At 39.0% G+C, this 144,179-nt stretch overlaps 3 protein-coding genes and 1 long non-coding RNA gene across 7 annotated transcripts; 3 read left to right on the top strand and 1 right to left on the bottom strand.

Moving 5' to 3' along the window:
• SPCS3 (signal peptidase complex subunit 3) lies at window positions 40,073–52,109 on the bottom strand. Its single transcript, XM_003133320.4, has 5 exons — window positions 51,797–52,109; window positions 50,274–50,347; window positions 47,949–48,025; window positions 44,507–44,622; window positions 40,073–43,539 (listed from the first exon to the last, which is right to left on the bottom strand). The coding sequence occupies exons 1-5, from the start codon at window positions 51,937–51,939 to the stop codon at window positions 43,407–43,409; spliced, it is 543 nt and encodes a 180-aa protein (XP_003133368.1). The 5' UTR covers window positions 51,940–52,109; the 3' UTR covers window positions 40,073–43,406.
• On the top strand, window positions 75,945–132,531 carry ASB5 (ankyrin repeat and SOCS box containing 5). Of its 3 annotated transcripts, XM_013984005.2 has the most exons (8): window positions 75,945–75,961; window positions 83,666–83,950; window positions 120,964–121,043; window positions 123,975–124,082; window positions 125,308–125,458; window positions 125,621–125,755; window positions 128,602–128,793; window positions 130,053–132,531. In XM_013984005.2, the coding sequence occupies exons 2-8, from the start codon at window positions 83,755–83,757 to the stop codon at window positions 130,178–130,180; spliced, it is 990 nt and encodes a 329-aa protein (XP_013839459.1). In that variant the 5' UTR covers window positions 75,945–75,961; window positions 83,666–83,754; the 3' UTR covers window positions 130,181–132,531. The 3 variants fall into 3 exon arrangements, with proteins under 3 accessions (XP_013839459.1, XP_003133372.3, XP_013839460.1); XM_003133324.6 differs by lacking the exon at window positions 75,945–75,961 and having other exon boundaries at window positions 83,634–83,950; XM_013984006.2 differs by lacking the exons at window positions 75,945–75,961; window positions 83,666–83,950 and adding an exon at window positions 116,022–116,204.
• On the top strand, window positions 133,571–134,634 carry LOC110257112. Its single transcript, XR_002339354.1, has 2 exons — window positions 133,571–134,253; window positions 134,340–134,634. It is a non-coding gene; the product is annotated as an uncharacterized LOC110257112 (long non-coding RNA).
• SPATA4 (spermatogenesis associated 4) lies at window positions 136,930–143,892 on the top strand. Of its 2 annotated transcripts, none has more exons than XM_005671667.2 (6): window positions 136,930–137,188; window positions 138,041–138,170; window positions 138,553–138,671; window positions 139,055–139,275; window positions 140,984–141,100; window positions 143,686–143,892. In XM_005671667.2, the coding sequence occupies exons 1-6, from the start codon at window positions 136,971–136,973 to the stop codon at window positions 143,802–143,804; spliced, it is 924 nt and encodes a 307-aa protein (XP_005671724.1). In that variant the 5' UTR covers window positions 136,930–136,970; the 3' UTR covers window positions 143,805–143,892. The 2 variants fall into 2 exon arrangements, with proteins under 2 accessions (XP_005671724.1, NP_001171394.1); NM_001177923.1 differs by having other exon boundaries at window positions 136,971–137,188; window positions 140,984–141,097; window positions 143,674–143,804.

Here is a 144,179-nt window from a genome sequence, read left to right as displayed (position 1 = left end):
GCTCCATTATCCTATCACATCTATACTTTTAAGAGGAGGAAAATCACAGATGTATATCTATACATTGGCCTTTTCAGTTTACATGAACAGTATTCAAAATTCAGAAGAATACTGGTAAATCCTAATAGATTTAGCATTTGGTGTCTAGGAAACCAGATACATTTGGTAATTACTCCTATATATGCTAATGTCTGAGCAAGCATTAGAAGGTGTTTATTTTTTTAGTTAAGTAATTAGAAATCTACATTAGGGCATTTTGGACATGGGAAATTAAGAATCATTTTCTTTGCAAGTGGTTGTAAAAAGGCAAAGAGTTGTTTGCTGTTGATTAAAGAATCCATAATGAAAAAGTAGTTTTCCCCTTCTTCCAAAAAGTTTCATTTTTCTCAAAAAGCTACTGCAGTCAGCAAAAGCAAAAAATGCCAGTTTGTTAGACTTTGAGAGATGAATCTAATATAGTTACAGTCAACAGCTTTAAAATTCATGTGCAATTCCATAAAAATGATAATGATTTCATTAACTTTGACATAAATGTCCAACTTGATAAGCACAAGTTCAAAAGATCTGTACAAATGTATACAAAAGATATATGTCTATAAAATAATCTCCCCCACTTATCTGCAGTTTTGCTCTCCAAAGTTTCAGTTACCTGAAATCAACTTTGGTCCAAAAACATTAAATGGAAAATTCCAGAAGTTGCATAAAATTGCAAAATTGCATAAATTTCAAATTGCGTGTCTGTTCTGAGTTGCTTGATAAAATCTCCCTCCATCCAGCTCTGACCTTCCTGGGATCCGCAGCTATCAACATCCTCTGCTCATCACATCCAACCATCCACTTCATCATGGCTGATGATCCAGCATCACTGGGAGCAGGTAATTCTCCTGACACATCATCAAAGGTCAATATTAGCTTCATACTGCATCACAAGGCCTACGGCATTCCCCCTCTTCCTCTCCCATCATCTCAATAAAAAACAATAGGATATTTGAGAGAGACAGAGATGACATTGACATAAGTTTTATCACAGTATGTGTTATCATTTGTCCTATTGTATTATTAGTTATTGTCGTTAATCTCCTACTTTGCATAATTTATCATAAATATGTGTGTATAGGAAGGAAGGACTACTGTACCCGTGAAAGTATACGAAAGATACATCTCTACAAAAGATCAGAAAAATCCATGCTTTCTGCTATCAAATATGTTCAAAACTTTTAAAATGGACTAAACATTACCACAATGTCATTTTAAGATGTCCTGTTCGTGCATAACTATTTATAGAGAAAATATAAAATGAATATTATGTATTCTCTTCATTATTAATCACTATATAACAAACCACCACAAAATCAATAGCTTAAAGCATCAATTGGTTTATTGGCTTAGAATTATATGGGTCATTAATTTGCCTAGCTCAACTGGCAGGTGTTTTTTTTTTTTTCTTTCAGTTGTATTGAGATACAATTGACATCAGGCACGTTTGTTTGCAAAACTTCTGCACTTCAGGTGAAAACAGTAGAACTCTGTGTCATTAACAACAAAAACAAACAAACCAGAACTTAAGGCCCTCTTGTTATAACATACACAAAAATAACCTCCGTATGAGTCCTAGACCTAAATGTAAGTGTTCTAAAAAAGAAAAAAAAATTCAATTACAATAAAAAAGAAAAGAAAAAGGCAAACCACATACTGGAGAAAATATCTAAAAAAAAATGATAAAGGACTTAGAATATATAAAGAGCCCTATAATTTCAATAACAAGAAAATAAATTTAAAAATGAGAAAAAGATTTGAACAGGCCCTTGAAAAAAAGAAAAAGAGATTGGATTTGTGGTTATCAGAAATGGAGGGTGGAAGGAGAGGGAATTGGATGAAGTAGTCAAAAGGCACTGCAAAATTCAAGTTATAAGATAAATGCTAGGGCTGTAATGTACAACATGATAAATATAATTAACATTGCATGTAATTAAATGTAATTAATTAAATGTAATTATATTATATATAAAAGTTGTTAAAAGAGCAAATGCAAAGGGATCCCATCAGAATTTTTCCTACTTCTTTAACTTTGTATCTATATGACATGATGACTATTCCCTAAACTTATTGTGCAAATCATTTCATGATATATATGTCAAATCGTTATGCTGTACACCCTAAATGTATACAGTGCTGTATGTTAGTTATATCTCAATAAAACCGAAAGTAAAAAGCTATAACATTTCAAGAATGAAACGTAGGAGACAATCTCCATGTTTCTGAGTTAAGCAAAGGATTTTTAGGCACAATACCAAAAGCACAATCACAAAAAGACATATCACACACACACAAAATGCCAAAAGTACAAACACAAAACAATTTATTGTTTTAAAACAATACATTGGAGTTCATTAAAAAAATTTAAAAGACACTTAAAATAGTGTCAAAAGACTATTAAGAAAAACGAGTCTCAGATTAGGAGAAAATATTTGCAAATTATATATCTGGGAAAGAACTAATATTAAAAGACAATAATAATAAAACAGAGAACAATTAAATCTAGGTAAAAGATTTGAATGGACAGCTCATTAAACAACATGTACAGGTGGCCAAGCACATGAAAAAAAAATAAATACTCATTATCATTAGTCTTGAGGGAAATGCCAGTTAAAGCAACAATAAGATACCACTGCTTGCCCTCTAGAATGGGGGTGGGTGAGGGGGAGGACAATAGCAAGCCTTGGCAGGGCTGTGGAGAATTTGGAGCCCTTACATGTTGCTGGTGGGAGGGGAAAAGAGCAGCCACTTTGGAAAAGAGTTTGGCAGTTGCTTAAAATGTTAAACCCATGCCACCTGACTTGGAATTCCACTTCCATCTTTTCAGGAAAATGTCAGGAAAATTCACCAATATATGAATATTGATTGGAGCATTATTCATAATAGGAAAATATGCCCCAAGGTGCAATCACATGGTGAATGGATGAACAAAACATGGAATATCCATACAATGGAAAACCATTTGAAAAGAACGAGCTACTGGTACATAGTGCAAAGTAACCTCAAACAAACAAACAAAAAAACATACCGGCTGCACAGAAACAAGGAAGACTACATATTGCATGATTCCATTTAATGAAAATCTAGAAAAGACAAATTTATACAGATAGAGGAGTGGTGCAGCAGAAGCAAATCCAACTAGGAACCATGAGGTTGCGGGTTTGATTCCTGGCCTTGCTCGGTGGGTTAAGGATCTGGCGTTACGATGAGCTGAGGCTGCGGTGTAGGTCACAGACGTGGCTTGGATCCTATGTTGCTGTGACTGTGGCATAGGCTGGAAGCTGTAGCTCCAATTAGACCCCTAGCCTTGGAAACTCCATATGCCACAGGTACAGCCCTAAAAAGCAAAAAAAAAAAAAAAAAAAAAAAAAAAAAAAAAAAATTATACCGACAGAAAGCCAATCAGTACTTGCTGGGGCTGGATGTAGGGGTGAGGATTTAAGACAAGATTTTTAAGGAGTGTGTTTAATGGGTACTAGGAAATTATGTGATGATGAAAGTGTAACTATTATGGGGATGGTTGCACAGGTCTATAATTCAGGTACCTTATAGTAAATAAATTATATGTCAATAAAGCCATTTAAGAATGGTTAAGCATTTAGTGTACAAATATCTTCAGCACACACACACACACACACACACTTAGGAGCATGCCTATATGTATATACTCAGTTATTGTTTTTCCCAGCTGACCTTTTAAATCTCTTCTCATTCTTGTTATTCTATATATTTATCTTATGTAGCAGATTCTTTCCTAATAATTTTTCTATAATCTCATTGCCTTTGAAGCAGGACCCTTCTCCTTGATAATACCTAAAACTTTCTTTATGATGTTCTTTTCAAACAAATTTCTTTTCAGCAATACCTTTGACATTAAACTTCAGGCAAATAAAAATGCTCTCTATGGCATTAATCTTATAAAATTAAATGTACTATTTTATATCGCATAGCTGGGTCATGGATATACGTGACATTTTTCAATTAAAATGAAGATCTACTCCTCAAGTGCATGTTAGAAGTCGTAAATGGAAATATACTTTAAAAGTACAAGCTCAAATAATGGTTAAATACCATCTGAAGAACATGTTATACACTGGCCAGCTTGGACTTAATAATTTTTAAATTACTCGCCTTTATTATTTCAAGTTGATCTTGGCAAAATTTTTTGTTAAAAGATGGTCATTTTTGGAGTTCCCATTGGCTTCAGCAGGCTAAGAACCTGACTAGTATCCATGAGGAAGTGAGTTCAATCCCTGGCCTCACTCAGGGGGTTAAGGATCTGGCATTGCCACAAACTGCAGCATAGGTTATAGATGCGGCTCAGATCCAGTGCTCCTTTGGCTATGGTGTAGGCCAGCAGCTGCAGCCCCAATTCAACCCCTAGCCTGGGAACTTCCATATGCCATAGGTGTGGCCATCAAAAGGCAAAAAAAAAAAAAAAAAAATGACTTTCATTTGTGATTATAATATAGTACTCATCATGCAGAAAGAGCTTGCCACAAGCTCACTATTTATAAAAAGTTGTTTTTATTAATATAGTATGATCTCATAGAGTGACCAATCTGCTTTTAGCAAATGGAAAAATATGAAACACAAAGTTCTAGTTTTTAGAGTAAAAAATCAACAATAAAGAAATTTTTAAGATATCTTTTAATTAATTGTTATTCCGTTGAGAAAATAATGAATAGGAACTAGATGTATGGTTGTATATCTTTACAAGTTTGTCAATCAGACAGAAAGAATCATTGTTCTCTGTACTTTATACTCTTTTTTTCTTTCACACTACCTTAAAAACATTTCTAAATTAAACAATAACTAATTAGTTTCCCACTCTGTCTAGTTTTATTATCTGACATCCAAACCAAAAGCCATCAAAAACCAGTCATCAATTCTGGGTACACTGTTGTTTCCATTTTATCATGAAAACTAAAGAGACATTAACTGATGCTCGGAAAACTAACTCTCATCACAGAAACTCAGGGTCAAGGAAGCCTTTGAAGACAAGAGCCTCTTCCCTATACTTCCTGAAAGTTACTTGAACAAGTTTCCACACTTGCCAAAAAGTCAGATTTATCTCAGGAAATAAGCTTGAAATGTTCCACGAGTAAAGTTTATTAAAGTAGAAGACATCAAACTGTTGGGACCCCCTGCTTCATGTTTTCCAATGTGTGTGACATGCATTGTTCCTTGATTACTGTCACTTCCACAAGTAGCAAAGGAATACAAAGTATGTGACGTGACTGTGCTTAGAGAGAAAAGCAGTTTACCATTAAGAAGGCTATACTTTCTCTGCCATCACTAAGAAGCTGAGTGCTCCCAAAATCTTTACAAAAAGTATCCATGTGGGACTTAACTTGTGTGTCCCCCTGGACTCTGAGCACTTGTTCGCGGATTCTTGGTTGGGAAGTCGCTCCCTTCAAGCTGTTGTGTTTCATGGCTCTATGTCCACCATATGCTGGGGGGGGCGTTTTCAGATAGTTTTATAATGTGTAATAAAGACATTCTAGTTGATATCCAAATTTCCTTATCAAATAAAGTAGGTAATCTATTTAATTTTGAGACATTCAAGTCTAAAAGTCGAATTTATAAAAATTTCTATCCCTTTTTCTTTTTATCTAAGAACGTAAACTTCATATTCTCAATATATTTCTTTCACTTGCTTAAATATTTTCTTGATTTTTAAAAAATCTTTTTGACTGCTGGTATTTTTTCTTTCAAACTAGAAGTAGGAAATTGTTTTTCACTGCTGGAAAGTATTAATAGCAAAATCATTCCTTTGAAATTCATTTGTCAGCTGCAGAGTTGAGATGTCATTAGACTAGAAGAAAACATGACATGCCAGGATTTCTCTGGTCTGCTTCCCATTACATTACCTTGAGCCTTAATTGTACCTGCCCAGACCTTGTTGCGGATGACAACTCGGGGAATAAGACTATCCTATTGGATAGCTGTATATCCTGTAAGGAAAAAATATCACCACATTTTTATACCACTCTGTGACACTTATGCTCACACATGGGCACCCTTTCGTTTTGTGATGCTGGAGTTTGTTTTCAACATCAGGGAACCACAAAGCAAGCCACCCTAACTGGTGGGAACCATGTAAGGATTGGGTGTGAAGAAAAGCCAACAGACTGTAAGGAAAGCAAACCCGACAAACAGATAAACACATAAGCAGAGGACTTTGCCAGGACTTTTGAAAAGTAGTCAAATGGACATATTTCACTTTGTCTGAAAACAAGTGACTCATGAACTCCTTTCATGAGAAATGTGCTTCTTGGTCTATCATCATATCTTAAAAATATTGAATCAATAAAACAGTGGCAGCAATGTAGCAAAGGACAATATCTTCAACAAAACCAAGTAACAAGATACCACCCAAAACTCCCGCAGTTGAGTTGGTAGGATCAGATGCAGTCCTGTGTAAGATGTTTATCATATATATTTATATAGTCATATGTTGGGGTCAGCCAATGTGCAGAGTAGAAAACAGAGAAGCTTTGATGATCCTTATGAGCCAGATTTCAGAAATTGCTCATGAATATTCATCTCTAAGAGGGGAGGACACATCTTAATAAAAATATCAGCAAGCAGATTCTGGGGACAAATTGGTAAAAAGAGCAGAAATGTACAGACTCCCTAATTGTGGAGAGTGCCAAGAGACCGCGGGGACAGGCTAAAGGGCTGCCAGGAGATCAGAGGACACTGTGTCAGCCTACATTCTCAATAGTTATAATTCACAAGAAAATCGCCCTTTCATGTGGACATACTGCTGGAAATAGAATCCCAGTTGAGCAGGCACATGGGTGATATACAAGAGAGGAGCAACATGCAGTGAGAATTCGGAGAGTATTTTTCAGAGGTAACTGCAAGGACAGACCCTACCTTTCATACATCACTCCTGACACTGAAGGTAACATACACCCTGCTCTACTCATAGCCATCACACAGGAGCCACAGAAAAGGGCTGTGGTTGATTGTTATTCTAAGAAATTATAGGACTAGAGCTGCTTGACAAGCATACCAACAAAGTACAACCAAATAAATAGGTAACAGTATTTTAAAATTAGCTCAAAGGAATTAAGAAAATGGCAGAAGTCGTGACTAAGAAGTATAAATCACAGAAAGAAAATTCTAAAATAGGTAACTAGACATCAGGAGGATGTACAGCAGAGAGAGATCTGGAAAGGAAAAAAATCAGAAATAAAAACTAACCTGGAAGAAACAATACCACAGAGAATATAAGAAAGAAAAAAAAAAGAAGAAGTTTAATGGGGGAAGGATTTCTTAAAAATCAAAATATATGAAAGGGTACAGAAAAAGGTTTGTTGGAAAAAGCAAATATGGAAAAGAATCCATGAAGCTGCTGTGTATGTATCAGGGGAAACTGTGGAATAAAACCAAAGCAATGGCATGAGCCAAGAAAGGGACACTGATGAGGTGTCCTACTTGGGGTGGTCAACACCAAGACAGATCGAAGTACATCAGGTGGACATTTAGAGAAATAAAAATCTCAATGGACCCTCAAATTAAAAAAGCATAAAACTTGCAAAATAAAGAAAAATCAGATAGCCTCAGACTATTTCATGTCCACACCTTATGCCAAATGACAATAAAGAAACATATTTAAATTCTCAAAGAAGAAAAAAGTGAGCCTGGGATTTTATATCTAACTGACCCTCAAATGTAAATGCCAGAGAGAACTGGTGGTAAACATGTAAGAACTCAGTGGTATTATTCTATATAGTCTCCCTAAGAAATCTGTGGAAAAGCTCCAAACAGGAAATAACTAACTATAAGAGATTCATAATAAAGAATGATATATAACCTGAATATATACAACTGTAGAACCTAGGCCATTTGGAGGGGGACAGGAGCAAAATGTTATAAAATTGTACGTGCTTTAACAGTGTACACAAGGTAAAACTTAACAGAAACAAAACTAGACAATTGCCTTATAAGAATTAGATGAAAATTTAAAAATCAAGTACAAATCAGATGTTGTAAGAGAAAAAAAGAATGAGGAATAAGAGGTCACTAGTTAACTTCAATACTGATTATTATAGGGATCTAGTAGAGCATCTGAAAGAAATGTGACTAAGGATATTATACAAATGTATAAGTATTAAGCTAACCATCAGGAAAAAAAAAAAACAGAAACCTTCATAAACTCCAATATAAAAAAAGGAAAAAGCTCAAGAAAACAAAACTTATGGCAAAAAAACTCTATGTATTTTAATAGCTAAGGTACATAAATATATAATAAACCTATAGAGCAGAACAAAGATCACACATGTAAGCAATGTGATTATGTATTCATATGGTCAAATCATCTGACCAGTCATAAATAAGAGCATAGTCTTCACTCAGCTACTAAATGGAAAAAAGTTTCAGGTTACCAATGTAGATCCCAACTCTATACTATTACAAAATAGACCCTTAAGCAGAGATTCAGAAAAGCTAAAAACAAAAGGACAAAGATATACATACTGGATGCAAATAAAAGATTAAAATCACTAAACAAGTGAGAAGCACATATTTTAAAATTAAAGGCCGTGATTCTAAATAATCAAATGTGGGAACAAATCAATAAAAAGAAATGTTCAAATCCAGGAAATAGTGAATCAAATCAGAAGAACAAAGGTGGGGATTGCCTGGATGATAGTGAAATACCACCCTGGGTGGTAAAGATGCAGCAGACCTAACAGAAAGCAGGGAAGGCTGACTACGAGGGATGCCAAACATGAAACTGATATAAAGTGATCATATTTTAGGGAAATGTATAATTCAAAGTATTTGAGGATATATATTTAGAATAGTTAGCAAATGAAAAAATTAGGCAATTAATTATAGGAGAAAAATATGTAAATAAAAATGTGATTATAGGGCACTAGATAGATCTGCTGTGAATATTTACAGAGTAGTAATAATGTGAAAATGGAATATTCACTAAATATAATCTGTTCCATAACTACAATGAGGATCTGGAAGTAGGCTAGAAAGTGTGTACATGGCAGTGAAGAGAGGAGGCATATGAAACTACATCATCTTCCACATAGAAAATCAACACATGCCTAAAATTGATTTTAAAAAGAAATAGCAGTAAGCATATTACTTAGAAACTGAATGAAGTATAATCCTACACGTACTTCTTTAAGGTCCCCTTATGACAGCACTATTCCTAACATAGAATATTGCATACAAGTGGGAAAGGCCCTGCCCACTTAGAATTAACTTTGCTCTAAGGGAAGATAGTAATAAACAAAATTAAATGAATAAGATGGTGTTTGGTATCATGTGTCAACTTGGTGAGGCTACAGTCCTCAATTGTTGAATCAAACACTAATCTAGGTATTGTGAAGGTATTTCATAGATGGATAAAAGCATATAATTGGTTGACTTTAATGAAGGGATTTTCATGGCTTGATTCAATTGACCTATTTTTCCAACCACTGAATCTGAACTGACTTTATGACATTTTTTGGCAATTGAGGTATTAACAAAGGCTAAAGCAGAATCTTGAGAATGTCCTTTCTTTTTTCCCCCAGCTTTATTGAAATATAATTGGCATATAACATTGTATAAATTTAAAGTGTACAATGTGTTGATTTAATAAATTTATATGTTGCAAAATGATTACCATCAGAACATTAGCGACACTTCCATCATGTCACATAATTGCCATTTTCTTTTGGGTGTTGAGAACATTTAGGATCTTCTCTCTTAGCAACTTTCAAGTGTATATAAATAAAGTGGTATTAACTATAACCACCATTATGTACATTAGATCCGCAGAACTTTTTCATCCTGCACAACTGTAATTTTGTTCCCTTTGATCAACATCTCCCCAATTCACCTGACAGCCATTCTATCTTTTGTTTCTATGAGTTGGGCCTTTTCAGATTCCACATATAAATCATGTCATAGAGTATTTGTCTGACATACTTCACTTAGCATAATGTCCCCAAGTTTTATCTGTATGGTCACACAGCAGGGCTTCCTTCTTTCTTGTGGCTAAGTAATATTCTGTTATACAATTCTATACATTCTACACTTGTATTGATACAAGACAAAGATCTGAACTTGGGAGTCAATTATAGGAGGCATATGGCACAAATTTAAAATCCCGGAGGGAATGTCTAGCAAAATGTAAATTATCCAAATAGATCAAAGAAAAAAATGCAAAACTGGAATACTAGCACTAATACTTGTGTACTTTGTTAATACTAATTACAAAGAAGAGATTGGAGAGTGATTAAAGACCTAGATTTGTAAAAGGGCTCAGGGACCAAATGGTTTAAGTACTCATTTATAACTAACCAAGTGTGCTGCAGAATACCATGAGAAAGCGTGTAAAAATTTGAAAACAATTTTCTCTAGAGAGTGGAATTAAAAGTAGGTAGGAGTGAAACAAGGAGCTGCTGCTTTTTTTTATGCTTTTGTATAATTATTTAAATTGCACATATGTATTATATTGATTAAGGTATAAAAATTATGAAGGAGGTGCAGAAGTATAACTAGTAAATGTAGACAAAAATTTTGAGGCCTTTGGTCATAAACAAATGGTACAGTGTTGCAGCTGGGATGTGAAATCAAAAAAGCATATTTATCTATATTGAGGAAATGACCAAGTAGAGAAAGCCAGCTGAAAGAGGCAGTGAGGAGAAAGAACTGAGAGAACATAGCTGCTAGCTATGAGGGGGGCTAAAATGCAGAAACCAAGTGGAAGGAAGGACATAAGGGGAAGATCTTTATTGGGGGGGATGGATGCCTTTCATTAAAGGGAAGACAAGAAATGGTCCTGTTCCATAGAGGTCTGTCAATTGGGTGGTAGGAAAGGTTAGGTGAGCAGCTGCTTTATGGTTTTTGTTTTCTAAGTTTTTTCTTTATAAAACTTTGTGCTTCCTAACACCTTTTGATTTTAAGGAAATATGAAAGGAGGGCACTAGTGAAAAGGAGCTAGAAAAGTTTTCAAGAGAAGGAAGAGGACATGACAAGTCATCTTTTATTTATTTATTTATTTATTTTGATTTACAATGTTGTATTAGTTTCAGGTGTACAGCAAAGTGTATCAGTCATACATACATCCAATTCGTCTTTGGTAGTGGGAGAGGGAATGTTATAGAGAAATAAGATAGCAAATAACGATTTGCTAGGATGTTGGGGGTGCTTTCAAACTTGGTGTTTATGAAGTTTTCACAAAATCACACACTGGGCACAGTGTCAGTCAGGGATGGCTCTGGGTGTGTGCCTGGCTCACAATCACCATGAGGAGCAGGAGGAGCTGACAGAGCAAAGTAAGCAGGATGATATTGGGCAAGTTCCTAGACTATTTTGGAGAGCTGTCCAGAAATTGCACCGGTTGGAATTGAGCTAGAGAGAATACGTCATTATTTTATGATGGAAACCCTTTTGTATTGCAGGAGCTGAAGCAGCCTGAGGGTCTTCATCTTCCTGGATGGTTAACAGTGGGAAGCTCCTTGCATTATTCCCATTTCATGGCCAAGAAAATGAGCCATTAAAAGGTGATGAGTCATGAGGCTAGGACTGGATACAGAGGGTCTACATACTAATATACAGAGGGTCTACCTACTAATATTTGGTTTGATTTGACTGTGACATATTGCCTCACTTTTAGTAGATAGTTATTTTTAAGTGGTTTGTGATGTACTTTTTTATTTTTTTATTTTTTGTTACTATTATTTTTAATAGTTATTTCCCCAATACAATTTTTTTTCTACTATTCAGCACAGTGACCCAGTTACACATACATGTACACACTCTATTTTCTCACATTATCATTCTTTATCATAAGTGACTAGATATAGTTCCCAGTGCTACACAGCAGGATCTCTTAGCTAATCCATTCCAAAGGCAATAGTTTGTATTTATTAACCCCAAGCTCCCCACCTACCCCACTCCCTCCCCCTCCTCCTTGGCAACCACAAGTCTATTCTCCAATTCCATGGTTTTCTTTTCTGTGGGAAGGTTCATTTGTGCCATATATTAGATTCCAGATATAAGTGATATCACATGGTATTTGTCTTTCTCTTTCTGACTTACTTCACTCAGTATGAGAGTCTCTAGTTCCATCCATGTTGCTGCAAATGGCATTATTTCGTTCTTTTTATGGCTGAGTAGTATTCCATTGTGTATATATACCACTTCTTCCTAATCCAATCATCTGTCAATGGACATTTGGGTTGTTTCCATGTCTTGGTTATTGTGAATAGAGCTGCAATGAACATGCAGGTGCATGTGTCTTTTTTAAGGAAAGTTTTGTCTGGATATATGCCCAAGAGTGGGATTGCGGGGTCATATGGTAGTTCTATGTATAGATTTCTAAGGTATCTCCATACTGATCTCCATAGTGATTGTATGAGCTTACATTCCCACCAACAGAGCAGGAGGGTTCTCTTTTCTCCACAGCCCCTCCAGCACTTGTTATTTGTGGACTTATTAATGATGGCCATTCTGACCGATGTGAGGTGGTATCTCATGGTAGTTTTGATTTGCATTTCTCTAATAATCAGTGATGTTGAGCATTTTTTCATGTGCTTTTTGCCATCCATACATCTTCCTTGGAAAAATGTCTATTCAGGTCTTTTGCCCATTTTTCCATTGGGTTGTTGGCTTTTTTGCTATTGAGTTGTATAAATTGCTTGTATATTCTAGAGATTAAGCCCTTGTCAGTTGTATCATTTGAAATTATTTTCTCTCATTCTGGTTTATGATTTAAATTTTGCTGTTCCTTCTGAACATAGATGTTGAATGTTTACAATCTTACCAGTGAAGAGCCTGTCACTGGTGACACAGCAATCTGACTCTCCAATATGGTGATCTGATTCTCCAACCTAAGTTAAATGGAATTTGAGAAATTCTTTTCTCCTATAAGAGATCACAGACTTACATTATTCAGCTGCACTGACTTAGAAGAGAAAGACCTTATGAGGAAAAGCATACTTTTTAAATTACTGTTTTTCCAAATATGAATGCTAAAAGACTTTCTTAGACAGTTCTCCATTGTTCTAACCTTCTATTGAATTTTGCCAATTTCTGTACTATGGACAACGTATTAAAGTGCTATTCTTGAAAATATTGCCCTATGCCAGGAGAATGAGAAGCTTATTTTTATCAGGGCTTAAATATTTAGCTCAAGACCCAAAACCCTTGAAGGACTGTTTCAGGGAGATATTAAACCTTGAAACCCAGAGTTTGCTTTAATACTATTTATCTGCTGAGAAGGAATTTTCAATAAACTCTAAAGATATTTAAATCAACAAATAATAACTATGGTTACTGTCACCCCGATCTGCTTCTGTCACTGCTACTCACTGACTTTCTTCAAAATCTTACTCTGCAGAAAAACAACAACAACAACAACAAAACAAAAACAGGATCCCATATAAAGGTCTTCTAAGATTCCCTCAGGAAGTGGCTATGAGTACAAAGTGTTTGTTAAATTTGGTTGTCAGTTTGTTTATCATTTATCCATGGAGCTTATTTTCACTCTCGTAGTTCTTCAGGCTCACATAAAAATGGCTGATGACTTTCATGTGGTTGCAGGGAAAATTTCTTCTGGAGGAAACAGAAGACAACCTCTAATATTATAACAGCATAACCCTCACCAGTAGGTGAAAAATGCCAGTAGGACTTCAAATTTTAAAGAATCAGTTCCTGAAATCCAACATGAAGGAACTGCTTAATTTTACATCTTTATTTTTGAGTTTAAATTTCACTATAAGTCAGTTAAAGTTTTTGGAAAGTGACCTTACCTAGCTTAAAGAATTATTTTTCAAAAAAAAGTTTAAAGTCTCATGGGGTCAGTCCTTTATAGCCTGTTTAGAGGCTTCAGCTTCACACAAAAATACATTTAACTACATCGTCTTTGGTGTGGCTAATAATCATAGCACTTTTAAATTGCTGGAAAATCCTTATAAACATTTACGTATTCTGGAAAAGATCTAGGGTTATTTCAATCCAAATAGATTTCTATCCAAATATTCAATTGAGTAAATTATTTGCTGCCAAGTATATAAACCCTCTGCATATTTAATTTGTTTTTTTAAATTAAAAAAATAGTATGTGTATACAAGTCTATTTTTAGCAAGCTCTTTTAATTGCTAAATCAATAGAAATAATGTCAAAATGAGGCAAAGCTTAGTTAAACATGTAAGTCTTTGTTTACTCTGAGATATTATGGTGTATTCCTCTGACAAACAATATTAGAAAAAAGGGACTTCAGGTCTGAAAGACATTAGTTCATGAAAACTAATTGGTTGCCAAATGTTAGGTTCAAAACTAACATTAGGAGTTCCTGTCATAGCTCAGTGGTAACAAACCTGACTAGTATCCATGAGGACGTGGTTTTGATCCCTGGCCTTGTTCAGTGGGTTAAGGATCCGGCATTGTGGTGAGCTGTGGTGTAGGTCAGACACAGGTCGGATCCCGTGTTGCTGTGGCTGTGGTGTAGGCCGGCAGCTATAGCTCCAATTCGACTCCTAGCTTGGGAATCTCCATATGCTTGCAGGTGTGCCCTAAAAAGACAAAAGACAAAAAAACACAAAAATCCTGACATTAAATAATATAAAATAATGTAAGGACCATTTAAGGAAAAACAAAGACGAAAACAAACTATAATCTGGCAAAAGATGCCTTAGGTACATTATTTTTTTTCTTTTTTGCCAACTCATCCAACAGTATTATGGCCGCAGTGGTGGCCCCTGTTAACTAAGACAAGCTGATACAGTTTATCATAAATGGGAAATTTAGCCAGATAAATGGTTTCCTTGATTTCTCTTAACATTTTCAAAGCCATTAAACAAACGCATCTGAACTTCAAGAGCTGATTCAGGGTTTCAAGAGCTGACGCACTTTCATGCTGCTTTATGAACATTTTGTTGTGTGGCCTTTCAGGCACTAGCATGGCATGGTAGACTCCCAAGTATTAGAGATGGCTCTTTGGGGCAATGCCTGGCAATTATTAATTTCTAAATCCTAAAACTGGCAAAGTCTTCAAGAATTAATTTGATACTCATTCTCTAAAAATGCCAGTTACACTCAACTCTGATCTTAGGCCATCGGAGAGCAAACATAGTGTGTGTTAGTATTATGTGTTTCCTTATTTCAGTCCATTGTTTAAGAAAGTTAAGAAACCATGTGTTCATAGACAAAACTGTGGATCACCCTAATGTTACAACTTAGGCACTGATATAAAGTTGAAAGTAACTGATTCATCACAAACACTGTCTTCATAAAAACCAAATGATATAGTTACCATCCCTATAATATTAGTAATTTCAGTGAACTAAGTCAGTTCCATTATTATTTGATAACTTTCTGCAAAAATACCATTTGTATAGAAACTGTATAGAAGAAAAATATTCTTAAGCAATTTTAGAGTATGACATTTAATTTGTGAAATATGAGACTGCTTCATTTCTAGAAACTATAGCAGAACCGCTTATTTTCTGGCAGTGTCAGCTGCATAGGGCAAGGTATGAGAAAAGGGCAGGAGCTCTCCTGCCTCATCCAGGAATACCACTCTCCCGAATCGTCAATATTTTGATCACCTTGAGAAACTAACTGCGGAGCTTTCAATTGAAATTACTACACTTGTCTTATTTTCCCCAAGATACAATCTATAATTCTGAGAAGCTAATGATGTTGAAAGAAAGAGAGAGGAAATTAACTGGAATAGGTAATAGAACATCTGTGTCTCTTCTGCGTATCTTGTAAAATTGAGACACTAGTAGCTGACACTTACATTTCAAGGTAATAAGCATTACATTTATTTTTATACCCTCATAAATGCAATGTCTATCTTCAATTTGCCTATCAACATAACGGGCTATATTCTTTTTGTAAAGATGGTATCATTACTAAACAGAAATATCAAATCTCTAAGAATTTTTACTGGGTTGACTGAAGAAAATTTTTATTTGAGGTCTTTTCTTCATCCTTCACCAATTCCTTAACCTTTGAAAACTTACAATGATTCTGTGCACCTGGGTTTAGCCACCAGATCCTATGAATAAAAGAAATTTATAAAGCATTTATAATTATTTGGGGTGAGAATTTGGAATAAACTGAAGAAAAATAAGCCAATACTATCTTAATTTTCTTCTCTGAAGTGTGGATAATTTAATTTTTATGAATTACGTACATTCCTTCAGAAGTTATTTTGAATACCTACTGTATGCCAAGTATTGCTCCAAGCCTTAAGGGTACAACAAGGAGCAAAACACAGCTTCTTCACTTGGAAGCTTACATTTTATTCAAGGAGACAGATAAACAAATGAATATTTGATTTTCCAGGAGCTAATAAGGGCTGTAGAGAAGACAAAGTAGGGAAAGAACTGATCTGGACAGAGAGGTCAGGCAGAGAAATAGCACATAAAAAGGCTCTGAGGTCTCCTAAGCTCAGGAGGTCCAAGGCACTGCCAGGAGACCCACAAAGCTGGAGTAAAAAGAGCAAAAAAGCAAGTGATGGGAAGTGAGGTCAGACAGGGTTCACTCTGGCTTACAATGGAAACCCTTGGGGTCTTTTCTGCAGGGTAGTGGCCATGATCTGAGTTACATCCTAAAAGGATCCTTCTGGTTATATGTGACGTGTACATCATAAAGGGGTCAGGTCAGGTGCAAGAATAACAAAAAACAATTGCAAAAGTCCAAGGGAGGATTTATGGTGGGTTGAGAAAGGGTCTCGGTAGTGGAAATTGTCCATGATGGTCAGATTGTTCAAGTCATAGGTCAAAGGAAGAGCTGTCAGAATTTACTGATGGTTTGGCTGTGAGGATGAAGGGAGTCAAGAATAACTGAGAATTTTGGCCCAAGAATCTGGACTGTGGATATGCCTTTCAAAAATCTGGGAGGGTGTGCAGGTGTGGGAGTGATGTGGAGTGTGCAAATCAAGAGTTAGATTTCAGACATGTGCAACTGGGGAAACTGTTAAATATCCAGAAGGATATGCTAAGCCGTCGGATGGATGAGATCCATGTTTGGCGGAAGTCCTCGGAAAATGAGTCTGGGAAGCAGAGGTAGCTGGAGAAAAACATGTGTGTTTACTCCTGTGGTGCCTGCACATGTTGCAAAGGTGAGAAGACCAAAAAAAACACTGAAAAGAAGCAATGAGGGGGCCAGGAGGAGGAGTGAGAGAAAATGGTGCCTGGAAGCTGGTGACAGAAATGTATTAAGGAGTCCTAAGTGGACTCCATCTTAAAGCAAAGGTGTCAGCTTTTCTCAGTGTTTATTGGGTATTTTTTTTATCATTTATTTATATATATTTTTTCTGCTGTACAGCATGATGACCCAGTTATACATACATGTATACATTCTTTTTCTCACACTAAGTGTTCCATCATAAGTGACTAGACAGAGTTCCCAGTGCTACACAGTAGGATCCCATTGCTAATCCATCCCAAAGGCTACATATGTTTTAATGAAGGACAATCAAATCTTAGTTTTGGCATATTTGTGGTTTTTATCTTATGTTATTCATATACATTTATGGCATCAGTTATTTATATTTGCCAGTGGGGAAAAAATGGGTACAAATATATTTCAGAGGAACAGATCACACTATAAACTTGAAAAAAAAAGGACTGTACTTTTCCCTTTTGGTCAGGGGTACTGTAAGTTATTTATTCATATGGAGTATTAGGTCATATGGGTAAACTTAATTTAAAGAGTACAGAAAACTAATGAGGCTCTGTTTCTGGTGGCTGCACAAAAACAATGAAATAAATTCTGCTAAAAGGATTTGATAAATTAATTAAGGCCAATTTGAGGATTATAAAATCTTAAGACAGCTGAATTTCACAAACAGCTTGAAATAAAATATAATCTAACCTTTAAAGCCTTAGCAATAATAGTTTTCATCATGGTTTTGATCAAAACATCACTTTTTCTTCTTCAATTAAACAATCAAAATTAAGAAGTGACTCCCTATAAGAAGTGCATTGCCTTTTATGTATGCTCAATGTAATCAGTGTTGGCTCTTTGGATTTTATATATGATACAGCATCAAAGGGGAAGATGTAGCTTATTTTTGTTCGATGGAAATAATGGGAAATTAACTCTCTGGAATCATGACTATCAATTCACCATCATAGAGGCATATAAACAACAGATGTTGTATCACACATGGGCCTCTTTCATGGTGACTAAGTGGGCATCAGACAAGTTAATTAACCTCTTTCTGTCTCATATGTAAAACCATAGCTAAATCATAAATTGTCGTATGCATTTAATGAGTTAATATGTTGTAATATGTCTTTAAGATCCTACCTGGCATTAAAACGTCCTCTATAAATGTTAGCTAAGGGAAAGGACACAGGCAACAGGAAAAACACATCAGGTCACAAACATGGGATTTTAGCTTCATTGTTAGGAACATTTGCTCTTCGGTAAAATGGTTGTAGATTCAAATGTTATTGCTTCTGCCTCTTAACTGGCTGTGGGACCTTGAACATGACACTTAATCTTTTTTTTTTTTTTTTTGACACTTAATCTTTCTAAACCTCATTGTCCTTATGGATCTTAAAACAGTAATTTTTCAATAAATAAGAGTAATAGTAGTGCTATCATCACATTATCACCAAAGTATCAGAAAGAAACCATCAGCATGATCGACTGCTTTGAAGACCACAGTCACTGGGTACTTCTAAGCTCTAAACTGGTTAAGTCCTCCTTAAGCTTTATTCAAGTCACATACCCCTAAGACTCTGTAAATGGTACCTGCATTCAAGACCCTGAAAATCAGTCTTGCTGGAAAAATAAAGGGATGTGATTACTAAAGGGATTACTGAGACATTACCTCATATAACAACTAGATTTGGGTCATAGCTATCACATTGAAGGAAGAAAGATAACTCGGAGGTCTCTCTGGCAGAAGAAAAGTTGTAAAAGGATAGTAGAGCCTAGAAGTCAGAATGGTTAGAATAGGGCTTTTGTTGTCTCTGAACATGACCTATAAAAATAGATTGCAAGAGTTTATTCACAACACTAGAGTAATTAGTCAGTAAAAGTAATTCAGTTATAACAGGGACTTGCTGTAAAGCACAGGGAACTCTACTCAATAGTCTGTGATAACCTATATGGGAAAAGAATCTGAAAAAAAAAAAAAAAAAAAAAAAAAAAAGGACTTCATAAAGAAGGTCAATCCTTGGAGTTCCCTTCGTGGCTCAGTGGTTAACGAATCCAACTAGGAATCATGAGGTTTCAGGTTGGATCCCTGGCCTTGCTCAGTGGGTTAAGGATCCGGCATTGCCATGAGCTGTGGTGTAGGTCACAGACACGTCTCGGATCCCGCGTTGCTGTGGCTCTGGCATAGGCCAGCGGCTACAGCTCCAATTAGACCCCTAGCCTGGGAACCTCCATATGCTGTGGGTTCAGCCCTAAAAAGACAAAAAAGAAATTCAATACAATTATTTAAGACAATTTTCTCAAAATTGCTAAACCAATTTTTCACCCTCACATTACCACATTCACACATATAAATGCACAGTGTACATATGTATTGAGGATTGAAGTTACCTATGTTTAATATTTGGAGTATGTAAATTCAGACTTTTAATCAGATCAATTTCAGTAAGAAATCTAACATGTAGACTTTTAAAATTTTTTTAAACATTCATTTTTATTATAGTTGATTTACAGTGTTGTGTCAATTTCTGTTGTACACCATAGTGACCCATTCATACGTGTGTGTGTGTATATATATGTATATATTCTTTTTCTCATACTATCTTCCATCATGTTCTATTCTATGATATACCAAGATTTCTGAAATACAGTATTCTAAAAATCAAAACATAGTCTTTAAAAACAGTAGCCCTACACTGACTCTGCCAAGGTGTTCGTATTACAGTACGTAACTTTAGGGAAATAGTTGGACCAGCCTTACACTGTTCTAATAATCCATTGAATCTACTCATAATTGTTAAATAAACAACTTAGCTTTACATTAGACATGGGAGGTGAGGGACGTAATAGATACTTGGAAAGAACTCGTAAATTATTTCACAGGATTACTACAAGAAAAAGTCTGAGCTAAGGTTAAAATAGAGTACACAAGAATCCTTTTAATTATAAAACTGTTCTAGTGCATGAAATGCTTAGTTGATTTAAAGCTTTTTATATTTGTACCTGTCCCACTAACTTGCACTTACAATATCCTCAAAAATAGTTGAGGAAGATAATATATTAAGAAATGCATTCTTGTGCCCTTAGAGCAGTCCACTGTAAGAATTTCATGGAATTTGCTTTTCATCTATTTCAATATGGGAAAGGATAAAAATACAAACAGCTATACACATGGGAGTTCATCTTTAGGATACCATCCAAATTAGTGGCGTTCAATAAAAAGAAGCTATGCATTAAGGAAATAATACTCAGACAACAAAAACATGGCACCTTTTTGTTACAGCTACTGGACCAAAGGGGATGGACCCTCCACATCAGCCAAGTCATTTGTTTTCCTGGGAGTGCAAGGTTGATTCCTGGAGTGCAGCCACTACACTCAGCATTTAGAACTAAATGTGTCCCTTACACATGAACTGCAGATCATTAAAGTAACTTTCATTATTAATAACGAAGTATCACATTAGTCAGTAAGTCACTGGATGTCATTTCCATGTTTAAACTTTGTTCATCTACCCCTGCCCCCATCTCTTACACAATAAAGACCCAGTTCCTCAGTCGGGTATATATGGACCCCCACAGTTAAGCCCACATTTCCTACTACCCCCTGCTGTTCTGTTCTCTCAAGTCCCAGTATCCTTTCAGTTCTCCTGCTCCTTCCTCTGACCCTTTGCGTTGAGCTTGCTCTGTCTGAACGTCCTTCTCCAAGACCAGCTCACCCAAGATTTCTGATGTAAAACTTTCCTGCCCCCCCTTTGTCTTGGTCAATAACAATTATAATATGATGTACTTAGCTCTTACCACATCTCAGAAAATTCACTTTTCCTTAGAGGAAAGAATAAGATCATGATTAAAGTTAGAGATTGTGATCAATGATTTGGGATGTCATCATTATTAGCTGCATTATTTACAGCTATATAACCTTGGGTACCTTAAAATCTTTCCATGCTTCAGTTCCCTCCTCACTAATGTGCAGCTAATAATAGTACCTACCTCTAAGATTGCTGTAATGCACATCTAAATGCTTAGTAACATGGTTAAGCATATGGCAACATGGTAAGGACTCTGTGCAGATGTGTGTAGGTGTGTGGGTGTGTGGGTGTGTGTAGGTGTGTGGTGTACGTGATCTCTCATCACAGTCCACTTCACAGAATAAGAAACTAAGTCTTATGATTAAGCAACTTAACTAGCTAGCAAGTAGCAAAGATATAAATTAAACAAAGGACTTTCTAAACCCAAAGCCTATCCACTTAACCACTGCATGATCCTGCCTCCAGGAACTTGTTAAATCTTGCCAGATACCAAAGGATCCTAGACATTTCTATATTAGCACTTTCCACAAGTCATCATCATCATTACCTGCTTAAATCCTAGGCACCTTGACCTTGGGATCCATGTTTTATTTTCTCTGTGTTGGCACTGTGATCACACTTAGATCACCCACACCCCAGCATGGTGTTGAACACAATAATACAGAGGTTCAGTAATTGTCCTTTACAAATGGCTAAATGGTCACTGAGGATAGGGGGGCAACATCCAAAAAGTTCTCTTCTTTGTATTCCAGTTTCAAAAACAGTAATTGACTAGAAAGCTGAGGGAGTTCCCCGGCCTGGGAGTTTCTGCATGCCATGGGCATGCAGGGTGGGGGTAGGGGGGTAGAATCTGAATCTGTCAGATAGAGGATTCATATTTGGGACAGAATACCTCATTCCCTATTTAACATCACAAGTGTAGCTACTTATTATATCTACTCCATTTATATCCCCAAATTCAAGGTAATTGTAAGCAGAATGCATACCTTATGGTTGTTACTGTATGTTACCAACTGTTCTCAATACAGAATTTCATACGATCTGTACAACAAAGATTGGAGTCACCTGTACTCTGTCCTGGACCCTGTGTCTCCCTGTCTATGACTTCAAGAGGATCGGTAGAGACACTACCCTCTCCTCCAACTGAGCCCATACTAACCCTTTAAGATGGTGCTCCAGATACACCAGCTCTGAAAGCCCCATCCCAGTGGTGCCAAGCCTGTTCTAAGGACTTTGGGAGGACCTCTTGCCCACAAGGGTCCATATGCCATTTGCATCCATACTCTTAGGCTGGGGGTGGTCAAGGGCCATCTGTTTGTTGGATGGAGCTTAATGCATCTGGCCTGGAGCATCCACTCCTGTGCAGGTGAGGCCTCTGGTGGTGAGGACGGAGATGTGATGGGAAGAGAAATACCTAGTCACTAGCCAGAGGCCAGCTCAAACCCTTGCCATTGATCTCTGTCCCAGAACTTGCAATGGTCCCAAATGTGTAAAGTCAAATTTGCATGTCCAAGTTATAATGATGATAAATTTGTTAAGACAGGAGAATGGAACATATTTGATTTAACATGCCATTAGCTTGATTTATAGTTTCTAGATATTTAGGCAAATGTTATGTGAGCCTACCTTTGTACTTTTGCACCAGACCCTGACAATGTCAGGGTCAGGCCTGCAAGCAGTAATATACCTATGGCTAAAACTAAAGTCATTTCTCTCTTCTTCTTCAAAGAATCAAGTTGCTTAGTAAGAGAAAGCAGTGACACGTTAATAGGAAAATATGAGTAGGTCTGTGTCTTTCTTGATGGTAGACTTAGCCACGTGAGAGGCAGCCTTGCTCATATGTCTTTGTAATCACTACAAAATGACTAACACAAGAAAGACAGTTTTTCAAAACTCTACTTTTTAGTATGACAGCTACCATATTTATTAGAAAAACAAATGTCTCCAGTGCTATGCTTCATCCTAACAAGATCCATATGCAGAAAGGAGAGATGGTTAGCCAAAGAAAGAAGGAAGGAAAGGAGGGAAGAAAGAAAGGAGAAAAGGAACAAAGGAAGGAAGGAAGAAAAGAATGAAAGAAAGAAAAGAAAGGAGGGAAGAAAGAAGGTGGGGGAAGGGAGGGAGGGAGAAAGGAAAGAAAGAAAAGAAATCTATTTGTCAAGGTTCAGGTTCCCAAGAAGAAAGCCTGCTTTCATCTTGTAGCACAAGGGAATTTTCACTTTCTGGTCCACAGAAATACTTGTTGGCTAGGTTGCACTTTCAGAAATTCCTGGGAGAGAACCCTGATAAACAGAGGGCACAGCTGCCTTTCCACACTACTAAGGAAAAGCCACTTGCCAGTGTAAACTCGGGCTGCATTGTTTTAAAGCAAGGGCAGGCTCTCTTATCAAAAGGAGCAAGTGAAAAGGAAGGTGAGAGCTCTCAAAAGCCCACCTCTGTTCAGCGAAGCAAATGCCACATCAGTTCAGTTCCTGGTATGAGGATGGACATTCTGATGTATAATAAATCTGAAGGGTACTTTTGCTCTTAAAAAAAAAAGACAAAAGATTTATGGATCCTGCTGTGTAGCCTCGGAAACTATGTCTAGTCACTTATGACGGAGCATGATAATATGAGAAAAAGAATGTATACATGTATGTATGACTGGGTCACCATGCTGTTACAGTAGGAAAAAAAATGTATTGGGGAAATAACAATAAAAAATAAAAATAAATAAATTTAAAAAAAAAAAAAGGAAAAGGAACTGTGAGACCTTGTAGGAAAGGAAACTGCCAGTGACTCCAATCTGCTCAGAAATCAATTTCACACAGCCATAATTCAAGGAAATGGGGCAGTGTGGGATGACGTGGCCGTTCATTTTGCTTTCTAAAATTTGAACTTTCTTCTTGGCCACTATAACATTTTTTAAAGCAGCTAGGTTTTTTTTTTTTCTTCTTCTCCTCACCCTCGACAAGCACTTTTGATAAACATGGGAATCTGTGAAACCCAGATTCACACTGTGACTCACTACTATTGTTTCCTTTAACTTTTCTCACCACCTCATCCTGCGTCATTTCCCTTTTCTCAAGAATAAAAAGCAGCAATGAGAAAAATCAGCGTTTTAAAACATACATGCATTTTAAAACACATGGTGAGAAATATCCAAAGATAAATTCACAAATTTTGCTTTGACTTTTCTACTAGCCTGTATTTTGAAATTCATAAACAGCTGATATTCAAGTATAGAATTACATTTACTCGCAGAGTGAAATAATTAGTACCTTTTTATTTCTTGTCCCCTGTTGTAGGACTTGGGGGAAGGGCTATAGATTATTTTTCTTATTTCTGCTTTAATGACTGTATAAGCTTGAGTCTTTTTTTACATCTGCTATGAGGATAATGATGGAATATTTTTAAAATCACAGTGGCAGTGATAGCACTGAGACATTAACAAGTATGTCCAGAACTTGAAGAAGTGGGTAGCCCCCATTTGATGTTTGACTCCCCAGTTGAGATAGCTATGACTTTAAGAATGATCAATAAACAATGATGCTTTGGAGTTCCCATCGTGTCTCAGTGGTTAACGAATCCGACTAGGAACAATGAGGTTGCGGGTTTGATCCCTAGCCTCGCTCAGTGGGTTAAGGATCAGCTGTTGCCGTGAACTGTGGTGTAGGTTACAGAAGCGGCTCAGATCCCATGTTGCTGTGGCTCTGGCGTAGGCTGGCAGCTACAGCTCCAATTAGACTCCTAGCCTGGAACCTCCATATGCTGTGGGTGTGGCCCTAGAAAAAAAGGCAAAAAGACTAAATAAATAAATAAGCAATGATGCTTAGGTAAACTTTTAAAAAATACCTTAATGGCACCTTGTAAGGGAAGCAAATGGCACCAACACCTTAATGGCACCTTGTAAGTGAAGCAAAGGTGTGTTGCTTTAAGTCATATGATGGAAAAGTGTGTCGTTCTAGTTGTAAGATCAGAAGCTCTCTAAAGGTGGGATGACACTGTGATGGGATGTAGAAACGCAGATTTTTGTGGGGGAGGAAGGCTGTGGAACACCTCTGAGCTCCTTTCCCAGGACCATGCTCAGCATCTCAGCATCTAGCCTCCGGAGCTTGACCTGTGCTGTGACCACCTGTCATTTTCCATTTATTTGGGGCATCATTAGCAAAGTGTGTCCTAAAGTAATTGCTTCTTAATTTCATGCCTTTTTGGCTTAGGAAAGTTTTCATAGGAACGCTCTACTTTCAGGTGGGGGCCCTATAATCCCCAAATGAGATGATGGGTGGCCTGAAATAGGATGATAGTAGAGAGTCCAACTTCTGGCCAAAAACCTATCATTGTTCTTTCAAGCCTCAATCAGAAGTGATTGACAGGAGTTCCCGTCGTGGCACAGTGGTTAACGAATCCAACTAGGAACCATGAGGTTGCGGGTTCGGTCCCTGCCCTTGCTCAGTGGGTTAACGATCCGGCATTGCTGTGAGCTGTGGTATAGGTTGCAGACACAGCTCGGATCCCACGTTGCTGTGGCTCTGGCATAGGCTGACGGCTACAGCTCCGATTCCACCCCTAGCCTGGGAACCTCCATATGCCGTGGGAGCGGCCCAAAGAAATGCCAAAAAGACAAAAAAAAAAAAAAAAAAGAAGTGATTGACAGGTGTCAGAGGGAAGTAAGAAACTAGTGAACCTAGAAGAAACCCCAGTCCTGACTGCCATTCTCATTTTAAGCTAACTTGGTAGCTTTTCAGCCACCAGAAATATAGACTATATTTGCAGGACATTTGAAGAAAGTGTATTAATATATAAAATTCATTTTCAATTCTTTAAACAACAATCATTGCTGTATTTAAATTGGTATGTAAATTTCACATTTACATACAATTCACTAAAAAAAAACCCATCTCATGTTGTGGACTAATTTGAACAAAACTTTCATATCACTAGTGTTTGCAATATAAATTCAAAAGTCCAGAGATGTCTGACTGCATTTCAAAAAAGTTGCTGAAAAATAATAAACAACAGGGACCTAAAGTTTCCTCTAACCAGGTTATTGATTGATAACCTGGCATCTTTTTAAAATAGGGATGTGGGACCACGGAAAGAAGAGGGTTTATTCACCATCACTGTTCCCATCTCTGGCACTGAATATTCAAGTTCATGCAAAAAAGCAGTATGTTTATTTCACTGGGCATTGATACTGTAATAACAGTGGGACTTCCATGGGAATATTGCTGGAGAGCAATTGCCAGAGAAACTCATCAATCAGTGTTTCCCAAACACCAGCAGCTCGCTCATCAGTACAGCCCCCGACTCCCAGACAGACAGAATCTCCCTCCCCTGCTTCACCCTGCAATTCACATCACGTCTGCACCATCAGGACAATTTCCATGATCTTTCTCTTGCTTCTTTCTTTGTTATCATCTGCTCACTTTCCCACATGGCCTAAAAGTCAGAGAACTGAGTACTCAGTCATTTCTAAAGTGGTCAAAGTGTGAATCAAGAAGAGACCAGGACTGTTCTTGTAAATTCCGATATGTGCATCAGCAATACGACATTTAGGATATTACTGGGGTCCACTAGAAAAATGTCTAGTATAAAAAAAAAAGTCTTGGAGTTCCCCTTGTGTTTCAGCAGGTTATGAGCCTGACTAATGTCCATGAGGACACAGGTTCAATCCCTGGCCTCCATCAGTGGATTAAGGATCCGGCCTTGCCATAAGCTGTGGTGTGGTATGGCTCAGATCCCATGCTGCTGTTGCTGTGGCTGTGGCTGTGGCTGGTGGCTGCAGCTCTGATTTGACCCCTAGCCCGGGACCTTCCGTAGGCCACCACAGGTGTGGCCCTAAAAAGCAAAAAAAAAAAAAAAAAAAAGTCTTTTAAAATCTCTTCTAGATAACAACTGCTACATCGTTAAACTCTTTGCATATCAGATTTTCAAAATTTAATCATAGCCTATTTTCCTACTCAAATTTTTAAACTGTACTACTTTTCAAAAAGCAAGTAAGTAGTTATTCAGTTTACAGCTTGATTTCCTCTTTCCTGAATTTAATAAAATTCAGTCTGGCATCTCTCTGTCACTGATTGTTTCTATATTTCCTAATGAATCGCTGTTATTTAATATACCTACCTTAAAACTGCCTTTTTGTATTAAAAGCTGCCTAAATTATCACAGAAGCCAAAGATTTCCAAAGAAGTAAAAATGAGAAGAAACGGGTAATTCACCTTGCCCTGGTTGCAGCTGGCCTGTAGAGCAAGATCTGCCTCAAGAGCAGAAGCAGTTTAAGCTGTCATCCCCCAGGAAGCCTTTGACTTCAGCGTCCCTTCATCAGAAGAGCCACCAGCTAGGGACGTAAAGGCCTACACTGAAGTACAGCATCCAATCCAACTGTTTCAACAAACTAATCGGAAGTACAGCGTCAAAAACAAGCTTGCAGAGAGAGGATCCATTTTTCCCTAATAAATTCAGAATCTGCTGACAAAGAAAGCCTGGCAATACCATTCCCTGTAATGAATGTACTCCAAGGATAAACAACTAATCCCTTTTAAAAGGAGAAAGTGATTTAAAACACAAAGATAGTCTGAGAAACATCTAAGGATACATAGACTCCTACAGGATATTTGTTTGAGAGACACGTCCTCACTTTTAGAAACGGAAGAAAATTTACCTCTTATAAGTTAAGCTTGTTTTACTCTGCTTTTATAAAATCTGCCTCAGCTAACAAGCCTGAAGCCAGCACTAGTGGCTGGATTAATGATTATTTGTTATTATAGCAGGAATGATTAAAAAGCACATTATTTCACACACATCTGCGCAAATACATACCATAAACCGCATGACATTTTTTATTCTAAACTATAGAGTGAAATTACAACCCTACATCAGTGTCAAGGAGGAATTTGTGCTTTCTCATTAAACTACAGATTATTTTACCACAAATGCAAACTTGTTACCTGCATGTCTTCCCTGTTTTCTCAAGTATTTCTCAGTTACACATTTTGGAAACAGAGTGTTTTGTTTTTAACTAAATGAGAAAATAAAAATTAATCATCTCTTGAGTACAGTGAGGCCTCAAGTCCCTGATAGGCTAATGGAGGATGGTTATTATTACAGTTCAACAAACCTGTCACTTTGACATCTTAACTAAAGGTGATTTCCCTGAATTCAGCGGGCCCTGAGCAGGTGAGGAGAAATGTGGACTAACTGAAGAGAATGAGCGCCACCTGCTGGATTATACGAGAAATGACAAGAAAGATTCAAATATGTAAATGCTCAGAATTAGCCATGCTAGAATCCACTGATGTCTGAGATCTGTAACAACAGAACAATGTTAGTATAATATAAATCCTGGGGAAGAAAGGTTAAAGGGGTGTAATGGGAGGGGTATAATGTGTGATTCTGCGCCTCTGTGTTACTGCAGGTCCAATCAAGGTAGCGTCACTCGCAGGGCAATTGTACAACATCTATGCACACTCGTTTCTGCTGCCTGTGATGTTCCACATCTTATTGTTGATTTCTGTAATCTGTGGCTTTCCATCACCTTGACTTGATCTCCTGAGTCTGTGCCAGCGATTAAATGAGCTTTGCAAATCTAGGACCAAACCGCTCCTTAGAATGCTCAAAACACAACTCAAAACCACCCCCCACCACTCCCCACCAAGTGGACAGAAACATAACATCAGACATTGCCATTCATCCCTTAAGTTGGGCTTTTTTTTTTTTTTTTTTCCATTTTAAAAGCTACCTCTTAAAGAGGTCATGGGATAACTCTTTATTGAGAACCTATCATGTTATTTCATTTAGGCTGCCTCGCACCTCCATGAAGTAGGTATATTTACCTCCTTTTATAGATAAGCTTAGTGTCAGAGAAAGGGAAAGATATGCAACTCATCCTTTGATTCTACCTGACTCCCAGGTCCATGCTTTTCACCGTAAAAGCTGATTCCAGGAACACGGTATTTTCCCATCTCCCAGTGCCACTTTTTAATTGCACGACTTTTATTGAAGACCATAGATGATGGTCCATACACACGGACCGAAGACTCTTAATCTTTACTCATAATTGGGTCCTGCTCTTGGACACTGTGTGTAAGCAAGCACTTTGTAAAGCTTGTATCAGAATCTTTCCTTTTTTTCTCAAGTACATTAAAATGTGGTCTGGAACCTCAGTTTCTTTATTTGTACAGTGATGGATAGGGACTAGGTAATTCCTAAGGTCTCTTCCGGCTGTGTCTTCACAGAAAAGAAACCTAAACCAAGTTGTTGGCTTCCTTATTATTTTGTAATCACACACTTGCAGAATCTTTACACATATATTGTACTCCTTATTCAGGCATTGAAAGAAGTGCTTTTTATTTTTTAGAATTTTGGTTTTGTTTACAATGTCTCATGGCAATTCAAGTGAAACCATTCAAGTACTCTCAAAGGCAGTCTAATTTTACTCACAAACACAACCACTCAAAACATTTTCTTGCCTGATTAAAAAAAATTGAAAATATGTAACCCCTACTCTTTTAGTAGTCCTCAAACGAAAACTTTTTCTCCTGAAAAGAAAAACAGCTGTGATCAAAACTCACAACACAGGTAAAAAAATGACCCAAAAAACTACTTTTTAGATAAAAATATCATTTCTATGAATTACAGTAAAAATAGCAAATAATCTCATACCAGCTCCTTAAGAAGTTAACAGGGTTTTCAAATTTCCTGAGGTTACAAGTGTGATTATTTTACTTCCAAAATGAGTAAAATCAGTTTGAACACTGTTTTAAATGTTGATGTAAAAGGGAAAAGTAACACGATATAAATATCTTCTAAAATTAGTCAAATTCCTGCGCTAAAAAATACAGCAGGTTGACTCTTGAACTTAATAGCACCATCTAGTGGAAAATAGCCAGAAGTGCTTTTTACTTTTGCTGTTCCTCCCAGCACCTGGTAACACCTAGCCTTCAAAGCATGGTTACCGCCTTCCTATAATAGGGATTTCTTTGCAACAAAAATGTTACATGCTTGAGAATAACTTAAACTTGTTTATGGAATAAAGCAAACAATTTACCTGAATATCGTAAAAACATAAATATCTAATTATGAGCTTATTCTTAACAACTAATCTCATCATAGAAGATGTTGATAAATGTTCCTATAAGGAGTTAAATTCTCTGTGTATGTGTGTGGGTGTGCATGGTTGCGTGCGTGCATGCATGTGTGTGTGTAAATCACTCATTCAATCATTTATTAGCAATCATCCTTAACTTTTTAAATTTTCTACCTCTGCCTCTGTGTGCTTATCCACAGCACTTTTTAAATTTTTTTTTAATTTTCTACCTCTTGCCTCTGTGTGCTTATCCACAGCACTCTTACATAACTCCCTGCTCTCCTTAATCTTCTGTGACTGAGATTACACTGAACCCCAATGTTAAACCAACTTCCTCTTTCTTGCTCTTGTCATGACTGTTGCTTCCTGAAATCCAGGCTACCTGGCTGATGCCACACTTACTTTGTACTGTTATCTATGTATTGATTACAAATAATGTTCCTGCTGAGAGATAGTCTCATAGACTAGCACTACATGAATCCATATGTTCCTTTTGTTCCCCCCTTATTTGCCAGCTCAGAGATCCTAGAAGCCTGTGCTGACCCTGAGACTCCAGCAGTCTAGGTCAGAGAACCTGATTACAAAACCTAAAGTCTCTGCTCTGGCACCTCCTTAGACCTTGTTGGATCATGAGTAAAAAAGAAAGACGCATTATTATTAAGCCACTGAAATTCTGAGGTTGTTTGTGGTTTCAGCATAACCCAGTCAATCTTGATGAAAACAAATGATGAGTTAACTGTAAAGTAGATAAGATAGCTCATATATCCATTTGACTGGATGAATAGAGAAACACCTTGATAGGCTGAGAGCAGGTACAGAAGGGCTCGCCCATTCTCTGCGAGGTGAAATCCCCACCTTTCCTGAGGCGCCCTATTGTCTGGTGGGTGCAGCCATTGCACAAAGGTTTCAGAGTCAAGGGATCTTTACCTCTCTGACCTCAGCTTCCTCCCTTGCTTGTCACGTATCTGTATGCACATTTCTGCTTGATAATTAAGACAGATAATTCTGTCAGAAGAGGAGCCTCATCTGAGCTAATGTGTCAATGCCAGAGGTGCTCCAAGGAGCCAGGCTGCTGTCTCCCAGTTCAGTGGCGTGCTCTTTGTCTCTCCTAGGGAACATGGCTCCCCTGGAAAGAGAGGCCTTTAGAGTAGAGCAGGCTAACAAGCCCCCAGAACAGAGACGACAAGGACAAAACTGCCGGTTGGTCAAAAGGTGGAAATGTGAAAGGTCACTTCAGTTCCCTCCGAGTCCTAGACCCCTGAGTAGGGCTCTAAGGGAGCAGCCTGGTTGTGAGTTCTGAGTATACACTGCATACTGCCAGAAGGTATCACCAACCGGCAGGGCGTTCTGTGTCAGGTGGCACTATAACTTTGTCTCCAAAAGCCACTCTGCCATTCAAAAACACCCACTGTCCTGGATAATGGGGTGAGACCAGTTATTCCATAAAAATCAGCCCCATTTCTTTTGCCCTAAAACAATTTCCTTGCTTAGAAATAGTGTCAGAAGGATAGGAAGACTGTGGATTAGGCATTTAGAAAGTTAGCAGCTGGCGTCAAAATGCAAATCTAGATTCAAAATAAGGGTCCAGCCAAGGGATGGCCACCTCTGCTCCATCCATATCAAAGCCCTTCTTCATACCGATTGGAACCCTAGGTGGCAGCACTGCTTCCCAGACCCTGGGGACAAGGTGCCAGAGTGGGCACGTCCCTTGGTCCACAAACGAGTGAAGAATGAGCAGTGGAAACAGCCACCTCTGGTTTGGCTGGTGTGGGATCTTTGTGGCTGAGCCCTCAGGAAGCTGATGTCCCCGCTACCATGGCCACTGTGTCCTGAACCCACTTGATGGAAACTGGAGCAGGTCGAGACAGAAGCTCATCCCCATACAAGCAGGCTATTCTCCACCTGGTTATCAGAGCTGCTTCCTCAGGGAGGCCCTTGGTGAGTACTTACGTGAATCACTAATGTCCTCACATCCTGGGCCGGTTCCTAGATGTCCTTTCCTATACTCTTCCCCAAGCTTGTCACCAGCTCACCAGTTTTATTGCGTGCAAGTGCTGACCCATCACCCAAACTGTGAGTAATTCCCCAAGAACTGGTGTCCATCCACACCTCTTGCACTCACTCTTTCCAGTGGATCATAAGATGTACTACTTAGATACCCAGTTCCTGAGATCTCCCTCACCACCTTCCAGAAGGCCACCTCTCGGTACTGTGGTCATATGGTGTGTCACTCCTGCCTAAGGCAGGATGTGACATAGAGGCATCTATAAACCACATTTGACTTTTCCCTTCTTCAGATACTTCTTGTGAGGTCACAGGTGTGGGTTGAGAGAGGGATGGATGGCAATGAGTTTACTAGTTGATTTGGGACTTGCCTGATCCCATATAATCCCTTCAATTAAATGTGGAGAGTTGTAATGATTTAAGGTTTAACAGATCAAACTTATTTTTGATGTGCCTCTCAAGTTTCATGATTACTGGCATTCAAGGCCCAATAGTGAGCCAAGAATTACTCTTGAAACAGTATCTCCTTTCTGAAGAGAGCAAGGCTTTGCTCCAAAACCTGAAGGGTATATACATTGATTCACCTCTTGGAGCCCACTCACCGCAGACTCCACATAGCGTCCCAGACAAACAGATTCTTGAAGCACCGCTAGATCCATCAGGACATTGGCAGAATTGCTTGCAGAGCACAATAGTTGAACTGAAGGATCTGCTTTTATTCTGGGCCACATTCAAGCTAAAGCCTTCGAATCACAGTTTATTCAGTATTTGTGTTGGAGCAGATGCTACAATATGGTACACATTGCCTCCTAAACCCAAGATGATGATATATGAAATGTTTAAACATGACAGATGTAATTTAATAAATAAGCAAGAACCAAGAGACATAAAAAGGGGTCACGGAAATTATAAAATAACAAAACAGAACTTTTACAATGATGGTGGAGGGTTGGACTTCCCATGTCGCTTACAACATAACTATTCAGTGTTGCTTCTACAGTGTTGGGGGGACCACAAAAGGCTGCCACTTTCCTTTTACTGTAAAAATGAAATTCTATCATGACCCAGATTTCTGGTTGCCTAGTCACTTCACAGTAGTGGTGGCCCCTGAAATTTGTGGGAAAGAGCTCCCACCCTCTGATAAACATGTATTCTATCAACCCGATAGCAGCAAAGCTCCAAATCAGTATTATATCTTATGGGATGGCGATAGAATTAGGCTCCTTGCTCATTAAATTGCAGCAGCAAACAAAATACTGGATGCCTGGAGACAAGACAGAAAAATCTACTTGAGTATAAAAGCAAACTTCTAGCATTCTCAGCTTATTAGGAGACTGAGAGAGAGAGAGAGAAACGTGATTACTAAATCATTAGCTCCATATAAGCATATAAGTTGCTATGGGCTGTGTTTTTGCCCCAGCCCATGTTGGGCATCATGTTGGCCTTGATACCCTAAGAAAACTCCAGCAGCAACACATCCCAGATGAAGTAAAAATAAATAAATAAATAAATAAATAAATAAATAAAAATAAAGTTGTTTATTTATTTTATGTATTCTTAGCTCTTGGGAACATATACAAAAGCTCCAAGGGAAAAAGGAAAAAGGACCAGAGAATTAAAACCTAAATGTGAAGAGTAACCAAAACCACAATTCAGGATTTTCTGGAAGGCAGAGTTTAGAATCAAGAGACTGAGCCCTGGGTTCACAGAATGGGGAGGAAGGGGGATCCCATGTTAAGCTACAGCCCTTGAAAACACCTAAGGTCAGTGGTCAGAACAATGACCTTGGCCCCCCAGGCAGAAGCAAATGCAAATCCCCACTGGAGGTAAATTTCACCAGTTTAGGTGCTCAGAATGTCTATGGTTGTGAGCTCACAACTTAAAAAATAAATAAGATAAAACCCCAAAACAACTAACCACCAAGACAAAAGGATAAACTACCGTGAGTGAGAATCAGCAGAAATTTTTTTCAAACGGTCTTCAGGAGTTCGAGTCGTGGCTCAGTGGTTAACAAATCTGACTAGCATCCATGAGGATGCAGGTTCAATCCCTGGCCTTGCTCAGTGGGTTAAGGATCCGGTGCTGCTGTGAGCTGTGGTGCAGCTCAGATCTCGCTTTGCTGTGGCTGTGGTGTAGGCCGGCAGCTACAACTCTGATTTGACCCCTAGCCTGCGAACCTCTAAATGCCATGGGTATGGCCCTAAAAAGAAAGAAAGAAAGAAAGAAAGAAAGAAAGAAAGAAAGAAAGAAAGAAAGAAAGAAAGAAAGAAAGGTAGGAAGGAAGGAAGGAAGGAAGGAAGGAAGGAAGGAAGGAAGGAAGAAAGAAAGAAAGGAAGAGTCTTCAGATATTAGAATTTTCAGATTCAAAATTTCAAAAAATGACAGCATGTGAAATGTTATAAAAATAAAAGATGGACTTTAATAAATGAGCAAGAACCAAGCGACTTAAAAAAAGGGTCATGGAAATTGTCAAAGAGCAAAGTAGAACTTTAAGAAATAAAAAATAGTAATAATTCTGTAAGTAGGTTAAATAGTGGATTAGACACATTTTAAAAGAGAATGAGTGGCCTGAAACACAGATCTGAAGAAAATATCCAGAATAAACCAAAGGAGAACAAAGAGAACCAAATATGGAAGAAAAGTTAAAGAACCTGTAAAGATGGAGTGAGGTGTAACATACATCTAATCAGAACACTACAACACAGAGAGGAGAAAGGATATATTTATTTTATGGCTGCACCCACAGCATATGAAAGTTCCTGGGCCAGGGATTGAATCTGAGCCACAGCTGTGGCAACGCTGGCTCCTTGAACCCACTAAGCTGAGCCAGGGATCAAACCTGCACATCTGCAAAAGACCTGAACTGCTGCATTCAGATCCTTAACCCACTGAGCAATGGTGGGAACTTCCCAATAGTTGAAGAGATAATTAGTGACAATTTCCCATTTCTATAAAAGACATAAATCCACAGACACAGAAAATACAATTTCTATCAAACAGGAAAGGAAAGAACTTAGCAGCAGCCAACAGAGAAAATGAAGAATAAGATAAAATGATTAGACTGATCAGTATTCTCAGAAGCTAGAAGATCAGGCAGATAGAGGAATAGGAGGATTTAGTCCATTCAGGCTGCTAAAACAACATATCACAGACTGAGAAGCTAATAAGTAACAAACATGTATTTCTCAGAGCTCTGGAGGCTGGAAGTCTGATCCAGGTGGCAGTATGGCCAGGTGAGGGCTGTATCCTAGGTCTAGACTTCTCCTGGGTCCTGACTGGCAGAAGCGAGGGAGCTCTCACTGGGGCCTCTTCCATAAGGACCTGACCCCTTTCATAGGACTCTACCCTCAGGACCTAATTGCCTCCTGGTCCCATCACCTTGGGCACTAGGATTTTGACATGAATTTCAAGGATTGGGAGTGGGGATCGGGACACAAACATCTAGCCTACAGCAAATGTCTTCAAAGAGTCGAGAGAAAATAAGTTAATCTGGAATTAATCACCTAGCAAAATTTTTCAACAACATGGTCAAAATGACATTTTTTTTAAATAAACAAAACCTAAGGGCATTACTACCATCATTTCATCGGCAAAGGAACCTCAAAGGATAGACTTCAGAAAGGTGAGCCAAGAGAGAGGTAACAGCAAGTCAGGCAAATAGTAAATATGTAAGTAAATCTAGACATCAATGTTTGCAGTGATGATGATGAGGGTGATGTCAAATTCATCTTATTAATTAAAAGAAAGCTAAAACAATGGCCCACAGCAACATGAAGTTCTCAAGCAGGTGAATATGGTCAAAGTGTGCTGCAAGAACTCTTCTAGATGCTGGGAGTACAGCTATGGGCAAAAACAAAAATTCCAGCTCCTGTGAAGCTTACTTACATTCTTTATAATTTACATTCTTAAGAATTCATTTGAAATCATTACCTTAAAAATCTGTTACACATGCATGGCAATATTTCAAGGTTTACACAATTAAAAAAAATCAATGAATTAAATATGAAATAAACACAAAAAGGCTCAACCAATTCAAAATAAAGAAACAAGCATAGAAACAAAAGGTTGTATAAAAAGGAGAGAAAAACCAATTAAAAGGTAGAGATCATCAGATTGGATTTTTTAATTTTTTCTTTTGTGATACATAATTTTTTCTTTTTATAGCCACACCCACAGCCTATGGAAGTACCTGGGCTACAGGTCAAATCAGAGCTACAGCTGCAGGCCTACACCATAACCACAGCAACATCAGATCTGAGCCACATCTGTGACTGTAGCTTGCAGCAACACCGGATCCTTAACCCACTGAGCGAGGCCAAGGATTGAACCTGAAACCTCATGGACACTATATTGTGTTCTTAACATGCTGAGCCACAATGGGAACTCCAAGATTGGATTCTTAAAATCCAGCTTTATACTGCTTAAAAGAGATATCCCTAAAACACAAGGACATAGTAGGGATGGAAGTAAAATGATTGAAAACTGTATCCTGTGGTGCCAAATAGCCACACTGTTTTCTATTTCCAGTTTGTAGTTCAGATTGCCCAGAAAACACCATTTTTTCCATACTGTTAGTGGGCTTTTTAATTTGATTTTCAATGACTTTAAAAAATTTACCTGTCTTGTTTCAGCAAGAGGGTATTTATTAGCAGTGTGCACACAGGTATGACAAGTTTGACTTCCACTAGTCCCATCCTTAATTTATCATTTTTTCCCTCACATTGATTTTCAAGGCTTGTCTATTTATGACACAGATATTGTTGTCTCTTACCTTATCACACTTACAGATTTTAGCAATTTTTAATGTGAGTTAAGAGAAAATGTGCATATTCCTGTGGGTCATTTTTCTTCATGTCTTTCAGTGTACACATCAGACAGCAACACTAGCTGCATGAAATGCTGGAAACCCTAGGTTTTTCGGAGCCGTCACCAGAGGGCACCAAAGCTCCGGTAATGAGCAAAAGAGGCACATTTGAGAAAAAGATATGACGGATCTGTTTCCCACAAGCTTTTCAGAACACATCTGGCCGGTTGCAGGGGGGGTGGTGTGTGTGGGGGGTAGGTGTGGGTGTGGGGGGGGGTAGGTGTGGGTGTGTGTTTGATTTCCACCTCACGAGGGTAAAATGACATACCAGGGATTAAGGTGTAGGCCCTGCACAGAGCACAGTGCCCAGCTGAAGGCTTTTTCAAAACCAAGATAGGAAAATTATATTGAGGAAAATTACTTCCCTTTCTAGTAATTTAATAGGTTACACTGAGCTTAAAATATTTCATACAGAATATGAATATATACGCAATTACATGAATAAGTTATACTGAATTCTTATAAGAAAATATACACAGGAATACATAAAGTACATAGTAAACCATTCTCCTGTGCCATCTCACTAAATAATTAAAGCAGTGATCCTCTGGATATATATCTGCTTCTTGTCCCTATTCGTCTTTGTAAAACTTCTTGGGCTGAGTGTCTTTCTTCTATCAACAAGCTCTTTATTACATGATTTCTAGCCAAGGGTACCTGACTCCTGTATTTCACCAGAAAATGTGAAGCGACCATAAAGTTGGATGGCACCTAGTGGTGAGCAGGAACCAGTGTGTGTCCTGGTGATGGACACTGGAGTGGACTTTGGAGCCAGCAGGACCTGCGTTCAGTCCCCTCCTAGTCTGATCTTGAGCTAAATTTCCGGAGCCTGCTTTTCCACACATCTATCACCTGTCCTGTTCCTTGGATGCTCCAGGAATTCTTGCCTCTGGTCCCTGCTGCTCCCGAGATGAGGATTTCTCCCTGACCTGATACCCACCCATGCAGCTCACACTCTCACAGCCCTCAGGTACCACCCTGCACCCAAATGTACCCTATTCTCTTCCCTGATTATTTTCTTCCATTGTAGGTATGACACTTGATATAGCTTGACTTCCTGATTCTCCCCACTGGAGGGAGAGCCCCATGAGAGCAAAAACTGTCTTCCACTTGGATCAGGGCCCTGGCCCTAGCGACTAGAACAGTGCCTGGCAAACAGGAGCACGACGGATGACAGATGCATGTGAATAATGAATGACACCCAGGTATGTTATGACTGATCACAATGTTTATAAATCTCCTGGCATACAGTAACCAGTAATATGTAATCACTGCTATGATGAAATTCTTGTTACAGCCTCTTCAATTTCTCGATTCTTATTATAATTTGCACTTTTCTGAAGCAAGGGGTCTTGACACTGATTAACTAGGTAACCCTCTTTTTTTCTTTGAATGACTTGGAAGGAGTAAATGAGCATTTCGCCATAGCCCAAAGCTGTACTTTGTGAAACCTGAGTGTTATGGGTGTTGCATGAGTGTGTCATAAAGCACACTGATATAGAAACACCATCTAGCAGGTTGCCCTGGAGGCCTTTTCTCGCATGTAGTGGGTCTTCCCGACGGGAAGTGACTGACACAAGAGGCCTTAGATTGGGAAGGACTGCTCCCATTGGCCTCAGTGATTGCAACCAGGTACCAAAGCTCTAATTTTATCCTGGAAGGCCTTCAACATCAATGATTTAGCACTTAATGCAGCTCAAGGAATATGGTGCAGGAACAGGTAAGATCATCTGCTGGTTAAGATGTTTTTCCAGCAATGCTATGGGCAACTTTTTCTCCTGGAGTTCACGGCACACACCATGGCCGGCCGCTCCACCACCACCAGCTCTGCTGAGCCTGGACAGAGCACACAGACCACTTCAACACCAAGTTCCTTAGGTTTCCACTCAGAGAGGCTCCTCAGCCTTCCTGGCCCACTGCACCTGTCAGGAGAGTTTTGGCAGAGGGATTGAACGTGACAAGTGACCCCCACCTCCCACCCACTTTCCTGTATTTATTTTGTCAGTAATAGTCACTGCAATCACATTTTACTCCTTGACTCTGTAAGAAAAATCTTAAAGGCAGGGCTGAGAACAGCCAGCTTTACTATACCATAAAAACAAAAGAAAAACAAACTTTCCAAGCACATAAAGTGCTTTGAGGTGCTGTCCGTATCAGCATCCACCCCACCCCAGGGTGTAAGCCCATTAAAGATGCTGGGTAAACCACACAAATTAGTCATAAAACTGGTGAAATCCAAATAAAGTCTGGATTGTACCAATTTCCAGGTTTAGATACTGAGGTACAGTTATGGGAGATGTTATCACAAGGAGAAGCTGGGATTAAGAGTACAAGGACCTGTCCGTGCCAGTTTTGTAACTTCCAGTGAACTATAGTAATTTTTCAAGGATTAATAAAGGCCTTTAAACAACATATTTAGTTTCCTCCATTCACCATCCTTTTCAAAACTGAAAATATTGTTAAATTACTTACCAGAAATGTATTTCTAATTAGCAGACAACTTTTAGAACCTATTAATGGTATTGTAGGAATATCTCATTATCAGAAAAATGATCAGGGATTATTAGGTAGACAAAAAGCCACTGGGGAGAAATAAGGAGGCAATGCACTGATTTTAAATAAAAATAAATTATTTAGCACTTTGTAGAAAAAGATGCTGTGTAAAGAAATGTTTAATTTCTTGACTGCTATGGTGTATTCAGGTGTAAAGAACTGGCGGTCAGTAAACTATTCATCTTTAAGTTGAAAGTTATAAATGATGGGACATTATTATATAATATATAACATGTAATATACAATAACCCAGCTGAGTATTCTGGCCCATTTCTTCATAAGCTGAACAGGCACCTTGAGATTTTTTTTTTTTTTTTAAGTCAAGCCTGTGTGCTGACTTTACGAATCTTTCCCACAGGCACCGCACCGCCCCCAGGGCCCTCATTATTGGGAGCCTGGCGCTGGGAAGACCAGGTCTCCGCAGCAAGGGCAGGGGCAGCCCTTGCCTAGATGAGGCCATCCATTCGGGCCTGAAAAGAAAGAAGAATCTCTAAGGTCCCCAGGAGCTCACGAAGGAAGAGGGCAGCCATCACAGAGGAGAGCATTAACTGCAAAGTGGTGTCCTCAGCCTGGCCACATTACAGAGACAGTGACTTCATTCAGCATCAGTATTTATTGGGCACCCATCATGTGCAGAGCACTGTGCTAGGCGCTGGGGAAGATACAAGGATAAAGTCAACAGACTGCCCTCAGAGAGCTCACAGTCTAGTGCAGAAAGATTTGAGTGTGACTAGCCTTCCCCGCCCACCTCACATTAAAAAAGAAAAAACTCCAGTTTACTCTTAGACTCGGATTCATCCATTTCCTTTTAGTTCAGCAGCTTCACATTTAAAAAAGCATAAATCTGAAAATCTTTTAAAATGCATACTCTCACTTGTAAACAAAATGCATTTTCATTAGAAAAACACTGAACATTTATTGCAATTAAGAAAATCCTCAAACATATCTTCAGTATTTTCACGTTTTCATCATTTTGTAAAGTGAACAGTTTCTGAATTGCATCAAAACGTGCAACAACTTTTTTGAAATAGAACTCTTTAAACCACTTGGAATCAACATGAATGAAAGGTACACAGGCCATCTGCTAAAAGCAAGGAAAGCTTCTGAAATGGATGGATGTTTACTACCAAACTTCACAGCTTGTTTTCTTCCCCCGTAAACTCATTTGATGTCCAAAGCATCAAAGTATTTCCATTAACCTATACTCCACAGATGTTAAGCTTTGGATCACTAAGCTTTAGATAGAATAGTGAACAAATAAATATTCCTTACAGCCTTAAAGCCCACCTCTTAGTGTGTTACTAGGCTAGCCAGACCCACCAGAGCTGTCAAATGATTCCAGGGCGGAAACTCACAGTAACCATTCCTATTACACCGTAAGGAATTTCTTCAGTTTTCTGTTATTTCCCTTTAAGCACGAAGGAACCAAATGCAATCAATGAAGGGAGTAACAAAATACTGATAGAGCTGTTTGTCTAGAGAAAAGGGCCATGTAAGCAGCACATCTTAAAATTGACTCATTTCTAAACTACTTTAATAAGTGTCTTGCAATTATTCTCTTTCCCCAGGATCACCTCCTCACTCAGATATTCCTCCTCATTCTTAGGTTTGTGTAAGTATGAAGCCTCAGGTCTTTGTGGAGACTGTAAGACTCATGAAAACACTGACATTAAAATAGACGGTACAGTTACCAACTAAGCAACAGGTTGGTAGAACTTCAGTGAACCTGCAAAGCTGCACACCCAAAAATGAGCTCCTGAGAGGAGTTCTTATTCCCACTTTGGGCATCTTATCCTGAGCAGCTTCCCTTACGTAAAAGCAAAAAACTATTTACCCTTCATTCAAATGAGCCTTTCTACTATTCCTCAGCAAACTCCAAGAGCAGGTAGGCACAGACTGAACAATCACTGAGTTAAATCTGTTCATCTCCAGCAGACACAGATCCAGGCCCTCGACCCGCCAAAGCCACAGGCTCACTGCATGTCCCTTTGGGGAGAACACACCCCAAAGAACACACATCTTTAAGCTGTGACAGTGGCCAATTTTAAGTTTCCTTGTCTGGTATTTGTACAAACTACATGGGGTTAAATTTCTGGATGTAGATTCTAACAAAAACGAAGTCAGATCAATACGAAGTGTATGTTAATTCACCTTGCTGTCTTTACATTACTAAGGTGCTTTTCTGTTCAATCTTTCTTGCCCAACAAGTACAAGAATTTTATAGACTTGTGGGGTATAAAAGAACCATTATTTAATTTAACTAGTCCAACTTTCTCATTTTAGACATAAAGAAATGAAGCCCTGAAAAGTTTAATAAAAATTTGGGAGCCAAACTCAGTGCAGTATTCAGGATACCTCTGACTTCACAGGAACACATGTCCTATAACTGATATAACTAAAGGGAGCTGTTATTTCACATGAACTAAGTATAACAAATGTTATTCTTAGGAAACATTAGCCCTTGGTGGTCACTGCTGACAGTGCACCTACAGTGTGTGGTTTTGCTTTTCAGGGTGACTGATTTGTAGCTGCTTCCTTTGAGGATGTTTGTTTGCCCACTGCAGGAAAAAATTATGTTAAATATGATCATATAATCAATCTCTAAATTATTTTTAGATACATTTGGATTCTTACACTCTTAACATGAATAAAATTTATGTAGAGAAAGAGTGAGATATTACCTCTATATAAATTGTTGGCAACTTGAAAATTAGTCACTTCCATACAGGATGGGAAACCTCTGGTGGGTAATTCAAAGGGCATCCAGGGTAACAAAAAATATATTGAAAATTATATAAGTGAATTTTGATTAGTCTGTAATCTGAGGTATAAAGGAAAGGATATAATCAGAGAATTAGATCATAGTTTAAGATCAGATGTTCAAAAACGAATGAAGATGCAAGGGAAGAGATAAATGAGAGTTCAAGGGTTAACTCTCTTCCTTGCTAGCTAGGTAATAACCTTGAAGCAATTCAATGAACTTCTGGGTTTCAGTTTCTTTATCTGCAAAGAGCTAACATTTGTACTACTTACCTCATTAGATTCTGAGGATCACATACAGTAAAATACATGAGTGCTTGTAAATGGAAAAGCACACCATTTTAGCAAAATATGGAACTAGAAAAAAATCTTAGATAATTACCTCTCAGTGGCACTAGGCATGCTTACCAGAACAAATTTAACTCATAGGATAAACCATGCATTTTTAACTTCCAGTGGCAATGTTTAAAAAAAAAAAAAAAAAAAAAAAACACACACACACAGACATAATACCAAGGAACTTTTTTTAAAAAAGCACTGAGAAACACACATTGGATTGACTTAAGAGACTTTAAAATGATTTAGAATGATTTACAGCATGTAAAGAGGTATTTAGTCTTTAGTGGAGCAAGTTGCCAGTCTCCTATAAGAAAACCAAGCATTGTGGGCATTCTTTAGACAAACGGAATAAAATTCCATCACTTTTGGCTATTTTGTAAAACAGACTTCTCAACAACTTAATTTTTCCAGTATTTAGACATACCCTCAAAGAGCTAAGAGAGAATGTCTGCTTCTAAATCACACCCAATGTGAACCTGCATAAGTGCAAAGCACAGGGTTCCTCTAACTCCACAGGCACCAGAAAGGTTTAACTGCCCTTCATGCTCACTTCATATTCCATAAAGAATAATGGAAATACAGGGAATACTTCAAATATAAATATTTTACAAATCCTTATGATACTCCACTCTAGTGGCCTTTGTTTCTGTTTGTAAAATTAAGTTTAAGTAGCACTTTAATCTTTCCCTTCAAATATGCCTTTTGATGTTCACTCTTGTGCCCCCCCCCAAAAAGTTAACAACTAAAAACAAATGAAGATGCAAGGGAAGAGATAAATGAAATACGATTCATTAGGTATAAAAATATGTTGTTTCAAATTCAGAATAATTTAATAACTCTTCGTTATTTCATATGTATCTGGAAATGGGACAGACACATGTCCTGATCCTGTCACAAGAGGTAGAATTCCAGCATTTGGTACAACATTCCAAGATAGGGTTAAAGTGACATTCCTGTTTCCCCTATAAAAAGATAATAAACATATAATAAACACATGTCAGCAGAAACATTTGTAGTTCAATAAAAAGTTTTAATTCAAGTACTGAGGCATCAAATACTTTATTTTTTACCAGCTATTCTTAATTGGAATTCTAATCTACAAACTAGCCTTCTCAAGTCTTCTGAAATCCAGAGCAGTGCTGAAGAACTCCAGCGTTCTCACTGCAGGTACCCCGTGAGGACCTGCCTAAACTCACTTCTACAGTCACACTATTCCAGCTATCAGCTAAAAAGCTGTTAAGTTAAACACAGAGAATATAGTGAGCTTTGAGGAAGAAATCAGAAGACAATTATTTGAAACCTAACTGTATCATTATCTAGCTGGGCAAGCTTGAACAAATCACAATCTCTCATGGCTGGAAACTTTTCATCTGCAAAACAGGGCTGGTTAAAAAAAGCTCTCCCCTAAAATCCTTTCCAATATTAACCCACAGAGTTTAAGGGCTAAAACTGACCCCAAAGATCAATTATTCTAATTCCTTCATTTTGTGTAACAGGAAACTGAGGTTCAGAGAAGTGGATCAAAATGAGAAACCACACTGTCTCCTCATTAAGGCTTGGATGGCAAGTCCCTCACGCTGCCTAGGAGCCCTTGAGGATCACATACCACCCGGTGTCAGCAAGCCCAGGTTCTAGGTCCCCAAGGGCAGAAGCCACAAACTAATACGTTTCCCATAATGCGAGGGAACTGAGCTTATATTAGACCCCAGTTTGCAAGGCAGTTATTTCACCATCTTCCAATTCAGATCTGCATAAATGTTTTTCTTCTTTCAATTTTCCTCTTTTACCCTCTAAGATTTTTCTTTAAAATAAAAATGCAAAAAAAAAAAATAAATAAATAAAAATAAAATAAAATAAAATAAAAATGCATCACATCTTTCTCTCCCCTTTACACATCATTACATGTAAAAATGACAAAGAATTGCTCACTTGAGACCATTTCCATCGTCAAAGAAAAAATACTTTGTTTTCATATCTTTCAACAGCAGCTTCGGATTATCACCCCTCAGAACAATCTTGTCCCAAAGGACAACTTGGTTCAGGGCCTACATTAAAATGAAAATTAATTAGATAATTCATCAGAAATAGCACTTCAAAAGTACTAGTAAGCAAACAGTCTAATTTACATGAACGATTCCAACTCTGACGGAACTGATAAAAATCTTACAACAGACGAAATGATTAACAAAGGGGAAGATATATAAGAGGGAATCAAACTTGTCTTGCACAAAAGAAAGATACGTCCCTAAAGGAAATCACTCCTTCTGTTAAGGCAGCTATAATATTTGGAGCTCTCAAAGCTTACTTGGTACAAGGTTTTAGACTTAGGTTCTCCCCAGGGTGAGGCCACAGGAGAAAACAGAAACAATTAGAATCCCTGGAAGGGAGGCTTTCTTTTAAATCACTTTCCCCTGTAAAATTTCTGAGACCCTCCAACTCAATGTGGACCCTGCATGATGCCAGGCAAACAAAGAGAACTGATGAATCTGTGTGTCTCGCACTGTTAGTACAGGTCACTGCTGTCAGACCAGTGCATGAAAACTAATGTTATCGCCAAGGTTTTAAATCATCAAGCAATCACTAAAGAAAGACTTCTTAACATTTTTCCCTTTAAATTGAGAAGTTAGACAATCCTTTTAAGGCACTGTTTTGACATATCACAAACAAGTTCTATTTGGGAAATTAGGGAATTAAAATGAAGAAAAAACTACATTTGTAACCACTACTAAATCCCAAGAAATTTGTTCTTATTAAGCTATCATCCATCAGCTTGTGAGGCCAACTGCTCAGCAGTGGTGACTACGTTAACTGAAAAGCAATGTGGAAAAATTCATTTCTAAAAGGAAGTTCGAATCTTCACCTTAAAGCCTCTAACATTAAACAGAAACATCAAGACTGAAGAACACTAAATCAAAGATATGCCAAAGTAAAGTGACTTTTCATGTGTATTTATTCATTCACCAAAGCAGTAATCTGCCAAATTCCAAACTGTATCAACTTACTAGTCATGCTGAAGTAAACCAGAATTATGCATATAATTTAAGTATATCTGTCACCAAGAAATCTGGATCATTTGCTGAGACTTCCTGAATAATTCTTGTGTTTACAGTTGTTACTCTTCAGAACACCTTTTTCTAACTATTTAACACTTTGTTGATTCTCAAGGGATCAAAACTTATTCAACCAAATATTCCTAGTGCCTTAACAAAATAAAATATATTCCATAAAAGATATGCTCAAAATAAATATATAATGAAGTGCTAAAAATTTCAGATGACTAATTAAAGCAATTAACAGTTAAAGTTGATTCATTTGTCAACCCCTGAAAATGAACACAATTCAAAAACAATATAGAAGTGGACTCTAACTACAAATTAGATGCAAATTAACTACAGGGATGCTAATAACAGACCATAAGGGCAACACAAGTAAGAACAACACAGAAGCACATTTTAATTCCAGATTTCGCCTTCAGAGTTTGATTCACATATCAGAATCATTCATTTTATACTTTCAGGACCCAAGAAGATTTCTGTTTTAGCAATATGCTATATAAATCTCAACCCTTACTCTATCTGCAACAAAAGCTCTACATCAGACTGGACTAACAAATTTCAGTCACAAACTAATAGTTTTAATAGTGTTACAACAGCTTTTAATTATAAAACTTCTGACAAACTAATTTATTAAAAAGACTACTTTTTTTTTTTTTTTTTGCTTTTTAGGGCCACACCCATGGCATATGGAGGTTCCCATGCTAGGGATCTAATTGGAGATACAGCCGTCAGCCTATGCCACAGCCACAGCAATGCCAGAACCGAGCCATGTCTGCAACCTACACCACAGCTCACAGCAACAGCTCACATCATGTATTAAAAAAGGAAAATAAAACATTTAAACGAATTTTTAAATAACCCAAGAGCTGATTCACAAATTAGTCACCTTTAGATAACAATATATCCGGGTAATGAGACTTGTAGCTTAGCAACATCCTTTCAAATCTTATCTAGAAATGGTCTCCAAAGGTGTTTTTTTACTCTTTCTTTGTCTTTTAAGGGCCACACCTGCAGCCTATGGGAAGTTCCAGGCTAGGGGTTGAATCAGAGCTGCAGCTGCCGGCCTACACCACAGCCCCAGCAACAACGGATCCAAGCCGCATATTCACCGCAACACCTGAGCAGTGAGGCCAGGAATCAAACCCTCATCCTCATCCTCATGGATACTGCTCAGATTCTTAACCCACTGAGCCACAATGGGAATTCCTCTCCAAAGGTTTTCGATCACAAGTTGTTCTAAACACCAACCCTAAACTATGCATCTTTATTTACCAATTACATGTATGACACACATTACTATTACTAGATTTATCAGCATTGATAGTGAATGTAAATGTGCATTTCAAATAGTCTTCTCAACTAATGTTGAATTTTCCTCAGCCAACTATTTATTAGATCTTGTCTTTTAATCCGTTAATGTGGTCAGGCAGAGTGGAGCAGACTTAGCAGCTCAGCTGTTTTCCTGGTGCTCACATGTGCTTGGACCACTAGCATTCCGCTCAATCTGTGGTTTCCTCGCAGGAATCTTTTTAAGCCATTTTTCCATTTGTGAAGATTAGTTTATTTAAAACTAAATAATATAATCTCAAGCAAAACTTTGCAAAATGATGAAAGAGGATGAACAAATGTATACGGATAGTTGACCTCTTGCCTACAGAACTGCTCTTCTTCCTCCAAAGTATCTGCATGTTTTAGGAGGCATGTGACCATTTGCTTGAGGACCGAGTATAAATATCAATCAGTCCATATAGCAAGCATCTCAAAGTTTAACATCTTTTTCCTTTTATTTTAGTTGTTGTCATTAAAAAATTTTTATTATAGTATATTTGATTTACGAGATTGTGTATTTTTATTTTGAATGTTTCTGTACTTTTATTATGAATATTTTGTACTTTTATTCTGAACTGAGAAATACATAAACAGAATTTTGGTTTCCAGTTCAGAACATGAGGAGCTTGGAAGTTGCCACTCCATTCTAACATCAAGTAAAAAGCTGAACAAACTGAAAAACCGTCAATTCTTCTCAGATCTTAAGAAAAGAAATAGTAGTTCCTGTTTTCCTTATATACCTATGACTTACCTTGCTTGCACCCCATTCTTGGGGACCACAATACAAGACAACTGTAGAAACAGAGAAACAAAAAAGACAGAAGCTACCAAAGGAGATAGTTTTCTTAGTAGAGTCACCTGTCCATGAACTTGTGAATTTTATTAAATTACTCAGGTCAGATTATTCTGAATATATAAACTTTATATTCTTTCCTAGAGGATAAAGTTTCAAACATCTACTAAAATACTTCCATACATATACTTACATTATTTTTTGTTGAATATTCTGCTGATAAATAAAGAAACAACTGCTTAACATTCCAATCAAATATATTTTCTAGATGTAAATAAATTAAGGAATAAATAAATCATAGAGCAGCATACAACTTTAAAGCCAATTTTAATTATTTTTAGTTATTCATAGCAATAATGACATTAAAAAAAAAAAAAAAAGAGGAGTTCCCGTCGTGGCGCAGTGGTTAACAAATCCAACTAGGAGCCATGAGGTTGCGGGTTCGGTCCCTGCCCTTGCTCAGTGGGTTAATGATCAGGCGTTGCCGTGAGCTGTGGTGTAGGTTGCAGACACGGCTCGGATCCCGCGTTGCTGTGGCTCTGGCGTAGGCCGGTGGCTACAGCTCCGATTCAACCCCTAGCCTGGGAACCTCCATATGCCGCGGGAGCAGCCCAAGAAATAGCAACAACAACAACAACAAAAAAGACAAAAGACAAAAAAAAAAAAAAAAAAAAAAAAAGAAAAGAAAAGAAAAAGGAAATGTGGCCCAGAAGCATACTGGGCCACTAATTAAAAAAAAAAAAAAAGTAAAAGAAAACATGTAAAATTCAGCTTATCCCAAAGTCAAAAACATCAGTGAGATTATCAGCTCCTGCTCCTCTAAGCATTACTAACTCAGATACGTTCAATAATAATAACCAAGAAACATGAAATTTAGTTTTCTGTAAAATCAACCAAGTCTAAAAGAAAGAGGTCTTAAGATTCAAGCACAGATGATTCCACTGGAGTTCTAGAGTATAACCAACATATCACAATATAACCTAATGTTATACAGAAGTGAACTAAGCTCAATTAATTAAATTAAGTACAGTAAACTGTACATGTTGCTTTTGAACACAGGCCCAAGATGTCTCAACCAATGAAGTGCTTTAGTAAGAGTCCACAGCTGAATACCAGTGTTGTTTCACCCCTTTACCAGAGTGGGGGCGGGGAACTCACCAGGATTAATTATAAGACTGGTGTCACTGAGAAACGAACTGAGTTAATGTTTGGATTTCATTAAGCACCATAAGGAAATGATTATGTCTTTTTATTACATCCATTTCCATACTAACAACTACATGTTCACGTTATTGTGCTCTTGGATAAGATCTGTGTATTCACTTAGAATCCCTATTTTAGAACTTAGAAATCTTGGCTATCTTCTTATAAGAACAAGTACAATTTCAAGTTTTAGCAGCCATATTAAGAAACTCTACAAATGATAAGATTGAGAATACATAATAACTGAGATATCAGGAAATTTCCCTATAACTGCCCAGATACACAAGTTCCTACTATCACACTAGACCCCAACTCCCACTCACTAGCTTAAAAAAAAAAAAAAAAAAAAAGACTTGAAGATTTAAAAGCAGAAGTTTAATATAGGACTTTTCTGATGGTCTACTCTATTTCCTAAAAAGGTGCCTACAAAACTAATTCCTAGTCTATTTCTAAACCTAGTAATTATTTTCTAAAAAATAAAGTTAAAACTAATTTCAGGGTAGTAAAGAGGCATGTCAGATAAACTTCCCAGGTACATAACCTGCTTCCATTCTTCAAACAACTGTTTTACACAAATTGAGACAGTTCAACCTCCATAACCAATTTTAATCCCAGGGTTTTAAAAAGGCAGGTGAGATCCTAAAAGCAGCAGAGAACAATGCTGCCAATGTGGTAATCTTTGACCTTTGAGAAGATACAACTGGCCAAAATCAAAAGGTGGAAATTCAGAATAAAGAGAAAATATTTAAATATTTTTAAGTAACTCTTGCAATTGTTAAGATTTCTCTGAATTTCATTATAAAAGCACTTATAAAAAGAACTATAATGGCAAAATGCTAATACGGTTTACTAATAATCATCTGGTAACGACCTGAACCATAGGAGATGCAAATCACTTTTTTACATATGTTTCTCTCTGCTATCACAAAATATGCATATATTCTTTAAGACTGTACGTGAAATACTACATCTAGGTAGGCTGAGTTCTGGTAACATTCTTCTTTAGTCTCAATGATCTAATTTCATTTTCTTTCCAATATATAGATTCAAACTCTCCTGTAGCTTTAGATCTATTTACTGTTTCTGTGAAGATTTAAAGTGTGTTCACACAATAATAACTCATGAATCTATAAATAAGTTTCTTTAAGGTATGAATGAGGAGATATTAGCATGATTATACCGATGAAAACATAGGCACAGAAATTTCCAAGGTTTGACTGATTCAATGAATAAACATACTTACTGCCCCCCAATCACTAACATGTATATTATCAAACTAGAGAGAAATCAATGAAGTATTTTCTGAAAAGGATATCAGCAGTTATATCAAAAGTAATGAATCCAAGATCACTTCTTTCTCTAGGTCCAGTGAAGTCTTCTACATTTTTTCTAGAAGTAAAGATAATAGTTTTACCATCCTTCCAACATAACAGCATATAAAATTCACAAAATTCTTCACATAAAGTGAAAGACAGGGGTCTAATTGTATGCACATCTGAAAAAACAATCCCACAAAGAAACAAGTAAAAATCAGAAAAATTTATGTGAAAACAGGATAAACATCTTAATCCACTATGAAAATGGGTCATCAGCTACTTTCATTTAACCTAAAAGAATCCCTCACAAAACCCAGGGAGCAGATTAAAAACTATTCATAGAAGGTGTAAATACTTGATGTCAAGTGATTTGGTCCAACGGGTAGAAGGAAATTACTACAAGGTGGTGTGTAATGAACATAAAATGAACAGCTGTATTTACTGAGCACTTACTAAGTGTCTGGGTCAGGTCCACTACATATTTTTCACAATTATCTCAATCCTCACAACATGCCCACGAGTTAGACAAAAGGAAACGAAGGCCCAGAACGGTAAGAAACTTGCTCAAGATTCTCAGTAGCTAACAGCTGTTCCGTGTTCACAATGCGCCAAGCTCTGCTGATCCCTCCCAGAGCAAGGAACAGCCGTGATTGCCAGCCTGGGTCTATTTCAATCTAAAAAAAAATAGTAACTAACAAACATCAATATAGGAAAGGGTAGAGTAGGGGACAGCTCTGAGATAACTGGCTGGTTGACAATTCTGACTTAGAAATAAAACTAAGGTTGAAGGAGAGCGCACATGGAAGAAGGCATACAGAAGCCAGACAAGAGAGCGGGGATGGGGGGCGGAAATAGCTAGAATCGAAGAAAAAAGTGCTAGAGAATAAAAATTAGAAAGGAAAAAAAATAGGCATTAGCGAAAGGACAATGTCATTTCAAAATTCGACTTGGGACATTCTCCCAGATGTACTAAAGCAACCGGCCCTTCAAAAATAAAACTGAAAACACGTCTTATCAGGGCACTGGGATGCCCAGTCCTCTCCGGGCATCCCAACCTCGGCCGCCAACTTGGCAGCCGCAGCGAGTCGGTGCTGCGAGGAAAGGCCCTGGGGAGGGGCTGCGGGCCGGGCTCGGATCGGGTCGGGCTGTGGGCAGCCCGGGGGTGGCTGCTACTGGACTCCGGCGCAGGGCCGGAGGCGGGAGGCGGGGAGCGGCGCCCGTTTTGCTGTTGTGTTGCTCCCTCATTGGCCCGCGCGGGCAGAGGGAAGTGAGGAACAGGAAGGACGCAGAGGCACCGGCCGGAGTAACGCTCAAAATTAAAATTTAAGAGCAAGCCCGGGAAGATGAGGCGGAGGGTGGGCGCCGAGGGGGGACCGGGGAGCTGCGGGTTCCGCCCGGCTGGACACTGGGGAGCGAGGGTCGCTCGGGAGGGGCCCCGGGGAAGCGCAGACGCCCGGCTCGTCGCCCCGCGCGGCCGCCCGGTCTCGGCGCCCGCCCGCCGCCCGGCCTCGGCCGCACTCACAGCATGATCCGAGAGACGTGCAGCCGCACCGGGACGCTCCGGTCTTTGAAGGCGGTGGTGATGAAACAGCCGAAAGTGAGCGCCGCCATCACGCTCAGCGAGAAGGCGAACAACGAGTTCGCCCGCGACAGCACCGTGTTCATCGCGGCGGACGCCCCGAGCCCCGCTCCACACGCACACCCGGGACCCCGTTCCGGCCGCGGACCGGCTCCCAGCGATCCGCGCCGCCTGCGCCGCGCGTTCCGGGGGCGCGCCGTCGCGGCCCCGCCTCCTTTCCGGTCCCGCGACGCGTGCGAGCGCGCCCCCGCCTCCCAGACACACCCACCAGCGGGCGGGACGAGCCGAACCCGCGAGACTGAGCCTCAAGCAAGCCCGCCCCTCCTTGGCGCCTCCACCAATCAGCGACGAGCAGGGGAGGTGCTGGGCTTTGCCGCGGAAGGGCCACCTTCTCGGTTCTCCTCTGGCCTCCAAGCCCGTCAACCTTCTTTCTCAGGCCTTTTTCAAGCGGTCTGCGTCTGTGGCCTCTTGGGTGCTTAGGTGCCGTCGATTTGCACCTAAAACCCTCAGCTAAGCAAGGTAGTTTGCTGTGTGTCCCGACGTATCGCGTTTGGAAGCAGCACTCTCCAAAACCCCTGGTCTTTTGTCACACCTGGAGTTAGAACTTCAGCTTTTGGGAGGGCTTAGAGGGCCTTTACTTTCCACGCCCAACCTCAGACCAGCTCCTATTCATGCTTTGCCTTCCTATGGCAGCTAAAGCTGTTTTAGACTATAAGGGTGCCGCTACCAGTTTTAAATTGTTGCATGTTAACAAGGTGGATCCTATAACCAAAAGAATGACCTCGCTGGGTTCTTAGGATCAAAGGAGGTGATGGTTGTGAAATTGCTGTGCCACACATGGTATAATTTAAATTTTTACTTAAAATATTTCATATGTATCATATATAAAGAAAGAAAATATAAAAAATATACATTTATAATTTAAATCCATCAATACACAGTGGCCCTCAGAGGCTGTAAGGTTCAGACTATGCCAATCCCTGACCTTAACGGTCTCTCAACACCTTTGTTCCTCTGGCAGCTACATTTTTTTTTTGTGATTATAAAAATGGGATTCAGAGGACCCAGTAATTCCCTGAAAAAAAATTTGTAATTTTGTATCCATAAACCAAAAGAGTCTAAGAACACCTAGCTTAGTATAAGATGGGCAAACCAGAAAATGATGATCTGAGCCTTATGCTGGTTTATCTTGTCTATTGTTGAGCCCTGGCTTCTTTGCATTATTCGTTAATCACTCAGTTTTCATATAGTGTACAGTTAGGGTTGTTTGTTACTAAGGGCCAGCTATGCCAGGTTCAGTTCTAGGCTTTGAGAGTGCAGCCCTGATAAGACAAGGTCCCTGCTAAATTGGAGTAGAGCCAAATAATGCAAAACTAACGAACTATGAACTAAGGAGAGATCCTTAGTTGAGTTAAACTGTAAATTTTTGTCTTCCAGGCAGCCACAGTTTATTCAGTAAAGCCACAATTTATTGAATGCCTACTGTGTTACACATGATAACAGAGATGTGTACTAATTGATTCTACCCTCCTGAATTTTATAATCCAGTAGAGTCAATGAAATAAAAACAGAGAAATCTGAAACACAGAGGAAGTTGTAAAATGCTGTGAATTTCAGGAGAGGAAGAAATTGCATCTGTGGTCATGTGAAACAAAAACAGTATCTAAAATATTTAGCGCAGTGATAAACAAGACAATTAGGTATACTTAATATAGGATTCTCTAGAGAAAGGATGCTTATTGTTATAGGTGTTGATGTCCAAGAAGAGTATTCTAAAAGATACTGGACTGCAAGTATGGGTTTATCTAGGAGATACCCAGTAGTCTGGTCCAGCTAAACAGTGTATGTATAAAGGATTAGGTGGGAAAGACACTGGAAAGGTAAAATAAGGACCTATTGTAGAAAATCTGGCCAAAAAGTTGGGATCTTATATTGCAGGAAATTATGTATTAAATAAGAGTAGCATCACTGAACTGATAGCCATTTACAAAATAAAAGTAGAGAGTAAGTGACTGAGGTTGATGACAATGGGACCAAAAAAAAAGGAAGACTGATGAGAAATTTCAGAGTCAAAATCAATGATACAGCAACTGCTTAGGTAGGGGTGTGTGCAAAATATGGCAGAAAGTAGATGCAAAAGCACAAATGAAATTAATGTTATTGTCCTGACATGATGGCTTGAACTTGAGTGACTAGGAATTCCCAAAACACATCCCAAAACAATAGGAGCAGAGTAGGGATGGGGTGGGAAGATCTCTTATTCTGTTGTAGTTTTCTCATTGTGTCTTTGGATTTTCAAGATATTTAATCATGTCATGTATGTTACAGAATAAATTTTCCTTTAACAATTCTTTTATTTCTTTTTTTTTTTTTTTTTTTGGTCTTTTTGCCATTTTTTGGGCCACTCCCACAGCATATGGAGTTTCCCCAGGCTAGGGGTTGAATCAGAGCTATAGCCACCAGCCTACACCAGAGCCACAGCAACACGGGATCCAAGCCACGTCAGCAACCTACACCACAGCTCACAGCAACGCCGGATCCTTAACCCACTGAGCAAGGCCAGGGACCTGCAATCTCAGGGTTCCTAGTCGGATTTGTTAACCACTGCACCACGACGTAAACTCCTCCTGTTTCCTTTTGATTGTTTTAAATTAATGTCTGATTTTATATCATGTAGGCAGAGAATGTTCATATTATTTCTACTCTTTTGATTATTGAAGTCTTCTTTGTGGCCTAAAATGTCACTTTTGTGAATATTCAATGTGCACTTGGAAAGGTTATGTATTTTCTATTAATGATATACAAAGTTTGATACACAGCTATGGGATCTATCTTATTGATTATGCTACCTATGTTTTATATATCCTTATTAACTTATTTGTTATCTTTATTTTTTTGGATTGAGAAATCTCCAAATTATTGTGTTTTTGTCAGTTTTTCCTCTCATCTTTATATTTTATGCTTTATAAAATTAAGTAATATTATATCTTCATTATGAATGGAGAGCTTTAGCATCATAAAGTATTCTTCTTTTACTCTTAATGTTTTTAATCTTAATTCTAATGTGTCATGGAAGGAAATTAAAGCTGTTATTTATCTAAAATAATAATATAGACCTCAATTAAAGTGTAGTGCTTTTTGGCTAAATCTTCTCCTCTTTGATAATTTCTACTGAGAATCTAATGGCAGTTATAGAAGAGCAATGGAGTGCTTTATCAGCACTTGGATAATTAGGGAGTGGTCAACTGCGGACAACAAGCTTAATTGTATTTCCCAAAAGTAAGAAGAACTTTAGAATAAATGTAAAGTTTCCATCTTCTTAATTTGCAAATAATTATTTTTCTGTAACACTGAGCTAAGAGCTAAAATGAGGGGTAACTTAGGGAATACTTTAAATAAAGCCGTGTGCCCATGGATAGTTAAGCTGTAGAGAAAGTAGATAAACCTAAAGAGACAAACATTGCAGTCACATTTGCTGTTGTTAGGGATATGGAAAATGTCCTTGAAGCACCATAATACCCAAGGAAGCTGCTGCAGTGGACCATGTTATAGATCTGACCCAGTGAGGACTCCAGTTAGAAATGTTTTTCAGGAGTTCCTGCTGTGGTGCCACAGATTGGCGGTGCCTCTGGAGCACTGGAATGAAGGTTCGATCCATGCCCAGCCAGTAGTTTAAAGGAGGATCCCATGTTGCCACAGCTGTGCCATAGGTCACAACTGTGGCTCTGATTTGATCCCTGTCCCTGGAACTCCATTTGCCACAGAGCAGCCAAAAATTTTTAAAAATAAAATAAGAATAAATAAGATTTTAAAAATAAAAATAAATGTTTTTCATAAAGGGACTATAAATTATACTGCCATCATGGAGAGTCATACACTTTTCTATCTCTCATAGTGTCCAGAACAGAACATTGAATATAGTACATGCTCAAATAATTCTAACTGAATTAAGATGGCCTGAATCCATAGACTACATTTTTGAAGAAATTTTTGTGGAAAAAATACATCATACACAAATAACAAGCACTTAAAGTATAAACTGGTAAAATAATGTAAATGCAAAGCTAACTTAGATATATGAAAGCTGAGGACAAATTGTAGAAGGCTTGAATGCCAGACTGATAAATTTGAACATCATCCAGGAGACAGTTGGAACCTTTGGAAATTTTAGGTCAGTTAAGGATAAAGACCATGTGGTCTCTAGGTAGATAAGTAATTTCTTAGAGAATAATGAGACTGCCAAGGGACCAGCCAGCTGAGAGATTATTACAGTTGTTCATACATGAGATGATGAGCATGTAAATGAGGTGATGGCCATCTGATGGAAGGGAGGAGCAGATAGATCTATGGATTCCACTATAAGTTCATCCATAGCCTCAATTTTTTTTCATACACTGGGAGTATTTATTTCCAAGAAAACTTGGAAGTATCCAGATCAAGTCATTCAGCCCAAGGTCCAATCCTGGCACCAGTTAGCTGGCATTTTGTGGATGGAGTTTCATAGATGAAAACAGAAGATAAAAGACTCGTGGGTCAGAGACTAAGGACTCTGTTACTTGTGGCACAGCAAGCATATGAGCATCCTGTCTGTGTTTTTTTTTTTTTTTTTCCTCTGAATCCCTCAGGGGTGATGCAGCGATCCTGGATGTATGTTATGCATATGTCATTTACATTTTAGCTGAGGAATGTTGAGCTTGAGGAACCTACCCTTTTATAGCAAGCAGTAAGTAAGTCACTTCCTCAAGGTTTCCCACTGCAAGTACAACCTGGGGAAATGTCCTGAGTAAAGAGAAGAGAAGGCCTTTGCACGGCTGGCATACTGAGCAAAACATGCATGAACACAAGAGGTTCAAAGAAGATTTCTCTCCCAGTACATAGATTCCAAAAGTTGTATGCCTTTCAAATTGGGGTAAATAACAAATTGCCTTCAAAAAGATTGTACCAATTTGCACTCCCAGACACAGCAACCATGTAGTTTTTAGTTTCTGTAGTGAGCTAATTGTTCATTTGCATTTCTGAATGTAAGTGAGGTCACATACGAAGTATGTTTATTGCTCGTTTGTATTTTCTGTGAATTCCCTATCCAAAATCTTCAGCACTCTTTCTGCTATGAAATACTATCTGCCACTGTCTTGCTTGATTCTCAAGAACTCAGATGCTCAAAGTCCACCCCACATTGCCACATTTTTTCTCCAACACTCATCTTCTCCCCTAGCTCCCTGTCCTTGGAGCTCTCTGACTCCTTACACGTACCCTGTGTGTTTGCTTAGAACATTTTCCCTTCTAGGCTGTGCTTCCACATTCTTTCATCCTTTAGGTTCCAGCTCAGGATTCCCTGCCTCTTCCAGATTTTCCTTGACCCACTTTTGCCTGGGTTCTTGACCTTGATTTACCTGCTCAGTCTGGATTTTCACAGTCTTCTGCCTCCACATGTGTCAAAACTTTGGATGCAGATGCTTTCACTTCTCCTTCTTAATTATTGAGCCACTCAGAAGCCTCATCAGCTCTTCTGACCTACCTACAAGGGGAATGAATCAGGCAAAATCCATTATTTCAGCCAAGTTCATTCTTTTTGTGGACCCATTAGCACTTTCATTCCTTATTTTAAAGCTGAAAGTGCTTTAAAATCAATATATAACATAGAAGTTTAGAAAACTTGGAGTAATACCAGAGTTCCCCTCGTGGTGCAGCAGCAACAGATCCGATCAGGAACCATGAACTTGCGGGTTCCATCCCTGGCCTCGCTCAGGCATTGTGGTGAGCTGTGGTATAGGTCGCAGACTCAGCTTGGATCTAGTATGGCTGTGGCTGTGGCATAGACCGGCAGCTGTAGCTCGGATTAGACCCCTAGCCTGGGAACTTACATATGCCATGGGTGCCACCCTCAAAAGACGAAAAGGAAGGAGGGAGGGAAGGAAGGAAGGAAGAAAAAAAGAAAGAAGGAAAGAAAGAGAGAGAGAGAGAGAGAAAGGAAAGAAAGAAAGAAAGAAAGAAAGAAAGAAAGAAAAAGAAAAAGAAAGAAAGAAAAAGAAAGAAAACTTGGAGTAATACCCACAATTACTATTTTTTCCTGAGGTTTTTTTTTTTTTACTAAGAATGCCTAAAAAAAGTTAAAAATCCATATGCAACTCTATTATTCCATCTTAGTAACTTACAAAAAAGGAATACAGAAATATTTGAATTCTTCCTATTTTCACTTTGAGCAGACTATTCCTAAGGAAAAAAAAATGTTTCAAGAGAATTTATTAAATTTTAGCTCGTGGGTGCTGGAATATGTTCAATTTTTCTGTGAATCCTAACATCGGAAGGAAGTAAAAAGTACCATTCAAGGGATGTAAATATACTATTAAAACTGAAATTCTAGACGCATGAATCCTGCTTCTGTGGTTTAACCATGTGTCATATTGTGAGCCAGTCATAAGTGTATGATATTCTAGGAGCAGGTGGGGAAGCAGAGAACTTGTGACCTGGCATAGGATCTGTTAACAGATATGGAGGAAATGATCTTGCCATGTGACTGACTTTACCCTGGGTCGTGCAAGACCCAGTGCCCCCAAAACAGTTGTGGTTTCAGGCGATAATGAGCATTTGAGATTTGAGTTGTACATGGAACTCTTTGAGTGTCTTTCTGCATTTGCGTTGCTCATTTGCATAAGACACGTTTCACCATAAGTTATCATATTTAGCAGTTGGTAATTTCTGTGACAGCCTTCCTGGGAAAGCTTTCAAGTGATTCCTGACACCAAGATGTCTAGAAGAAAGCAGTGAATGATGCCTTCCTTCTTTTCTCAAATTATTATCAAGAAAAAGCAAGACTTTAGTCAGTCTACAAATCACATTCCTTCACTTCCTGTCTTCATTAAGCCTTTGGATGCAACGTAGATAGAGAGAGGAAACTGCGTGACACTTGCCCTTCTCTTTGGTTCAGAGGTTTGCAGTGGACTTAGAATTCTTCTCCCAAGCCTAGAATCAATGTTTTTAAGGTAAGAATTATTTCTTTTAAAAAAATTTTTAAGTATAGTTGATTTACAATGTTGTGTCAATATCTACTGTAGGGTAAAGTGACCCAGTCATATGTGTATATATAAATATTTTTTTTCTCAAATTATCTCTTATCATGTTCTGTCAAAAGAAATTCGATATAGTTCCAGGACCTCATTGCTTATTCATTCTAAATGTCATAATTTACATCTACTACCCCAAACTCCCTATCCATCCCACTCCCTCCCCCTCCTCTTGGGAACCCACAAGTCTCTTCTCCATGTCTGTGAGTCTGTTTCTTTGTTTGGTAGATAGGTTCATTTGTGCTATGTTTAATATTCCATGTATAAGTGATATCATATGGCATTTTTCTTTCTCTTCCTGACTTACTTCACTTAGTATGAGAATCTCTCGTTGCACCCATATTGCCACAAATGGCATTACTTCATTCTTTTTATGGCTGAGTAGTATTCCATTGTGTATATATATATATATATATATATATATATATATATACCACATCTTAATCCATTCACCTGTTGATGGACATTTAGTTTGTTTCCATGTCTTGGCTATTGTGAATAGTGCTACTACAAACATACAGATGCATGTACCTCTTTGAATTGCAGTTTTGTCCAGATATATGCCCAGGAGTGGGATTGCTGGATCATCTGGTGGTTACATGTTTAGTTTTCTGAGGTACTTCCATACTGTTTTCCATAGTGGTTGTACCAATTTACTTTCCAGCATTTTTTATGTGTAGACTTATTAATGATGGCCATTCTTACTGGTGTGAGGTAGTACCTCATTGTAGTTTTGATGAGCATTTTTTCATGTGCCTGCTGGCCCCATCTGTGTGTCTTCTTTGGAGAAATGTCTATTTTGGTCTTCTGCCCATTTTTTTTTATTGGGTTTTTTGTTTTTTTGGTTTTGAGTTGTAAAATCAAGCCTAAAATCAGTGTTTTTAAGGTAAGAATTATTTTTTTACGTGTGTAACACTTTTGAAAAGTTATATAAAGGTTAAGAGAAAGAGGTGCTGGAATAAAACATGTAGCTGACAAATATCTGGGAATATATCTGGATCATCGACATTACTTCTTACAGAAATAACTCATAGTAAGTCTTTTCTCTAAAATTGGGTTTTCTAGCCACATAAACTTGATGTGTTACATGTATTCATTGAATTGATTTTCTTTTTTTGTCTTTTAAGGACCGCACCTGCAGCATATGGAAGTTCCCAAGCTCAGGGTCGAATCAGAGCTGTAGCCACAGCAACACCAGATCCAAGCCATGTATGACCTACACCACAGCTCACAGCAACACTGGATCCTTAACCTCCTGAAGGAGGCCAGGGATCAAATCCACGTCCTCATGGTTACTAGTTGGGTTTGTTACTGCTGAGCCATGATTTGAGCTCCAAGCTTAATTTTCTGATTGTAAGAGAAGAACCCCACGTTAGGCAATTTATAATAGAAGCAATACTCAGGCATTAGACAGGTAAATAGTAATTAAGCAAGGTGTGTTTGTGCAGGTGAGAGCACCTGAATATTCAGGGCAAGACTCCTGGGTCCTAAGTTGGATAATCAGGCTGAGCTTAGAGGTAAGATCATAGCAGGTTCTCATACCTGTCTAAGGTAGGGATGAGAGTGGGAAGGGAATATTGAAATTTCAGGGCATACCAGTCACTCAGAAGTCACTAGAGAGGCTCAAGGAGCAAAGCTGTCATAGCTGGGCTCCCAGATCTCAAATAGGGTCTTTGATAAACTATGCTGAACTCCAGAGCTTGGACGAGTGGATGCTGTTGCTCATCTTCCTTACTGAACTGTTACTATTTATTGACGAAACAGCCACGGAATTGACTCTGTAGGTTACAGGGAGGAGGGGAGGCTATGTGTCATAGCCAGAAAGAGCTGGAAACAGAGGAACACAGGGAGGAGATGAGGGGAATAGGAGGCTGACAATAAATGGCTACTTTTGTTTTCTGTTTTAAAACAAAATATCTATGATTATATGAAGTGGATACATCAAATATCAAAAATTTTTTAATAGGAAAGTTAACAAATATGAAAAAATTATAGAAAGTTTAAAAAGAGTTGTTTTTAACTCTCAATTCTGTGGATTTAGGAAATTTCAAAATTTCTTTTCAATCTATTTGTATAATATATGTTATTCTATAGTCATAGGATGCATACTATCTAAATACAAATGATAATTTTTAAAAATTTTAAATTCAAATAATTTCCTATTTTAGCACCATTCCAACTACTTGTTATGTAGGACATAGAGCAGCCTGTAGAATAGATCTTCCACTGATTAAGTGCATCTTGCTGCTCGCATTATATAAACTACTCATGAGAATACCTGGAATAGTGTAGGCACTCAGTAAAAGATAGCTGTTGGTATCATTGTTGCTAAAAGTTCAACGGTTTTCTCTAAACAAATATTTGGAAAGTAAAAACTTATGCACATTATCAGCTTTATGGCTTCCTTTTTTTCCCAAAGCTCTTATGTAATAATCACATTTACAGCAGTGTTGAGATAAATATCAATTAAAAATTAATGGCCTAGGGAAGGTGAGTGTATGAGACAGAAAGATTTCAGAAGTACATTTCAGAGTGGAATATAAGACTGCAGATACTTCTGTAGATAAATTATTTAAAATATTGGGAGTTCACATTGTAGCTCGGTGGCAATGAACCCAACCAGTATCCATGAGGATGTGGGTTCAATACTTGGCCTTGCTCAGTGGATTAAGGATCCAGTGTAGGTCACAGATGTGGCTCGGACCTGGTGTAGCTGTGGCTGTAGCGTAGGCTAGCAGCTGCAGCTGCGATTCGACCCCTAGCCAGGAAACCTCCTTATGCCATGGGTGTGGTCCTAAAAGTCAAAGTAATAATAAAATATTTTATATTACTTGAAGTACAAAAAAGTGACAGAAAGATTTAGAGGTTTGGGAGGAGTAGAAAAACAGAAAACTTCTCTAGAAACAGGTCTCAAGAGGAGAACTGTGTGAGAATAGGACTGCCTTGTGCCCATGAGAAGTCAGGGCCTCCGGGATTTGGGGAGATGGTGCGTCCATAGTGTAACATGGCGGGGGAGACTGTCTGGATGACTCTGGTTCTCAGGCCCCTGTGAGGCTCAGCTATTACTGTCTCTGAGCTCTCAGCTCTGCCATCGCTCCTCTCAGACCATTATGGAGCTATAGATGGCCCAACATTCAAGTCTGAGGTCACACCAAACTACAAAAGAGGTTGGATGTAGCTGAACTGTAAATAACTGATGACCAAACCTAAAGAACAAGGGAGAGGGTGGTTCCCCAAGCATCCTTCCCCATGCCTCCTCATGGCTCTGGCTCCAACTTTAGAAGAGGCAATTGCTTTGAATGGGTGAGGCTTATTAGTCAACATCATTTTTATGAGTCCCATTTATTTAAAAGCCTGCTGTGTGCCCACCCTTGGGTCAGCCATCTTATTTCACTTAGTCAGTCTACAACAGTGAACAAAACAGATCTCATCCCAAAGCTCACAGTTCAGAGCCGAGTGGAGAAGATAGACTTTAAAAAGGTAACAAATAAATGACCCAAATTTGTAACAAGTGCTGTGAAGGAAAAGAAGTCACTAAGAGCGATTACAGGAGAGATTGCGTGTTTAGGGAGGCCTATAGGGAGTTCCCTTAAGCTTTCAGCAGTTGAACCAAAGTGGCTTAACAGTAAAGAAGTCGCTTCTCACTCGCGTTATGGAGAAGAGCAGGCGTCCAGAGAGTTGGTCTTGGGCTTGGCCCTGCCATCAGGAGCTGGGCTTCTCTCTTCTCTGCTATCCACAGTATGAGTCTCCAGCCTAGGTCTGTTTATGGTTATAAGGTGTCTCAAACAACACAGAAACTTATTTCTCTCTCACTTAAAGATGGTGGCAACCATGACTGCTTGCATTCTTATACCCAATGTGAGAGGGAAAAAGAAATAAGGGTATAGTCTAAGTTCTTCCCTTCAGTGTTCTTAGCCACCTTGGCAGAAAGGCTACCACTAGCAGTCCACCAACATCCATTATCCTCCATTTTTAGCAGGGCACAAACCCACCTGAAAGGAGGATTGCACTCCTCAGCTTTCCTTGTTACGAGGTTTGGCCTTGTGACTCACTATCAGCAATGGAATGTATGTGGAAGTCATTTGTATGATTTCTGAGATGAATCCTGACAGGGAGGGCAGGCACCTCTCCTGTCCCTCCTTTCTTTCCACTGCTGGAATGCTTCTGTGTCTAGATATCTGCAGCTACATCCTGAAGATGAAGTAGCATGGATCCTGTGCGCTTGACACCTGTGGCGCCCTGCCAACAGTGACCATTTCCCCCCTCACACCTGTCTCTTAAATGAGGAGAAACATATTTTTATTTTGTTAGAACCACTAATTGGGAGTGTTTCCTGCCATTTGCAGCTCCAAGATAATACAGTCTCTTCAAGTCACTGCCCAGAGAAGTCCCCATGGGTGTGCTGATGGGCTTATTCCTGTCAGGGCCCTTCCTTGAACTAAGGGTCTGATGAGGGTTTCCGAGAGTTGCAGAGGCTACATGCAGGAGGGTTGGACAAGGAGATACAATTAGGAAGGAGGGAAGGGAAATCACTGAGTAAGTGACCAGCAGTGACATTCCAGGCACTCGTAAGTTAACCAGGCAAAAAGAGAAGGGCTGAACTGTACAATTAAAAGTATGTACAAGAAGAGCTTGCATGTGGGTGTGCTCAAAGAACAAGAAAGTCAGTTTGATAAATGAAAGCATGTGATAAAATGACATGGATAGGGGTCAGATTATGCAGGACCTTACTGCAAAGCTGTATCCATGTTTGCCCAGAACTGCACTGTCATAAAAATCGTGCCAGTATTTCCTTTCATTTTTAAGAATGCCCTAGGTTGTAATAAGTGCCAGGATAGTGCTACAAATACAGCCCATGTGAAGGGTTTGGATTTTATTCTAAATGCAACAGGATGCAGTCTTTTTCCTTATCTCTTGTTAGTACAGATATCCAGGTTTTACAGTTGTCTCGGACTTTATCTTCTACTTACCCCCTTGTTTCTTCTCCTGTGCTGAGCTAGGCAGTTTTTCCAGAATTGGTTCCCAAGGTCATCTAGCCTCAAAGAACAGATAAAAACTCATTTCTGCCTCTTCTCAGCCACTTGACACTTCTACAAGATTACTTCTCTCTGCCTGGATTTCTGATCCTACAACTCAGTGATTTTATAAGCAGTCTGGCTGTGGTGTTATGCATTGTATCTCTATACTTTAAATAATTTTTGCTTATGGTACTTCTTCTCACATCTTTTCTAATTTATTTTGACTGATCTGATAGCCATTCAGTCTGCTGAAAATTATTCTGCGGTCTGCTTTCCTTTATGGAATGGAACTGTTGACACCATTCCCTCACAGGTGTCGGATTAATTTTGTCAACTAGGGCTGCCATGACAACACCCTACAGACTGGGTAGCTTAAAAAAATATAAATTAACTTTCTCACAGTTTTAGAGGCTTTACATCCCAGATCAACATGTGGTCAGGGCTGGTTTCTGCGGAGTCATCTCTTCCTGGTTTGCAGATGTCGCCTCTTGCTGTGTCTTCACATGGCCTTTCCCTTGTGTGCACAGGGAGAAGGGGGTAGGGGAAAAGGGATAAGGAGCAGGAGCGCCACTTCCTTATATGCTTTATCTTCAAATATAGTGACTTTGGGGGTTAGGGACTCAATATATGAATTTTGGGGAATTCTCAATTCAGATCATGAGTATTATGAGTAATAAATGAGATACTGCATGAAAAGGTACTTGGAGTAGAGTTTCATACTCTGTATTTTGATAATTATAGGATATACTAAAATAGATATATAAAGCTATTTCTCTATGTTATAAATTTATACAATAGTTCTCAATAAATGTTATCTGCTACTATTATGGTTATTATTTATTTGTGTTCTTGTTTGTCCCTAAGGCTTAACTTTTTATTTCATCCCTGCCCTCCTTTCTAACTCAAGCTATATATCCAGGCCCTCAGCCTTTGGGTCAGCCCTGTATCAAATGGACTTTAATGAGTCATTCTTTATCCAAATCAATGATTCTCATATGTAAAATTTGAAATTGCAGTTTGTACTATTTTAAAGAAAACCAAAACTTGGAATATGAAGTAACTGCTTTAGTTGACTAGGGTAGAGTAGGACAGTATTATATACGGGATTAATTGGGAAGAAAACAGTGTCTTTAACACAAGTCACACTAAGTATCTGAAAGAATAATTCCGTACAGACAATAACACTCATGATTCTTGTCATGATGAGCTGACTTAGAAAAGAAAAAGAACTTTACCTTTAGTGACTTCAATACATCTGATGCAATGATGATATATGCAGTCTTGCTTTTTCATTATAAACTGTATCCATCCTATTCATCATCTCTGGGTTTTGAATGGTCACTGCCCTGGCAGCTAAATGATATTTTGATTCTCCATCAAATGTATTACCGGTCCACTCCAAGTGCTATACCTAACCTTCTTATGCCTTATTGCGTGACATATCAGAGCCAAGATAGTCTAGAATAGTGGTTCCCAAATGTTGCTTCATGAATTGGCTGCAAAAGAATCATTTGAGATATTTAAGTAAAGCTTTCTATGCTCCACTGAGTCAAGTTTCTGAGGACGATGTCCTATAGACATTTCCCCCAAATCAGACTTATGGCAAAGGCCCCAGATTTCTAAGCACCAAAGGTCATGAACACCAGCACATTTATTTAGTTATTTAGTCATAACTTCCAACTTTCCCCTCCCCTCGCTAGCCAACAATGATACATGAGAAAGAGAGTGTTTTCCTACCTAAGGCTGATAGTTGTAATCACAGATCACTCAGATCTATAGGCAGATGGGGCCAGAACTCAGGTGACAGGTGCAGGGATGGATAGAGGATGCCAAAGGGTATGGAGAGCAAGGTCATCAGGACTATTCTATGCGTGGTCTAAGCAGCATTAAATAGAGTGACCCAAGCTGTCTCTGGCACATTAAGATGGGCTAACAGAGCTCCCATGGACAGAATTGCTGACAGTGTCCAAATTACTTTTGGATATCTAGAAGGATACAAGAAAGAGGATAGGATGAAGCCCTTTATTAAGTGGATGAGAAATATTGTTAAGAACCTGCACTTAAAGGTAATAAACAGACCTATGATCCCTGTGCTGATGACACCCAGGGGACCTTCTTGCTATCTGCTGCTAGTTGAAAAACTATTTACATTTAATACCAAGGATATGAAGAAAAAGATGCAATAGGGTAAAGAGAGATCTCAGAAGAAAACTATAGCCTTTAATGAAAGGGTCCAAAGAGGAAGCCAACTCAATGCCCTAAACACTATAATTGCTAGATTTTACACCTATAGCTGGACAAGTGCCCTAAACCAAACTTCTGTACAAATTAAACACTCAGTAGCTTTAGGGAACATTGAAAAATGGGCATGATCAATGCATGTCCATCAGGGTAAAATTATAGAAAATCTGTATGGAATATTTATTTGTGATCCAAAGAAATACTCTAGAACAAGTAAGAGACAGTGGGAATAGGTGCTTACTTTCTAATTCATTGTATACCATTATCAGTCTTCTAAGATAATGTATTTGGTTGCTCCATTTATTTACCGTCTTGTGAGTCATTTTGCTGCTCACTTTCAAAATACATTTTCAGATGTGAACTAAACCAGTATTATTCTCAGTCTAGCTATTTAGTGTAGATCTCAAAATGAGAACTACCTGTTAGGATCTGTCATAGTTGCCTGAGTAAAATAAAAATATTTAGTGATAGTAAATGATTGAAAGCAACTCTTTAGATAATGTACTATGAGAGTGGCTAAGTTGACATTTTTATGTGTAGTATGTATTCAACCCATGCAATGCTTTTGCTCAATCAATACATTATGAGAAAATATATTGTGTTTTAAAGTTGTTTGGAAATGATAACTTATATGTATATATAATTCTGTTAGCATATATATATATATATATAAAATCTTCCAAACCAGTATTTATATATATATATAGATATAGATAGATAGAGCTATAGATATATATAAGCTAATGGAACTTTTATTCTTAAATATAATAGTATATTATTATGTTATTAGACTGTTCAAAACAAAACATAATTCTTTGTTTAAGCCAACCATGTTAAAGAGTGGGAGTCTGTTTTATAGGCAATGAAAAACTGGCTTAATATCCCCATTATGTATTTTTTTTAAATGTCTGATTGTTGTTATACCAGGGGGATTTTGTCTCTTTAGAAGACTTGCTTTAGTGAACGTGTGTTCATTATCTGTTTTATCGCTACCAAAATGACAATGTTTGGTAACAAAGAAGAGAATCTGTTAAAAAAAAAAAAAAGTTGAACAATAGCAGGCAAATTTGCTGTTACTCTTGAAAGGATTCAATAGAGCCTCCCACCCAAAACTGTAATAGATAGTTTCCCAAAATCTGCTTTGGAAGATACTAGAACAACTGATGCCAGTCAGCCTATTTCTGAAATTTTCCGTGCAAAGAGATGAACTCTAGAAGCAAAGAAAACAGAAAACCCTAACGCCAGCATTCTGAGCTCTCCTACTGAGGGTGGTCCCCACATATGCCCTCACTGCCTGATTCATCTAGGAGTAAATTATTTGGATACCCTGTGGAATTATAAAAGCAGCATTTGCTCCAATAAAAAGAAAGCTACCGCCCCCCAAAAAAGCAGCATTTCATGAGACTATCAGTCCGATATTTAGATCTGAGACACTGCAAGTCTCTCAAGCAGCAGTGAGCTCAAATAATCAATTATAGTTCCATTGAGAGAAAGGCTTTTTAATATCTGACTTTGCCAAAAAGCAGGCTATCAGCCAATCCATTCCTTAAGACATTAATGCAGATTCTCAAATAATCATGACTTTTAAGGAACATTCTAAGTCAAGCATCCACAATTCTTTGGTTCTTCTTTTTTTTTGACTACTTCAATAGTCAGTAAATATTCACTGGAAAACTGAGTACGTTGATAATGAAATCAACAGAGCTTAAACTCCAGTGAAGATTTTGGAATGTTAATCACGGTGAACGTCTGTCATTCAGGTCTACCTAAATTTTTTCAGTGTTCTCTCCATATGGTATTAGTTCTGCACCTTGTGCATTCTGCCTCCCCAGTGCAGAATACAGAAAAACTACATATCCTAGTACTCCTTGCTGCTGGGGTGCAGCCATGTGACTTGGATTTCACCAATCAGATATAGCCTAATGAACCTGTGATTTTATTGGCTTCATGAGAAACCAAGGGCCTTACAGTCTCTGTTTGCAGGAATGGATGTTTGAGTCTCAGGTTGAGAAGTGGCTTGGGGGTTGGGGGGGTCACAGCAGATGCAGTGTGGTTTGGGTGGTCATTGATGGCAGCAGTACCTTCTAGATCAGTACCTTCTAGATCATGGTGGAATCAGCGCTATTTAATTTCTTCTTTCTTTTACTCCAGTCACTTACAAATGCTGACCTTGTGTGATGCTCTTTTGTAGCAATTTGACATGAGCTCTTAGTATCTGAGCAGCTAAGGGGCACCCTGGGGGCTTATCAGTAAGAATGAGTGAAGAAGTAGCTATGGCAAGGGGACATTTATTTTAGGTTATACGTACTCAGAGTTGGTGAGGACTGCCCTAGAGCATTCAGTCTGGACAAGCCTGCCCTTTGCTTATCTAAACAGCTTTCCAAAGACCTTGGGGCATTAGCTCCTGCCATAGTGAAGACAGTGGCCCTGGTAGGGAAGATCTTGCCCATCAGCATCACTGTGGTCATTCCAAACTGCAAGCGCTAGCAACAGGGAACTTTTTGTTGTTGTTGTTCTGGCAGCTGGCCATCAGCTCTGGTTAGTTAAGCTGTCTCCCCTGAGAACCAGCTCATAGAAAGTACAACTCCCCTTATCTGTAGCAGTAGTTCAATTAATCTACCATTGGTTTGGAGTATGTTTTTCTTTGTTTTTTTATTAAGAGACATTATCCTGTGTGCTATTAGCTTGTGAAATTTTTATAATCCCCACAGTGAACCTGTGTTAAATAAATTCTTGGCAAAGACAATCTTGGTCTCTGAGCATAATTGGCAATGAATCATAACAAATGCCTATTTAAAAATGATGACTTTTTTGTGGTATTAGACTTATTGCAAGTCTGTTTTCTAGAACATCAAGCCATTATTGACTTTCGAGCCTATGCTGATACATCACAATGAACATAAATCATGTTTTCCTACTTTTTTGTCATTCCATTTACAGTGTTTATGCTCAGCTTAGGTACTAAGTGTCAGGTGGCAACTAATTGCCAATAATTTATTAGGCAAATACCATGTAATATACAGTACTGGTATGTGGAAATCATAATCATGTTTTTAAATATATACTGATTACATATTTCTTTGGGGACAAGTTTATAAATGAAGGACAAATATTATCTCACAAGATATTTAGCACTGAAGTCTTTTCTCAGTACTTTCTTTTATGCAGTTGTATCCAAGCTTCACAAAGCAGCGTTGAGTTCAGGTGCCCTGAGTGTTCTGTTGCTGCACATCGAAAGTTATGTTGTGCCATTACTTTGATGTTATTCTTTGATGCCTTCCTTTCTTTCACTATCCAGTTAATCACCACCTTCTGTCAGTTCTGCCACTAAACAGATCTTGCCTTTATCCACTTTTCTTAATTTTTACTATATTACCCTAGTTCCAGATGTCACCTCACCAGGACTCCTGTGACAGCTTCCTCCCCTGCTCTCAGTCTCCTCCTGCTCTCTTTAATTCTATACGCCCCAGCTAAAACCATTCTCCCTTGCTTTTAGTATAGCCTTCCAGTCGCCTTCCATTGAATTTAGAATGAAACCCCATGGACTAGTGATGTTGCATTTCGGTGCTTCGAGAGAAGTCTCTGAAGCAGCGCCCAGCATGCAGGCAGTTTTGTAGGGAGCGTCACAGGTGCTCCCCATCCCCAGGAGGACTGAACCCAGGGCTATCAGCAGGTGGCCCTGCCAGCTGCTGGGAGAGGAGAGGCTTCAGTTCTGAGGGGGAACCTGGGTAGTAATCACAGTGCCCACTCTCCATGGCCCTGAAACCATGGCCAAGCCCCCTGCTTCAGCACCATCTCATTCCTGCTGCCATCACACTTGCTTCAGGCACAGTGACCACTTTCTGGTCCTGGGAAACCAAAGCCATGACTGGCACAGGCCCTGGGCCTTCTTTCTGGGGCCTGGAATCTTCTCACGTGCCTGGTTTTCTCACTCTTCTGGTCTCTGCTTAACCTTCTCCAAAAGGTGTCCCCTGGCTTCCCCAGTTGTGGGCCACCTCTATTACTCTTTGCCACAACACTGCCTTTATTTCCGACCTTGCACCCATCAGTCTTTATCTTTTAAGTTATTATTATTTGGCTTCTCTGCAAGAAGATGGGCTCCATGACCAAAGGCAAACCTGTTTTACTCACACTCGTGTCTTGATAACAGACAGTGCTGCCTCATAGGAAGCACTTGGTAAGTCTTATTGAATGAATGGATATAAATCTTCAGCACATGTATTCCGTCGTGGAAGCTTTGAGGTTGCCAAGCTCAGGCCTATCAGTTATCAGTCAGGAGGCACCATTGTGCTGTAGTGACAATGGTAAACCTCAGTGACCTAAAGCTCAGAAATTCTCATGCCCCCTGTCTGTCCCTCTTGGGGGCACACACTGTCCTCCTTCAGGGTCCCAGGCCAAGGGAGGCTTGATTTCATGACTTCGTGTTGCTGAGTCAAGAAAGAGGGAGCATGTGAATTGAGTGCTGACTCTGCAAACCCCTGAACCTCTTTTGTTCTAAGACAAGAATGTAGGTTCCATGTGGGCAAAGGCCACCGTGTCTGCCACAGTAGTTCCAGTTAGGTTAACATGTGGAGGCCCTCAGTGAATATTTTTTTGTTGAACAATATCACAGAGATTTGATGGAATTAAACTAGGATCATTCTATAATAATAAAGGGCAATTTTGTAAAAGACTTTCCTCTGCCTTGCGTGTTTACTTTGAGTGCTACTCAGTCTAGCAACAGAAATTCAGGTGTAAGTAATCATTTTCTTACTTTTTTGGGATATTGTGACTGTTTGTTAAACTCTTAGAATCAGCGCCTATCCTTCCAGTACATATGTTGAAAAAAAAAAGCTTCAAGTATTTTTATTTTTTTAAATTTTGTATTGCTTCAAGTATTTTTTAAAGACCTTTATTTAAAAGGACTCAGATGTGACCATTTTAATAAATATTATGGGTTTATTAAGTGACATAGAGCTTTACATCCATTCCCTTGTTCTTCTGACTGTAGATTATGCTTAGAAATTAATATAAATGAAAGTATATAGTACTTTGGGAGCGTATAGAGAATCATTTCTCAGTGTCATGTCTATGAGAGCTGATCACGTGTACAGCTGCTGTTTATTTTCATGGTAAACTAAATGCCTGGGCCTGGTTCACCGCTGCTTTGGCCAAGCTGAAACCAGATGGCACTCTTTGGGCTGCGACAGTTGGGCCTCAGTGTCTGCAACGCAGACCTGAAAATGGATGTGGTGGAAGGTGGGATTCGATTCCATTCTCCTAGTTCTGATAGACATGCTCCTTGATGAGCCTCATTAGATTTTGATAAATTCTTGGGCTCTTTTCAATGGTCTAGCTGTTTGGTCTCCACTTGGAAAACCCCAAACTCACACATTGAAGACACTCCCCTTGGAGGCCACAAAGGATGGTAGCAAATCATACTCCTGCATGAACCACTTGAGGAGGGGCCCATGGTTCATCCTGAAAAGAGACCCAGGCCCAGCTGCTGACTGCTGATGAACGTTAGGTGAAGTTACCCGGTTTGTAGACATTGCTGCCTGGGTCCATCATCACACTGAACATGACAGAACCTCCGCCATGATAGACTGACAAAGAGGAGGATCCTGGTTTTGGTACAGAGGCTGACACTGCATCAGATATGACCCCTATCATTTATTGCCCAGTAAGGGGGCATGCATGGCCTGGGGCACACCCCCTCCCACTCCTGGCAAGTGATTACCTGGAACTTGGACCCTCTCCTGGAGCCATCACCCTTAAACTATTTTCTGTTTATGATATATTCTGTTTTTCCAGTCCTATCAGCTAATCACATGACTCTTGAAACTAATCAGCTTTCTGGACCATTTTCAGACCCCCAGTGGTATGCTTTTATCACAAAAACTACCCAGCATCAGATGGACAATCAAGGTCTTCCATGAACCTTCCCTGCTCCCTACCATCCATGGGCATCTGACACCGCTGACCTTTGGAACAGCTTTCTCAAAAATGAACTAAAAACAACTTCTGACTTTATCTCCCTCATTTCTTCCTGGTCCACCCACACTGAAAAGGCAGATCAGTCACTGAATGTGGCTGTCTCTGGAAAAGAAGAATCAGCTCTCATCCGCACCCTGGTACTGATCAGAATGAAAAAAGTAGGGAGTGAGTTAGATTCATTTTGATTGTTCAAGATGCTGCCCTGCCCATTCCTAAGCATAATGCATCTTTCTTTCCCCCTAATAGTGACCTGGTTTTGTTAGTACATGACCCTGGCGGCAGCCCAGTGAAAAGAAACCCTTGGGATTCAAAGTGATTTCAAGTTGAACCACCTGGATACATTTCTTTGGAGTGCCATGGTTCTGGAGCATCAGGACAAGGATAACTGGCTGTGGACACTGCTCACCATGTCCCACTCCAATGGCCCACAGGGGCTACACTTAGAAACACAGGGATCTCTGTGATTTACAAAAATTCCCTTGTCCCTATAGCATTTTTCCCTTCTGGACAAAAGTTCTGAGTGTGAGTAGAGGGTAACTGGAAAGAAAGGTGAAGTTACAGCTGTTGGCATGGAGGAGACCACCATGTGGAGTGGAGGAGGGAACCACAGCCTAGGCAGTGAAGGGGGAACCACATGAAAAGAGAACAGCTTAGACCCGCGAGGTGCACGAAGTGGGGGACATTAATGATCTCTGTCCTTCAGATTTGTCCCCCATAGCCTTCCTCACAAAGAAAAATGGCCTGTAGCAGCTTTCCCAAATATTTAAGTCTCCTTTGGTTTACTGGATAACAACCTGGCATCTCTAGCCAAATGGTTCTGACCACAACACAATCACCACTGCCCTTAGCCGTGCTGAGAAGTCTACTGGAAACAGCAGGTGGCCTTGGCTTTGCACCTCTCGGTCAGCACCCCTGGTGTCTTCTGCACTTCTGCTCCTAGAGCCATCGCTCAGCTCTTCCGTAGGGTGGGTGAAAGCCAGCAGCTCTAGTGTGGACAAACTGTACAGGCTTCACAACTGCACTTTGTCTCTTTCAAAATAAGGACTGGATTCAGTTATCAAACTGAACTGGGAACCCCAATACTGACCAGCCATTAGGATACTATGTTGGAGATATGACCAACCTGAGTCCCTCTCCCCTTAAGTATCACTACCTCATTGTTGGTGGCCCAACATTTGTAAACAGTACTTCTATCCAGGGCCATCGTAAACATCCTTGGGATTGCATATCTGTGTGGAAGCCAGGTATTAACTTGCCTCCCTCCTGAAACCAAAATGTCTTATACCTAAGGAGTGATTTAGAAAACACCACCAAAAGAAATTATCACAACCTTGTAAATCAACTATTAGTCAATAAAACTTTAAAGAATGGGGAAAAAAAAGAAAAGAAAATGCCACTAGTAGATCAGGTAACCCTCAGGTGATGCAAAGATCTCTCCAAAATGAGATTACTCTAGATTATGTGCAGTTGCTCTCCAGAGAAACAGATGACTCATTATTTATGCATACTCTGAGGATAATTATCCCTACAGCGGGAAACTTGCATTTAAAAAAGGTGGTTCTCAGTTGTTCCTAACTCTGACTAAAGTGATCAATGACACTATGTCAGTGCTGGAAAGCATGCACTGATGGTTTAGGGGAAATTAAGCTGGTTGGGTCCGGGACTCTGGGGGGAATGGTTGACGTCAACACTGCAAGGTTTTCCTCATCTTGCTGCTTGGAGTCTTGTTACTAGTAGCCTTAATTACATTCTGTATGAGACAAATTGAATGGATTTGGTCCCAGCCTCTGCTGATCAGATTAGTCACAGTGGCTGACAGTGACAGACTCATGGGAAAATTAGCCAGAAACCAACATGGTGTAGAAATGTTGGTGCACAACTCTCCATGGGTCTCTTGTGTCTTTGCTCTTCTGTTAAACAGAGGCACTTGCTGTCTTTTCCCTAGACCATGTTTTCAAGGATGTCTGTTTAGCAAATAGCTTTGGGAGATAGAGATCAGTGTTGTTGGCTGGAGCTGAGGGCAGGTTTGTGTATTACACAATGTAATAAAGATAATGATCTCCCTCAAGGGCAAAGTTGAGGCAGGCTTACCTCCCATTAAAAAAGTTCTGGGTTCCTAAAGCAGGGATTCCTCAGCTGTGACACAAACTGCTGGTGCAAACACTATCCTCTTGCTACTTTCTGTGCCGTGAATAATGAAGTCCTTTGACTTGAAATAAAGTCTTTTTTAGCCCAAGAGGCTGGTATGTTCTGTCAGCAGCCACCAAATCATGGCAGGTAACGTATTACATTGTAACTAGGGTAAAATCTCAGATCCTTCACAGTTCTTGATGGGGGGTGCTGTTAATTACCTTGTTTTGGAGTCATTGGGCCCTTGAATTTGTGGATTGACATCTTTCAATAATTTTGGAAAATTCTCAGTCATTATCTTTCCAAATTTTGCTCTGACTATTTTAAGACCTTGATTAAATATAGAGTTTCTAGTTGCATCCTCTCTTCCTCTTATTCTTTCTTCTGTCTTTTCCATCCTGGTTGGTTTATTTGGACTTATCTTTAGATTTCAACTTTTTTTGTTGTTGTTAAAGCTGACTTGCTAGTCCAACCATCCACTGCAAAGATGGAATTTTTCAGTTCAAGGAGATCTATGTATTTAAAAAATGTTTTTGTTTTCATATGTATGATGTCCTTTTTAAAGACCCACTCCTGCTAATATGTTAAAGTTTGGCTTTCATCTCTATAAGCTTGTAACATACTATTAATAATTTAAAACTTAATAATCCTGATAACCCACTGAGGTAGTTATTATTAGTATCACATTCCGCAGATGAAGAAATGGAGACACAGATAGCTTAACTAACTTGCAGGAGGTCCTGGAACTAGCCAATCAGAGGGTCATGATTCAAATCCTGCCTCTCCCAAAGCATTCAGATCTGAGCAGGGAATACAGACAACAAACCCTCAGATAACCTGAGACTAACTTGGCCCAGAAATGTGCTCCAGTGTTCTTTATAATAAACCACTGTAGCCCCAAAATAGGCCAACATTACATATGCTTGTTTGACCACAGCTAACTCCTCACTCATGTCCCCTCACTTATTCAGAGAGTGATCTTTCACTTCCTCCATGTATCCCAAATCCATGTGACAAAGATGTGAGAATAAGAAGGGCACCACTGTCTTACCAGTGCCCTCAGTGTGCCTGGGGAGTCTGCCTTCCCTCACCATCTACAAGAACAATCTTACCTTGGTTTCATGTACCTCAGTGTCATATGTGGTCACCTTTGTTTGCTTCTGCAACATATTTACAAAGCCCACTACTGCCTTTGGTGACATTGCAGACTGAGGCCAGGTGGGGGAGCTCCCCAAAGGAGGCTCTATAGAAAGCTCAACCCAGTGAAACTCAGAAGCAGTTCTCTCAGGGAAAAAAAAAAATTAAGGCAAAGTATAACCGTAAGGAAAAACTGAGTCTTGAGAATGGTTCCTGCACCAAGTGAGAAAGAAGAGAATAGGAAATGCCAAACCAGCGCTGAGGTTGGTGGTCAAAAGAAGGCTTCTCTTGACTTTTTGTTCAGGTACATCCTGCGCATTAGGCAAAAGTGCAAAAGAAATTGCATAATCTCAAGAAAATCTACTGTTAAAAACTGGATATTTTATCTGTTCCAGGTCCAGACTGAGTCAGCTGATGTTGAGTTAACACCGTGAGAGCAAGGACCTCATCTGCTGTTTGGTGCCATCTCGCTGCCCACAGGTCAGGCCCCAGCAGGATGTGTTGAACTTGGAGTCCTATTGTGACCTGCTCAGCAGATGAGGGTATGTTGTGGTTACTTAGTAGTGGGAAACCAGGGTTTGAATTATTACTGGAGACCAAGCTTGTTTATTACTTGAGAAGCAGTGATAAAATTAGGGGATTATAAATTGAGGGGTTGCCTTTAAAAGGCAAAAAACAAAATGCAGGGCAAATTCTCATACACCCTTACATGTCTGTGATAGAACCATCCCCCTGCTTCACAGATGAGCAAACAGGCCCAGAGTTTAAGGAATTTACCCCAGTTCATGCAGCTCAGACCTAGAACTGGGTCTTCTAACGACGTCACCCAAGCATTTTCCCCTGCCTCAAACCCAGTTTATCCTGGGACGTGTGTAATGTCTGCTGCTTAATGCTCCTCAAAGTAAATGCCCAGCTCTAAGAGGGCCTTACAGCTTCTACTCTCTGCCTGCCCCTTCTTGTACAACTTTAATTCATGGCCTGGTTTAGGTTTGCAGTGATACATAATGGTCACAATTTGTTGTTACAACGGTAACAGCAAAATATAGTTTTTTTGCTGCTACCATTGCCTTGTACCATTGCAATGATCGCATCTTCAGATAAGGTTTCACAGTTTTGGAACCTTAGGCTCTTAAACCAGGAACCATAGATTCCAATATGAGATCAGGTTTACATCTAAGACCCAGAGTGTCTGCTCTCTTCCCCATGTATTCAAGACTGTTGAGCATCTATATCATGAGCTTGAGAAAATGAATCAAATCAGAAAATGAATCAAAATATTTGTGATGAACATATTTCTTAGGAAGGGATAGCTATCCTTCATATCTCAAAGCAAAAATATCATTTCTTTTCTACAGAACATTGGTTATCAATCCCAGTTCTAGAAATGGGCCTATTTTCTAATGCCAAATGGATTCTGATAGATTTCTTTTATATGAAGAGTTGGCAGAGAATGTAATACTACTGGAATTTGGACATTTAATTAGACAAACACAGGAAAACTGCAGTGCTTATTATGCAATAGATTCTAATTTAAATAATTTAAACAACTAAATAATAAGAATCATTATAACTAATACTTGCTGAATTCTTTTTTTTTTTTTTTTGTCTTTTGTCTTTTTTTGTTGTTGTTGTTGTTGTTGTTGTTGTTGTTGCTATTTCTTGGGCCGCTCCCGCGGCATATGGAGGTTCCCAGGCTAGGGGTTGAATCGGAGCTGTAGCCACCGGCCTACGCCAGAGCCACAGCAACGCGGGATCCGAGCCGCGTCTGCAACCTACACCACAGCTCACGGCAACGCCAGATCATTAACCCACTGAGCAAGGGCAGGGACCGAACCCAGTACTTGCTGAATTCTTGTCACGCAGCATGAATGTTGTGCCTTACTGCATTTAAACCTGACAACACATGAGGTAGATTCTTTCATTATGGGGCTCATAACTGGAGATAAAACAGATTTTAAAAGAGAGCAAATGGAGTTCCCTGGTGGCTCAACAGGTTAAGGATCTGGCATTGTCACTGCTATGGCTTGGGTTGCTGCTGTCACACAGGTTTGATCCCTGGCTCCTGAACCTCCATATGCTGCAGGCACAGCCAAAATAAATAAACAAATAAGTAAATAAATAGATAGAAGAGAGCTAACAAGGCAGTACCTATGCTGTCAAAGACACCATAATCTGAGCATCCTAAACAGGGTACTAGTGGATCCCAGTTTTCTTAGCCAATGGTGACATCCCAGAGCAAATGACACATTTCACCTCTTTGAAGAGACGATAACTCTGAATTTTAAAAGTGTATCTATAAGAATGTTGATAAGAGTGCCATGCTGTACCTGAAAAATCATTGTAACATTATTTTACTGCCAACATGGTCTTACACTTTGGATCTTCAAAACAATGTCATCAAAAAAAGTCTTCCCTTTAAATTGCCTTTAAAATAGGTGGTTTGTTAAAATGAGAAGGTTACAACAACTTCTTAATCACCAACAATTTGGGTGGGGCCATCAGCTTCAGCCCAGTGAAATACACAAGTATTTAGTTGAAGACTATTTATAACCCAAATATGGCACAAATGTGTGCTGTACCTCAGGCTGAGATATAGTGGACAGACAACCTGTCAGCCAGGCAACACATATCATTTGGCTCTTACTTGTGAGCAAGAATGTGAGCAGAAGTGCCATGAGAGAAGTGCAGGTCAGAGTCCCAGCTTGAAGAGGTATAATCTTGACAAATTACTTAGTCTTCAAGTCTCTGTTTCCTCACCTTGTACAGAAGGGATAACGAGACTTACTTTTTATTTTTTTACAAGGACTCAAGAAAATAAATATATCAGGACTTTTCCTGTAAATGTGAGAGAAATCCCAACTCAAATGGGTTTAATCAACAACTAGAAGGAATGTACTTTATATGACTGTCAAATCCATATTACTCTCAGATGGAGCTGCTTCAGGTGGAGCTGGCTCCAGGTGTTCAGATGAAGGGGCCATGGCACTACCTCCCCAGATGTTGGCTATGCTTTCCTCCACATTGTCTTAATTCCTAGCAGGCTGTTACTTTACTGACAAGGATAGCTCCTCACATCTTTAGGATTAGATCTTGCTTAACTTCCCCTGCTGAATAAGAGCGTCTTTCCCAAAACTCCAAGAGAAGTCCCAGAAATATCTTTGTTGGCCTAGTTTGGGCAAGTGTCCTTTTCTGGAGCCAGGAAGTCAGGTACATGGACTGAGGTTGGGAGAGGTAAGATCCTCTAAATAAAAGCTGGTTTGCCAAAAAGCCATAACAAAACCCCAAATGAAAAATTCCATTGTAATAGATAAAAACATCTAGAATGGTGAGTGCTTGGCACATAGTAGGTGTTAATAACCACCTATCAATTTAAAAATAGAGTCTATTTTTTTAACTCTCAAATATGTAGAGCTACCAGCTTTCAGCCAGGTCTTCCTGGCCTGCACATATATGGCTGGAATCTTTATAACCTAAAGAAACCTCTAGTGAGGGCTGCCACATGTGTGAGATTTAACATGACTTAGTTGTAAGGTTAGGTTCCCTGTGACTTTCTCCCAAAGAGCCTGGATGAAATCTAAGTGTATCACAGCTTTATGGATAGTATTTTATTTTTCCTATGGATTATCATAATGCCCCACTAGATGAGAAATGTGGCTGGAGGCCAAAAGCAAGAATTGACTCTCAAGTGGTGGAGTCACCCCAACTGTCCCCATATAACAATATACATATTTATTAATATGATGATTATAATCTTCATGAGAGTTTCTCCTTCATCAATAATTAAAGATAACTAATAGGAACCTGAGGCATTAGTACCTATAGTTCTGCTATGAATAGGTTGCTTTTTTAGGACAGAAGCATTACATTAAAACATCTAAGTCTATGCCAGGAGCTTTGATGAAGTGCTTTATGAAATATCTATTGCCGTGATTACAGGTTTTGGGAAGTGTAGATAAACTAATTAAACAGAATCTGCAGAATCTATGGAATGGAGATAAGGGTAAATTCAATTATTAATTCCTTTTAAGGATTTCAGCTAAAAGTGTAAATGTTTCTGTTTGTATTCAAATTCCTGTGTATATAAACACATCAAGCTGCAGTGTATTCTAAACATCTTAGAGCTTTATTTGCCTTTATATTTTCTCAAGATATTTCACAAAATTTTTAAATGGGGCTATGGTTTTCAGTGGTATTTTAAGCACAACAATGAGCTATTGTCCTACCAATAAACAACTGGCATAATTTTTTCCCTTTCATTTTATCAGCCACTTTTGACCTTCAGGCTTACGAGCAGATGGCTTTTCTCAATTTGTGTCACTGTGCACAAACCCCATTCTAGGGCTTTACTAGACATTAGCAACTTCGCTTTGTGAAGTGTATCCCTGGAGTTTTATTTTTCGGAGTATTAGGAATAAAAAAGTCAATTAGAGCCTTTAGATTTCTACCAGAGAATAAGGGTTCATGTTTCTTTTCTTTTCTTTTTCTTTTTTTAAAGGAAATGGTTATACCAGTGGGTCACTCTCTTTCCTCTACATAAAAATATTTATGCTAAGATTTATCAACTGGAAACCACTAGAAACAGGCAATTTTTCTTATGCCATCTGGACAGTTTTCATCTAATGACTTGGATCAATACTGTAGCCACTTCAAAACAGTCAAGCTCCATAATCGCTAGAAATGATATTCTCTCTACAGGAATTTGAAGTGTCTACAACACACACACACACACACACACACACACACATACACACACAGCCAATTAATGCTAAAGGAAGTTGAGGAAGGGACTTGAAAGGAGAAAGGTTGGGAGCCCCAGGAGATGGCCTTATAGAGGAACTCGCCTGGGACACCTGTAAGGTGGGAGAGGAGCAGAGACAATCCCCAGAAAGGTGACAAAATGAGGAAACCCAGGCCCCCCTTTTCTTTGCAAGTTGCTTTAAGGATCATCCCTGAACACTGATATCAGTTCCCACTCCATTATCCCATTGAAATACTGAACTAAAGATCACCAATGAAAGCATCCTTTCCTTTTCTTGATCCTCATTCCTTTTGGTTTGGACTCAGTCATTTGACTCTGTAACATTCAGTGTTGTTTTCAATGAACTAACCCTTGACTCCCCTATTCCTTGGCCCCTCTATCTGCTTTCTCTCTGCTGTTTCACTGGGAGCCTCTTAGCAATTCTTAGCTTCAAATAATCCAAAAGTATTAGCCAAAAAAACCACCCCCCCAAAAAAAAAGAATCTCCCAACAACAGGAGTTTCCTAGTGGCCTATCAGTTAAGGATTCTGCATCGTCACTGCTGTGGCTCAGGTTCTTTCCCTGGCCCAGGAACTTCTGCTTGAAAACAACAAAAACAACAACAAAATGAAAGTATTAGCAAATATCCTCCTTTTCCTTGGTTCCCATGAATTTAATACACACAGGAGTTCATCTCATGGGATCATGAGGGCATGCAGAGCTGCCCTTCTCATTTAGGTACTAATTTAGGTACCTGATTAAATACAATCAGAGGCTGACCTCTTCACTGTGTGTGTATGTGATTCTGTGTCACTCTGTCTCACTCTCTATGCATAAATTATACTTGCTCATTCAGACTCTAAGGGCTTAAAAATAGAAAATATGGGCAGTAACTTGAGTGTGTATTTTAGAATCAACTATGTTCAAACAGTGCTATTGCTCAGATGAACTTTTATAGGTCACTTAAGCTCTCTGAACTCAACTTTCTTCATCTTTAAAATGTAAATAATATATTCACCCCCTTTGGGATAGACTAAGATAGTAAATGAGAAGATTCATGTAAAACATGGAGCACATAGTGACCTCTCAATAAAAATTTCTTCCTCTGTCTTTAACTCCTCTTATATCACCCACTCTAGTACCACAATTGTTGAGCTCAACTTTGGTTTGATTGATCAATTGACTGGTTGATTCAAACAAACAAGATTAGATTAGTTGGGTAATCACCCAAATTGCTCTACTATATCCTCTCAACATGGTAAATTATAAAAGTATTTGTCTCAATAAATCACTTAAATTACTCATCAATATAAGAAAATGTGAATGCCAGGCAAATAGGTGGGGAATATTTTTCATATGTATTTTAAATATTAATAAAATAATTTATGGTGTTATTTGGGCTTATGATGGGAAAAATATAGTGTCTAATTTATATTTGGTGAGTTTACTTGTTATGAATTCTTTTATGTTGCCTAATTTTCATTTAGTGATTTAGAGAATTTAGAGATGGTAAAAATTGCCAAGGGAGAGTTTATGAGTTTATACCTACAAAGGAAATAGAGGTGGGTATCAAGTAACTCATTAAAATAAAGCATGACATCTTGACATAAAATCCTAAATATTGGACTGTCATATTTTTCTACTAGTAAAACAGTAGGGAGTTAAACTTAGTGTTCCAATGACAGCAGCCTTATTAAAATAAAAGTGTTCCTCAACCCAAAAGAATCCAGGCCCCTGATTAGCTGATGTGGAGATAATTATTTATAATAGCATTTACTGGTAAAGAGGAAGGAGTGAAACCTTAGACAGACACTGAGGCGTGACTTAGGTGGGTTTTATTTCTGATGCTAAAGCACTGAAGGGGATGTAGATGCAGTGACTCAGAGCATTGTGATGGTTCAGCTGTCCAGTGCACACTCATGCATCGCCACGCAGGGGGAGGAGGGACTGGAGGGCCACCTTGCTGTGACCCCTGAACTCTCCCCACAAGTGGAAGAGCGGAACATGTACTCGCTTTGTCTTCAATCCTCTGAAGTTAATTTTCATTGATTCTGAAGCACATATGAAACTGCACACTGGGTCCAATTAATGGCTGCTTAGTTTAGTTCTCTGCCTGTGAAAACAAGACCAAGGGCCATTTTCATAGAGAGGGCAGTGACGGCTTTCTAATGTACTGACCTAATTCGCTTTTCTGGGAACCACGCAATCAGTGGGGAAAGAAAAAGCCTGCTTTATTTGGCACATTTATTTTATAGCCAGGCCTCCTCTGGCTTAGGGATGTTTCATATAAACCAGTGCAACCAGGTACGGTACACAGCATGAAAAGCACATAGCACTTACCACTCTGACCAATCATTGAGATGCTCCTTTATTCCAAGAAGGGCCACTTCCATTTTCTTATATCTTTGTTATTATTTGTGATTGTGGAGCTTGGAAGAATTGGGAAGCAATACAACAATAAACAAGCCCCAAACCTGATCATATAAATGTAGCTTCCTGGATAATACGTCATTTTGTACTTTGGCCTATTATTTTTGGCTTAAGTGCCAAAATATTTCCTCTCAATGTTGTTGTTCCTAATAATTTACTCCATTTCTATTCTAAAAATATAGTTTGTCTAAGTATGCCCTATAGTCAGTTCTCATTCATTCATAAACTAAATCAGATTGGGTTTTACAAAGATTATAGGCCTATTAAATATATTGTTCTTCTTGATTTGGGAGAATCAAGAAGAAATATTTATGTTTACTTGCTAATTCTCTAGGTATGCCACTTCCTCCAGGAAGCCTTTCTGGACTCTTCTCTACCGATTAGGCCCTTCCTCTTTGTGTTCCCAGGAGACCCTACCCTCACTTGTATTTATCTAGTGTCTTGTCTGTTTCTTTCTCTGGGTTCTGAGAGCTCTGTTGAGGGAACATTCCTCCTCTCTCCAGCATCAGCAAAATGCTTGCCATGTAGTAGGTCCTTAAAAAGTATTCAGTGGATACACTGAATTATTATTACTTTGTGGCTTTCCAGTCCATCTACTTATACTTTTCTTTCCTGACAACAATTAAAGCCACATAATTGGCTAATTTGCTAGGTGGTCATTAAATCCTCAAGTCATGGACTATTTGATAGTTTATGTCCTGGTCTCTCAACAAGGACTCTTTTAACTGCTTGAATTGATGGACTGGATTTTACCTTGATATTATGAATATCCTCTATTTACATTAACAACCAGGAGTCCCATACACAAAGTCTTCAAAGCATTCGTGACAATTAGATACCAAAAAGGAAACAATATGTATATAAATTTCAATACTTGGATTTTGAAATTCAGAGCAGGGAGGCGGAGTGTCACTTTACACGGAGCACAGAAAGTCAGGAGTCTTGGGAACAGAGCACGTGTTGCAACTGCTTCCACGGAATATTGCCAGACCAATAGGCGTGTGCGAAGAACTGTTATGGACAGTATAAATATTTTGAGCTGGAGGCATCGTTACCAGCTGGTATTTTCTTTCCTCAGGACCAGCTGTTCCGGAGCATCCCGGACCGGAGCCAGGCGCATCGGAGACTTGGATCTAACCGGAGGCAGCAGCCGAGGCCTGCGCAGCGATGTCGGTGTTAGAGGAAAGCCGACCGTTTGCCCAGCAGCTTTCCAATGTCTACTTCACGATCCTTTCGCTGTTCTGTTTCAAGCTTTTTGTGAAAATCAGCCTGGCCATCCTCAGTCACTTCTACATAGTGAAAGGCAACCGCAAGGAAGCCGCACGGATAGCAGCTGAGTTTTATGGAGTAACCCAAGGACAAGGTAGGTTGATGCCTCCTGCTCCTGTTTCACGTTGACTTGATCTTTCATCGCCAATCCAAGAAAACATCCCCTGTTTCCTTTAGGGGCTGCTTCAAAGTGGGTATTTTGCAAACTTCTCACTATGGAAACTATTTCACTCACCCGTGGCCTCATTAAAAAAAAAAAAAAATTACCCTTTTCTAGGTTAATAAAAATCAAGGCGTCCTTGCAAAATAGCCTAATGGAAACATACTATTAAATAATATATTTTTTCTATTAATAAATGTTTTTAAACTCTTGAACATTTCATTTGGCAAGCCATATTTTACAGGCTTCAATTACTCATCCACTTCCGATGTCCTTTAATTCTCCTGAGTTTTTCTGATTTTTAAATCAAATCTTTTAGTTATATTCGAGATTGTTGTTATATGCGAGGTGCTTTCCTGATGGAATTATTGCTTTGCTTAATTTGTAAAAGACTAATTGTAAGAGGATGGGAGCATGAATTTACCAACATTACACGTGTGCAACCAAGTACATCTATCTGTGTTTCCTAGAAGAAATGGAAGTATGAGACCAAATGAGAAATGATCATTTTAACCATAGACTTTAAAGCCTGTAAAACCATTTACATTCCTTTGGCCTGATATTCTGTACAATAGAAGTAATTCTAGTGATGGGCATTTTAATTTCTTACAGTCTTTTGATTAATTTCTGATTTGAAAATCATCAGGCAAGCATGCACATTTTAGAGCCTCAAATACCTCTAAACGCAAATTTTTGGAATCAAATTAGACTATCACATAGAGAATGTAATTTATTTTTTTTTAAGGAATGCTTAGAGTGGAAAGCTTTCTTTCTTAAAAGCTGTTTTTCTACATTTTCTAATTTATGGAGTAATTTATTTCAAATATGGAAAGTAATTTATTTTAACATAGAAAGTTGAGTTATGGTAAAAATCTTTTTTGTTGTGTGAGGTAGAGAAGGAGGACATTTTTCTTGAGGATGATCGTTCTCATGCAAAGTGAGGAATGTATGTGCTTGTTTAGAGTGAGGAAAATCTAAACGCCAAAATAAAACTCTCATAAGGAAGACGAGATCTAGAAGAAACAGTCAATATTTCATCCACCAGCTCTGCTTCGGAACAGGTATAACTGTTTAAATGTGACACATGCCATGTTGGTAAATGGTACAGCAAACATAGGAGACTAGATTTTAAAACAAGTTAACACATAGGAGACTAGATTTTAAAACAAAACCCATATTTTTAGGTATAAAACTTATTATCATGGGCAGCCTGTAGCTCATTACTTGATACTCAGATCTCGTCTATATATTATGAGAATTGCTGTACATAAAAACTGAAATATTGGAGTTCCCGTTGTGGCACAGCAGAAACAAATCCGATGAGTATCCATGAGGATGTGGGTTCGATCCCTGGCCTCCCTCAGTGGGTTGGGGATCTCTCATTGCTGTGGCTGTGGTGTAGGCTGGCAGCTGTAGCTCCAATTTGATAGTTCCCAATAGCCTGGGAATGTCCCTAAAAAGCAAAAAACAAACCAACAAAAAAAAAAAACAAAAACTGGTTAAAAATACACATTTTGGGGAGGACTGACAAGGGTTTTAGAGGGAGATTTAGTACTTATTTACAAATAAAAAGAAGCCACTGCCCCTCTTTAGCATGATCTCAGTGTGCTTATACGGGGAAGCCATGGGAATATATGAAATGGCTCCGATGCACCTGTCTGCTTTTATGAGTCTGTGTTAAGATATATTAGAACTCGAGGATTCTGTCCCCAAAAGGAGAGAAACCAAGCAACACTCACTAACAGAAAATACTTTTTACCCAGGAACATAGATAGGGAACCTAAAGGCTTTAAATGTTTGTTTTACATTGTTTTTAATTTGGGATCTATTTAACAAAATTCTCCCTTCCTATAGCTTGCATTAATCTATATACTAAAGAATACATTATTAGAATTTTTATTCAGTGTAAGCATAAGCAGTCTCCAGTTTTATTTTAATATTAGGAGGTCTGTCAGCAATCTTACAAACTCTTTCTTGGTCTACCTCTAAGTATTCATTCTTCCTTGCCCAGGATATTGTTACTTTCTCTATTTTAGCATAGCTTTTTCTTTTATTTACTACAATTAGGCTATGTTTATTTTGTTTACATTTTGATAATTAACTAATCAGCCTTAATTATCTTTGTTTAATCTAGCAATTTCCTCCTTCCCAGGAAAGATTATCACCTTCATTCCACTTTGAATTAGGTTTCTCATTCCTACTTTCAAGACTTAGCCAGTCTGTTCCCCACCATTTCTGATAGGGAGTTGCCAAATTCCATGAAATATAAGATGATGTGTATATTTTCATGTCTTTCATAATCAGAGAAGACCCTGTTGACAACATTTTGGATGACCTCCCCATGGGCAGTGGTGCATTGGTATGAGATAAAAGAAACTCTGCTTTCCCGGATACCGTTGCAAATCAGCTCATAGTATTAGACAAATGTAGGGTGATCTTTCTTCATGCAACTTCCAATCATGCTTGAGTTGAGGGTATGATTACACAAGAATGCTGAAAAGCTAAATGGTAACTAGAATCGCCCAAGATTGTTTCCTTCTTGATCCCTTTGCTATTCTAATAAACCTTCAAAATCTGTCTTTTCATTCTTTCATCAACTCCACCATCATACTGAAAGGGCTTGTTAGGCTTTTCTTTGTAATACCTACCTGTTTCTTCCTTTCTGTTAAATGTCCCGATTGCAATCTCTACGTATCAGAGATCTGGTCTATTTTTAAAGCTAGCACTATACTTTGAGCCTGACAGGGAAACTAACAGGGGTTGAAAGGTGTCTCCAACTATAATATCGAAATGTGTGGAGAGCAAGTGAGGATGTGGCGGGGGTAGGGGGATGACCCTGGTTTTATGAAGCCACTCTAAGGACCTGGAAGAAGCCACATGTGACTGATATCCCATGGACACTTTAAGAGGAAGCTCCCCTCTTCAGCTAAGGGTCACACTTTCAAGTTCTATCTTAGGCTCTGAGGAAGGTTTAGTAGCTTTACCTACAAGTAGACAAGGTCAGTTCTAAGCATGTTTTATTGAGCACCCTGATGTGAAGGCACTGAAGAAACAGGATATAAAAAAGCAAAAAAAGCAAAATATATTGTTCCCAACTTTAAGTAAGTTATTCAGATCGAGGAAGATGGGTGTATCTACATTTAATCATTATTTTCCAGATATACTAAATGCCAAGTGAGTCTAAAGAATGGAAAAGTCAATTTCAGATTTGGACCTTCGGAGATATTTTCCTGGGGGAGACAGATCTTAAGTTGACCCCCAGATCCCAAAAATAAGCAGAAGCAGGAGTCAGAGGGGTACATAGGATATCCAGAGACAATATATTTGACTTGTGATAGAAAAATGACAATCAACTGGGGCACAGATTGGAAAGAGTTTGAACATCAGGTTAAGCAATTTGAATGTTACTTTGTGTGGTTGTTTTTTTTTTTTTTTTTTTTTTTTTTTGCTATTTCTTGGGCCGCTCTGGCGGCGTATGGAGGTTCCCAGGCTAGGGGTCGAATCGGAGCTGTAGCTGTTGGCGGCGTATGGAGGTTCCCAGGCTAGGGGTCGAATCGGAGCTGTAGCCGCCGACCTACACCACAGCCACAGCAACTTGCGATCCGAGCCGCGTCTGCAACCTACACCACAGCTCATGGCAACGCCAGATCGTTAACCCACTGAGCAAGGGCAGGAATCGAACCTGCAACTTCATGGTTCCTAATCGGATTCGTTAACCACTGCGCCACGACGGGAACTCCTCGAACGTTACTTTGAAGACAGTAGGAGTTGCTGAGAGTGTTTGGTGTCAGTAAACGTGGGAAAATGGAAAGAGACACATATAAAATGTTAATTTAAAGTCAATTTATATCCTAGCGGTCTCTGGAATTGGACAATGGGACAGGTTTGAGATAGGTAGACCAGTTAGGCTCCTGACATAAGGAGATGAGGGCCTGGATGTGTTCAGTTGTGGTGATGGTATGAATAGAAAAGAAAGAATGACAACAAAAAATAAAAAGGGAAAGAAAATAAGGAGGAATGAATCTGCTGATCCCTTTCAATAGCACTGACAGAAAGAGGAGATGTTCCCCTAGGATCTCCCAGAAATAGACATGAACAGATCTAAAGGAAATTCTATGGACCAGAAAGGCTTGATTAGCCACCCAGGCAAGTCTGCAGTTTCCAGCCAGCACTACCCCAGAGATGTGGGTCCTTAGCTGCTTGGTGGATTACCTGTCTCTAGTGTGAAATGTTAGGATGGGTCAGGGAGCTGCAGAAGTAGAATCTGATTTATTTCATGTTTATTCCCTTTGTTCCACTTTTTTGTCACCAAGTAACCTTCTGGTTATGACCTGGCTTTCCATCCACATCTGTTCACAGCAAGAGAATGTACTGGCTGGTCCCAGGAGTGCTTTAGTCCACCTGACTTTTATGGTTCTCGTTGTAAATTAATATGTTTGCATCTCAACATCACTCTGGTGTTCCGTCCTCTTTGAGTTGTAAGTCCCCCTCTAAGATGTGACTTCGCTCCAGCTTTGCTGACAGATCAGGTTTCCAAGCCTGCAAGGCCGCGGGCCAAATTTTAGTCTGTGGAAAATTCATCGAGGTGATGCCTCTGCTTGGATAACAATCTTGTGACACCCAGCTTGTTTGGGCACTCCTTTCACGGCTGAGGCTTTAGGGAGAATATGGAATGGGTGTAGACTCATCTGGTAGAATATTTGTGCTTGTGATTTCAGAATTTGGTTTCACAGTTGCCATTAAGCATGCATTTTTTTTAATCTATTGTTGGCACCGGGAAATAAGATACAGGATAAATGTGCACCATGGGTCAGATGGTAGAAGGACTTGTCATTTAGGAGAAGAGAATAACCTAGGTAGGAAAAGCAACTAGAATTGTGTATAATGTCATAGTCTTTCTCCATCAGTAAGGTCCAGCCCAGGTTTAAAAACAACTTTAGGAATTGAACTCGACAGCCAATGCCAGCAAGGGTAGAACTGTCCATGATACTTGTTCCCAAGGAACAACTTGTTTCCTGAGATTTGGGGTGTTGCTGGGTTGATTGTCTCTGAGGCGAGTTATGTCAGGAACATTTCTCAGAATCTCAGCAATGAAAAATTTCAAGCCAGCCTGTAGACTGACTTGTGTCATGGTGTTCATTGTGTGAAGGTATAAAAATACCTTGAAAATGTGAGAGTTTGGAGACACATTTTCTATACGCAGGTGGAAGAAGGCCACATAAGAATAACTGGAATTGATAGAAATGCCCTTCTGTGACAAACGATGTGACATAATCAAAAGTGTTACCAAAAAAATTTTTTTAAGTGACTTTAACTTTTCCCACATTCTACTATTTTTCAGAAATGCTAGAGCACTTTTTGGGGAGATGAAAAAAAAAATCATACTGTGAGTTAAGACAGGAATCTGGGAACAAAGCTTCCAAGTTTACAAAAGACTTTATCATATTTTATTCTATTAGTATCCTTCCTCTTCCTCTATATGTTGGGAAACACATGGGTTTTTGGAAACAAAGAACTCAGCATAGCTCATGAGAGCTCAAGAGGAATCAGTTTTCCTGGCCATATTTTTCCCATACCTGTTACTTGAGTGTTTTCTATGGAAAAGGCACTGTGCTAGGCATTTGGGAGAAAATACACAAACAAACCCTGTTCCCTCTCGTGTAGGTGTGTATAGTCCAGTGGGAGAGACAGAGAGAAATAACCAAGTAATTTAAAGCATGGTGAGGGAGATCCCATCATGGCTTAGCAGTAATAGACCTGACTGGTATTCATAAGGATGAAGGTTCGGTCCCTGGCCTCACTCAGTGGGCTGAGGATCCGGCGTTGCCATGAGCTGTGGTATACGTCTGCAGATACAGCTCGGATTTGGTGTTGCTGTGGCTGTGGTGTGGGCCAGCAGCTGTAGCTTTGATTTGATGCCTAGTCTGGGAACTTCCATATGCCATGGGGCCCTAAAAAGGCAGGAAAAAAAAAAAAGGCATGGCAAGCACTATTTCACAAGGTCGAAGAGGCATTCTGGGAGCACAGCCGAGATTATGGAGATGAGAGTTCTGCCTGGGGTAGTCAATTAAGTAAGAGCTGTGCTAACCTCATGTGTCTTCTCTCTCATCATTGTGCATGTGTCCTTATTCATAGGGCTCAAAAACATCCCAATTCCCCATCATCACTCTCTATTCACGTTTTCATCTCTCAACCTATTATTATTTCTAACTCTGTATATATCTCCTTGCCTAAATCTGTACCTAAAGGCTTAGAGTTGTATTGCTGAAAGAATTGCTATTTTAGGAAAGAGGCAAGTATGCTCATTGCTTATTCACTAAGCCTTTTGAAGAATGACAAGTCTGTTGATGAACGATTTACAAATGGATTTTGTATATAGGTGACATTCTTATACTCACCTCTAAAATGTTTATATGAGGACAGGTAGGTCTTGACCTGCTTTCTGATTTGCTATCTCTTTTAGAAGATGGTAAATTATTAAAAGAAGCTACTTTTATTATTAACCCACATAGCTGATACAATTTTGAATTTAATTCAGTTTAGTAAATACTTGGATACCAACTCTGATCCTGGCACAGTATTATACGCTATGTGTACATAGATTAATACATTCACATGTATATATGTGGGTATACATCCTAGTATTCACCATGTATAGTAAAGGTCTTCCTTTTTGAGTAACAGGAGACTTGGGTCAGTGGAAACCATGAACATGTAAAACAGGCAAGCAGCAAGCAAGTAGAAATTCATAAGGTGCTAAATTCAACACAGTTAAGTACTACAGTGAATATTCTCTAAGAAAGTCTGCTGAGAGTATCAGGCACTTTCTGGAGAAGGTGGAGCTTAAGGTAAAACTTCAAAGACAGAACGTGTGTACAATTGCAGATGAAACCAGGCTGGATATAAAGACAAAGAGAACATTTAGATATGGAACTGAATAAGTCTAGTTCATGGGGGCGAAGGCTGAAGTATGAATGTTAGATATGGAGACAGAGATGGGTGGTTGGTGCCAAAGTAAAAAATAAATACGCATGTCCTCAAATCACACATCCAAAAGTCAGTAGTTCTAGTAAGAGTTTTCTAAAGCCTTCACTGGATTCAGCCTGCAATAAAGAGTCATACACTAATGATGGGAAGATTCCACCACCATGAGTACTTCACAGAATCCTGGGTGTAAGGAGTCAACATGCCATTATGTGTGTTCTGTGAACAACATGTCTGAGAAGGTCAGATGGCTCCTGGACACTGAATCAGTGGTGCACAGCCTCAGGGAAGCTCCATGGCACTTCCGTGGATTCCTCCTCCCATTTCATCACACTGAGCTCATTGTCTAACCTGGGGAAGTGAAAGGAAAGTTTATTTCCAGTGACAGGCAGACCATATTGTTGACCGAAGGTGGGATATTTGGAATGCCTCTTCCTCTGAGACCACCATTGAATACTTGTGTGTGTGTGTATATGTTTTAAGTGTTTGGTTACAGGCTTGTAGAAGAACTCCAGGCATTTCTTCTTTACTGCGGCATGAAGAGCAAATCATCATTCTTCCCAGCCTTCTCTCAGCAATGCTACAAAGCAGACCATTAGCTCTTGAGACTAGAAATGCCCCAAGAATCTCAGGTCAGGGAGGGAGAGACTAAAGGAGTCCCCAAAATTGTTAAATTGTTAGCATGTCCAGGTAGCTTGTAAATAAGCAAGTCCATTCTGTGAAATTCAGGTTGAGGAGGATGTATTTCAGAATGGTCTCTTTTCTCAATCCTGTAATTCTTCATTGGTTATTGGGGGACAGGATTTTAAGAATCTGTGCTCTAAGTAGGTTTAGGAGTTTTCTAGAAGAGCCTCAGGGACTGAGAGGCTAGGGAGGTGTGAGGGACAAGGTTCCAACGGGCTCCCTTCACCCTTCCTGAACAGAACAACTCTACTTTCATGATCTTCAGATGCCAGACTTCAAGAGGAATTCTTCTTTAAAGAAAAAGGATAAGGTAATATTTAAATCTAAATTGTCCCATTTTATTTAAAATACTAGGTAAGTTACATGCCTTGTCACAGAACCTAACCACCCTATAAAATGGGTCATAACTGAATATCCATTAAACATTCTTTCCAAGGGATTAGAACATCAGTAAACATTTGGGGCCTGTCGAGAATGGGCATAACTGTGTCAAATAGCAGGAAGGCATCCTTTCTCCATCAACATGGCTAAAATTTCCATGTCACCATTACCCACTGAGCAAAATAGAAACATTCAGAGATACATGAACTCTTTCCAGAAGGCTTATAGTCTTAAACTATGAGCAGAGTACAAACAAACTGAAATATAACACCAACATGCCATTGAGGTTCTTAAATAGAAACACCAGCCCATCTCCGTTGTCAAGTGTGCAGCTTGATTTAAATGTAAACCAACAATGATGCAATTGAAGTTAAGGCCCATGCACTGAAAATCTGCTCTTCTCTCCCCATAATACCGCCACGTTCTTTGTTAGTTGATTGAGGCAAGTAGTCTGCTGCAAAGTGCTGAAGGGTGCTCTTCTCCTAAAGAAGTCTCAACACACCATGATAGCAGTTAAATAATGAGCACGTCAATCAGTACCAACCAAACACATCTTTGATTCACCTTGAGAAAACCGGTGAGCCTTTTCTGTTTTCACGATGCTGCCTTGTTTACTAGAGGACCAATGGTTCCTGTCATTCATCAAGTGAAAGTTGCAAGTGATTGACAGAATGAAATGATGCACCAAACACATTTCTGAATTTGAAAGCTTTGTGTCTTCTTTTTCTCCAGAGCTGTGATCCAGGATAGGGAATTGGGACAAAAAGAAGAAATGCCAGTTCCTTTAGGGTTCAAACACAGAGATCTATTGAGTCTGGGAAGGGAGTAAATACTTCTTATAGAAGTTATTCGTAGTGACTCTCCAAGAACTGAGAGAAAAGGAGCTAAGTGAAAATGTGAGCATTTCTCTCTCTCTCCACTCCCCATAGTTACAATGAAATTGCTCATTTAGTAAAATCTAGTGTAGGAATGAAGTTGCATGGCTATCCACCATTACTCAAAGAAATCAACAAAACAAGACCGATTCGAGTTAGACAGACTATCTCTTGTATAGTGACTACCAAGTCCAAAAATAATACTCACATATCTAATGGATATGACTTTCCAGGAATGTGAAATAAGGGAAATCTATTTAAGTAAGCTCAATATTTAGGGTCCATTGGTAGTAAAGAAAATATTTTAAAAATAATTGTTGTTTATGAAAGTTCATTTAATTCAATGATTGATATTTTTCATAATCATTTAAAGCTTAATTTTAAAAGCACACACAAGATCACAAACTAGTTCTGCAGCATTATAATGAATATTTTGATTATTTTTTCAAAATAAGGTTTTTGAAAGACAAAATATTTAACTATGAGGAGAAAAAAAAATTTTTCAGTTACTTAAGGCTCATAAAGCAAACTTGATTCTTGCCAAATACTTGGCTACTAAATTATGACAAGACTACAGAGAAAAAATTGCTGATACCCTGGATGAGGAAATTGTAATTTACCAAGTGAAAAGTCACTTGGTCCTTGAAATAACTGCCAATGGCATATAGGAAAAACAATGCCTTAGATAATGAAGCAACTCAGCAAATATTTATGGAATGAATAGAAGAACTTTGCATAAATCAGTTGCAGAAACAGTGATTTAGCCGTGCGTAACTTGTTCCAGCCTGGCACTTTCCAGATGTGTGATCTTAAGAAAATTTGTTTAAAGTCTGTAGCCCTCAGTTTCTTCATCAGTAAATGGGCATAATGATATTTATTTCCGAGGGGTACTGCAAATTTTATATGAGATATAATTCATAACCTAGACCACCTGCCACGGTTTCTGGCTCTGTAAGTGTTAATTCTTTATATTGTACTTTAGAGTTTTTTTTTTTTTTTTTCAAAAACAGTACAAAACTTCCCACAATTTAGTAACACAGAGAAGCATCAATAAGAAAAGATAGTGAAATTATTGTAAATTATGTTAGCTCTTCAGGTAGATGATTTCAGAACTTATGTGGTTGGTGCTATTTATTGTCAATTTAAGAATAACCAGAACTCTTCAAAGGGTTAGGTGAATTGTCAACTTTTTTCAGTTAGTAACTAAAAGCAGAAGAATTTCAAACCAGATTCCATTGGCCACTGAGATTTTTCTCTCAACCACTTGCCTCTCCTACTGCTGATCTTTCACATGGTGTGAACAGGGGCAATGGCAGAATCAAGCCTCAAGCCCATAAGGTCTTTGTGCGTCCATGGGATTTGTCTCCTGGCCCTTTCCAAACAGAATTTTAACTATTTTTAAAGTGTTTAATGTGCAAAAAATTCCCCAAATATGAACAAAAAAGTCAGCCATTAGTTATCTGCTTTTTTAAGACCAAGCATATTCTTGTTATTCAGACACTTTCTCTGACAGACTTCACGAAAGAATCAAGGCATGCCGAGCCATCACTTGGGCTTAGAGGAAAGCAAGGGAGCAGGCTGGGTTAGGATGGCAGGAAGTGGAGGGGATGCTGTGGGGGGAAGGCTGGTAGCGAGTTTTAAATGACTTGCAGATATTTTTTTCTATCATCTTATTACTCTGTCCAAGAAACTCTTCTTGACAGAAATCCTTTGGACATAAATGTTTTTCCGGGCAAACCTGGTCAAATACCTGGTTGTGAGTATACTATAGAAAGCCTGGGATTTTCTGGTAGGACTCCATCAGTGTTACAATGACGTGGAACAGCCCACTTCCAGCTGCTCTGTTATAGTGGCTGCCACAGGAAAGGCTGTGGCTTCTTAACCTCCAATGTCGCAAAGCCCCGATATTAACTTAATCTGCCAAACCTACTTCTCACCCTTTTATTTTTTTCTCTTAATCCCTTGCAGCTGAAAAAGGGAAGACAAAGAAACAATGACAACACTAACAGTGAAGAGCTGAGTCAGCCTGTTTGGGGATTTGGCTTTTTTCCTTTATTTTCTCTGCTCTTTTCTGCCAGCTGGTCTCTCCAGGAAGCAAAGCAAAACATAACCTTTCACTGGACATATCTTACAAAAAGTTTTTTTTTTCTTCTTGTAAAGAAAGAGAAAAAAATAAGCTTTTTTTAATTTAATAAGCAGACTCTATGTGGGTAAAGCATGCAGAATTATTTCATAGCATTATTGAATAACCTCAAACTCTATCACTATTCCAAATTATCTAGGCACAGATTTGCAAAATAGCCCTCCAGGGGCTTCCAGGAACACTTGCTTCTTTATCTGGCCACTGCAACGATTATCTGAAGGTAGCCAAACCTCAAAAAGTAATAAATCACAAATAATGATTTTTGTCTTCCCTCTTCAGTATGAGACCATTAGACTGTATATGGTACCATTGGGGAACAAAGTGATGCTGCAGGCAGTGGGAATATTAAGATAGCTAGTGTCTGATCAGGGGCTAGCTTCTGTCCTGCAGTGTCCACGAGCAGGGGATGTTCAAGCACAAGTCAGAAACCAGATTTATTACCAAAAGCTTGACAGGAATCCATATGATGATGGACAAAGAGCTTTCTTATGTTGGACTGTCTTAATGGTGACTTCACAAACTAGAGAGTAACATTTCTGAGTAACACAATAGTGTATGTCTACCCACCCACCCACCCCCAATTTTCAGAAGGCAACTCAGACTAGCCTCATCTTCAATAGAGTCTTAAGGAATAATACTGCTGAGACAATACTGGCCATTTGTTTCATGAGATGATAGACATCCAGTTCCATGCTGCAATATCAGAATTGTACTATTCTAGCAGAAATGCATTTTATTTTCAAAATAGCTAAATATTAGGAGCTTTTAAAGCTATGTTTAAAACTTGGTAAAATACTGACCTAATGTATATATACACCAGAATGTATGCACAGTTTTGCTTCATGGGTTGTGTGTAAATTCCAAATTTTTTGTCTAATCATGTTAACTTGTAACTTAAAGAAGTTCCTTCAGAAATAATCAGTTCATTTTATAAATATATGTTTTCATACACTACATTTTCTTAAGCTGAGGTATATTTGTGTTGCTTTCCTAATAAACATTATGTGTTTAATATTGTAGAAGGAAGAGAAAATGAGAAAGGGACAAATGTAAACATCCTCTTCAACATAAAGTGAAACCCTAGTTTCTCAGAGTCTCCGTAATTGAGCTTAATAGGGTGGGTGGTTTGACATTTTCTGTTCCTAGCTTTGACTGGACCTACCTCACACTTTGTAATGATGTCATATTTTTGTTGTAATTGATCAAGTCTTTCCATACATACGGTCCCTTTTCATCTCATCACTGTCCTCTGCAAACTACTAAATGGCATTATGCTTCTTGTACAAAGATAGAAACAGACGCTTTAAGATAAAGAAGACTTGCTCAAGGTTATTGACGGAGTGGGAGGCAAGTCAGCCACTATCCTCTCTCAACTTCAGTTTCTTTGTCTGCAAAATGGAGGAGTCAGGCAAATTGGTGGGTTTCGAACCTTTTTTTTTTTTAAGCCATTGACAACACACCCCTCTCGCGCCCCCCCCCACCCAATGAATCTGGAAGCTCTAGTTTGAAAACTGCTAGAATGGAAGCAGCACTATCCTGGGGCATAGAGCCCAGGCTTTGTGGGCACACTCAGGGTGGCTCTTTGAAACCATGTGTGAATCACTGAAGCAGATGATATCTGAAGTCTGCTCTTAGCTCTGAAACGCTCTGGTTCCTTCACATCTGTTGACTACTGGTGAACCCTTTGTGTCCCAGAGAAACTGAGCACGCAGAACCCAAGCTACTCTTGGTGAATTGATCATACCTATGACCTCAACCTGCCCTGTTCCAGAGCACAGAGAATGTGCTCAACTGAGCCGCTCAGAACAACCATGAGTCACCAAATAACATGTAATTACATTGATTTTAGGACAGTCCCTGTGCTCTCGCAGGCACATTTTCATTTACGCACTTGGAGCCTCACCCCATGTCACTTGAAGCACATTGTTGACAATTTTTCCTTCCAGCTGCACGGAGAACTAGCCCTGTCCCCACCATGCACACTTTCAGCAGGGTTCTCTTGGGTGCTCTGTGTGTTCATGGAGGCGGGCAATAACCCCTCTGCACACAGGGGAAAAAGAACTGAAGTCATTTATGCCCTCAGCCACAGAGCAGGTATTCAGCAGATTTAGGATGTCATGGTTTCCAGGCCACCCTAAGAATAAAGGACATCAGGGTAAAGAAGATCCAAGCACCTCCTCATATCTTATTGGGGTGTTAGGTTTTCTGTTGACTCTTTCCTCTATTTTAAAATGTTTTGGCATTTAAAATGGGCTGGCATTTCTTTGTTAATTAGCATCTTCTTAAAAAATAAGCTACATCAGAAAAAAAAATGAACAGAATACATTTATTGAATTTAATAAAGACTCTAAAGCAGATACCTGCTTAACCACTACCCACGTCAAGAAATAGAGCATACTTGGAGTTCCTGTCATGTCTCAGCGGAAACAAATCCGACTGGGAACCATGAGGTTGCAGGTTTGATCCCTGGCCTCGCTCAGTGGATTAAGGATCTGGCATTGCCATGAGCTATGGTATAGGTCGCATACTCGGCTCGGATCTGGTGTTGCTGTGGCTCTAGCATAGGCTGGCAGCTGTAGCTCCGATTAGACTCCTAGCCTGGGATCCTGCATATGCCTTGGGTGTGGCCCTAAAAATACAAAAAAGAAAAGAAAAAAAGAAAAAAGAAATAGAGCATCCTTATCCATTCTAAATGTAATGGTTTGTATCTACTAGCCCCAAACTCCCTGTCCATCCACTTCCTCCCCGTTCTTGGCAACCACAAGTCTGTTCTCTATGTCTCTGAGTCTGTTTGTTTTGTAGGTGGGTTCTTCTGTGCCATATTTTAGATTCCATGTATAAGTGATATCATATGATATTTATCTTTCTCTTTCTGACACAGGGAACTATATCTAATCTCTTAGGATAGAACATGATAGAAGATAGTATGAGGAAAGAAAGTATATATGTAGTATAACTGGGTCACTCTGCTGTTCAGCAGAAACTGACACAACACTGTAAATCAACTCTACTCTAAAAGAAAGAAAAAGAAAGAAAGAAAGAGAGAAAGAAAGAAAGAAAGAAAGAAAGAAAGAGAGAAAGAAGAAAGAAAGAAAGAAAAATGGGGCATCCTTAGAACCCAGAAGCTCTCCAGGTACACCCTCCCTGTCCCTAAAGAGAAGGTGACTAACATTTGTTGTCATTGTTTCTTGCCTTTCTTTATAGGTTTCACTCCTCTGAATTCATCCCCAATTGATAAGGTTTGATCTGACCTGTTTTTAAACTTTATATAAATGGAATCATTCTCTAAATAGGTTTGCATGACTTCCATTTCTTTCACAGAACAATATGGTAGGAAGATGTATCTATATGTATCTGGGGTTCACTTTTTTTCAATGCTAAAAATTCCATTCCCAATGTAGGGTCATTATAAATGATACTGCTATAAATACTCAGGACAAATAAGTTGGTATAGCTTTGGGAGTGGAATTGCCAGGTCAAATGGCATGAACACCTCTAGCTTTTTAAGTGGTGTTACACTGTTTTCCAACATGGTTATATCAATAGTGAAACCAGCAGTGTATAAGAATTCATAGCGCCTCCCATTATTGCTACTATTTGGTATTCCAACATCCTGAATCTTTGCCGATCTAGTTGGCATGTAGGGATAATTTTCATTTCTCTAATAATGCCATTCTCATGTTTATCAACCATCTGTACTTCCCTTTTGTGATGTGCTTGCCAAATATTTTGCCACTATTCTCTTGCCCTTTTTCATTGATTTTTAGAAGTTCTTCCTATATTCTAAGTTAGATAGAAAAGGAAGAAAACTTGAACTCCTTATAAATATCTTTTGTGGCTTGGCTTTTCCCTTTTTATGTTTTTTCTTTTGGTGAACAGAAGCTCTTAATTTAAAAACAGTCAAATTTGTAAATCTTTTCCATTGTGGCTAATGTTTTTTGTGTGATTCATTTTTAAAAATCCTGCTGTATTTCAAGACAATGAAAGGATTTTCCTGTATTCTCTTAAAGCTTTCTTTTCCAATTATCCAGGTGGAATTGAGTTTGGGGGTGCTGTGAGTCCATTTTTTCCCTAAACGGATGGCTAATTATATTCACACCATTTAGTGGAAAGCCAGTCATACAGACTATGAGCTATAGTCACTGCAGTGGACACTCTGCACAAGTGTAAAGTCTATTCGTGCCTGTCTATGAATGGGCTTTCTTACTGGTTACATTTTTCCAGGCCTAAACCATACTGCATTGGTTTTCACAGCTTCACACTATGTCTTGATACCTGGTAGAGCAGGACCTCCCACACTATTCTATAGTATCTGTAGTTTTAGCTGTTCTTGGTAATTTGAAATTTCCTATATCTGATTCAGAGGCAGCTTCCCTGAGTCACAAAATTCTTTGTTGTTGTTGTTGAAATTAATTTAACTGTCAATCATTTACTGATTTTTTTTTTTTTGTCTTTTTAGGGCCACACCCTCAGCATATGGAGGTTCCCAGGCTAGAGGTCTAATGAGAGCTGTATCCACCGGCACCAGCCTCTGCCACAGCCACAGCAATGTCAGGTCTCAGCTGCATCTGCTACCTACACCACAGCTCACAGCAACACTGGATCCTTAACCCACTGAGCAAAGCCAGGGATCGCAACCTCATGGTTCCTAGTCTGATTCATTTCTGCTGCACCACAGCAGGAACTCCTTCAATCATTCATTGAGAGAGAATTCAGTTTTTGGTAGTAATTGGCCTTCTAATGAATAAATATGGTGTGTTTTCCCATTTACATAGGTTTTCTTTAATGTCTCTCAGTATTGTTGAATTATTATACCCTGAGGAGGTCTTATATATTTTTGGTGAATTTACCCCTAGGTACTGAGTTGTTTTATGCTACTGTAAATAGTATCTTATTTTTTTTTTTTATTTTCCACCTGTACATTGTGGATATAGAGAAATAATTTTTGTTTATTAATTTTATATCTAGAAAATTTGTTAAACTCTCTTATTAATTCTGATAAGAATCTGTATGTTCTGTAGGGTGTTTTTAGGTAGAAAATCATATTATTTGTGTATAATACCAGGTTTGTTTCTTTTTTTCTAATTACCATACCATTTTAAAATTTCTTCTTCTTCCCTTAGACTATGGATTACAATCTTCAGCACAAAATTAAGAGGCTATAATTTTATTCTAGATTTCCTCAGTGTTTGAGTCTGAGTAAAATTTAAGGCACAGATAATGTTAAAAAATAAATACAATATATAAATTTCAGAGAAGAGGGGGAAATGGAATTATAAAATTAATCAAATTGAAAGAACTAAAGAAGAGAGAAAAAAGAAACAAAATGTGAGGAAAGTACAGTATACAAATTAATATGGGAAAAATAAATCTAAATGTATTAGTAACTTAATTAACTATAAATTGAGTTGTCTAGTTTAAAATAAACATTTTCAGGTTGAATGTTTCTAATATCCAGCAGTAATTTTTTTAAATGGTCCTTCTAAAGCATAAGGATAAAGCATAAGCAGAAAAGTTGATAATCAAAGGATCATAAAAGATGTGCCAAGGGAAATAAAAGTGCTGTCATTATATTAATGTGAGGTAAGTTAGATTTTCAAGGAAAAAAAATTACTAGATGCCACTATATATAATGATAAAAGGTTGAATTTACCAAGCACCTATAACAATTCTGTGTATTCACCTGGTAAAATGACTTCAAAACATAAAATTGAAATATTGGTATAACTACAAGAAAAGAAAAATTTTAATAGAATTATTTAGTAATTGATAGATTCAGGAGACAAACATTACTGGCTATATATAAACACATAGAAGAAATTTAAGAGGTAGATTTTATTGGTAAATGGAACTCTCAGCATTCACATTCTTTTCATGTAGATTTTAATATTTAAAAAAATGCAGTATACACAAAACCATAAAGCATATCTCAAGAAATTTCGAACTACCAGTATTCTATAGACCAGAGGCGGGCCAGCTTTTTCTGAAGAGGATCAGAGAGCAGATATTTTAGTTTCTGTGTGCCATAAGTATCATTTCTGCAGTTATAGTGACAAAGCATAGATGATACATAATAGAATGGGTTGTGGGTCTGTTCCAGTAACACTTTATTTACCAAAACACATGGTAGCACAGCTTGGCCCAGGAGCCACAATTTGCTGACCTCTGATATAGAACATATCCACTGCTCTCAGTCAAATTAATGTATAAATCTTTAACAAAATGCAATTAGAAAAAAACTCCTGTTTGGAAATTGAGAAAATATCTTTAAGTCATCATAGGTCAAGAAATTAAAATTACAAAAAGAATAGCAACTGAAGGAAGAAAATGATTAAAGCCGCAAGTAGAAATTAATGAAGTAACTTTTATAAACAAATTAAAACAAGGCTAAAAGGTGGTCTATTGAAAAACTAATAAGATTATTATACCTCTGTCAAAACAGAGCTACAAATAAACAACAGATGAAATTAAAGAGAACATAGTAGTAGATGTTGCTGAAAATTTTACAGTAAATGGTTACGTAATAGTCAAAGTTGTTGGCACTTAGATCATTTCCTAAAAATTATAACTTATCAAAGTTGGGTTTTTTAAGAAATGAAGAACCTAAATATTCCTATAAGCACTGATATTAATATAATCACTAAACTTCCTCAAAAAAATCTCCTAGAGTAGATGATTTTACCAGGGGTTTCTACCAAGCACCATAGGTAGAAATAGTCTGAATAGGTTGACCATGATGGTAGAGAATGCAAGAGACTAGCCCCCAACTCATCTCGTGGAGTCAGTGCCTGCTACTCCTGGTGACTTCGTACTATGTCACCTTATTGCACTGTGTTGCCTTAGTTACGCCTAACTGCTTCCCAGAATCTCCTCTCCATTGGTGTTCTGGACTTTGAGCAGCCAGAAGAAAAGTGCATGTAGGATTTGGATGGCAGAGTGAAGGAGCTGCTCTCTTCACACTCTGAAGCCTGGTGTGGGCTCTGGGGTAGCTGCTGGCACAAGCCACTGGTCATCTAGTAACTAGCAACATCTGGGCCATATGTGTGCAGCTCTGTGGTGAAGGGTACCAGCTGCTCCTCAAGTCACCTGCATTGGGGAGGTTGGAGACAAACGTCACCCAGTTCACCTTGTAGGTTCCAGTACATTCTTGCTCTCCTCACTTCACATTCAGCCAGACAGCCTATGTAATTTCAGACCCCACAGGCGTCCAAAGACATCAGCTTTGAGAGATTTCTTAACGCTCAGCTGTGGAAGGAATAATGGGTATAAGAAAACCCTCATTCTCTCTGTAACATTCAGAGGGAAGGAAGTTTAGCTGATACATTACCAAAACTTGCAGAGAGCAGTACAGTAAAGGCACATCAGAGGCCATTCTCAGTCATGAAAGTAGCTGCCAAAATCTTCAGTGAAATATCAGCAAACTGAATTTAGCATGAGAAATCATTTTTTTAAAGAAATCTTTTATGATAAGTTTTCCTAGTTTAAATAACATCCTGGCCCATAAATAGGGCAGAAAGCCAATGTCTTCTTAGGAGATACAGCCTTGCTTTTGCAGAAGCAAACAATCAAAGCTCCTAAAGTTATCTTGGAATTACTTCGAAGCAGATCCCAAACATATCACTTAATTGAGAAAGAGAAAATGGGTTGGACAATGTCCAGAGTGGATGTAAAGAGAGCAGGGAATTATAGTACATAACATACAGTAGCTTGGCTAGGCCTTTGACCCAAGGGTGATGGTATTGGAAAGGGCTGTGTATGGACATAATCAAGGGAAGTAGGGAGGGAAAATTGGCATGATGAAGTATAATGTGTTGGTTTATGCAAACTTCCACATTGGCATTTGAAAGCACAGGGGTGGTGACAAAGTTATCAAGGCACTTCCAGCCTAAGACGTTACAGTGCATTATTGCTCATTCAAGAACTGCCATCCATTCTTTGTTAAGGAAAAAGGTAAAATTCTACTTGAGCTGCATTCCATCTAACTCTGTAAATGTGGGGACTGTCCCAATCAGCCTGATCTTGGAGTTCCCTGGTGGCTCAGCAGGTTAAGGATCTGGTGTTGTCACTGCTGTGGCTCTGGTTACTACTATGGCAAAGGTTTGATCCCTGGCCCCAGAACTTCTGCATGCTGTGGGCTTGGCCGAAACAAAAACAAAAACAAAAATCACCCTGGTTCTATCACAGCTGGCAAAACCTTCCAGAACCTAGGGGTTCTTGATAAGGATATTTGAGAAGCTTCTGTGCTTCCAGAATAGTTTTACCTCAAAATGTGTGGCCTCTTCCTTTTTCAAAAATTTCCTCATTTCTAATATTTTTAGCCTTCTAAATTTTTTATTTTTACATGACAATGGTTGGTGTCATACCAATGGGCATTTCTTTATTTACAACCAATAGATTTATCCATGACAGAAGATGGATGTGTTTGTGAGTCTGCAACTCTTCTACTGCAGTGTTTTCTCTTGCTTTCCTTTCATGCGCTGTTTCTGGTGGGTTGTTTGCTTTGTTTTGTTTTGTTTTGCCTGTGAAGAAGCAAAGTCACGTCTGTGTAGTACACCAAGAGTTGTTTTATATGCACTGTAGTCACTCAAAATCTAATAAACCTGCCTATCTGTAGGGTTTACCAGTACCTGAAGTGCTTGAGGGTTTCGAATTTGCTTTTTAAGTGTACTGCTAGTTAGAAAGACAAGATGTGATGAAGAAAACATGAATGATGCATTTATATCTACATTGTACACTAGTAAGAATAATGCCATGAAAACTAACATTAATAGGGGGCACACTCTCTACCATGCATTGTTCTGATCTATATATTAATTCATTTAATTCTCACAGAAATCCTGCAACGTAGGGTTGTTACCCCATTTTCTCTTTAAGGAGATTGAGGCACAGAGAAATAAAGTCTCTTTCCTGAGGTAGCAAGTTTAGTATCTGGCTGAACTGGGAACAACCCAGCTTCAGCAGTTGGATTTCAGAGTTGAGAGTCCTAATAAAGTTATTGGAACTCCAAAGTTATTCCAACTATTATTGGAACAAGGAGCTCTATTAGAAAGTGGCTCTACTAAGATCTGTTCAATCAAATGCAGGTAAGTTTCTGATGCAAGTGAAATTGGAAAAATAAAACTAGTTACATCAATGAGAGTTTAAAAATTTTTTTATTTCTATACATTGTGGTTAAAAACTGAAATTAGGAATTTTTATTTTAAAAAAATTTTAATTATAATTGATTTACAATATTGTGTCAATTTTACTGTACAGCAAAGTGACCCAGTTTACACACACACACACACACACACACACACACACACATTCTTTTTCTCGTCTTAGATCTTCTATCATGATCTATCACAAGTGATTGGATATAGTTCCCTGTGCTATACAGCAGGACCTCATGGTTTATCCATTCTAAATGTAATAGTTTGCATCAACTAACCCCAAACGTAGGAATTTTTAAATGCAGAATACACTTCCTTCTAACTATATGTTTAACACAAGCCTGAAGAAATGTGGAGTACTGTTTTCAAAAACAGAATTGCTCCTTTGGTTAGATTTTCCTTCTTTATTTTTTTTCTCTTCCAATGGCATCTTTCATTTTGCTATCTTTCCAGTGCTTTCACAGCTTACAGGCTAGCACAATGCTTTCAAAGATACCACTTTAAGAATAATAGCAACAGCAGACATTGTTTTTGTCTTACTCTTCCACAGAGTTCTTTTGGGCTTCACAGAAATCTTAGTAATGGAGATATATTGTCTATGATAATGTCATGTCCTCTTTATTGAGATTCACTGTTTACTGCTTGCAATTCATTAAATTTCAGTGAAAATTATATGTGTAAATCAGATGATTTACCTATATCTCCAGCAGTTAAGGGTCACCCTGCAGCCTGGCTGTGGGCATTTCTGAGTTTGTCATAATGCAACAGTCTGCTTCCCAGATGTACCAAGGTTGCTTAGGCAGTTATTAAGGTTCAAGGAATTTTAAGATGCCTTTCTAGAGTTTAAGGTTCAAGTGGGGAGTGGCCACCTTTTCATGTTGTGTCCCCAGGACATAACACCTGGTAGGCACCTAATAAAAACTGAGCGAATGGGTGAATGAATGAATGATATCTCACCACCTTTGCACATTCGTTACATCGATTCATTATATAACTAGAAAATAATATACTCTAGTATATTAATGCATGCAGCATATGCTCATCTCTCATGATTTAAGCATTGAGGTATTTTTGAATTAAAATTGCATTGTATTATTTTCTTTCTACAGATAGGGATTATTTATGTCTCTTAAAAAAAATTACCGTTGTTCAGTATCATTTAAAATAGTCCAAATTCAAGGACATCTTTTATAATGTTATACAAGATATTTTCATCATTTCTGCGGTTTTATCTCTCAAAATTAACAGATACTGTTAGCACAGCCAAAGGAGAATGAAGCCTCACCATTAAGTGTCCTGAATAATGGGAACAGGTGTTCTTTCCCTCACCATCTTGTTCCAGTATTTTCAATGAAAATATGTTTTGGGGCATAAATATTATTATTTCAAACTATATTTAACTAGCAGTTTTTATTGCGCTTATAGTTTTTAAAATCAAACCCCCCAAAGTTGGTAAAATTGGAACGACCTTCCTATCTGACATTTCTCAAAGCCTCATGCACACAAGCTGATAAAATACCCTTCACCACAGTGTTTAGGTACTGCTGTTATAGGAGTGGTTCTGTAATGTTACCCACCATATTTTTGCTAACTGGGGTTTTTCAGAGGCTTGAAGCCTCTCCTAACCACTCAATTCCAACTAGGAGAGGAGCTGTCATGGACCACAAGATGTCACTGTCGGTTTCCCAGCAACCTTTATGCAAGAGGCGAATGACCTTTGAAACAAGGGTTAAATGTTAAGTAACAATCTGTTTCTTTTTCCCAGGAAACTTGGGTCAGATTTACCCTCAGACCCCATCTTCCCCACATGCCCCATCACTAGCCCAATAGATGTAGGGACTTACATTTAGCTGAAACAATAAAAGTAAAAAGGAGCAAGAATGGGGCTGAGAGATGAGTCTGAAGTGTTATATGTATGGGTGGCTTTGTAAAGAAGCCCACAGCAAGGCAGCCAAGAACTGAATAATGGCCTTTTCCAGATGCGACTTTACAAGGGTGGAAATTTGGCGCTAACAGGTAAAAGGGACTCTATCGTTATCTTCAGGATGATGTAAGGTAATGATGGCATCTTGTACTCAGTGAGCCCTTGGGAATTTAGAGAAAAGAAGCATTCTTTCTTTTTTTTTTTTTTAAAGGGATGGGAATATGACTTAAAAAAAAAAAAAAAGACACTTACAAAAGGGTGAGATCACAGATTTTTGCCCAAAGATCTAAAGGTTATATCAATTTGGGTATCATTATTGAAGGCAATTGATGAACTGACTGGCTCTTTAGAAAATAAGAATTGCCAACATGTATGTGCTGACACATCCACACTCCTGTTTTTGTGGGATGATGATATGGTAGTTATGATTACCAAGAGACTGCATCTTTGAGAAAAACATACTGAAATATTCATGGGTAGAGTGGTATAGTGATGTTTGCTTCAAAATAATCATAGGAATAAGGGTAGGGAAGGATGTGGGTGGGCTATAGATGAAACAAGACTCACCATGCGTTGGTAGCTGTTAACCTGGGTTGTGGATGGCATAGATATTCAAAATGTTCCATAATTGGAGTTCCTGTTGTGGCTCAGTGTTAATAAACCTGACTGGTATCCGTGAGGACACAGGTTTTGATCACTGGCCTTGCTCAGTGGGTTAAGGATCTGGGGTTGCCGTGAGCTGTGATGTAAGTTGCAGACACAGCTCAGATCCCGAGTTGCTGTGGCTGTGGCATAGGCTGGTGGCTGCAGCTCCAATTCGACCCCTATCTTGGAAGCTTATATATGCCATGAATGCAGCCCTAAAAAGACAAAAAAAGAAAAAAAATTCTGTAGTCATAATGGGGGATGTGCCAACCCGGATCCAAGCAGGAGTCTGTTCATATTGCTTATCTTCTTCTGACATGTGAAGAAATTCCATGACCTGAATCCCCCAACTCTGGAATATGCCCTTAAAAATCTTTACCTGTGGGTCACGCATTCATTAGTTTACCTAAATACCATCTTTCTGGAGCAGTGAGCTAAAGTTTGTGACTGTTTATGTAACTAAAAAATATTTTACATTTGTGTCCCAAATTTAGCTTTTAAAACTGTCAGCATGTGATCCAATGTTCTAGGATATCAGAATTTCTTGAAAAAGTTTATTCACACCTAACTGTGCCCTGTATGGTTATGTATATTCCTCTCATAAGCCCTCTTAGATTTCAACTTTCCATCCTACAGTTTCTAAAGGCATTGAGATTTCTCTCTGTAGAAGTGCTTCCATCTCTTTGATGATTTCCAGTGTCCTTCTTTGAAACTTTTCCAGCCTTAGCATGACTTTATTACTGAGGATTGATAACCAGACCCACAGGTCCCTGTGTTTTCAGACACGTTAGCATTGTTAAAATGGGGAGGGAACGGCTCCTGGAAAGAGAATTGCCGTTTTGTATCCTATATCCTTCCTGCAAGGTTTACAATTTTATGCCAGCCTTTGTGGGTGGTAATGTTGTGCCATCTCTAATCCACAGGAGTATCTCAAGTACTTGTTCTGAGACATGTGCTGAGTTCATTATCTTCTATGATATATAGTTTGTATTATTTCCGTTAGAGTTTTACCAGATACTGGATTGCTTTAACACTTGCCTGACAATATCTTGCAGGTTGTCTAATCCACTTTTGTATTTACACTAAGGAGGGTGCTAGCTTCTTCTCTGTGTCTGGAGATTTCACAGTGCGTTCTTATTTATACAATCATAGATAACCCAGTATTTAAATGATTCCGTCCCAGGGAGTTCCTGTTGTGGCTCAGTGGGAACGAATCCAACTAGTATCCATGATGATGCAGGTTGGATCCCTGGCCTCACTCAGTGGGTTAAGGATCTGGCATTGCTGTGATCTGTGGTGTAGGTTGCAGACTCAACTCGGATCTGGTGTTGCTGTGGCTGTGGTGTAGGCCGGCATCTGTAGCTCTGATTGGACCCCTAGCTGGGGAACTCCCATGTGCTGCAGGTGTGGCCCTAAAAAGAAAAAAACAAAAACAAAAAATAAAAAAAATAACTCTATCCCAAACATATTCATTTCACTGCACGTTTTTTAGGAAATCATGCAGCTGAGCATAATTGATTCAATCTTTTGTTTCTTACTTTCTCTAGTAAATTAACTGAAACACTCCTTCAATTCCACAGAGTCACTTTAAAAAATTACTTCACTTTTGATGTATTTAAATATATTGGAAGAAGGAATTGTCACCTCCTTGGTCCACCTGATTATTTATGTAAATTGTTACATGTATTCTTCAGGCCAGCACACATGTTAGTTAACTAAACATCTGGTTATAGTCAAATCTAATGGCTTCCCTCTCCTGCCCACTGTACTAAAAATTTGCTTATTACCCACTATGAACTATAAGAAAGCTCTCTTGGAGTATTCTTGCGAATTCCATATTCAAATTACTCTTTAACATTTTTTAACCACCCATTGTAAGATGTGTAGTGATGGACCTACAATCTAGTAGATGAGACAGACCTAGAAAGAGGTCATCATTAGACCAGGTGTCTAAAATAGTGAAGACCAAAAAATGTTCCAATTCTTATCATAAAATATCCTATATGTATTTTATAATAACAAAATAAAAGTGCAAAGCCAAAAGTCAAAATCGAAGTTTCTTTTAGAAACCAAAATCGGTCTCTACTTTTACCGGTGTGGCTGGTATAGGTCCTCACGCTCCTCTCGTGGGTACCAGCCAGGAGTGAAGACCCCACAGTTAACAACAGCTGGCTCCTAAAAATAAAATGGACCCCATAAGCCCCTCCCTAGACCACCCTTCATGGTTTTCATACCACCTAGGAGTGTGCCCCCCATAAAAATAGCCTCTAGTTTTATTGGGAATGTCTGGCCTGATTTGTGGCAGTGCCCCAAGCTCACAACTCCTTGCTCTGTATGTGTTAGTACCATACTCCCAAACAAAGAATGTTAGAGTCAGAAAAGAGCCGTCTTCTCCAAGCTCCTCATTTTACAGGAAAGGAAACTGAGGTATCAGTAGGCTATTTGCCCCAGGTCATATAGTTTCTGGGATTAGAAATTAATCCAAAATAAGAAAAAGATATTTTTGGTATTTCTTCGTGATAACTTTGAAGTAAATATTGGCAATGTAATATGGCTGCGGATATTAACACAGCCATGCATGAAAAATTTACTCGTGAGATGTTTTTGTTTTTACCCAGCTCATTATAGGAAGACAATACCGCCAATAATTTTTTTTCTGTGTACACCAGCAAACGGTAGAGCCTAATAGTGATTAAAAATATCAATAATAGAATCAGTGACCATTCTTCATCCAGACCCATCTCAATAGGTTAATACCGTGTAACAGGATCACCAGCTCAGTTAATCCTTGGCGCCCTATCATGGCTCAGCCACTGCTCTTGACTCAGTAATGGACCATGTAAACCCTGCTCAGCTTTACCTGCCAACAAAAAATACCAGGCACATGTTCGGTTTTTCCTCTCTTCTCTCCAGCTACACTTTCCTCTGCCTTTTAGGGTGAAAAATCTCAGCTGTCCTTAAATTGACAGTTGACGTCTTTTGGTCCAGAAATGACCTCCAGAAAAATCACAATAGGAAGTGACACCTATATAAATCAGAGGACTGTGGTTTTGTACGGAAGCCATTTCTAAACTTAGATCTTTACAAGGTGAAAACATGAGCTAGCTACCAGCTGACTGACCCTAAGGCATATCCACTATTTATTCCTCAGGATGGAAGAGACAGGCTAACAGGTCCCTGGTCACCACTGAGTGTTCTGGCTGCACTGTCGTCTTCCTATCATTAACATGCAGTTTTATTTTGGATAGATTTCTAGCTGTTTCAAGCAGGCTTTCATGTTTTAAAGACAGGGCTCATTTCTACTCAGTTTTCCCTCTAGGAAAGGCGACTTGACACATTTTTACTTTCTGAATCACGCAAACAGTTAAAGACTTCTGGCAGTTGCTGAGTCTCCACTTTAAAAATAGAAAACTACTGCCTTTCTGGCCCAGCCCCCACCCCTACCCACCCTGTGTAGAGCTCAATGTGGAGGCTCTTCTCCACGTAGCGTACAAGAATCTCTGTGAAAGTCGGAAGGGAAGGAAAAGAGTAGTTAGAAATCCAGCTGCTGACGCTTCTTCTGGCTGGAGCACTTGTCCTAGGACCCCTGGTTGTCCGGGCAGAAACGTCACCCACACTATGCCTGCAGACCTTGCTGTTGAAGGGAGCTGCATTAAGCAGATCCTCCCGAAAAGAAGGCTAGCGAGTATAGAAGAATGTTCTTCTAAGCGAAAAGCTAGCTGGGGTATTCTGACCAGTCAAGGTTAGTAGAGCAGCCATTGCAAATCTGTTGGTGTCCTGAAATAAACAATATTGACCTGTTTTTGCAAATACTAACTTGAACCGATGGGTGCTTTCCAGAATGCAGACTCTGACATGGAAATGGAGAGCATGGCAAAGGGCAGCACTGTACCTTCACTTTCCAGCATGTGTAAAGTGCACCTGTGCGCTCATTCTTATGACTGTGTGGTAAACACCTGGGTAAACTTGTGGTCTCCGGCTTGCTTACCTTTCCGGTTCAGCAGGTGGTTCTAAGTTGGTGCAGGAACAAGGAAAGCTTAAGCAGGAAAAGACTGTTTTCAAGCAGTTAAATGTGAAAAGTTTGAATCATGTAAGTTGAACCATAAAGTAGGAAGCTGATGTGTGCAAGACAATGAATAATAGAATCCCTTCCCTAAAGGGCTCCAGCGCAAAGTTCTTAATTTCAATCATAGAAAAACATGGAAGCTCTAGAGGAGAATGAGCTAGGTACTCATTCTGGTGATGTTCTAGCACGAAAAAGGAGCTGCCTAAGGAAATTCTGTTTTAAAACAGAATTACTGAGTATAAATTTTAGTAGAACATCAATATGGTCGATAGTAGACTTAAAGATTAGAAATGCAGATTTAGGGAGAAAACTGACCTCTTACTCCTCCTAAAGTGTAAGAATTGGATTTACTGTGTAATGGTTTGGGTCTGATGAATATTTCTTAGGAATTATTATAAGTCTTTAAAACATGCAAAGATTGTTTTAAAATAGAATAAAATACTAGTATTTTGTTCAAAGGCTGAGAGCAACTTGATTCTTCGCCCCACCCAGAACCTGACATACATTTGCTTTTAATTATTTTCTAACAATACTATTATCAGGAGAGATTGAGAACTGACTAGCACAGACTACAAAGAAGACAGTTAAACAATTCAGCAAGTGTTCATTGAGTGCTTACTATGTTCTGAGTGCTGTGCTAGCCGAAAGGAAGCAGTAATTACCAGTCTCATCATTCTTGGGGGGTCTTTAAAGTCCGGGATGAAAACATGTAATTACTGTAGAATGAAACTCATTCTGCCATTTCCTCCATGAAGAGTCAGTCACCTAAGTATGCACTTGACTAGGTGTTATGAGCAATGTGACGCAATTGGATGAGGTGGCAAAAAAATTAAAAATAAGTAAATTAACTCACCTGGATGAGTCTCACCCATCTTCACTGATGATAGACCCCAGGGGAAGTCGAGAATAAGCCATAAAATTATGAGAAAAATCTAGTTTTGTGCAAACAAATAGTTTCACACAATCTTCTTTGGCATAGATTAAATATATTAAAATATAATGAGAATATAATGCTTCAATTATAAAAAAGAAAACATCTTGGCAAACTTTCATTGGATTTAACTTCAGTTTTTTACAGCACTGTTAATGAGATTGTGAATAGGCTCAGTCTTGCTAGAGGCAATTTGATGACATATATCAAAATTTTAAGAATTTACCCTAAGATAGACACATTCACAAAGATAAGAAATACTGTTGGGAGTTCCCACTGAGGTGAAATGGGTTAAGAATCTGACTGCAGCGATTCAGGTCACTGCCAAGGCAAGGGTTTGGTCCCCAGCCCAGGGGGTTAAAGGGTCCGGTGTTGCAGCAGTATACCTGTACAATGACATATAATTCTACAGTATTTTAAATGACTAATTTATAATGTATATGCCATTTAAAATACTGTAGAAGTCTATTTTGTGAAATGGAATGATGATCATGTGATATCTATAAATGAAAACAAAAGGTTAAATGCAGTATGAATAGATGGTTGCATCTTGATTAAAAAATGTGTATTTAGAAAAAAGTTGGGAAGGATATACAACAAATGTTTGTAATGGTTATATGTAGAAATGAGCATTATGATTTTTTTATGTGTTTTGTAATTTATTGATTGTCATACCTAATGTACCACTTTCATAATCAGGTAAGACTACAGCAATTGTTGTTGTATTGCTATATTGTTGCTACTATTTCAAACATATATTAGAGGCTGGTTGTAGGAAAACCATCAGGGAAGGTAGAGTCCGAATTTGATTCAGGTGGACACAGACCATACTTGATTCATCTTTGTGTCTCTCCAGCATCCAGAAGGGTCAAAACTGCCTGATAGATAGATCACCATAAATGAGTATGAAGCACAAGATTATTGCTTCAGGAAGTACTCTAAGGGTCCACCAATGGGGAAGGCAAGAGGCCTTTTACAGCTTAAGAACCAATGGACTAAGGAGTTTTAGCACCCAACTCTAACGTGTCTCTACAACTCATGTGACTCTGCACATTTATCCATCAGTAGTAATTATGATGCAGCAGGTACTGGGGATATAGCAATGAGCAAACAACAGCAGGTCCTACTTTCTAAGATCTTACATTCCAGCAGGCACAAGTGCTCTGAGGAAAAATAGAGCAGGGCAGCAAGAGAGAATGAGCAATGGGGAGGGACTGGGAGGGCATTTTCATGTAAAGGCATCATGGAAGGGCTCTCCCACAAGGCAGTTCCAGGGCAGAACAGAAGTCAGAGAGGAAGCTGTGTGTGTTTCTCAGAAAGAAGCCCCGCAGGCAGAGTGGACAGAACATAAAGGGTGTGTTCATTTGAGGAAAAGCAAGGGATCAGTGTGGCTGAACTGGGGCCTTAGAGGGAGGAGAGAGGCAGAACCTGGGCTCAGAGGAGAGGCTAGAGGCCCTTGCAGTCATAAGTTCTTTGGATTTTACTGGAGGGAAGCCACTGGAGACTTTCTGACTTTTAGTCTCCTTCTGCCTCCTGGGCTTAGGACAAAGTGTTTGAAGGGCTTGGTCAGAAGCACACAGAGCAGTCAGGTGGATTTGCAATAAGTCTGGTGAGCATAATGGCAGCTTGGACAAGGGTGGAGGTGATGAGATAATAGTCGAAGTCTGGATTATATTTGAATGGTCAAGGCAGGACTTCCTGGTGTTTGCCCGTGGGGTGTGAGAAATAGAGAGAAATTCAAGATGATGCAAAAGTTTTGGCCTTGAAGCACCTGGACAATGGAGTTGCCACTTACTAATGGGGAGAAGATCTGGGAAGGTCACAACAAGAATTCAGTTTGGGGCAAGTTAGGTTGAATTGTCTATTTAGTTATCTCCAAGCAGAGAAACAAAGAACCAGCTGGAAACACGTCTTAGAAGAGAGAGCTGGTCTGGAGATACAAATTTGGGGTAATCAACATGTGGGTGATATTTCTATCAGTGGGACTAGAGGAGATCCCCCCAGGAGTGAGTACAGAGGGATGCCAGGACTGAGCTTTGAATGAGGATCCATGAAAAATAAAAGACTAAACAGAAGTGCCTAGTCCAATAATAATTGCCTTCCTGTGAAGAAGCACAGGGAACAGTCAATGTATATGAAATGTCCTTGAAAACTGTTGCGCTTAAATCTAAGATCATATTGTTAGTGCCAGGTGACAAGGGATCAGTAACACTGTTTGAACCAATACAGAAGGCAAAAACAAACAAAAAAACAAACTGGTTCCGAAAGGTGATGAGTTTGCTGGAAATGTATTTAGGAATCCCTGCTGTGGCACATCAGGTTAAGGATCCATTGTTGTCTCTGCAGGGGCCCAGGTTGCTGCTAAAGCATGGGTTTGATCCCCAGTCCAGCACCATGGGTTAAAGATCTGACGTTGCCCAGCTGTAGTGTAGGTTGCAGATGCGGCTCAGATTTGATCCTTGACCTGGGAACTTCCATATTCCTCAGGTGCGGCCAAAAAAAGAAGAAAAGAGAGAAAAAGAAATGTATTACGATGCCAGCAAAATATCTAGGTGAATGTCTGGAAGTAAATTTTATAATGTGTTGCTAAAATTTGTAGGAGAGGCCAGGTAAGAGCTAACAGATTGGAGTGCCATCCATATGGATGTGATAATTGTTTTTAATTTTGACCATTCCCTCCCTATCCATTTATATCTCCTATAGAGATATGGGTTAAGAGGAATAAGATGTGTTAAAGCTTCGTAATCTTAAATAAGTTAAATTATTCTATCTCCTGTTTAGAAGATGTAGTAAAAAGCTTGTGGGGCAGACATACAGGGATACTTGTTTAAGATGGAATTTGGATTGTACTGTCATGTTTCAAAAGTGTTTAGTACTATGCTAAGTACTTTCACATTCACGATAATCCTATGTGGGAGCTAGAATTATCCTTCCCTTTACAGTTGAGAAGACTGAGGTTCAAGAAATTAAATAACTGCCAAAGTTCCCATAACTAGTGGAGTCCTGCAGGTTCTGTCCACAGTGATCAGTAACGGGTAATGGGGACAACTGAATCATTGCCACCAAGAGCAGCACTAGCTTCTGAAAATGGTCTTAAATTCTCTTTCTCTCCTGATTTTGGATATACATGGGGGAACCACTCTCTTCACTTTGTTGAAAATTTAGTCTTTTTTCTTGAGATAAACCACAGTGATGTTTTCATGCGTCTGTTATTTCTTTCTGTTCCAGCCCATACACTGTCCTCTTATGAGATGATAGAGGGCACGTAGACTGTGAACAGGAAATCAGTCAGAGTAAGCTGCACATCCATACAAGTCAATATTTTTCCCGCAGTTCCCAAGGTACAGCTCTCTCTGGGGGTTTCAGATCTGGACCCACATTGTGCTCAGGAAATGAAAGACAAGGACATATTCTGAGAGTGGAAAGTCAAGTACAGTTCTCCATCTTTGAAGAGTCTGGTTTTGGCAACACATTACTTCCCTGCTTATCCACCATGTCCTCAAGGATTTATGTGGCCCTATTAACTGGCTGAACAGAAAAGTACCCAGTGGGGGTCAGTCAATGCCTAGTGGGTTTAAAATTATTTTATAAACTTGTGAAAAGGGATGGGTCAGATGTTGTTGAGTCTGAAGCTTATCCACATCTTTGGATCTTCTTTAAGGCAAATAAATATCTATTTAGATATCAGTTGCACATAGAATCTTAGAAAGTGGCTGTGCAAGTTATGGGTTCTGAAGTTCATTGGCTTCATGGTAAATCCACGTCTATTATGAGGAAGACTCCTGATTTGATATTTTACAGCTAAGGGAGCTGTGAAGTGTATTAGCATTTTGTGCTCTGATTCATCTACAAAGATGTCATTGCTTTTCACCTCTCCTTGGAACCCGCTATTTGAGGTAACTGCCAGACTTTCCAGTTTTGAGATCACTGAGAAGTTGTTGTGACTCAAACCCTGAACCTGTTAGGCTTGCTCTCCAGTAAATCTACTTTCCACTTCCATCAGTGGGACTTGGATGGGGAGAAGACAGAGACTTTCTGAAAAAGCAAATAGTTTCACAATAGCTCTGGGCAGAGATCTAACTGTTAATATTTTCATTTCACTGCAGAGCATGTACTGTAAGGAAGAAAAAAAAAAAAAAGAGTTCGGAACAGCCAATTGCTCAAAGAGCAGTGAGCACTAAGAAAAGGCAATTTTGAAAAGGGATCTGATTTTCAAAAAACTGTTTTTCTTTCGGGAAGTGAAAGGTCATGTTACAAGGAGCTCAGAGCTCTGTAAAATGGCCGAGTAGAGCTAGCGCATGACAAGCAATTTTTTTTCTTTTTGATGCTGATCAAAAAAGATATGAGTCGGCTTTACTCCACCAGTGGCTGGCTTGAAGTGCCGTGGGGAGACGGTGATTTAGGTATGGTACTGACCCCTACCAATCTGTAAATCTGTACGGACATGACTGTTTTTGCTCTGCTAATGGGATGTTTATAGAACAGGGCAGACGCTCCCCGGGTAAATTATATACCAGATGCCTGGGAACCAGTGTGGTATCTAAATATAGTCAGTCACCTCCTGTGTAGCTGTAGAGAGCCCATATAGTAGGCATTCGACTAGCCTGGTGAAAGTCAGAGATATTTTGCAAAACAATTTTCACACTGAATAATTCATCCTAAGGAGTTAGATTGAACTTTTTAAAAAAACCTAGATACCCCATTAAAGCCTAACAAGGTTGTAAAATTACTGAATTACTGCAAATGAAGATTATTTGTCTTTGGTTCAGTCTTGAGAAAACTTATAAATCTTTCTCATATAAAACATATCCATACTGGGAGGTAAGGTATTTAATTTTGAACGCATTCAAATAGAAATTCGCAGTTGCAAAATTTCAGATTTTGAAAGGGAGCAACGGGGAGGGCTGAAGATTTAATTCAAAACAGAAACTGGAGCATGATGTATCCTTTGATTCTCACATGTTAGCAGATTAATTTTAGAAATTCATTTACGAAATTATAAGGAAGCAAATGAGGTGGGGTTGCTTGAAAGTTAAGTAAGCAGAATTCAAAACAAAAAGCTTTTTTTTTCTTGTTGACTAGTGAGGATGTACTATAAATTACTCCTTAATGGACTGATATGATTGTTTCTTATAGCCTACTCAGGAAAAGAATACAGTAGCAGTGTCGATTGTTGGTTTAAAAACATGTATAAATCATTCAATTGCTTTATATGGTTTATTTAATCAAGTTGATAGCACTGAAAATCATTCTGGTCAATGATGCTGTTATTTATGGCTTGAGTTTCCCTAGTTTTGGAAAAGATGGATTTCTCTACTTTGGTACTTCCCCTAAAATTCCTATTAAAATCTCCCATTTATCAGTTCATATTTAACAGAGATTGCTAGGTACTATTTCTTGTGCACTGACTGAGTAAGCTCATTTCTAATTCGCCCTCCCCCCCGCCCCCCGCCCTCAATCCTGTCTCATCAGTAGTGCTTTTCCTATCTTTTGAGCAAATGGACCCACAGTGATGTCAGATACTTCCTGAGGACCAGGGTTCAAAGCTGGGTGGCAAAGCCAGGCCTGCCTGGCCCCCAGGTCTTTTTCCTCCGAGAGCTCCTGGGCTCCAAACCACATCTCATTTCTCACTTCCTCCTGGTCTCCATTTCCTTCTCCTCCCCTCCTGCTCCAGCCTCCTGTTCTTTAAGGCACAAGAGGCAGCAGGAGTCCCCTGCAGGGGCAGAGCTGAATTCACCCCAGGAAATGACAGGGCAGCTGCTCTTAGGGAGCCCTCGTCCAACACCACATATTCTCCGTGGTTTCCTCACTGACCCTCAGCCATGCTTTCCTGCAGATTGCTGTGACATTTAACTCCCTTTTCATGCCAGTGGTGGTTCTATTAATAGAAATAATAGCAAATGCACATAGGAAAATCTTGCTTCAGCTTTTTTTTTTCCCCTCACCATAATGGACTTAAGCCTTGGTGATAAAGAAAATGACAGTGGAGACAGAAAACTATGTGACAGTTTTAAGGGAGAAGAAGGGGGTTGGTGATATGGGTGGTAGATTTGAGTATTTACATTTCTTTATTTGGGCCCTGGTGTAGCCTATTTTCTAAACGACCCTTTTCCTTTCTTTCCTCTTTTTTTTTCTTTCTTTTGTGAACACCGGCCAGCAATGCTGAAATTGTTCAGAAGACTATTGCTGTTGTTTCCATGGACAAATTGTATGCAAAACAGGAATATCTAGTATTCCTCAGCTGCAAATGTTGTTAGTTTTGCTGCCCCTTAAATGTTTTCATAATGTTCTAGAAAGAAATGAGTCCAAAATGAATCCTAAAGGCCATCTCTGTAGATATTTCTCAATCTCAACATCTGGCTAATTGCCACATTAGCTAGTGACAGTAGAAGAACAGGCAGTGATAGTTAACTGAGAGCATGTAATTCAACATACAGCTTGGAGAGAAATTAGGGTAATGAAATTTATTAACCTATTATACAGGAGGGGACACATGATCATTATAAATATTATAAATGAATATTTAAATTCAAACACATATTTTAAGCATCGATTATTTAAAACTGTACTAATTTACCACTGCTCTGCTGATTAAACTGAATATAGTGGTTTCATACATGCAGTCTGTTTGGAAAGTTAATATTGTAATTTTCTTGTTTAAATAGTCTCGGCAAACACTGATAGATGTTCCAAGGTTCCCCGGAGTTTCACTCTGCAATCAAGTTGTTTATTTTAATGATAAAACAGATGTATATATATATATATATATATATTTTTTTTTTTTTTTTTTTTGGTCTTGTTTTGTCTTTTCTAGGGCCGCACCCACGGCATATGGAAGTTCTCAGGCTAGGGGCTAATCGGAGCTGTAGCCGCCAGCCTACACCACAGCCACAGCAACGTGGGATCTGAGCCGCGTCTGCGACCTACACCACAGCTCACGGCAGTGCCGTATCCTCAACCCACTGAGCAAGGCCAGGGATCGAACCTGCAACCTCACGGTTCCAAGTCGAATTCGTTAACCACTGAGCCACGACGGGAACTCTGTGTATGATTTTTAAAGCACTGGATTTTATCTTAGAAGGTGGAATTCGAAACATAGTTATTCCCCAAAAGAATATCATCTGTGATGGTGACTCTTGCATTTTTGTATTTAGAGAGAACATAATGTTTCAGTTTCTTATAAATTAGTATTTTGCCACCAAATTTTGTTCTATCAACAAATATTTATTGGGGTGCATTAATTCAGTTCTGCTTTTAATATAATGTAGGAGTGTTGCATCCTGGAAAAAATACACAAACTAGCAACAGTAACTCTGTTTGGTTGAGAGCACAAAAAATTGGATATTGGGCTTACTAATTCTTTGGGTAAGCAGGAAATAATGCTAGATGGAAAGGCAAAACAATGACAGTGCAGTTGTAACGAGAAGCATCAGCTCTGGAGTTAGACTGTGTGACACTCTTTAGATGTTTTCATTTCTTCTACAGCTCCCATGTCTTCAACTTTAATAGAAATAATAATGATGTATACCTCAAAGAGTTGTGAGAATTAAATGAAATTCATACCCAGTGCTTAGACCAGAATCATACACATAGTAATAAACACTATTCAACATCAGCTGCAATTTCTATTGCTGGAAAATCATCAGGAAGGAGGAGAAAGACTTGCATTTTCAATCAAACCCCATTATATCACTGGAGGTAAAAAGACTGATGATTGGCAGTTGACCTCTGCCTTCTGTACCAGGCTCGCTTGGTCATTTCATTGAACTTGTGATATGTGTCCCACATTTTATGTAGTGGAACTGTTTGGACCGCACTTGTGACAAAGTTATAATGTAAGACCATTGTACAGAAGCATAGATACACATGTGGGCTTTTGCAAAGGTACAAAAATAAGAAGAATGAGCTGTTTTCTAAAAGTTCAACACCCTACTATGTTTCCAGTCATTTTTCTGACCTGTTTAAACAAGCTTTAGACATGCTTTTCATGAAATTTATCTTTCTGACAACAGCTACAGGACTTATCAGGACTGATCAGCAGTTTGTTTACAAAAATTATCTATATTTATTGCATCCTATGGATCTGAAAAAGACAGAAGAGGTACTAGACAGGGAAACAGATATTAGCAAACAATCACATTACCTTGGGAAGATTTTCTGTCTCGTCAGCATTGCTTTTAATTTATCAGCCAATGATACCCTGTAAATAGATAACATTTCTGATTCACATAATCTGCTTATTTAATCACCCCTACATGATCTCCATTAAGTAAAACCAATAGTGCTGGTCCAGTTTACAAGGAGATCACTGTGCACCAACCCAGTATCTTATAAAGTCACCTAGATGGACCATAGCGGGGGAAGGATGGGGAGGGTGGGTGTACCTCTGGGTGCTGAGAGAGATTTGGGAGAGAAGGGAAAGGGGACTTCCATGTGGGAGGGCACTGGTTTTTCTAATGCAAGGGGTGCAAAAGAGGGGGACATTGGGGATGTGACAGGTCAGTGCTTTATCCACCAGGGCACGGGATTGGGGAGCTCCATCCCTGACCACTGGAAGGGGGAGAATCAGTGACCCCCCCCCAAGCCATTTCAGACACAGCTGAGAGCCTGCCCCTCCCAACTTGTGACACCCCCCTTTCTAGAACCCACCCTGTTTGTCCCATGTTTCAGACAAAAGTGGGGCTCAGATCCTAGGAACAGTTGAAGCCCCCTCACACCTCTGGATGGGGCAACTGGGATTCAGAGAGCAGGGGGAGCAGGTTTCAGGGGCGGAGAGATGAGTGGTCCAGCTGATGTTTCTGCTCATGGTGTAAAAAAAGGGTTTTCTGGGGTCTCCCTGAAAGACCATGAAACCAAGGAGGGGTTTTTTGGGCAGATATAGTGACTTTAATCCTCCTCTTCTTTGGAGAACAATTCAGAAGGTGCAGTGGGTCTGCGACAGGCTAATTCCAGAATAGGCACTTTCCCTCTGGATCTGAAAACTGCCAATCTGGACCCTTGGGATATGCATCAAATTTCCTGGGATATGGTGAAGTGTCTTGGTTACCTTGCTGAACAGTATACCTGAATAGTGTCTATTTCCCAGGAGTTGACTGAATTGATTAATTGAGTCAGGGTTTACTCTGACTCACAGATTTTTTTGTTTTCTTTCTTTTCTGGCAGGTTCCTGGGCAGATCGATCACCACTCCATGAAGCGGCAAGTCAAGGTCGTCTTCTTGCTTTAAGAACATTATTATCACAGGTAAAATATAACATATAGTTGAAAATATGCCCCCGGTCCCATGAACATAGAACATTCATGATCAAAGGTAATCAAAGCAAAAATAATAATAAATTTTCACTAGTCTTAATAATAATATTTGTCTTAATTAAATAATTTTACTAGTCTTTTTATTTTAACTCATATTAATCAGTTAAGTCCACAGTTTCTCATTTATCTTTGAAATTCTTTTTAAATATTTCATCATGGTCTTATGTCTTAGTATTTGAAATTTCTCACACAGTATATTTGTTCCCTAATAGACCTATTTAAGCAAGAAGTAATGGGACACATATATTGTTCATTATGCATTTTAACTATGTAACTTAGTACAATGTGTGCAACTAATTGTAGGCTTAGTTCAGTCACAAAATATCCAAGAAGAGGCATTAGGACCAGATGCCTAAACAGTCTTTTCTACATGATGGTAATCTGCCTTATGTTATGGGGACTTGCCTACAAAAACCACAGAGCAATCATTTCTATACTTGTCTGCTCATCAGACTCACCAGAGGAAAAATGAAAAACACAGATTCCTTACTGGAGTAGAAAGGACTCTGGCGTGGCCACCGTGATTTAAATGCACACCCAGATCCGGAGGTCCAGCCAGGTGCTTCCCAGCCTCAGGGAGACAAGTTTTCTCCGATGATTCCAGGAAGGAAGGGTTGTTGCCCACTCTAAGTCCCTGTCTGGGACTCAGGGGACCTTTTTCTCTCCTGGGATGTGAGGATGTGATGTGGGGATGTAGGACAAGACACTTGGGGGATCTTCTGGTTCTGTGATCACCATGGGACCATGTTGTTTGCTCAACATTCAATGAAAAATAAAATGAAAACTGCAAAAACATCACTAACTTCTAAAGGGTAATCTCCCTGTAAGGGTCAGGCAGTTCTTGGAGCGTCATCTGAGGCTATTTCTCATCACGCGGCCCATGTCCTGGACAGGCCAGGTGAGAGGAGTCAAAGGCTGCCCTGAGCACTTGGGAGACAGGATCCTGACCTTCTCAGAGGCTTCTGTCACTGGTCACTCTAGGGGCAGCCACTGGGAGTTAAGTCTGGTTGTGGGCTAGACAGTTTGAAACCTCTGAAAGGACAATTTAAGGGATCTTAAAAATTGCCATTCGACCAACTATAATGGAATAAAAATTAAAAATCATTATATATTAAAAAAAATTGCCATTTGCCAGTGACAAAGATTTGGAGTGATTACTTTCTTCATTTTAAGATTCTTCTCATCCATTCTGGTATTGCAGACCATAGCGATATGCTATGGAATTTGGCCACAAAAATCTTCCTATTATCGTGCTTGGCATGACTGTCAAAAGACCATGACTTACCAAAAATAGCAAGAAGGCAAACACTCTCATATCCTGCCACATTTAATGATTTCAGTCTGATATCATTAGTTTAATGGGAATAAAATGTTTAAAGTGTTTACTTACTATTGATTGAATAATAAAATAAAATAAAACATTTTCTATATGCTGGGCATTGTAATCATCATCACCTCATTTAACCCACATGATAACCCTAAAATTTATGCATTCGAGTAGTTGTCCAAATTAAAATAGTTATCGCATTACGGAGTTTCAAACCCAGTTCTAGCTCCATAATCAGAGCTCTTAACTATTAGCATGTCGCCTAGTTGATGGGGCTCAGAGCAGGCTTTCCCCAAACGTGCCGTATTGATTATTTTGAATTAAAGTTGCTTGAGAAATAACTAGTATAAGAAACAACACCCTCCTTCACCCTCCTGAAACAGGAAGCAGATCTCCAGTGGGAAAGTGTCCTCCTTGTACTGGGCAGGGGGAGGGAATGGTGGGCATGCTTATCATCACCAGACATGGGGAATTCGGGGCCGAGGAAACTGTTAACAAACTTTACTTTCATTAATTTGCTACTCCAAGCCCCCAACCCTTTGTTTTGTCAAATCTTCACAAATAATTATTTGTCTGTAATAGTATATAAACGGCCTTCTTCAGTCAGCTTCTCAGGTCCTATACCTATGGGGCCGCCATATGTATGAAATTAAACTTGATTGTATTCTGTTAATCAGTCTCATGTCAATTTGATTATTAGACCAGGCAAAGAACCTAGAAGAGTAGAAAAAAAATTTTATTCCTTTACATAGTCATACCTATTTTTTGCAGGGGGCAGGTCATGCCTTCAACACACAGAAGTTCTCAGACATTGGATTGAATCTGAGCCACAGCAGTGACAACCCCCAATCCTTAACTGCTAGGCCACCGGGACTCCTAGTCATACCTATTTAGTGACAGAAATTCACAAAGCAGGGAGTTCCCGTTGTGGCTCAATGGTGACTAACCCGACTAGTATCCATGAGGATGTGGGTTCGATCCCTGGCCTTGCTCAGGGGGTTAAAGGATCTGGCTTTGCCATGAGCTGTGGTGTAGGCTGGCAGCTGTAACTCCAATTTGACCTCTAGCCTGAGAACTTCCATATGCCGCTGGTGCAGCCCTCGCAAAAAAAAAAAAATAAAATAAAATAAAATTCACAAAGCAGTTTACTACAATTTAGAGTATTTTTCCCCAGTCTGGGCTGACTTGTAATTTCATATCCTCAATCAAAACAAGTGATCCAGCCTATAAACAGACTTTAGTTCTAAAAAACAGAAGACAAAGTAACAACAATAGCAACCAAAACAATTCATAAAGACCAAAAAAACAAAGTTAAGAAGGCAGAATTTAAAGAGATCTGTTGGATAGACTACTTGAGACAGTATCGGGTATAGATATGATGGTGTTACAACAGTGGGGCTGACAACTGGCTGTTCTTGCTCAACTCAAACCTGATTTGCTTGAGATTCTCTGATCTTTTATATTACTCCCTAATGACAATTACAGAGAGAATTTAATGACTTTCTGCTCACGTTTCAAAATTATGTCACATTTAGGGTTATAATGTCAATGCAGTAACCATAGACCATGTCACCCCATTACATGAAGCCTGCCTTGGAGATCACGTGGCCTGTGCCAGAACGCTTCTGCAAGCTGGAGCTAACGTAAGTACCTTTGAAAAGTGTGAACCACTCTACATTGACTAAGAGAATCAAATTCTCATTTTGCTTCTCTTGCCTTCTTAGTAGCTTTCAAAAATAAGAAAACAAAAATAAAGCTCTCAAATCCCTCCATAGAACTCCAAGAAGGATTTCCAATTATTGCCAAAAAAAAAAACCCAAAATACAAAATAGGTAGCAAGCTGCATAATACGGAGTATTCTTCAGGCTTTTTCCTGATGTCCTGATTCTAAATGGCAATAGATGAAGATCTTTATGCCTGTAATATTTTAATGTTTTCATCTTTTGGATTACTTTTTTAGATAAATTCTCAGTAATAGAATTTCTTTTCAAACTGCCACCAGCAAAATAGCTTCATCACAGCTGCCATCACTATTATGTTTGTACCGTTTCCTTTCTAATTGTGATACCTCTAATCGTTGAATTTGTTTCTGTGTATCTGATTCTTGACTCTTAAGCTTTTGTTTTTTTTTTTTTTTTTTTTTTTTTCATGATTTTCACTCGTTGCCTGCCCACTCCTGTGGATTATCTACCGCATCTGATTTCTATTTATCCCTTGAAGTTTTCTAGTTTTGCTTACTAATGTGTGAGCTAAGTATACTTTGTATAAGCAGTGAGGGCCTGCTTTATAGCACAGGGAACACTATTCAGTCTTTTGGGATAGAAGATGATGGAAGATAATATGAGGAAAAAAATATATAAATATATGTGTGTGTGTGTGACTGGGTTATTATGTTATACAGCAGAAATTGACAGAAATTGTAAATCAACTACACTTTAATAATTTTTTTGTTGTTGTTGTTTTTGTTTTCGTTTTTTAGGGCCGCACCCACAGCATATGGAAGTTCCCAGGCTAGGGGGTGAATCTGAGCTACTGCTGCTGACCTGTGCCACAGCCACAGCAATGCAGGATTCAAGTCGTGTCTGCGACCTACACCACAGCTCACAGTAATGCCGGATCTTTAACCCACTGAGCAAGACCAGGGATAGAACCTGCAACCTCATGGTTCCTAGTCAGATTCATTTCCGTTGCGCCATGACGGAAAGTCTCTAATAAAATTTTTTTTAATAATTAATGGCATAAATATATCTATATATATTTATGGGCCCACCCAATGATCTGTCTGCAGATCCTGTAACTTTTTAATGCCTCATGGTGAACGATGTGTGATTCTGTGACTCTCATTCTCAGCGCTCTGGTTTGGTTTAGGTAAATGCAATCACCATAGACGGTGTGACCCCGTTATTCAATGCATGCTCACGAGGCAGCAGAAGCTGCACAGAACTGCTTCTAGAATACGGCGCCAAACCCCAGCTGGAGTCCTGTCTTCCTTCTCCTACACATGAGGCCGCCAGCAAAGGTACCCGTGACAGGACAAGTGACAAGGGGAGAGTTCCTTCAGCATTAGGCAGGACCTGATTATAGTGACTAACAGGGAAGGGGATGCCTAAGGGAAGGTCCTGGGGGTGGGGGAGAATGAGTATTAAGGAAACACAAACTCACCTCCCCTTTGTATTGGCAGGTCACCACGAGTGTCTAGAAATACTGATATCCTGGGGCATAGACGTTGACCAAGACATTCCTCATCTGGGAACTCCTCTGTATGTGGCTTGTATGTCCCAGCAGTTCCATTGCATCCGGAAGCTTCTTTACGCTGGTAATTTCCTTTAAACATCTTCCATTCTATCCGTGCACACACATTTTTCAGCTCCATATTTATTTCTCTAAATAAGCCTCTTTAAAAATTGTATCTCATGGCTAAAAAATGTTCTTATTCTAAGCTTTCTCACATATAACTTAAAAAAAAAAACATAAAAAGGACCTCATTTATGGTAACTCCACTTCACCTCAAAACTCCAAAAGCCCTACTTATCAAAGATTATAAAATCAAAACCCTCAAGGTTGGATATAATGGTGCCACATATCTCTGTGAACAAACCCATCAAAAGAAATTTTAGGGATTTTAACTGCTGAGATGTAAGTTATAACCGCTAAAGATATAAGCAGTTATATCTTTTTCACACCATAAGAATTTCCCAGACTTTGTAATCTCTGACCTGCCTGCCTTTCACCCACTTGAAACAAGCCAGTTCCTCAAGGTTTTGCTTCTGCCCCTGAGAAACTCTCCTCATCTTTTGAGACCATAGTGTCTCCCACCAGAGGACCAGGAGCCCTTCTAGGATATGGATTATGTCTTTTTTCCCCTCATCTTTTCTCCAGCACAGTGCTTCTCATGTGGTAGTTGCTTAAAATATACATGAAAGGAGTAAGTGGATTTCTATGCTTTTTATTGTGAATGCCACTCATTTGGCCTCTGATACTGACATGTATTTTTAGTAATCCCTTTATGCGTAACTCACATCATCTTGGCTCAATGATAAACTTCAAGCAGTGTCTGCCTCGACTCTTTTCCCCCATTACATCTAGTAAGAGTCTTACATGTGAGTTCTGCTAATAACAGCTGACAGATTGTTATTTCCTGGCTATGTTCTCCCATAAATTTGTATAATTGGAAGAGTTTATTCTTTATCACCTTTCTTTACTTGGCTAGCAATATTATTCCTTTCCAAATATTTTATATTGGGTAAAAAAAATTTGAAAAAGTATTCTTAGTAATTATGGATTGATTGTTATTCTCAGGCTCTGTTCTCCCACAACGTTGATACAACCAATAGAGTTTTATGCTTTCTCTATGGAGATCTTGTTATGGAAAGTAATTTTTCCACTAAACGTTTTATATTTGATTTAAAATATTGAAGACAATTACATTTATGGAAACTTGCAAGCAGCAGGAGGGCCATAAAGGGACTCTTAAAATGGACTGCTTCTTATAAACACTGTTAGTTTTACTGAGGTATCAGAAAGCGGAGTTGAAAAGGACTTAATGGATTTTTATTAATAGACATTTCTTGGTGTTGTAACTATTTATGTATTGGAAAATAGGATTCTTATTCTTTAAAATATTAAACAGTATGTATTCATTGCACATGCATCAGATGACCACCAAGTGCCAGGGGCCTGCCCTGGGATAAAATGACTACATAATAGGTAATTTAACACGTAAGTTTTTCTTTTTAATATAAGAATTTTTTAAAACTTTTTGCATGCAGAAATATAATTTGCCTTTCCATTTAAGGGGCTCAGTGCCTTTATATATTTATTGAATTAAACTACATGAGTGGGGGAGTTCCCGTTGTGGCTCAGCAGGTTATGAACCTCACTAGTATTCATGAGGATGCAGGTTCAATCCCTGGCCTCACTGGTTGGGTTCAGGATCCCGAGTGGCCATGAGCTGTGATGTAGATTGCAGATGCAGCTTGGATATGGCATTGCTGTGGCTGTTGCTGTAGCGTAGGCCGGCAGCTGTAGCTCTGATTCAACCCCTAGCCTGGAAACTTCCATGTACCGCAGGTGAGGCCCTAAAAAGCAATACACAAACAAACAAACTCCATGAGTAAGAAGAGGAAAATCTATATACACTTTACCTAAAGAGCTCAAGTATCTCGATTCATGAGTTGTCCAAAAAAACCAAAGAGCTCTATTGCCTTAAAATAAATGAAAGGAATGAGAACAACACACTCATGAATAATCCTAAGAATGATCCATTGTGATGAAAATGCTTATGAGTCCACCTCATTGTGCACTTATTAATACATTTTGTGATTACTTTGGGAACTGTTGAAAATGGTTTTTTATGTAGTTTTGTTTGTTTGTTTTTGTCTTCTGTCTTTTGACTTTTTAGGGCGCACCCGTGGCATACAGAGGTTCCCAGGCTAGGGGTTTAATTGGAGCTGTAGCCTCCAGCCTACACCACAGCCACAGAAACCTAGGATCCGAGCAGAATCTGCGACCTACACCACAGCTCACAGCAACGCTGGATCCCCAACCCACTGAGCGAGGCCAGGGATCGAACCTGCAACCTCATAGTTCCCAGTCTGATTCATTTCTGCTGCACCACGACAGGAACTCCTTTATGTAATTTTTATTAAAGAATAGTTATTTACAGTGTTGTGTCCATTTCTGCTGTACAGCAGAGTGACCAAGTCATACCTATATATACTTTCTTTTTCTTATATTATCATCCATCATTGATGTATCCCAAGAGGCTGGAAATAGTTCCCTGTGCTGTAGTAGAACCTCATTGCTTATCCATTCTTAATGTCATCCCCTAACCCCAAAATCCCAGTCCATCCCACTCTCTCCCCTCTAAAATGTTTTAATGTATTTTTTTCATTATGAGATCTTTCAAGCATAGAGAAAAATATTAGACTCTAACAAAAGTGTACAGTCTCCATCCAGATGTACCATGTTCCAAGATTTATATAAGCATATGTATGGATGAAGCATATGTATGAAATATGCAGTGTTTATATATATTATTTATAAAGAGATAACCCATTACAGAAAGAGTTGTGGTCCTCTTTGTGGCTGACAGGCCTGCCTTTCCTTGCTGAGGTCAGTGACTCGACTCACAAATTCTATTCACGCCTTATTTTCACATAGGTGCTGACGTACAAAAAGGCAAATACTGGGATACCCCATTACATGCTGCTGCTCAACAGTCCTGTCCAGAAATTGTTAACTTACTGCTGGAATTTGGAGCAGATATCAATGCCAAAAACACAGAGCTTCTGAGACCCATAGATGTGGCAACCTCTAGCAGTTTGGTGGAAAGATTATTGCTTCAACATGAAGGTAAGAAAAATACAAGAGGGCATTTAAAAAAACTTTATTTTTTTGCCTGAAGTAGGTGAAATTTAAAGACTTTGTTGGTATGTAAAATAATAATGTCATAACATTGGGAATATTTTTTGAAGGAAGATAATTTTTTAACTTAGGTTCCATCTATAAAGAAAATATCACAATCATGCTTTTTTCATCTTGCCTTAATTCCCTATTCCTTTGGTTAAGTTAATTATATTTTTATTGACAATAAATAACATGTAATTCTGTTTAATATTTTTTAATAAATATGGGGAAACATGTCCCAATTTATAAGGGCATGCATCATCTATAACATATTACAGAAATGTAATCATGAAATTTTTTTTCTAAAACAGATTCTAAAGCCTTATCTAGACACTATAGTAAAATTTGCTTTGGATTAAATAGTAAACCTAATTTGAGACAAATATATTTTTAAGGCCTCTTTTAGTGCATAACACTTCTTGGGGCTTTTGATTTATATCTCTCTCAAAAAGCAGAATTTGTTTTTGAGGCTTTACTTGCAGCAATAATTTCATAAGCCCAAAGACTATCATATTTTAAAGAGGAATTCCAATTGTGGCTTAGCGGGTTAAAAACATGATGTAGTATTCGTGAGGATGCAAGTTTGATCCCTGGCCTCATTCAGTGGGTTAAGGACCTGACGTTGCTTCAAGCTACAGTGTAGGTCACAGATGCAGCTCGGATCTGGAGTTGCCATGGATGTGGCATAGGCCAGCAGCTGCAGTTCTGATATGATCCCTAGCTTAGGAACTTCCATATGCCATAAGTGCAGCCATTAAAAGGAAAAGGAAAATAAAATAAATCAATAAAAAATAATATTTTAAAGAACAGGAATGGAATATATCTCAATTATAATAAAGTCATTAATAAAAGCAATACAGACGCTTATATATAAATTTCCCTAGGATAAGAGTCATGCTGCCTATTCTAGTGCAAAGCACTATCTTTTTCTTTTTTTTTTTTTTTTTTTTTTGGCTTCCCTGTGGCATATGGAGTTCCTGGGCCAGTGATCAGATCTGAGCCATAGTTGCGGCAACACTGGATCCTTTAACCCACTATGCTGGTCATGAAACCTGGTTCTGGTGCTGCAAAGACAGTGCTGATCCCACTATGCCACAGCGAGAACTCCAACACTGTCCTTTTTGTGTGATTTGATTTCACGTATCCTACAACAGGGAAAACTCCATTTTGATTTTAATTAACAAATACTTTCACGTCTTTTGCAGCCACCCCGAGCTCTCTGTGCCAGCTTTGCCGACTCTGTATCAGAAACTACATAGGAAGAGCAAGATTACACCTTATCCCACAGCTCCAGCTGCCAACATTATTGCAGAATTTCTTACAGTACCGATAAGGCAGTAAAATAATCCAAAAAAATTTGAAAATTAAGCATTTCTATTTCATCCGCATAGTGTATATTTCATATTAAAATATGCTAAAGGTAGGGTCATGAGATATGAGAACATGCAGGGAAGAAGTGAAGTAGCAATTTTAGTTAAAGTGTACTAGTATGTACTGTTATTTTATGCATTTTTACTGTTTGTGGACTACTGTATGTTTAAAATATCTATATATTATTAGCGATTCCCATATATCCCTTTGTTGATTTAGAAAAAAAATGAGGAATTGTCCGTTTTTTAAAGAATGAAACCGAAAAATGTGAACCCTTACCAAAAGTATTCATATATTTTTAAAGGTCTGTGTTCTTCAAATAGCATGTTAACTTCTAAATTTTGGTGACTGTAATTATCTCTGTATTTTGATATTAATATAAAATATAAGTATGGTTTCCTTTACTTCCTTTTAGAAGTAAAGTTGACTCTCATTCAGGGACTCTCATGTTGAAAGTGTACCTGTCATTATAATGATAAATTCCGTAAAGAAAAGACAGAGCTTCCCTGAAGTGACCCCACTGGTCACTTCACCATCTTAAGTAAGTGGACCTATTTCAGAAACTTGTAGGACACCACTACCACCAGACTTCCAGAGAAGTCTGGAACATTACACACCTTCTCAAGCTGTTTCAAGACCCCCTTCTTCTCAAGGTCTCCCTTCTGTGCTTTTCCATGTGTCACTCCAGGCTCCCTCCACTTCAGAAACTGCCACTAGCTGGTGATACCTGGGTTGAGGAAAACGAACTTCACATATAGTTGATAAAAAGGCTCCAATCACACTCCAGGGATCAGGGAAGTCCAAGGCTGTAGAAAATGGAAGATAAAATAGCACCTTGGAGTTCCTGTTGTGGCTCAGCAGGTTAAGGTTCTGATGTTGTCTCTGGGAGGATGTGAGTTCGATCCCTGGCCTCACATGCGTGGGTTAAGGACGCAGCATTGCCATATTGCAGTCAAGGTTGCAAACATGGCTCAGATCTGTCTTTGCTGTGGTGTAGGCTGGCAGCTGTAGCTCCGGTTTGTCCCCTAAGCTGGGAACCTCCATATGCTGCAGGTGTGGCCCTAAAAGAAACAAACAAAAGATGCCTTAACTTATGGGATTTTCAAGGAAAAGGGGGTACCACTTAACAAATGTAGAAACCTTAGGAAATTTACTCTCTCTGTAAACCCTCATCACAGCGTTTCTGATCCTTTTACGCAAAGCAAGTGTTCGGCACTAACTGTATACCAAAGAGAGCTGTACACAAGAAAATATTTGTATAGAGGTGTTCTCTGCAGGGGTTAACTCTCTTCTGCTTAACTATACTTGAGTGCATGTAACACAAAAATGAAGAAACAAAACATGTGCCTTCTTTGTAATTTAGGTTAGATTCGAATCTTTTATGGATTTAGGAATAAGAAAATCAAGATATTTACAACATTGTAAGGTAAAAATATTTTCTTTTTTGGCTCACGTTATTTATTATTTATTTATTTATTTTGGCTGCCCTGCGGCATATGGAATTCAGGCCAGGGATCATATCCTAGCTGGCTTCAGTTGCCTCAGTTGGTACCTATGCTGCTGGTGTGGCAAAGCTGTATCCTTAACCTACTATGCCAGGCTGGAGCTCGAACCTGTGTCTCAGCACTCCAGAGATGCTGCCAATCCCATTGCACCACAGCAGGAACTCCTAGAAGAAAATATTTTGATGAGTTTTATAAATGTATCAAATCTTGATAAAATATTTTGACCACTATTTTGATGAGCCAGGGGCCTATTTTCCTTTTTTCTTAGTTCTCAGCTGACTTCAGAGACCCATGGGAAATAAGCTATTATTGTTTGTAACCTCAGAGTTACTAAGATTGCATTTTCATATGTTTAGATTTTGGAAAGTAGAAATAAAGCTGTAGCATGTTTGTTTAAATAATGTCTTCTTTGTTGCTAGAGATTTTTAAATGAGTCTGTTTTCTAAATATTTCCGTCTAGCAAATTTGTGCAATACTCAGAAAAATGTGCATTAAAATTTTTTATTATAGAATAACCCTACTAAATATAACTATGTGTTAAAACTGCTTTTTAGTAAAACAATTTTCTATTAGCATTTTCCCTGCACTAGAGGTCATCATAAGAGTATAAGAGGAATAACAATAAGAGGAGTATATATCAAATATTAAGAAAAATTGACACTTGGAAATTTTTGTATGCTGATACCTTGTATCTTAGCTTCAGTGTGATTGTCTTATCAAAGAATTGTTCATATTTAGATATATCATATGTTTGTTAATATATTAAAGTGTGATGTTTATCCCTGGAATAAAGCACTTTCTCCTATTAGTATTTGATTTTTTTCCCCTTTTTTGGCCATACACATGGCATGTAGAAGTTTCTGGGCCAGGGACTGAGCCGCAGTTGCAACCTATGCCACAGCAGGAATTCCCAGTATTGATTTTATAATGGAAGGTAATAGAGAATTTGATTTAATTGCCCTAATTTTCTTTACTACTGGCTTTCAAATCACTGTATCATGGGGAGTAAGAAAGAGTAGAGTAGTGCAGACTGAAAATAATACCTCGAAGCTCTTCTAATCAAAGTCTTTTTATACATGTGTATGAAGGTCCAAGGACAAAATTGCACGAAGACAAAGACAAAGAAAAAAAAAAAAAAGACTGCAGCTATTCCTATACTTGGGCTGGGGGTACCTCCTGATCGACCAATGGGAAAATATAAATTGAAAAGGCACTTGATGCACCTACCCTATAGATCATTGTAGCTCAGCTTGGCCCACCTTAAATGTGCTCAGAACACATACATTAATCTACAGTTGGCTGAAATCATCTAACACAAAGCCTATGTTATGGTAGAATTGACTATCTCATGTAATTTATTGAATACTGTACTAAAAGTGAAAAGCAGAACACTTGTATGAGTCCAGAAAGGGTTGTAAGTGTATCAGTTGTTTCCCTATGTAATTGGGTGGTGGCCCAGGAGCTTCGTCTGCTGCTCAGCATCACGAGAGAACATCGGGTGAGGCTGGGCCCTCAGGGAGGTTAGGAGCTCATGGTGTCAGCATCCCGAACTAGACTAAAGGGCGAAAGACACATTTTCTCGAACCCAGAAAAAGACAGGTTTAGCAACCTACATCTGGCTTTTAAAAAAGAAAAGTTTTGGAAGTTCCCACTGTGGCTCAGAGGTAACAAACCCATCTCATATCCATGAGGACTCAGGTTTGATCCCTGGCCTTGCTCAACAGGTTAAGGATCTAGTGCTGCTGTGAGCTGTTGTGGTGTACATTGCAGACACAGCTTGGATCCCACATTTCTGTGGCTATGGCGTAGGCTAGTGGCTATGGCGTAGGCTAGTGACTACAGCTCTGATTCGACCCCTAGCCTGGGAATTTCCATATGCCACAGGTGTGGCTCCAAAAAGAAAGAAAGAAAAAGTTTGGGTTTTTTTGAGAGGGGGAGGTATGCTGTGGACAAAGGAACTAGTGATACCATCTGTCCACATGTCATTTATGTGCCCAAGGCAGTATTTCCAGTCTGTTCCTTCCCCCATATGGAAAAAACTGACATTTTGGATAGATCAACAACAATTATTGGCTTGGATGGCTATTTGGCTTAAGCAGAAGTTGGTGGGTTTTAGAGGATGACTGTGAGTTATTGTCAACTCAGCCAGGAGGTACCTTCAGCTCCAGCTCCTTTTCCCTTTGAGGTATCTTGACTGGCATACACTGCCACTAGCCCTAACAATTGTTCTGCTGCTATCGATCTGCAAAGTACTTTTACCCTCTGTAAAAATATATACAAGAACCATCAAAAGCTTGTTGCTTTTATCTAGCAGGACCAGCAGCGCACGCTCATCATCTTGCTGTAGGTGAAATCAATTTTCTGGCTCTCTGCCAGGAGGTCAGCAGAGGCTTCTGTGTGTCTTGACCTCCCACAAAAACATCCGGCTGGTCTACTTTCTCCCTGACATTGCTGATCTGGCTGTACCAAGTCCCGCAGCTGCCTCAGGAAGGTGTGGATGAGCTAGTGGTAAAGGGAGACTTCATTACAGGTAAGAAGCCATGTATTGTTCAGCCAGAAATCAGAAGTAATGCCATGCATTCAACCAGAATTTAATAGAAGGAAATGGTTATGCAGATGCTGAAGAGTTAAAAGACTAAAACAAGAACACAGGATGAAAAGAGAGAGACCCCTGAGTGCTGGAGATCTGGAGTTCTCAGAAGCTGGAGCTTGGAGGAAAAGTCCTACAGACTGACTTTCGAAGGGGCGCTGGCACAGCGGGTACTGATTCTTGAGTCCCTCACAAAAGGGGTGGGTGGGTGGGTCCTAGATTAAAACGGGGCCTTGGAGTTCTGAGTGCCAGCCCTTCTCAGTGGTCGCTGAAACTTCTGAGAGAGAATGATGAAAACTGCTCCAGGAATGAAAAAAAAAAGTTGGACTCTGGCACCAACTGCCACTGGCCTGGGGACATTGATCTGAACAGTCCTTCTCCCTTCATCTGGCCTCCTAGTCTCACTCTCCAGTTCCCCCCATTGGCCAAATTTGATAAAACTCAGCAAAGGGGAAATCAGACTAAGTTCCAACTCCAGGGGGCAGAACCTGTATGAATGTATATGAAACAGAGATCTATTTGCTTAGCAATTGGCATATTTGCTACAATAAAAATTCTAGCTCCTTATCAAGACTGTTTTCAGTCAAGCCTCAATCTGTGTTCCTAACCTACCTCTCCAGCCATTTACCACCTAAATCTTGGGTTAGCTCAAATCATGAACAGTCTCTCTAACCCTAATCAGTTATTTGTTATTTCCTAAAATTCATTAAAAAAAAAATACTCTCATTACCATAGGAGTTCCCTGGTGGCATAGTGGTTAAGGATCTGGCTTTGTCACTTCTGTGGCTCAGGTTTGATTCCTGGCTGAGGAACTTCTGCATGCTGCAGGCATGGCCAAGCAAAACAAAACAAAATAAAACAAAACAAAAATCCAACAACAAAAAAACCCCAAACCAAAAAAACTCTTATATCATAGATCATATTGTCTGCTTCTGCTCACATAAGTCACTCTGTGTGCAACCATTCCTTCCTTCCGCTCTTCATTCCATAGAGTTCCACAATTGTCTTAGAAGCATCACTCATGTGTACTGAGTGTTTATTATGTGCACACACTGTTCCAGGCTCTTCATTCATTTAACTTGTCAACTTAATCCTCATCTCAACCCTGTAAGGTATTTCCTATTTATTTCCATCTTTTACAAATAAAAAATGGTAAAATAACTTGCCCAAAATCACATAAATAATAAAAAGTAAAGCTGGTGGTCCAAAGCCTGTGTCTTAACCCATTCAAATACTGCTTTACAAGATACACATCAAAGGTCACCTCCTCTGAGGACTCCTGTGCTCTCTCAGGCCAAATCATTTGCTTCCTTCCTGATACCAATATATTTTTTAGCATGGCAGAGCTTTTCAGAGTACATGATCTTTTTTTCAGATACTTATATATCTCTGTACCTTCTATAAATAATCTAGGGTACAGCTGCCTAAAAGAACTTTCTGCAAAGATAGTGATAGTGCAGTCTCTGTGATGTACAATGTGGTAGCCAACAGCCCCACCCAACTATTGAGCTGTTGAATGTAGCCAGTGTTACGCTTCTTCATTTTATTTAAATTTATTTAATATAAAACTGAATAGCTACATGGGGCTAGTAGCTAGGTATTGAATAGTGAAGATCTTATACACAGCAAAGCAGAGGACAGTAATTCCTCAAAATAAGTCCATTCAACAAATGAAAAACTACATTGGACAAAGAAAAAACACTGTACAGCTTCATTTTTGTCTTTCTAATACAGACTCACTCACATTGGTTTACTTTATTAATAAACGTGTACGAATAAGCATTCGACAATATACAGCTCTACTCTTTATATATCTATCCCATATTTCATCTTGCATAGTAACATATCTTCATATTACTTACACATATTATCTACATATCTACTTTTCTGCTGTAAAAGTTTTTAAAAGATTTTAACAACTTTGCTGTGTAAATATTTAGTTTATAATTATCTATGCTTGCTCTGCAATCTTTTTTTCCCTCTGTGTTGTTCACTGATGAATCCCAAGTGACTAGATTAGGGCCTGGCACATAGTAGGGACTCAAAATATTTGTCTAATGAATGACATCATGCATCCTGAGGCATCTTTGTGAAGTGTGAAAATCTAATTTACAAGTTGTTTTCAAATACCATGTAACTTTTATGAATATAATGTAATAATTAAGGAAATTGGTAAATTACATTGTGTAGACATAAAGCATTTATTCATTTTATTTTTGAAGATTTTTTTTTACATTGGCATTTTGGAACAAAAGCCCTATCTTTTCCAATTTCCAAACAAAACCTGTCTTTGTCCTCTGAAACGTTCTCACAACTTCCTCAAAATGCTTGACTGCAACAAGCCTTCAGCTGAGCAGAAACCACAATATTCAAAATGTCAATTTCTAAGGGAAGGCGGGGTGAGGGTGGGTAGCTCTAAATTGGTTACGCTTCAGGCCAATTAAAACTGAGATTGAAAGCTCGGGCCATGTCGAAGCTCCCCGGACCCACGTCCCCTCGCAGTGGGGCCAGGGATGTGCGTGCCCAACCAAGAGCGTCGGATAGTGAAGTGGAGTACGCATGAGGCCCAGGGCGCCTGCGCCGAGGCCCCGCCAACACCAGACCCCGCCCCACCGAGGCCCCGCCCCCGATGCTGCCATAGAAACCCAGAAAGCGACATGGCTGCCACCAGCCGGAAAGAAAGGCTTTTGAAGCTGCCGGCGGCTGCCTTACCCAAGTCACCGTCACTTGCGCCAGGTCCAGCAGCTCCCATCCGAGAGAGGCCTAAGAAGTGGCTGGTCTATCCACAACCACCGAAGAGCTCCCGCATGTCTCCGTCGGTTCTGCGCTGGCTCCAGGGCCTGGATCTCAGCTTCTTCCCTAGGAACATCAGCAGGTGCTGGAGCGGTCGGGCCCTGGCCGCCTGGCGGGCGCATCCGCCGGAGCAGAGCAGTCTCCTGGTCTGCGCCGCCCACCCCGCAGTAACGCAGGGGCTTTCCTGGGATTGCCTTGCCCGCTCTACTCCTTCACTCGTCACACGCACACGCACAAGCACACTCACACACTCGCCCCCTTAGGGAGCTGATCTGCAAAAGGGTGAAGCATTTCATTTATTCAATCAATTCTATCATTCCGTTTTAGACTCAGCTAATATAGAATGCGTTGGTGACAACCCCCAAATAAAATAACCTAGGCTCTTTTTCAGGGACACTGGACATTAGTACTAGTGGGGATCCGTTTACTTTTTATTAGCCATAGCATCTGGTTTGAAGGTTATTGGGGATTGAAAAAGTTGCTCCTTATAACTGAAGCCTCTCTGAGCATAACTGGCAGTTAATACTTGCACTGGGAATGCAAATTGAATTCCTTAAAAATAAAGGTGATGACTTTCATTTTGCAGGCAAGGGCTTTCTCTGGTTTACTGATTTAGGCACTCCTTAAGAAAAACATGCTTGAAATGTTCAGTGCCCCCAGTGGTATCACCTGGGGGCCTTGTTAAAATGAAAATTCAATATGAATTAATAGTTTGGGTTCATAAAAAGAACACCATGGCCTTTGGTGTGTGTCTAATCTTACTCAATCACTACCCCATAGCAAGGCCTCCTCGAAGCAAGGATGCATCAGACTCTACTTTTATAATTATCTTGTCGTCAGTATTGAATATTATATGGGTGTGAATTGATTACAAAATAATACAAACTATATATGTAACTACATTTTATTTCATTTCCTTATTGATATGGATCAGGGATTTTTCCAATGGCTTCTTGATCGCAGAAATATTCTCTATACATTACCCCTGGGACCTTAAGTTGTCATCCTTTCAAAATGGAACTTCTTTAAAAGTCAAGTTGGATAACTGGGCACAATTGGAAAAGGTAAATTAGCAGTTACCGATGCTTTTAACTTTGGAGAAGTTTGTATTTGAAGAGGTGTATTCCTGAGGTCTTAGATTTCTTGAAATGTGTGTTAGTGGCTGGGTGCTAGTTACCCAAAGCCGCTAGGTGGCATTTATTTCCTTGTATTAAAAAGGTTATTAAACTGTAATCTATGTGTCACCTATGAAACAGCATACTCATTTCAAGTCGGAGAGGGAGACCATGGTTGATTTTCTTGCTGAGTAATAATATCATTTAATAATTAACTTGTTAAACCTCAAAATATAAATGGAGGACAAACAGGGGGTGAAAGTGAATTCAAAGTAATTAGAGATATTTATAGAATTTTTTTGGTGAAAATATTTTTTTTCTTCTATTAAAGTTCCTGGCAAGAAAAAAATTTAAATTACCTAAAGAACTAATCCACGGAACTATTCATTGTAAAGCTGGAGTACCTGAAATACTGATACAGGAGGTGTACACCTTGTTAACACATCGAGAGTGAGTTATTTGGAATTTTCTAGTAATACAATTTAATATTAAAGTTGTGACAGTAGAAATCTTATTGCTAAAATGGGAGTTCCCATGATGGCTCAGCAGAAACTAATCTGACTGCATCCATGAGGACACAGGTTTGATCCCTAACCTTACTCAGTGGGTTAAGGGTCATGAGCTGTGGTGTCAGTCACAGACATGGCTCAGATCCTGAGTTGCTGTGGCTGTGGTGTAGGCCAGCCACTACAGCTCCGATTTGACCCCTAGCCTGGGAACTTCCATATGCCATGCGTGTGGCCAAAAAAAAAAAAAAAAAGAAAGAAAGAAAGAAATCTTATTGCTAAAATGTGACTTGTAAACAATATTTTATTTTATTTTTTTGTGTCCAGAATTAAAAGTATTCAGGATGACCTCGTGAATTTCACAGACTACAGTTACCAGATGAAATTGCCCCTGGTTCCTAGGTCGACAGCTTCAAAGTCTATTAAAGATAACATTAGGTTATCAGAATTAATAGGCAACCCCAACAAGCTCACCAATGAACTTAAAGTAGAGTTCCTCTTCCTTTTACAAATGTTGCAAAGAAAATTGAGCAGAAAACTGAATCCACGTAAGTTATCCTTGGAAATAACGAACTGAGTACTTCCAAGCCAGATCCTTAACTCACTGTGCCAGGCCAGGGATCGAACCTGTGTCCCATTGCTCCAGAGAAGCTGTGGATCCCATTTTGCCACAGTGGGAACTCCAGCGAGGCTATTCTTGAACACAGATGAAGGAAAAGCCTGCCACTATTCCTTGTTGCATGGACTGTTGTAATTTCATTTACTGTGACTAATTGTTATTAATTCAGTCATAACTTACTGTCCAAAGACTAATCTCCTCTACTTATTTGGAAAATTATAAATTTCAACTCTAGAAAGTGCTACCCTAGAAATTTTAACACGCATATTTTTCTTAGTCTAAAACTAATATCTTTACTCTCTTCCTCAAACCGTAAGTACTTTAAACACTAGGACAAGGAGCACTCCTTGCCAGCCCTCTACCCCACTTAAGTTCTTTCATTGTTCACCATTTTAGTTTTGTCAAGTTATTTTTTTTAAAACCACAAACCAGGTATCATTATTTTTTTATACCTGATGTTTGCTTACATTTAATCTATTACATCTGTTCATTGGTTCTTGTTGGAATTTCTAGAATGAAACACAAACAAATTCTGTTTGTTTAATCTTCAGGTTAAAAGTCCACCTAAGTGCAAAGCTAACACTGCTCTGTTGTCTTCTTTGGAACACAGTTTCTCTTTAGTCATGGACCCCTTAACCCTTCAGATTCTTGAATAGAATTATGTTATTACCAGCATTGATTTTTGAGTGTTCTGATTTTAAGCAGCCAAAGTAATTAATTGCGATAATTGCAGTTCTGGGAATGTTACTGCCCAGAGTGGTATTTAGCATAAATACCACTGGCTATGGCTTATGAATAGAAATAACCTTAGACATGTCTTCGAGCCTCAGTGAGAGTGAGCTGCAGAGAAGTAAGTGACCTTCAGAAGCACAGAGAAACTGATGCCCAAGTGCTGTGTTTGGTAAGAAATATGAGAAACATGGAATAATTTTGTCACTATTTGTATAGTATAAAAATGTTTGTGAAATAAAATACTGTATGCTTTTATTTATATGAAATATATAAATATGTAAAGCTAACCTATGATGATAGAAGGCAGTTTTCTTTTTAGGGGACTGAATAGGAGAGACAGGAGGCAGTTTGGGGTGCTAGTAGTGTACTATTTCTGGATCTGGGTAATGGCACCCCAGGTTTGTATTCACTCCAGAAATTCATCAAACTGTAAACATATGATTTGTTCATTTTTCTGTACACATTATTGATTAAAAGCTTACCCCAAACCTAATAGGAAGATAAGGGTATTGTTTTTAAAGTAACTTTCTTCCTATGGCCATATCCAAGGCATATGGAAGTTTCTGGGCCAAGGGTTGAATCCCAGACCCAGCCCGGTTCTTTAACCACTGGGTAGGGCTAGGGGTAGAACCGATGCCTCCACAGTGATCTGAGCCACTGCAGTCAGATTCTTAACCTACTGCACCTTAGTGAGAACCCCTAAAGTAACATTTTTAAAGCAACCATTTTGCACATCAGAGAGGTGACCCATTGGTGGAGAGGGTTACTAACCTGCGTCTTCACACCACCCTTAGGAATATGATCCAGCAGATGTCTAAATTTGCTTAATTTAAATTTGTGGTATCTTATTTTGACAAGGGCCATAATAAATTTTTAACGAACAATTTTGTGTTTATATTTTATAGAATGGTTTGAGGTCAAACCAACAGTGGGAGAATTAACTCTTGGTCACCGTCCAGCTCAAGCCTCTGGGTGCAAATACAAGGCAGTCATTTCAAGGGAAAGAGTTGTTCCTGATTCTCGTAAGATTTTTTTAAGTTTTTTACTTGTTAAAATTGATTTTTTGGTGTTCCTTTGTTCACTTAAATTTTTCAAAATAGTTAGAGTGTTGTTCTGGGCTTTGTCGAGAATGACGTAGTAAGTTGGTGTGTTGTGTTTTTTGATAGATGGCATAAAACTTTATTGGTTATATCAATGTTATGGGAGAACAGAGCTTGAGAATAGCAATCAATCCGCAATTACTAAGAATACTTTTTCAAATGTTTTTACCTAATATTAAATATTTGGAAAGGAATAGTCTTGCTAGCCAAGTAAAGAAAGGTGATAAAGAATAAACTCTTCTGATTATACAGGTGTCCCTGACTGCCTACTCTTAAAGGAGCCATTTCAATTTCTCCTTAAAAAAGTGAGTCTGAAACAGGGGAAGCTTGTTGGCAGAGCTCAAAACTCAGTTCTCCAGCAGCTGGATGATGAATCAGTCCGAAGGCAGATTTAGACAACCTGCCTACCAAGACTTCCCAATCACCTGAATGACAAAAAGCCACAAGTTTAAATCCTGTTAATTCAAAAAGCCTTTAAACCCTAGTGAACTATAGCCAAGCACAGGCTGAAATCTGTCTCTGCCTGACTTTTTCTGTAGAGCATGCGAGTTAAGAGTGGTTTTTACATTTTTAAATGGTTGAAAACATACATCAAAAGAAAAAGTTACTTCCTGACACATGAAAATCAAATGAACTTCAAATTCCCATGCTGATAAATGCAGTTGTATGGGGACACAGCCTGGCAGTCCCTCTTGTGCCTTGTCTAAGGCTGCTTCTGAGTTACAACATAGGGACTGCCTGGCTCACAATGCAGGGCTCTGCATTGCTGTGGCTGTGGTATAGACAGCAGCTATAGCTCCAATTTGACCTGTAGCCTGGGAACTTCCATATGCTGTGGGTGAGGCCCTAAAAAGACAAAACAAACAAACAAACAAATAACAACCAGAAAAAACCCAACAAAACCCAAAACAAACAAAAAACCCACACCCCTCTAACTCATCAAATGCCTGAGGCAGTGAACTCAGCACCACAGAATCCACCAGAAGTGAATTTCATTGGTCCAATGGGGGAAAAACGCCCACAGTTTCACTTCTGGAAGTCATCTTCTGCCTCCCCTGCCTCACCCTCCTTCCATCAGGGGTATTTGCAGTAGACATTCCAGTGGGCTGGGCCATGGGCCCAGGGGCTCTGAGGGGCCGAGAGGCCCAGGGAGGAGACTGAGAGGACCCTCTTGGTTCACCAGCCAGTCTTTTTCCCCTCAGGACTGAAGGGACTTGACCAGGGATGGGAAAGGACAGAACCACCTTCTCTGGGATCTGCAAGGAAAGGCTTAAATGTGCTCTGAGCCACAGCAATGCCTCCTGCCCATGTAACAAATGGATGGAAGGTGCCATGTAGAAAAAGGTGCCTACTGATATCTGAGCTGCTATGGGGTATTCCTATTTCTGTTATCTTTTCAGAAAATTGTCAAGGCTTGCACATGAGTTTTTAGGAAAAAAAAAAAAAAACCCACAAAAAAACAGTAGAATGGAATCTTGCTTTTATATTTTTAATTACACAGGAACTGCTATAAATGACTCCTGCCCCTAGTAATCCTCTCAGTGCTCTCTCTCATGATTCCCTTTCTCATCCAAGGGCTTTTCCTCTCCATTTCAAAACAGCTGATGAGCTGATGGGGGTCCTGACTGGACAGGGCAGGTCAGGATAGGAAGGAACACACTCGCTTTTATTGTTTTTCTTCTTTCAGGCCTGTCCTAGATACTGTTAAAGGATGTGGGTCTGACTTTGGTGATTACATAGATGAGAGCCATTTTACTAAGCTTTCAGTCATTTCCCCCACATTTATTAAAGGGATTCTGATCTGGTGGTTTCTGAGAAGAGCAGAGTGATGAGTTGAAGGTAGCTAACAGAACAGGTTATCAGGAGGAGGAGAGGCCATAGCACCTAAGACTGCACTGAAATCACAGGGTGGGGGCAAGGGGTGAAAGCTAATTTTAAGATTGACTGTTACCTTGCCTTTTTAAAAACACTTAAATTCCTCTCTTGTTTTATCTAAATCTAGCATCTAGCTAAATAATGGGCTGATGGAATAGAGATTTCTTGGTTACCAGTGGCCCCTTATACTAGGACTGAGTGACCTAGAGAGTGTGAGTAGCCAGCTTGGAAGTCTCAGGGCAGAATTCTAGAAACTGAATTACAAGTTATGTATATTTGCCAAATCTAAATGCTATGAAAATTATGGCCCTGTTGCCTCAGCTGCTTTCTGAAGCAACATCTAAAAATAGTTGAGGCATATTCAGTATCAGATGCACCAAAATAAGCCCTGGGTATTTTTAGGCTGTGCTGACAACTTTTGGAGGTCGGTGGCATTCAGGTCTTTTATTTCCGACGCTGATAATTCAGGCTCTCAATATTTTGTTTACCAGGCTTTAGACAAACCTGTGCTCAGCCTCTGGCCAGTCATCCTGTGAATGTCTGATATGTTAGAAGCATGGAGGATTGTGCACTTATTTCCTAACCACAAATGGATTTTAATCTTGTTTATGTAAATACTCCACCCAATGCAGGTCATGGGGACAGTCCACTGAAAGAAATTCACGTGAAGCAAGCTGGGAAACATTGTTTTGACTCTGTAAAACCTATGAGAAACGTGAAAAAAGAACCAGGAAAAGCTTTGGAGAACTGACGCCACCACCTCTTGCCATCCTCTAAAGGGGTACAATCACCTAGTCTTGGATAGATTTCAATACTAATTAAAGTGGTGTCTTTCATTAGTTGGGCTGAAGAATGTACTTTTTAATTTGATTCAACAACCATTTATTCAACACCTGTGCCAGGTACTATTGAAAACACAAACTCAGTTTAATTAGTATAGAATGTGCAAAAAATAATCTTCAGTTAAAGTTAAACATAAGTCACCATGACAAGAATTCTTTCTCATAAATTTTGTAGGAATGGTGAATCTACCTTGTATTATGTTGTCCTCCCTAGAAATGAAAAGAGCTGCACTACTAGTTTGCCTATTATCTATTTGTGTGTTATATTCGTAAAGAACAATTTA

The sequence above is a fragment of the Sus scrofa genome, chromosome 15, assembly GCF_000003025.6.
Source record: "Sus scrofa isolate TJ Tabasco breed Duroc chromosome 15, Sscrofa11.1, whole genome shotgun sequence".
Lineage (NCBI taxonomy): Eukaryota > Metazoa > Chordata > Mammalia > Artiodactyla > Suidae > Sus > Sus scrofa.
The sequence above is the reverse complement of the archived record's forward strand: the minus strand, read 5'-3'. Positions and strand labels throughout refer to the sequence as shown.

What these genes read in the sequence shown, in the direction of transcription:
- SPATA4 (NM_001177923.1), top strand. Translation starts at nt 136,971, where the DNA reads ATGGCTGCCACCAGCCGGAAAGAAAGGCTTTTGAAGCTGCCGGCGGCT. An exon ending in ACCTTGTTAACACATCGAGA is followed by an intron (nt 138,672 to 139,054) that starts GTGAGTTATTTG and finishes TTTTGTGTCCAG; the next exon opens with AATTAAAAGTATTCAGGATG. An exon ending in GGAAAGAGTTGTTCCTGATT is followed by an intron (nt 141,098 to 143,673) that starts CTCGTAAGATTT and finishes ATGTAAATACTC; the next exon opens with CACCCAATGCAGGTCATGGG.
- SPCS3 (XM_003133320.4), bottom strand. Translation starts at nt 51,939, where the DNA reads ATGAACACGGTGCTGTCGCGGGCGAACTCGTTGTTCGCCTTCTCGCTG. An exon ending in CACGTCTCTCGGATCATGCT is followed by an intron (nt 50,348 to 51,796) that starts GTGAGTGCGGCC and finishes CTTTACTTCTAG; the next exon opens with AAAAAATGTAGAAGACTTCA. An exon ending in GACGATGGAAATGGTCTCAA is followed by an intron (nt 43,540 to 44,506) that starts GTGAGCAATTCT and finishes ATCTTTTTATAG; the next exon opens with GGGAAACAGGAATGTCACTT.
- ASB5 (XM_013984005.2), top strand. Translation starts at nt 83,755, where the DNA reads ATGTCGGTGTTAGAGGAAAGCCGACCGTTTGCCCAGCAGCTTTCCAAT. An exon ending in TTCTGCAAGCTGGAGCTAAC is followed by an intron (nt 124,083 to 125,307) that starts GTAAGTACCTTT and finishes GGTTTGGTTTAG; the next exon opens with GTAAATGCAATCACCATAGA. An exon ending in ATTATTGCTTCAACATGAAG is followed by an intron (nt 128,794 to 130,052) that starts GTAAGAAAAATA and finishes CGTCTTTTGCAG; the next exon opens with CCACCCCGAGCTCTCTGTGC.